At 45.6% G+C, this 118175-nt stretch overlaps 6 protein-coding genes across 12 annotated transcripts in view; 2 read left to right on the forward strand and 4 right to left on the reverse strand.

Annotated features, from left to right (window-relative positions):
• The window catches only part of PURG (purine rich element binding protein G), a 15933-nt gene extending 12266 nt beyond the window's left edge, over positions 1 to 3667 (reverse strand). Inside the window, exons 1-3 of one of the 5 annotated variants that reach the window (XM_061353644.1) lie at positions 3556 to 3667; positions 1559 to 2374; positions 639 to 1198 (exon numbers count right to left, since the gene is read on the reverse strand). In XM_061353644.1, the coding sequence (XP_061209628.1) occupies positions 1138 to 1198; positions 1559 to 2361 (864 nt within the window). In that variant the 5' untranslated portion in view covers positions 2362 to 2374; positions 3556 to 3667 and the 3' untranslated portion in view covers positions 639 to 1137. Of the gene's footprint in view, positions 1 to 638; positions 2375 to 3555 lie in introns of those variants that run through there. The other 4 variants (XM_061353642.1, XR_009725459.1, XM_061353643.1 and 1 more) reach the window with 4 other exon arrangements.
• A 2369-nt stretch (positions 3668 to 6036) lies between these two features.
• On the forward strand, positions 6037 to 54693 carry WRN (WRN RecQ like helicase). Its single transcript, XM_061353618.1, has 36 exons — positions 6037 to 6048; positions 7158 to 7272; positions 9262 to 9377; positions 11117 to 11262; positions 13952 to 14100; positions 16421 to 16570; positions 18578 to 18650; positions 19576 to 19678; positions 20217 to 20628; positions 21292 to 21372; positions 22537 to 22681; positions 23883 to 23958; positions 24826 to 24893; positions 25335 to 25443; positions 27111 to 27179; positions 27686 to 27768; positions 29123 to 29229; positions 29992 to 30179; positions 31333 to 31510; positions 32079 to 32260; positions 33466 to 33567; positions 33908 to 34000; positions 35319 to 35460; positions 41689 to 41859; positions 41940 to 42034; positions 44032 to 44107; positions 44284 to 44357; positions 45925 to 46003; positions 46269 to 46381; positions 47261 to 47375; positions 48656 to 48781; positions 49976 to 50138; positions 51136 to 51350; positions 52781 to 52994; positions 53359 to 53531; positions 54530 to 54693. Exons 2-36 carry the CDS (start codon positions 7177 to 7179, stop codon positions 54650 to 54652), a joined length of 4605 nt encoding a protein of 1534 aa, XP_061209602.1. The 5' UTR covers positions 6037 to 6048; positions 7158 to 7176; the 3' UTR covers positions 54653 to 54693.
• Positions 53411 to 79133, forward strand: GTF2E2 (general transcription factor IIE subunit 2). 2 transcript variants are annotated; one of them, XM_061353734.1, is made up of 8 exons: positions 53411 to 53531; positions 55537 to 55703; positions 67938 to 68029; positions 68568 to 68675; positions 70147 to 70329; positions 70809 to 70902; positions 77855 to 77970; positions 78941 to 79133. In XM_061353734.1, exons 2-8 carry the CDS (start codon positions 55541 to 55543, stop codon positions 79058 to 79060), a joined length of 876 nt encoding a protein of 291 aa, XP_061209718.1. In that variant the 5' UTR covers positions 53411 to 53531; positions 55537 to 55540; the 3' UTR covers positions 79061 to 79133. The 2 variants fall into 2 exon arrangements, with proteins under 2 accessions (XP_061209718.1, XP_061209719.1); XM_061353735.1 differs by lacking the exons at positions 53411 to 53531; positions 55537 to 55703 and adding an exon at positions 66706 to 66807.
• SMIM18 (small integral membrane protein 18) lies at positions 57857 to 66680 on the reverse strand. Its single transcript, XM_061353750.1, has 2 exons — positions 65618 to 66680; positions 57857 to 60634 (listed from the first exon to the last, which is right to left on the reverse strand). Exon 2 carries the CDS (start codon positions 60587 to 60589, stop codon positions 60296 to 60298), a length of 294 nt encoding a protein of 97 aa, XP_061209734.1. The 5' UTR covers positions 60590 to 60634; positions 65618 to 66680; the 3' UTR covers positions 57857 to 60295.
• Positions 79134 to 87299: 8166 nt separating the features above from the next.
• RBPMS (RNA binding protein, mRNA processing factor) lies at positions 87300 to 100808 on the reverse strand. Of its 2 annotated transcripts, XM_061353741.1 has the most exons (9): positions 100644 to 100806; positions 94704 to 94781; positions 93783 to 93821; positions 93601 to 93663; positions 92761 to 92911; positions 91809 to 91939; positions 90525 to 90594; positions 89468 to 89573; positions 87300 to 88796 (listed from the first exon to the last, which is right to left on the reverse strand). In XM_061353741.1, the coding sequence occupies exons 1-7, from the start codon at positions 100704 to 100706 to the stop codon at positions 90532 to 90534; spliced, it is 588 nt and encodes a 195-aa protein (XP_061209725.1). In that variant the 5' UTR covers positions 100707 to 100806; the 3' UTR covers positions 87300 to 88796; positions 89468 to 89573; positions 90525 to 90531. The 2 variants fall into 2 exon arrangements, with proteins under 2 accessions (XP_061209725.1, XP_061209724.1); XM_061353740.1 differs by having other exon boundaries at positions 90525 to 91939; positions 100644 to 100808.
• Positions 100809 to 102966: 2158 nt separating this feature from the next.
• Positions 102967 to 105044, reverse strand: DCTN6 (dynactin subunit 6). The gene is made up of 7 exons (XM_061353742.1): positions 104970 to 105044; positions 104814 to 104878; positions 104630 to 104735; positions 104034 to 104122; positions 103786 to 103833; positions 103386 to 103528; positions 102967 to 103309 (listed from the first exon to the last, which is right to left on the reverse strand). Exons 1-7 carry the CDS (start codon positions 104990 to 104992, stop codon positions 103211 to 103213), a joined length of 573 nt encoding a protein of 190 aa, XP_061209726.1. The 5' UTR covers positions 104993 to 105044; the 3' UTR covers positions 102967 to 103210.
• Positions 105045 to 118175: the final 13131 nt, after the last annotated feature.

Below are 118175 nucleotides of genomic sequence, written 5' to 3' on the forward strand. Positions count from 1 at the left end.
CAGAGGGGAAGGAGCTGGTCACCCAAAGGCTGGAAAAGCCCCTTATGTTGAGTATTCATGTTTTAAGCAATGATAAGGATTTTTCAAAACCTTTCATCAATCTTCTAAACAAGGAATTGTACACATCTTCCCTCCAGAGACTTCAGCGGGATGACACTGAAACCACTGATGGTGGGCCACTGGGAATTGAATTGCTCCTTAAGCTCTGAGCAGGTGGGAAGGGGGTGATGGCAGGGCACAGATACCATCTCCTAACACCACCACCACCTGTAAAATCAACATGACAAAAAAACAACTGGGCGTAAACCACCAATTCCAAAGCGCCACCAGTAAATGTGAGAGAGATGCCTTTTTATAGGAGCCTAGTGGTGCACCAAACCCGCCCCAAGGTCTTTCTTGCTGCAGGAGGAGAAAGCCAGGTAACATCATGACTGCATTAATCTCGTATCTGGGAGAAAGCCTCAGTCGTGGTGGCCCCTCCTCCCCCAAACCCCAGCTCCATCCCCACCTGCCTGATGGAACCTGTAACACAGCTACTATGAAAATACCTTTTCACATTTTGGACAAATGCATTGAAAATGAAAACCAAGAAATCACCAGCATGGGCATGAACATGGGCAGAACACATACACTCATTGCCATTAATTCAGAAGGCTTAGTGCTTGAGTGCAGCTTCACTATCCCAGGATATTCAGCTTATTTGTTCAGCACAAAACTACAGAATGAATAACAAATCTTTACCAGCACGTGATAAAGGTCTGACCAGTTATCAGGGTTTTACCCATGCAGGCTATCAGTTCAAACTCAATAACCAGCAGCTGCCAATTTAAAAACCTCTCTTTCCCCTCATACCCATTCCAGGAATTCACACAAAGTTGATTTTTACCATAAACCCTACGGATGCGCTGCTCAGCCTATGGACCAAATACAAGCAGAATTCAGTTCCGGAAAAAAACATCATAGAAACTGATACATTTCAGCATAAGGTTTGGGGTTTGGTTTGCTTTTGTATCACTTTGGGAGTGCAACATAAGCCTTATCTATACTACTTAAAAGGTCAGAGTGCCAGATTTTGTTTTATGCTGATAGGTGTAATTCCATAGTCTTCAACACTCAAAGCAGCTGACTCAGACGGACTCAGGAGGTCGGTACTTTCGTAAGACACATGGAGATGATTTGGGTGTAATTTAACAGACTCCTGTAATATTACAGACTGGAGTTAGCAAGAACTACCAGAAAAGGACTTTATAAAAAAACCCAACAAACCAAAAGGGGCAACTTGGAATTACTCTAGGTCAGTCCCTCTTACCAATTTCTGCTTGTTTTGTTTATTTTGCCAGACAGCCAGTCCAATGCACTCTATTCGAGACCCTCCTGCTCTTCACCACTGTCCCCTCTGGCGTCCATTCTTTTTTCTTTATGGCTGTTGTAAATTCTCCTCATCTCTTCTTCGTACTTGATAAAATTTTCCCCAAACCGTGTCCATGCTTTGTAGGGAACCGTGATGGTGTTACGGTAGGGCGGCCTCACCTCACTTACCTTCAGGAAAATGCCGTACCTGTTGGATCCCACGTCGAAGTAGAAGCGCTTGTTGTCCACTCGGAAGGAGGTGCCCTCGGGGAGCTCTGGAGGCTCATCACCTGCCCCCCGGCGATCCTCTATGTCCCCCTCGCCATATTCTTCTATCAGCTGGACCAAAGCATCCCTGAACTCAATCATCCCTTGCGCTGGCAGGACGATCGTCTGCTCCTGTCCCAAGCTGTGGCCAAAATAACCCATCATGCCAGGTCCTCTACTCATGGTTTGTCTAATCCGCAAGAAGCGCCCTCGCTGGTTCTCCTTCAGGTCCAGGTAATACTTCCTGTTGTCCCTCTCGATGTACTCCGTTTTGAGGACGCTGTGAGGGTGCTCTTCAGAGCAAACGGACACCGGAGGCGAAGGCGGTGGGTGCTGCTGCCGCCTCCGGGGATGCTGCTCTTTACCATTGCTCTGCTCGTGCCGGTGACCACTTTTCAGGCCCAGGTGGGCATAGTGCTCGATGAAGTCCCCCAGGCAGTCCTTCAGCTCAGCAGCCACAGACAAGGAGAGGGTCAGCTTGCTTTTCCTGATATTGTCCTGCCTGCCTCTTCCTATCCAGACCTCAGCGATCTTCAGGAAGCGGCCTCGGGAGCTCTGTTTCACATCCAGATAAAAGCGCTTCTTCTGGATGTCCACCCTCTTGGAGGCCAGCTCCTGGATCTCCATGCAGCCCCCCTGGGAGGAGGCTGGGTAATGGTACTGTTGCTGGGACTGGGAATAAATGCTCCTGTGCAGGCCAGAGCCTCCCAGGTTCCTTCCTCCTCCTCCTCTCCCTCTTTCCATCTTTACCAATCAGCTGGAAATAATACAGAACAGAGACACAGATGACAACATCAGCACCAGGGGCCTGCTCGGCTTCTCAGCAGTGTCTCTGTTCAGCGCTGCTCTCCCTACAAAGCCGCCTGCATCCCTCTCCGCTGCCACAGCACGCAGCATCGCAGCAAAAGGATCCCGGGTGCTGTTCCCCTCCCCACCTCCGGCTCCCTGCCAAGGGAGTCTTCCTTCCAGCAGCCCTAGTGCCCTCACCCTCTGTCCCCACAATCCAGCAGCCCTCCCTGCCCTGCAGTGGAGAGTGGGAGCCCCAGTGGGGAGGGTTGGAGTGTCCCCACTGGGAGGGTTGTGACACTCATCCCCTGGGGGCTCCTACTCCCCACTGCAGGGTACCTCCACCATCCTGCTGTGTTTCCCTTCCATCACACTCCTCTGCTGTTCCTCTCCAGGGCACCGAGGGAGGGCACTGGGGTCCTCCCCAGCACTGTCCCAGTACTACCCCCCGGTACTCCTAGAGCCCTAATATTGCCCTCCTAGTGCCCCTAGACCTTCATGTCCTGCCCCCAGTACTGGACTCCTTCCCCCTCCACGGCCCCAGCACTGCGCCCCAGTGCCCCCGTCACCGCATAACCTGCCCTGGTGCCCCCAGTGTTTTACCTCCTGGCCCCCCCAAGTAGTACCTCCTGGCTCCAGTACTGCCCTCCTCACCCCATCACTGCTCCCCAGTGCCATCCATCACTGCATCTCCTGCCCCAGTGCCCCCAGATCTTCACCTCCTGCCCCCCCCGTATTACTTCTCTACCCCCCAGTACTGCCCTCCTGCCCCATCACTGCTCTCCAGATGCTCCACATCACTGCATCTCCTGCCCCAGTGTCCCCAGAGCTTCACCTTCTGCCCCCTAGTGATGCCCAGTGCTGGCCCCCCACTGCCCCCAGCACTGCTCCCCAGTGCTCCACATCACTGCATAACCTGCCCCACTGCTCCCAGAGCTTTATCTCCTGCCCCTCCCAAGTGCCTCCCAGCACTGTCTCCCTGCCCCCAGTGCCCCAATACCGCTCCAAGTGCTCCCAGTACAGGCCCCCGCATGCCCCCAGTGCCCCAGTACTGCCCCCCCAGTGGCCCTCAGCACAGCATCTCCTGCCCCATCGCTGCCCGGCCTCCTGCACCACACATGCCCCGGCACTGCCCCACACCCGGTCACTCACCCTACAGCGCCCATCGCCGCCGTTGCCCTTCACCAGCCGCCGCCGTCTCCCTCAGCCAGCAGCCCCGCCGCGCAGAGCCACGGGCTGGCGCACCCCCGCCGTCCGCTCCGCCCCGCCCCGCCCCGCCCCAGCCCCGCCCGGCCGAGGACGACGACGACGACGACGACGGGGGCGGTGGTGCCGGTGCCAGTGCCAGCGCCAGCGGCTGTGCCAGTGCCAGTGCCAGCGCGGGGGGAGCCGTGGGCTCGCCGGAGGTTGTGCGGCCCGCTCGGCACCGGGACTACGCTACCCACAATGCCCCACGGCCTCCGCCTCATTCCGCATGCGCGACACCTCGGGTAACCTCCCGCTGCCCTGGGAGATGGGGGGAGGGAAGCACGTTGTCTTCGTGACGTATTAAGAGCGCGACGCGCGGTGACGCATTATGCGTGCTTCGTCGGTGGCGCCGTGTTCGGGGCCGGGCTCGCACCCGCACCGCAGTGGGGTCCGTGAGCGGGGCGCAGGTACCCGGCACACGGCGGGCGGGGGATCCCGCTTCGGTAGCGATGAGGGGAACGGGCCGCCATGGAGCCCGGCGGTGCTCGGAGGGCGGTGTCCTGACGCCTTTCCGGCCTGCTGCGAGCACTGCCGGGGCCTTGGGCACCGGGAAAGAGTCGCGCCGCTGCTTTCCTGTCCCGCGGTACCGGGTGGAAGAAGGCAGGGAGCCCTCCAGGAGTACAAGCCGCCCCCTGGGAGGGTTCGCGGGGTGTGCGCCCAAAGACGTTGAGGTGCTGGAGCGGGTCCAAAGAAGGACAGTGGAGCTCGTGAAGGGTCTGGAGAATAAGTGTGATGGGAAACAGCTAAGGGACCTGGGGGCGGGGGGGGGTTGTAGTCTGGAGAAGAGAAGGCTCATGGGGGACCTTATTGCACTCTACCTGAAAAGAGGATGGAGCTAGGAGGTGGCTGGGCCCTTCTCCCACACAGCAAGTGGCAAGACACAGCCCCAAGTTGTTGGATTGGAGATTAGGAACAATTTCTTCCCTGAAAGTGTGATCAGGTATTGGAACAGGCTGCCAGGGAATGGTGGAGTCACCATCCCTGAAGTGTTCATAGATTGTGTAGATGAGGCCCTTAGTGACATGGTTTAGTGGTGGCCTTGGCAGTGCTGGGTTAATGATTGGACTTGATGATCTTAAAGGTCTTTTCCAACCTGGTTGATTCTGTGATTCTAGGTGAGGGACGTTCGGGTGCGGAAGAAATTCCCGTGAGGAAATGAGGTGTTTTGACCCTGTGTGAAGGCTTTCCCACAGCTCCATCTGTGCTGCCATTTGTCCTGGGGGATCCTGATGCCAGCTCAGGGCAGGTCTCATGCTTGTAAGTGCAATTTCTTGGAGTAACACTAGTGAGGTGGATGATGGCGTGGTGAGAGGTGCTTGCTTGTGTGGTGTTGCTGCTGAAGGCGCTCTGGGGCTTTTACCTGGTTTTGTGGCAAACATGTTGGGGTGTGTTGTGGTTTAAACCCAGCCAGACAGTTTGTGCACTCACTCTCAGTGAGTGGTGCCAGGCTGGAAGCAGTCGAGGCCTGTGTCCTGCCCCCAGGGGGCTCCCTCTTTCCCCACTCCCGGAGGGACGGAGAGGAGAATCAAAAGAGTGCAACTCTCATGGGTTGAGATAAGAACAGTCCAGCAACCAATGTACAACACAAATCACCACTGCTACCACCAACAACAATAAGAGAAAATAACAAGGCAAGAGAATACGATACCACCTGCCGAAAAACGAGTCCGACCCAGGAGACCCAGTGTCCTTCTGAGTATCTCCCAGTTACACCCTGGGCATGACGTGCTGTGGTATGGAATACCTCTTTGGTCAGTTTGGGTCAGGTGTCCTGTCTCTGCTTCCTCCCGGCTTCCCCTCCTCCCTGGCAGAGCATGAGGTTCACAAAGTCCTTGGCCAAACCAAAACATCATTGTTATCAGCTCTGTTGCCAGGCCGAAAGTCAAAACACAGCACTGCACCAGCTACCAAGAAAGAGAAAAACGACTGCTACTGCTGAAACCAGGACAGGGTGGCAGATGTTGGGATGGGTGCTGCAGAGTGTCCTGTCTGTAGAATTCTGGAGTGGTCTGGGATGCAGAGGACCTTAAGATCATCCACTTCAACACTGCTGTGGGCAGGGACACCTTCCACTAGACCAGGTTGCTTCAAACCCTGTCCAGCATTTTGTAGTTTCTCTGCTGGTTTCTGTCATTTACAGTAGTTGCAGCTCCCAGGAACAGAGTGTTTCTACTTCAGGCATCTTCCTAGTGGCTCTTTTTTACTGTTTTAGTATTAAAATGTTCTTCTAAAGTGGTTTTTTAGGTAGTAGCTCATTATGCTACTGCACAAGTGGATAGCTAACCAAGGAAAGCATTCTGCCTACCCTAGATAATCAATGAGAAACATCAAAAGGTGGCTTTGAGTACTGAAGAACTGAAACAGCATGTTTTGCATATGATTTGGACCTGCTTCTTGGTGAGAAAGTGCAACTGAAAAGCACATTCCTGCATACAGTAAAAACGTACTGCTAAGAATATACATGCTATGTATATGGACCCTGAATTATTTGTTGAGGTGTTGAGCACCTGGGGAGTAGTGGGAGGAAGCAGGATGAGAAATTTGTTTGTGACCTGTTTGAATTTCCAGTGGGATTTCTAAGTCACGCTAGAAGCAGTCTGTGGAGAAGCTGGAACAGCTCTAAAACAGTCATCATTTGCTTACAACTTGGAAATTCTGCTCTGCTTCCCTGAAAGCAAGCCTAAGTCATTAGGGCTGAAAATCTCCTGGTGTTATAAACAGCATCTCTTCCTAACTTAAGTCTCTTTATTTTAAACTTACACCATCTCTATGGAGTGCTCTCCATCATCTCTGTTGCCTTCCAGGGAATGTACCCTGCTTCCTGAGGCCCTGGGAATAAGCTGTCTCTGCTCAGTGAATTCATTTGGTTTGAATGAATGGCTGGTAAATTGCTAAGCAACCTCAGCCATCATCCAGTCTGTGCCAAAGAGCTTAGCATCATGTGCCTTGTTTGGCTGTAGTTTTCCCTAGAAAGTCTGTGGTTTTCCTTACCTTGGTTGAGGGCTTGCAGCTCTGAGGTCCTGTGTAGGCAGTGAATATCTTGGGTGATATTTGTGAGAGTCTGATAGTCCCTGGGTTGGGTTGGGGGTTTTAGATGGCCGGTTCCTATGCTGTTACGTAAACCACCACATCAATATTTGGCTAGGTAATGAGGGCTGTGTTGACCAGAGATGGCAGTAGGTGTACTCTTCTGTTCCAAGTCACTGCTTTCCATAGAAACAGACGCAGTTCTTTTTCCCATAGGATTTTAAGAGGTTTTCCCTGTGTTTTGTGGTGTTTGGGTTTTTTTTTTTAACCTTATTTTCTTACTGATGTGAATAAGAATACAATGCCTAAAGGTCTTTTGATATTCAGTGTGGGCAGCTCTGTAAATGTCTGTTCTTGTGCACAAACCCTTTTAAGTTCAAGGTAGTGAACTTCCATCACCTTGTTCTGGCCTGATGATAATAACAGCTTGTCTCTGTACAAACTGACCATTCTTTTTTGTTCTTATTTTTATGTTGAAGTAACAGAAATGTGGAAAAAATGAATAAAATGGATTTGCCAACTACTAGTCTGCAGAACAAATATCCGCAGTGGATGCTTACCCAAAGCCAAGAGGAAGTTTTGAGTGATAAAAAGGTATGTCATCAGATGGAGGAAACTGAAGTTTGCCTCTGTTATGTTAATAAAGTAAGAAACTAATTGATGTACACTGTGTAATAAACAGTGGAGCAGTTGCATGTGGTTATACCTGTGCCTCTGACATTTCTGAATGGTTACAGCTGTTTTACCCTATGAACTACAATTAAACTTAGCTCCTCAATTACTGGTTGAATGACCTTGCTAAAGGGTTTTGGTTTTTTTTTGAGAGTTTTTTTGGTTGTTTTTTTTTTTTTAATTAAAAAATCATGTTGGCATTGCTATTATCTCTGTAGAAATTTATTCCTGACAGACTTGAATTTCAGTGTCAAAACCACTCAAATATAGGGAGATTTTTGATGTGTTGCTCACCCAGTGTTGTAGGCTGTACACCAGGAAGAACTGGGGCAGGGGGGGAGATTACGTAGATAATCAGAGAGCTCAAAATGCAGCGACCTCAAGCTGCAGGCTGGCAGGCTGGTTTGTTATGGGAAGGCCCTCTGGCTTTCTGCACTTGCACATGTGCAGTGTTTCAGAAGGCTCTGCAGCTCGGAGGTATCAGAAGAATTAATTGATCATAAAGATTATGTCAAATTCTGGTGTTCCAAGAATATTAACGTGTCCTTGGATGGGTTGTTTCCTGTGTATAAGAGCAGGTTTGGTATAAAACTTCCCACCAGAAGGGACACCCTTCGCTTGTAACATCTGGAACTGCTTTAACAAGTAGAAAACTGAGTAGCAAGCAGGAGACTCAGTTCTTACAGAGCAGCAGTTAAAAATTAGTAGTGTGGATATTGCTATGTCATTTAACCAAGATGACTTCTGTGTGCTGTGGTACAGCAGTGTGCCATGGAACCCTGCTTCTCTCAGTAATTGTAGGAAGGGTTTTGATTAAGCTTTGGCTGTTCATTAACTGGAGGGAATGTTTTACTGTGCAAGCATAAGATCAGCACTGTTTTTGTTCCATAATCTCCTCCTTCCAAGAAATTTCTTTCAGAAACTATATTAAAACCTCTTTTGTCTGTTGTGGCCCCTTTAGATTGACAAGATGTTGGCTTTTAAGTGTTAATATGGCATACTTACCCATATTTGGTATTACTGGCATTGTAATTTACTACGTATTTTGAACCAAAATGAAGTTTTTTCAGGTAGGTAAACTATCAGAAGTTCTGCAATTCAATTAAATTTTACCTGTTGAGCTTTTAGTAAATACCCTTCTGAAAGGGGGGAAAATCATTAACTGGAGTGTTACATTTCACCTTACTTGTGTGCTTAAAGCTTTAGTTTGTAAGCCAATAATCATCAGTTGATGGAGGACAGTGGTCCTTTTAAATCCTTCAGATAGTTTAAATCCATGGAGTTTAGAGCTTTGTGAAGTTCCTCACACACTATATCTGGCAGGGTTAAGTGAAGTGGGCTTGCTGAAATGTGGGACCAAGGAAATGGGGGAACTGAGCTATTTTATACAGGTGTACTGAAATGGAGATGTGTTTGAGGATTCTAGCCTGACCAGATTTGAATGACCTGAAGAATTACTCAAGTTATTGCCCATTTTTAATATTTTGGCTCAAATAAGAGATGTGCAAGCACTACAGCATTTAAAATAGTCTTAAGGGTTTTTTTTGACACTGTCTAAGATGCTTTTTTTCCCTAACATTGTTCTTGAAAGCTAAAAAATCTCTTTGGTGGGAAGAATACAACAAAAGTAATTGAGGTAAAAACTCAACCTGCAGGATTTCAGTGTCAGTGCTTGGAGCTAAGCAGAGGAATGGGGGCATGGACCCAAATGTTCCTAAAGGAGATGTCACCCTTTTGTCAGTTGACAGCGCTGCTGCCCCTGTGCGTGGAGCACAGTTCTGTTTCCCAAGGTTTTGGGAAACATTGATGCCAGCCTTGCTGGGACACAGCGTTTACATCGCATGCAGCATTCGTAGTGCTGATGCTTTCGTGTGGCCAGTAACTCAGCCTCTTCCAAATGTTGTTTGACAGAAGTCTGCTTTTCAGAGGAGTCTTTTGGAAGATGGGCTGCCATTCCTAGAGTTCCGTGGATGTGTTGTGTACAGCTATGAAGTCAGTGACTGTTCCCTCCTTTCAGAAGATATCAGGTAATAGCTCATACTCAGTTTTTCTTTTTGTTTTCTTTTGTGCTGTTTCCTTTCCAAGAAAGGATTTGGCTTTTCTCCCAGTTGGGCTATGCGTGTTTAGTTTCTCATTTGGTCTTTATGTTTGGTTTTGTTGTGGTTTTTTTTTCTCATGGGAAATGCCAGTACTGAGCCTTGCAGTCCCTTTAATCAGAAGCAGTAAAGGCTCTAACACAGGTTTTCTGTCTTCCACAGTATGAATAGCATGGAGAAGTAGGAGCTGTAAGAAATCAGGTGTATATGCTAATTCATAACTGGGGACTGTATGTGTCAAGAAAAGATAATGTATTAATGATGCAAGTTATTATTCTCTGCCTTGTAGTGCAGTGGGTTAGATAAAGAACAAGCTTTCAAGGGAGTATAAATTACCTTTTGTATCTGGCTGTTTACTAAGGCTTGTGTATGGGGTTTGCATGGTAAGGTTTTGGTAATGGGTGGCTCCTGTGAGAAGCTTTTAGAAGCTTTCCTTGTGTCTGATGGAGCAAATGCTAGCCAGTTCCAGGATGGACCTGCTGCTGGCAAAGGCTGAGCACATCAGTGATGGTAATAGCACCTCTGTGATAAATAATTTAGGAAGCGGAAAATAAACCTGCAGAAGTGCAGCCAGAGTGAGGAGTGAGAATATGTGAGAGAAACAGCTCTGCAGACACCAAGGTCGGTGAAGAAGGAGTGGAGAAGGTGCTCCAGGCACTGGAGAGGATCTCCACCTGCGGCCCCTGGAGGACCCCATGCTGGAGCAGGGGGATGCCCAAAGGAAGCTGTGACGCTGTGGGAAGCCCATGCTGAGCAGGCTCCTGGCAAGGCCGAGGCTGGAGCAGCCTGTTCCTGAAGGACTGTACCCCATGAAAGGGATCCAGCCTGGAGCATTCTGTTCCCGAAGGACTGTGTCCCTTGAAAGGGATTCACACTGAAGCAGCCTGTTCCTGAAGGACTGCATCCATGGAACAGACCCAGGCTGGGGCATTCATGAAGAGCTGCAGTCTTTGGGAAAGACTCACGCTGGAGAAGTTCCTGGAAAAACTGTCTCCTGTGGGAGGTACCCCATGCTGGAGCAAAGGAGGAGTGTGAGGAGTCCTCCCCTGTGGAGGAAGGAGCACAGAGGCACTGTGATGAACTGACTGCAATCCCCATTCCCCCTCTCCCTATGCCACTGATGGGGAGGAGATAGAGAATTTGGGGGTGAAGTTGAGCCTGGGCAGAAGGAAGGGGTGAGGGGAAGATGTGCTAAGATTTGGTTTTATTTCTCATTATCCTACTCTGATGTACTTAGTGATTAAGTAAATTAATTTCCCCAAGTCAAGTCTGTTTGCCCATGATGGTAATTGGAGAGTAATCCCTTCCTGTCCTTAACCCATGAGCCTTTCATTATATTTCCTGTCCCTTGTCCAGCTCAGGAGGGAAGAAATAGAGTGTCTTAAGGGGGTGTCTGCTGTCCAGCCCTGGTCAGTCTTCCACAGCTTGCTATGCTACTGTTTGCATGAGATAAGATCTGCTAAAGTTTGATGTTTCTTGAAGCTTTTGGGAGCAGCAGGAATTTCACAAGCCTTATGGTCTTGATTTTAAAATGGTTTCTGTGTCCTGTACATGTGAAAGGGGATGTTTTAGCTCTTAAGTGTTTTTTTTAATATAAGATGATTTAAGCCTGATAGTTTAAATACTGGTAGAAGAAAAATTAAATGTGAAGAATATCTGTTTCTTTTTAGGCAGAGTTTATCAGATGGGTCTGCTGTTGGATTTGATATTGAATGGCCACCATCATATACTAAAGGAAAAACAGCCAAAACAGCAGTAATCCAGATATGTATCTCTGAGGAGAAGTGTTATTTATTCCACATCTCTTCCATGTCAGGTACTGTATTTTCTTTCTTTCTTATTTGTTAGGGCGTGAGTTGCCTTCTGTTTGCTGTGATTAAGTTTGAACTTAACCTTTGAGCAATAGTCGATATTTCATGCTATGCTGGATAGTAAAAATCCATCCTTCTCTTTCCTGCCTATAATAAATGGATTTATTCTTTGAGTATTGCTGATGTATATTAAGTGGTTCTTAGCCCAAGTCTTGCCCTGTGTGCTGGCATACAGTGTCGTAGGGTCTGAACAGGGCAAAATGATGTTACTTGAATATTAATTGTCTGTTTGGGAAGGAAAATTTGAGTTTAGCTTTCAAAATTTAATTCCCTGCTCATAGAAAGAGCTTCCTATTTAGTGTCAAAATAAACATGGAACCTAAATGTAGCAGCCTGTGTTTCTTAATTTGGCTTTAATAGTAAAACCCTTCAAACGTGATGACCATTGTGCTGTTTTGTTCCTAATACCTGTGTTTTGTGACACTGGTTATCAGAAAGAACACTGGATACCTGGTGAGATGCAGCTGTGGGAAGAGAAGGGGTTTATGCTCAGTGGAGTCTGAATTCATTATAGATGTGAATAAAAGCTTTCCAAATAGGGAATGAGGGAAGGAGGCTGCAATTTTATAACCTTTGGTTTGAATGTTAGATTGAAACTATGCCTGCAAGATGTCTCTGATTTCCCTGGGGTGTGCATGCTAAGCTATAATGGTGATAGTTTTAATGTTGGTGTTCAATCCTTTGTCATTTATAGCAAATGAGGTGGAAAATTTAATTGCTGGAGGTTATTTAATCCGGGAGGCAGAAAGGTACAAAAGGCACAAAAGAAAAAGACTTGAGGAAAGGAAGCTAAGGGAGGAAGAATCATCAAGGGCTGAAATGCTTTTGATTCTGTAAGTGAAGATGTCTGTGTGTAAATGCTGAATACGTCTGCACGCGGGCTACTGTGTGTTACAGCAAAAGATGGTGTTTCCTCCTGAATCACTTCCTAAAATTTCTGCTCTTGCCAGTGGGAGGTGTATTTTGAATGGAGATGTCAACCATTTTGCAGGAACCACAGCCAATTTCTTATTACACAGAATATGTTTGATCTACAGAAACATAGATGTTAGCAGGATTAGCCAGTTGGGTAAGACCCACCATTTTGGGGGGAAGTGTAATGGGGGAGAAATGCTTCTTTCTGCAGGAAGAAGACAGTGGAGAGTTTATGAACTGAGTATAAAGGAAAAAACTAGATCTATTCATCAGGAGGATTCTGGATAATTTTCCATGTCATCTTCTTTTTTCTTACAGACTTTCAAGAAAATATGTCTTGTTTCTCAGGGTTTAGTCTCTGTACAGTTCTGGAACTTAGACTTTTTTTGTTCATGCAGGCACTTTTCTAGAAATTAGGTGGCAGAAATGGGGGACATGCCCTCGGCTGAGAAGTTGCCATCCTTGAAGGTTTTCATGATGATATACTTTAGTGAAAAGCCTTTACTCCCTAAGTCAGCTGCATGTGTTGCAAGCTTTTGGTCAGCTCAGCTGTCAGTCTCCTCCATAGAGGAGTAATTCTCTAATTTTTAAATGGACATGGAACTTCACAGCACAGGTGATTGTGGCTATAGTTGCAAAGATGTCTGTGTTGTGTGTTGGTGGTGGCCATGAAAGTGTGGAGATAGTCATGTATAAAATAAAACCAGCCATGCAAAGTGATTGTTGAAGTGTATAAACACATATTACAGTAGTTAAAAGGTGGAATTTGAAATGAGAACCAAGCCAGATATTAAGTAGTATGTGTTTTTGGGTACTAGAATTACTTGAGACTCATGCAGGGTATTCAGCTGTGGGTTTCTCAAGGTATGTATTTAAGATACTCGTAAGTTTAAATGGAGTCAAACATGGTGGGGAGAAAGAACCAAAAAGTTTTGGTTCATGTATGAAGGGTCTATGGTTGTTGCCTTCTGTAGAAAACCAGATATGAAAGGTATGTGCTTTTATTCAGTCCTGTAAACTTGAAAATAGCCTCTGATCCAGGACTGTGGTGCCATAAGTTAGGAATAAATCAAAATATAATACTTAGCATCTGTGTACATCCATTAATATCTTTCTTTCTTACAAGAAAGAAAAGACTTGTCTGGGCTTGGCAGAGGATCTGCATGGCCAGTTCTGTTTTCCAAATGCTACTGTTGGACCAGCCCAGTGTTAGCACCAACTATCTTTATGCAGAATCTGTTTTCCTGGTCATTTCCCATGCTTATGGTTCAAATGGTTTCCCAGGAATAAGAAATAGCAAAAACTGGAAGGAATTCTGTGTAAAGCTAAAGTTATGTTGTGTCTTGTTTCAGGAGCATCCAAATCTGTGAATTGAAGTCTTTCTCAGATAGAGGTTGCCTTTTTGTTATGTGATATAGTGATCACTAAGACAAAACAGGGTTGTTAAATTTCTTACTGACTTGTTTTTAGATGCAGAATGAATTTGCATGTTTCCAGTGTTTCATTTCTGCTTGTCTGTGATGATACATTATATCCATTTGGTGTTTGTAGTCATTCCAGAGTGCAAGCAGCCACATAAACAGAGCAACTTTGGGGCTTTTCCTCTAAAAGCACTTTTTTTTGCAGATGTCTCTTTGGCTAGGATTTTGTCATTTCCTTTAGACTTTCTGGCATCTTCCAGTATTTAGTTTCTTATGTTTGGGCTTCATCTATTTTTAGGTTTTCCCAAGGGACTCAAAAGACTGCTCGAAGATGAAACAATTAAAAAGGCTGGTGTAGGAGTTGAGGGAGATCAATGGAAGCTGATGAGTGACTTTGAAATCAAACTGAAGAGCTTTGTGGAGCTGGCTGATGTTGCTAATGAGAAGGTAAAACTTAAAACCCTTTTGTTATGGGAAGGGATCTTTTTATTCTGCTGCACAAAAGAAGGCTTCATAATGGAGCTCAATGCTAATAGCAAACATGTTCTATAGAATAAAGCAGGCATGTGTTGTAACTTAAGTTTATGAAGAACTCCCAGGGAATTCCACAAAACTGAGTACTGCTTTTCAGTGAGCTAGCTCTTAGTGAATATTTGTCCTGCCTGTTCAGCTCTCGTGTTTACAAAGGTAATTCAGCTGCAGATGCATTTTCTGTACTCCTTGGTACTAGATTATGTCTAGTCAGGGTTCTGCTGGCAATGGCGTGGTTGTCCCAGCAATGGCTGAACCTTTAAGATATGAGAAATGCTGTGGAGGCAGTGAAGATTGATGCCTGTTCAAAGGGAGGCAGTTCTTGTGCCATGGCTTGCTTGGTGGTCTTTCAAGTCCTTCAGGCAGCAAGGTCTTCCTTCAAGTCCTTCATGTAGCATTGTTGACCACATAAGCTAGAGCCCTAGAAATATGTTGGACGGGGCTTTGAGCAACCTGGTCTAGTGGAAGGTTTCCTTGCCTATGACAGGGGGCTGGCACTGGATGATCTTTAATATCCTTTCCAAACCAAACCCTCCTGCGATTCCGTGATATATCTTTCACAGACTTGTCATGACTCTGAAGTTGGTGTTGCCCCTGCTCTCATGTGGGTGCAGGTTCCAGAGCCTCATGGCCTGTTGTTTAGAACTAGTGTTGAGTTTGGTGCACCATGAAATTCATATTAGTTGGATTTTGGTTAGGTAGCATTCAATGTAGGGTGTTCCAACCACCATCTTAATAAGGAAGTGAGGAAAAGGCTCATTACCTTCCAAATCACACTGCCATGCTTATTTCTAACATGTACCTTAAAGCTTCTCTTTTGGTATATGCAGGGCTTTTCCTCACCTGTACTCGGCCTTTCCATGTACTTTTCTTTCCTTCTGTGCATATTTTGTTTGGTAGGATGGTAGCAGCAGTTGTAGTTTCTTGGTGGAGGACAGATTTATGCCCAGAAATAACACTACTTACACCTTTCTCTGTTCTGTGCTTTATGTGCCCTGTGTAATTAAATCATAGCTATGTAATGTATCGTCAGCATTTGAGGCAGTGCTGTCCTTATGAGCACTGGAGTTGAAATTGAAACCTGGAGCTTCAATTCCTAGCGGCTTGGGAGTTGTACAAATTAAACTGTTTTGCTCGAGCAATAGGAGCTGTTTATTTTCAGACTAGGTGTTTCCTCAGTTCACCTTCCTCACCCTTTTTAATCCCAGTTTGGACTCCAGGATAATTTGTTATGAAGATGAGCAATGTGATCTTCTGGTGAAGAGAAAACAAAAATAAACTTGAAAGAGAAGCCTGGGAGAACAAAATAGGGTTATATGTAATGGCACAATGCAGGGGGAAGGGCTGCGGGAACCTAAAATGAGCAGGCTTTTTTAGACTAGGATTTTTGGGATTTTTTTTAGACTAGGTTTAAAGGGTCTGAGCTGATAATGCTGCAGTTCTGCGTGTTTTGCAGCTAGTTGCAACCTGGAAGAGTGGAAAGCTGTGCCTGTGAGTCCTGAATCCTCAGGGTCTGAAGGGAAGTTTCCCAAATTGGCTGTTAAGACGATAGCATGTGGCAACTGTGGATGACAAGTAGGATTACAAAAGCAATTGAAAACTGCAGGGTGGGGGGGTCTTCTAGAGACTTCTGATGCACTGCTGCTTCGCAGCATGCTGAGTAGTGGCTAGCATGGTCTAAATGGCACGCTCTGGCTTGTGCTCAGTTTCAGACTTGCAGAAGGTGACAGAACATTGATTACTCCTGTGTTCATATTAAATAATTTCCTAGTGTTGGATATGGAATTTCTCTAACTTGAAAGGGAAATAATAGAAAAATCCTGGTGGAAAGAGGGGTTACTGTTTAAGTCTATGGCTTTATCAACTGGAGACTACATTGTACAGATATTTTTGATAGCATTACAGTACCACCTCACATTGTGTGGGCTCACCTGGCCCTAATGCAATTTTTCCAGCTTGATAATGTAGCTATGTCCTCTAGCAATACAGTTTCAGGGCAGGGAAGTACAGCTTGCAGATGGCTAAACTACCTTTTAATGTGATGAGAAAGATATAAGCCTGGAGAAACAGCTACTGCTTTCAGAAACTAGTTTGTGCTGACTAACCCAGAGCTCTTTGCTTCTAATGAGGGATTAAGTACACTTTACTGTTTTGAGGAATACACTCTGTTGGGTCAATTGTTTCCTCCTTTAAACAAGTCCTTTTGTTTGTTTGTTTGTTTGTTTTCTTTCTCCAGCTGAGGTGTAAGGAGATCTGGAGTCTAAATGATCTGGTAAAACACCTTTTTGGCAAGCAACTTTTGAAGGATAAATCTGTCCGCTGTAGTAACTGGAAAGAGTTTCCACTCAACGAGGAGCAAAAATTGTATGCAGCCACAGATGCCTATGTACGTACAAGGAGAGATCACTGTTCTACTAATGTTAAGTCTTCTCTAGCGTGCTGTTAGCTTCAGTTTTTAATAGCTTTCTGCTGTAGAACACAGTGAACGTACGAAGACCATGATGTCTGCTGTGGATATGGGATGCTTAAAGGTGGAAATGCCACCAGATATGTTGCTGTCCAGTTTCTTATCTCAGGTTTTTAAACCTCAGTGTTCATCCTGAGTGTCGTAATATCTTCTCTGTTGAAGATGGTGCTGCTTGTACCTGCGCTAACCTGTTTTATTACCTGCATCACTGAAAGAAGATATTGTGATGAACACTTCACATAGAAAATTGAATGTAGATGGAAGAAAGAAACACCATTCCACAGCAGCCTTGGGACTCCCATGGAGTCCCTACCTCTAAATGTTTCATGGTGTTCCAAGATTTGCCTTTTTTATTGAAGGCTTTCCAGGAAGCAGAACTCATGGAAGTTTTGCTGTGCTTTGAATGTGCCAAGTTACCCAGGCACTGACAATCTGCCTGAGGAGTGTCTGTCCATTTGGACTCGCTTCAAGTTATCACTTCAGGGAAGTGAGTTTTGATGGAGCCATTGGATGAATTTTATGTATATCTTTACGGAGAAAGCCTAAATGCTTGTAGTATGATTATCCCACATGGGTGTAACATATCTGGTGTGTATTTACATACAGTAATCACTTATAGAAGTGAAGAGTAGGTAATTATTTTTTGTTCCCTTTTCTGCAGGTATTAACTGTAGGTGGTTAGCAATTTTGGCTGTATTTTCTGCTGGGGGTTTTGCTCATCTTTCTTGAGCAGGTTGTGAATCAAAATCCTTCTAAATATAATAGGTGAGGTAAAATTAATAAACAACTAGGAAGAAATACAACCTCCTCTAGTGGCTAATGTAGCAGAACCGCAGTATGGATTACCAGGAAGGGTAATGTAGTTGGATGTGGATTTATCTAGCTCTGTAGAAGTGCCTGCTGCCTCAGTTTCAGAAAGAGCATCCTTTTCCTGCAGTTCTGTGAAGGGGGTTTACCACTGTGCTGCTGGGTGCTGTCTGCTTCCTGGGACAATGTGATTTTTTATGGCAGCAAAATAAAGTACCTTCAGGCTTTTATTTCTGTGTTGAGGTTACATAGCGGAAGGAAAGTGGGACAGAGGTCTCTGGTTTTTGTTCTGAGTCAGGAAAGATTGCACGTTTTCTAGTTTAGCACCTGTTAAGACCCAATCCAGTAAGGAAAGGAACTCTTTTTTTCTCTTTTTTTTTTTTGGGGGGGGGGGGGGGGGGTGGGTTGGTTTTTTTTTTTTTGTTTGTTTGTTTTTGGGGGGGTGGTTTTTCTTTGTTTTTTTGTTTGGGTTTTTTTTTTTTTGTGTGTGTGCCTAGTGCTGCTTCTGTAACCAGCATTTTTCCAGGCAGTGCCTCTTTTTTCCTATGCTCTGTTCACCTCACCTGCCTCTTGGAGCCTCACAGGAAAACGCAAAGCAGTCACTTGTTTCTTCCCTCTTTAAGATGCTCTCGTTAACATGTGTAGCCTAATTAGCACATTCCTGGCTTTAGGCTGCATTTTCCTGTTAGAACTTACTCTTCATATCAAGGGAAATATTAAGCACACAGAATCTATCTTAGTAGGTTCATAGCTATTCTCTTGGAGGACTACATTAAATCTGCATGAAGTGGAGCAATTGGTGAAACCGGGAGCTGAGTACTTGGAGCTCTCTGCACCTAACATGGTAAGATAACTGTGTTGGAGTCTAGATGAGAGTTTCTGCTACAGTGTGGATCCCAAATCAGGCCTTTTGTGAAGCATTCTGTAAAGTATTACCTGGTTGTGATGAACAGTGCAGCAAGACAGACCATCAGTGGTTGTATGGCATGTATCAACAAATCAGGAATGGATGTTCAGAATGTATTCAAGCCACAGTTTGCTCTTATTACTGTTTTGCTTAGTTTGAGAGGATGTTTCTTTGCAGCGTACTGAGTGATATTTTTTCTCTTTATTTTGCAGGCTGGTTTTATCATTTATGAAAAGCTGAAAAATATGAATAACAGTGACCAGAAAGTACTTTGTGGAAGAAGAGGTAAATTATACTTCCAAGCATAAGGAGTTCATTCAATGTACAGTGAAATATTTTATTTGCCAACAGATTTTTTTTTCATAGTATCTTTGTTAGGATTGTCTGGCTTCTTGGTGAGTGCTTTCAGAGAGAGAACATACTATAAAGGTTCTCAGATGTCCTGGTTTACCATACTATGTATGTTCCATCGTCATGTAGGAATGCAGTGTTGCTATGTTGTTTGTTTCTACTGTATACAGAGGTGGTAAGAATTCCTGTTGTTATTCCAGTTTGTGTATGGAAACACTTCAGTGAGTTAATACCAATTTTGCTGATGCAGGGACAAATATCTAGTTCAAAAAGAGATAAGACCTGAGAAAGAAAGCATGTTACGAAGAACTGCTTCTCTTGAGGTGTATTAATAGGACCCAAATTTATAAAGCAGCTTAGCATTATTTACTTGATTAGAAAAGTGACTTGGAAGTCTCAGTACTTGTTCAGTTCATGCATCATAAGCAAAGTTATGGATTTCATGTAGTTTATGGTTGGAAAAAGAGGTGAGAAGTGTATTTTCATTTTGTACTGGCTGAATTTTACTTTCCTATCAGCCAGAAGTGGCAGTAGTATCTTAATATTAGGTGTAATTTTTTGAGTTTGGTTTAGTCAGCATATCTCTGTTAGCAGCTCTTTTTCCTGGAAGCTGGAACAGATACCGAGGAAGGATCACTTAGCAGTGGTCCAGTTGTATATCGTTTTTCCCTGAGCATGTGTAACCAGCCCCTGGAAGAAATGCTTGGCCTCACTCTGTGTACTTGTCATTTAAGCACTGGAAAAGGCTGTCTTTTCAGCTCTAGGTCTTGTAGAACTGGAATTACTTGAATAGAACTTGTTTCCATATAGCTGTTAGACCTCAACTGTTGTGAAATAGCTCTGATGGTACTTCTTACAGATGACATGGGTGTGAAGGAGCGTTTGACTTCACTAGCTGCAGAAATAACAGACCTGGCTTCTTGCATCCCTGACTCTTCTGGGCAACTTGAAAATGCGCAGAGGTTAGATTTTTGCCAGCTTGTCTCTACTTCACCTATAACAAAAGTGTTTTTGGTCTTGATCCCTGAGGTTTCATGCAACAAAATGTATGGGTGTTAGCAGCAGTATCTCTTTTTTTCCAAGTAAAAGCATTCTACACTTGATGGGAAAACATTGTCTTTATATGTAGGAATAGAGGTTTTCACTAGTCTAATTGCAATGGGTTTGACACTGAACTTGGCTGAATCTGTTGCTTCTTGCTGAAATGCACAGCAAGACCTTTCATGAATATGTCAGGACTCACATGACTGACTACTAGAAGTCTCGAGACTTGATGTAAGTGTGGAGGCAGTACCACAGTGTTTTCAGAGGGTCTTTACAGGTAGTCTTCAGCGTAAACGAATTTAATTGTCACAGATGTGGAATGCCAGTGATATGAGTGAAGCTTTGGACAGACTGTTTGGAGAAACAGGGTAGAACACTCAGGCTCTGCTTGTGGCTGAGATACGTGTAGTAACTGCTTTTATCGTTTTGGTTTAGCTCTCTTATTTTACGTTCTAGGGCTGCAAAAATAATAGCTGACATATCGGAGAATGTAACTGCCTTAAGAAGCATGCTGTTTGGTTCAGGTTGTACTTCTGTACTGGAGAAGAGCTCTGGCAGAAGCCCAGCAAATCTTGAAGCAGAGTCAGCAAATGTTGAAGCACAGGAAGTTGAAATGCCTGAATTAGCTAAACAACTTGAAGGTGACTTCAGCATCTGCTCTGATGCTACCCTAGCTGGCTTCTGGGAGGAACATCTTAAAGAAGAAGAGGCAGAGAGAGGCAGCGCTATAGAAGATGGGGCTGCAGCAGCCAGCTCTAAGGACAAAGTGTACAGAGAGGACTTCATGTCACTAGACATTACTGAGCAGGAACTTCAGGTCTTGGAATGTCAGGCTGCAGAAGAATTTGCCAAGGAAGCTGCAGCTGAGGTAATGGGAAAAGCCTTCATTAATCATGGATGCCCGTGCAGGGGAAGTGATCTTGTCCTTAATTCCCCCAAGATTTTTAAAAGTTCTGTTCCTGAGAGACTATTTACAGGGCTGGGAGAAGGGCTCAGTCTGGAAAATATCTGGGGGGGTAGTCAAGCACTGAGCTGCTCTTCAGTCATGGGGCTTGGCAGGATTCTGAGTACAGAAGCTCTAGATAATCTAATTAGTTTTCCTCTTTCAGTTGCTAATATGCTATCAAATAATTTCTGTCAGGATGGAGAGAAATTCCATACTTGTGCATCTCTGACTTGGTCATGAATAAAAAGAAGATCTTTTTCTAAAGGATCTGTAAACAGCAGACCTTCTTGTGGTTGCTGAATGTAGACTGGTGCCTCTTCAATTGCATCCGGATTTTCTTACATTCCAAGTGTTTCAAACCTGGTGATACTACTGGTTTTGTCTTTTCCTCCATGGCATTGTTACATTGTAATATTTTTCTTTTTTTTTTTATGGGCGTACTTCAGATCCTAATATTGTGCTTAGTTTGGTGAGAAGTAAAAGCATACAGAGAAATTGTGTATGGTATCTACAGAAGGTTGAGAGGTTGTGGGTAAAATAGAAATAACGTTGCTGATACGAATAAAATAATTTATTTTTTCTTAGGAGTTGTGCTCCACAGACAATGACCAAAATATTTCCTGTGTCATTGAAAGTGATGAAGAACTGGAAATGGAGATGCTTAAAGTGAGTGCCTCAGTGGTTTGGTTTTAATTTTCCTGGTAATGATAGTGTTCTTGGGTCACAGTGGAATATAGTGTAGTTCAGGGAAGGGGATATGAAGCAAAATTGGTTTGCTTATAGGAGGTGGACAGAAGACAGATGAACATGTGGATAAATGAAGAATTCAGTTTACTAGTGTTCGACTGCAATATCATTTGTGTTCTGCTGTATCTTGACTATACTGGCTGGGACCTGATCCATTCACTCGCTCTGCTTGTGTAGATTATCTTTCATAAACTGGTCTTGCTGCACTTGTCATACATTCAAGCCTTTGTCCAAGTGGTTGAGCTGACAGGGCAGTTTGTGTGCTACAGGTGCTGCTAACCTGGGCTGTAGGTCAAATTGTTTTGTAGCCATGTTTTGCAAGCTTCTTCATGTGATGTTAATGGTATAACTTCGATTTCCTGAAAAGAAGATACAGATATCGAGTCTTATTTTTCTTTACCTTGGCTTCTCTCCTGATTCTCCCGAATAATCTGTGTTTGGAGTCAAATGACTGAATGTTTGCACCAGAGCAGTTGCATGTGTTTGTGTGCTTGTACAGGTGTGAAGTCAAGTGTTTCTCTTAGAGCTTGCTAGGACGCAAGACTCAAAGGTCGGGGGGAAAGATGATTTTGCTCCTGGGGAAGCACCAGGTCTCATCTAGATGGTTCTTAATGCTTCATGTCAATCTCCTGTAAATGCTGTTTTTGTCAAAAACATTAACTTGAGTAGAAGATGTTTTGTTAGTGTTTGTTAGAGTACCATGAGTGTAACATGACATTGGGATGCCATCCTTTCTGCTTTTTTACTAGACTCAATCAAATGTGTGCCTTCATCTGCTTAAGTAAAAAATCCAACTGTTGATTTTCTCAAACAACAGATTTTAGGGTCTTCAAAACTTCAAAGACCTTTTTGCAGTGAAGAAACAAAAGCTGTATTATTGGTATCCAGGAAATGGCTCTTGGAATTTGAATGCTATTGATAGAGTAGTTTGACCACTGTGCTTTTCTGTATGCTGTGTGTTGATAGATCTAAGTTATGTCATAAGCAATTTGAAACTCATATGTCCCTATATCATATTACCTCAGACATGCATTGTTATCTGCCCTTTCATGCTCCGAAACAACTTTTTCTCCTGATTCTTAGTCTTTAGAAGATGTAGATGATGCTGAAGGAGCTTTAAGTGGAAGGGAGTCCAATAAAGCCAGAAGTCCTGACACAGAACTGAACATTTCACCAGATGGTGATGGTGATGAAGATGGTGTTGAGGAAGAAGAGGAGGAAAGTTTGGGTATGTTTTAAATAATAATGCATGATTAAATAAAAAAAAATAATCCACTGTCAAGCAGATGTGGAAGCACGTGGACATTTTGTGCTTGGTTTCTTAAAGAAAAAATTGGAGCTCATCTGGATTTTGAAAGGTGTGCTTGTCTGTCTGTCAGGATGAAAATGTGAAGGTGTCCTTGGCAAAACATAGTTGAACCCTGCCATGATAGGTAGATGTTATGTATGCTTGATGGGTGTAAAACTGTTATGGGACATGGAGGCCATACAGAACTGAAATGAATGATTCAGAACACAGCAGAGGGGAAGATGGTACCTTTCTACGTGCTTTATTTTTGTTGTTCCTCTATTGCTTTGTGGTAGAATTGTTAGGAAAATCTGGCTTGGAGTTGATCTTGACCAAGTGCTTTGGAGCTGGCCCTTTGCGGACAAAGGAAATGGGGAACGGAGGCTGAAATGTGAGGTGAAATAAAGCTTGGTTTTGTTGGTTTGGACTGTTCCTGTGTGCAAGCTTCCTTCCTGGTTATGTAAGTTAGACCAGGCCAGGAGAAGACCTGCTCTCTGCTTCTAAGCAGACCATGAGCTGCTAGTTGCGGACAGAGGTATTATTCTTTCTTGTTCAGTTCATCTCTAAACAGCAGCCAGATAAGCTATTACACGGGGAATGTGAGCTTGCCCAACAGACAAAAACTAGGTGGAAATTTCATGCTTTCTACTGCTGAATGTTAACTATAAATTTCAACAGATCTTGAATATATTTCTTCAGTGCTCACAGCAGAATCAGGATCCCCTTGCACTTTTGGATCATGAATTTGTTAGCAACTTGCAGTGTTGAGTGTTCCTCGGTGTAACTTCAGTAGGGTCTTTGTTGAAGGCATGCCTAGTAAAACATCTCAAGTATCTTGTCCAAATATGTCCAAATAATGCAGTTACACATTACAATACTTACTGCTTTTATTATGTTAATAATGAAGCAATATGTTCTCCTCTTCATGCAGGGTCGCTGGGGAGCCCCTTTGCTTTCTTAATCCTTTATTCTAGCCAGTTAATATCTTCAGAATTTGACGTCTCTTTTCACTGGATTTACTCAAATCCTGGCACCCAGGCAGGCATCACTAATCATGAGCAGACTGCTGTTTGTCAAGATAGTGCTTCATCTTCTTAAAATGTCATCCCAAATGGACTTTCTGTCTTCTCTCCCACTAAAGATCCATTGCTGCCACTACCTAGTGAAAGACACGTCACCTGTCTGAAGACATATTTTGGACATTCTTCTTTTAAGCCGTAAGTACATTTTCTGTCAAAACATTAACTCCAGGGTTCATTTTTCCCCCTCCTTATTTCAACTGATTTTCTTATTACTTGAAAAACTACTAACAAGCTGAGGCCTGTACAAAATCTCTAGGACAAGAAAAGCTGCCTTTGCCACAACAATATGTCAAGATAAATCTTATGGAGTGTTAAGTACAATACTGTCATCTCATATTAGACTATGAGCTTCTTGACTTCTGCTGATGGCACATCTTCTGTGATTGAGGCTTTATTGAACCAGGTCTAGTTCAGTCTTTAAAGAGCCAGCCACAAACTGCACAGATGTTGTTGTCTGTGTGATAAGCTTTCATAGTCTAGTTATCCTTTATGTGGTTCTAATTCAGGACAGACAAACTTCTATCTGTCTTGTGTAGCATAATATGAGTGTACCATGTGACTTGGTGCTTGAGCATTGCTGTTACAATGAAGTGCAATGGGAATGGGATGAAATCTTCCTGGATGACTGGTGGCAGAATGCGTTCTGTGCAAGACACAGCCTAAGAGCAACACTTGGGCAGGGGGAAACTGTTCAAACAGTATTTGGTAAACTTTTGGAACTGGGGGGAGGGAGAGTTTTTAAATTGACTGCAAGTTATGTACAATTGTGAGACCATGGAAGGGTTGGGAAAACTGAGGTAGTGTTGAATATAACTGGGGGGGGGACACGACTGCCTGCAGCAGTTGGAATGTTTGGGTGTTTGCAGCCTGCAAAGACAACGTGCTGTAAGGCAGCTGGAAGGGTTTCTTCAACCTGAAATTCAACTGAATATGCAGTTTAACAAAACTGCCGTGTCAAGTTTGGTAGCAAAAATAAAATATACCCTTTTGTTTAATTAAAAGGGTCCAATGGAAAGTGATCAATTCTCTTCTAGAAGACAGAAGAGATAATCTTGTTGTCATGGCAACTGGTAAGTTAACTTTACATCCTAAGAAGCAGTAAAAAATCTTTTCCTGTTTGGGGAGAGTAGGACTGTAACTTGGAGACTGTCCACATGGCTCACATGAGCAGGGTGCCCTGATTGAGACACTAAGTCTGAGCTAGCTATGCTAGCTACTTGTTTTTCTACCCTAGCTGCTGTCATTGATGGTATAGAAAAGGGTATGAGATGGATGCTGACCTTATTTATGTTGCAACTTTATTCCTGTACTATTAGAACAAACATCACTTCTTGGAAGGTGTCGCTGCCTCTGTCAATGGTGTTGGAACTAGACGATCTTTAAGCTTTCTTCCTACTCTAACCATTTTATGATTATTGTTTTAGAGCTCAACAGGGTGTTAAAATTGTCTCGTACAGCTGTATGTTGTAGCTGCATAGAAAGAATGTCTCATGTCTGCTTTTTTCTTTAAGGCTATGGAAAAAGCTTGTGCTACCAGTTTCCTCCTGTTTACACCGGACTTATCGGAATTGTCATCTGTCCTCTTATCTCCTTGATGGAGGACCAGGTGCTGCAGTTGATGTAAGTAGTACTAAGAAGCTGCTCCTGAATTGCCAGTGGAAACCAGTGGACTCTGCTTTGTGGTATTTCTTGGTGTTTAAGGTTGCAGGTTCCTACAGAAAAGCTGTGTGTCAGCTGGAAAGCGTGTGTTTCTCACAGGACATGCACAAACTGTGGAAGCAGTCTAGGATCACTGGATTTGCCAGTTACGTGAATGGTAGGGTGGATTTGCAAAGGATCTGTGCTGGTGGGTTGTTCCTGAATGTGGATCCTTCTCACATACTTCTGGATTCATAGGCCCCTTTTTGTGAAGACTGAACTGATGAGGGAGCTTCACAGGCTATTTCAGCCTCTGAGAGTTACGTTAAAATTTGGTAGGGCTTCCTTGTGTTGGAGAAGTAACATTTAAGCAACCTGCAGCTGGAAGCTGTAGGCCATTCAGTTCAATGTTACGGCACAGGCTTTGAAGATGAATGGTGTAGTAGGTCTCCTTACACCTGGCCTCTTTGCTTCTTTTAAGGTCTGACGGGGGGGACCTAGTGGGTGACCCAGAATTGCTCCTACATGAGCACTTATAGGTGGTATATTAAAATCAAATAGTTTTCTCTTGACCTGATAATGCTTTCTTTAAGTGTACTTGTTTTCTGTTATAACAGCTATTCACTTCTGACACTTTCCATTTAAGCTGTGGTAATCACACTGAATTGTCTAGTTCATTCCTTGGAAAGAGCAGGTCTTTTGTGAAAGAGAGGATATGAAGATTACTTTCAAGTAAGGAACATCAATGATGTGTGGTATTTTCTGCTGCACATCATGACTATGTGTGGATGAATGGCTGGGCAGCCTAAGCTGGCTGTGTAGCCAGCTTCTAGACCGAGTATTAATCAACAGGGCGTCTATATGTATGCAGCTGCTTCTTTGGCTTTTATACTTTTTTCCTCAGTGGAAAGGGTTTATCCACTACCTTCTCAGCAGGTCATTCACTCTGAAGGCCAAGGAGATTGAATTTCCACAACCTAATGCAGTTCAGTAATTTGTCTAGCAGTCTGGGTGCAGTTCTGCCAGGGACTGAAACAAAGGAATGAGAGGGGAGAAGCTATCAAAACAAAAGGCTGGAAGAAAAATGCTGTAAATCATTAAGTTAAGAAGACAGGCGTTGCAGGGTCCTGAAAGTGGTCAAATATGAAGTGGCTAAGCTGGTAAATGTAGTTACTGAATCTGTCATTAAAAAGCAGCCTCCAGATTAAAAATGAGCAAATGCAGCACCAGTAGCTCACAAAAGAGTGGAAGACAAGGCAAAAAAATTGCCAACTAGTAAGGCAATGTGGTGAGCTGGGTAAAGTAATAAATGAGGAAAATGTGTTTACTGTATTTTCTTCTTTCAGACGTTTATTAGTAACTTGTGCAAGGGGAGTGGTCTTTATTTCTCCGATTCCATATTGCACTAATGAATTGTGTATGGTGCTGGTGATAGCTGGAGGGGAAGCAGAAGAGTATTTGGGTGGCAGGAATAGCAGTGATGAATCCAGCTTTTTCAACAGGTTTTTCCCGCAAAGACCTGTTTGAAGAAAGTAGTTTCTCGCCTCACAGCTTGGACTTCTTTTATGATGTGCTGGCATAGGCTGAATGCTAAGGCAGAAAGTGTTGGGAGTAAATCTATTGGTGACTGTGCATCTTTGTTTCTGCAGCATGTCAGGTATTCCAGCTTGCTTACTTGGTTCAGCTCAGTCGAAAGACATCAAAGAATGCATCAAAGGGTAAGTGAGCTAAGCTTTCTAGAACTGCAGGTTCTGATGTAGGTATGTTTGAGAGGTAGGATGTCTCCCTAATCCATCATCACTGAAACTCTTGCTTCTGGCTCAGACCTACAATGTGGCAGTCAAGTGATATTGCTTGCATCCACCCAACCTGAGTGTGTGTTAGTCTATAGCCCACGGCTGGGGAGATAGGGCTTGTTGACTCAGCTTTGTATTAGGATTTCTACACAATTTCACACATACAAGATTTAGACCTGTATTTGTCACCAAATCATCACAACAGTCCCTCCTTGTAAATCTCTGCTGTTTTTCCTGTAATACTGTCACTGCCTTGCCTTCCTATTATTCTGGAGTTCTTTCTGTGGTCTTCACTTCCTTGATCTTGTTCCTGTCCTGAAGTCTGTACTTGTGTTAATTTACATCTTCTAGACAATCACGATTTTGGGGTTTTTTTGAGTTGTCTGGGGGTTTTCCTTCTGTGACAGTGTATTTTCTTGATGTTTCAGGGGGGAGTACAGAGTCATATATATGACTCCAGAGTTTTGCTCAGGGAGCTTAGATTTTCTTCAGGAGCTTGATCAAACTGTTGGTAAGTTGGGGGGATGAGGATTGGTCAGACTACTGGTAAGTTATGGTTGAGTTGGCAGGCAGCTTAAATGCCTAAGTGTTTTTAATCTTTTTTTAATACTTAAATGCTTTTCACCACTTTCTTACTGCTAGTGGGTTCAGAGGTTACTGTAGTAGCTACCAATAGATGGTGTCAGAAGATCCTGTTACTGATGGAAAAACTAACAAATCACGTAAGTGGTGTCTTTAGTAAGGTCTTGGCATGGGAATGTTAAGCTGCTGGGGGCAGAGGTGCTAAAAAACTGATCTTGCAGTCACAGGAAGTGAAATGTGTATAAGTAAACATTTAGCCTTTTAAGTGTTCTGATGTCTAGTCTTTCTCCGACTGTAACAATGACACTTTGTTGTGAAATACTACAGAGGTGGTGAGGCCCTGGCACAGGTTGCCCAGAGAAGCTGTGGCTGCCTCATTGCTGTCAGTGTTCAAGGCCAGGCTGGACAGAGCTTGGAGCAACCTGGTCTAGTGGAAGGTGTCCCTGCCTGTGGCAGGGGCTTGGAACTGAATGAGCTTTAAGGTCCCTTTCAATTCAAACTATTCTATGACTTATCAATCCTAAGAAGTCTCTTCTTCAAAGATTATGAAGCTGATGGATCTCTCAGTTGGGTAAACTCAAGGAATATAGACATCAATAATTTTTTAGTAAGGAACTAAGTTTCTAGTGCTGTAGGCAGGAAGGACTGTCTAGGGAGAAGATGAGACATCTGAATTTCCAGTGTCCCAACAAGCTATATGCTTGCCCCCTCTGGCACTAGGTCACTTTGAACATGCCGATTAGCATGGGATATCTGTACTCTAATAGAGGGTTTTCTCTGATTCAGACTACGTATGGTTATTTTCCAGCAACATCTTTAACCCCTCCTCAATTTTTTCTGGATTTCTGCTTTTCTTCATTGCAGACCCGAGACTCTGAGGCTTTGTTTTACAATTGAGAAAATAAAGTTAATGGCGTGTAATTGGTATTTGTGACTATTACTGAAGTCTGGCAGTCGGGGTAGGAAAAGGTGTTATTTGAGGCAGCTCAATTTTTTGACCCATTGTGAGGGATGTTGGAAGTCTGAAGCTTGGAGAAGGAAACAGAGATGGTTTGGGGTGATTCTGCAAAAGCTCTTTAGCTCTTTTTGCTTAAGAGATCATTATAAAAATATACCTAGGGGGTTGGTACAGCAGAAGGCATTATAGAAACAAATACTAAGCAGACAGCTGGTGCCTTTTCAGGAAAGCTTGGGATTGAGCAGAATAGAGTGTTTGTATTTGGTCAATTCCCATGTTAGTTTGTCTTGTTAATGTGTCCATGCTCTGGTTTTGTTCCCATCAGGTATTACCCTTATAGCTGTTGACGAAGCTCATTGCATTTCTGAGTGGGGCCATGATTTCAGAAATTCCTTTAGAACCTTAGGCTCATTAAAGAAGGCTCTGCCATCGGTGAGGTTTTTATATATTTGATTTCTAATGTAAGAGAAGGATACCATCTCATTTTGTATGGTAATTTGGAATAACAGTCTTAATGTTGCTCTTGGGGTTTACTTATCATGCTGGTTTGGAGTGTATATGGTCCCTGTCAGTGACTGAGCTGTGTGGTTTTGGGGGGTTTTTTTGTCTTTTTTTTGTTTCCCCAAATGCTTAGATGTAGGATATTCTGAACCTGGACTTCCAGAAACTTCTGGAAATTAGATTACTTTGGATCCCTGTGCTGTCTGGGATGATGTCCCTAAGCTTCTGGTTTAATATTGAGGGATGTTTTCTAAACTGGCTGGCTCAGTGGCTTGTAAGAACATGCAACTGTGATTTCTAGACATTCTCCAAGAATTTATAGTAAAACATCAAAAACTTAGACCTGAATGTTGCACACTCTTCTTGTAAGTGTTGTCCTCTGTTCCCTAAACTTAGCTAGCCATCTCAGAAAATGACTGTAGACTACTTGAAGATGTAACTAAAGAAAACGCACGTTCACAGTAAAACTCTGTATTTCAAGTGTTCTTTCTGTCCCTGTCTGCTCTCCTGAACAGTGTCTACCAAAGGTCTAGGAAGCTAAATAATAACTGTATTTTTCAAGTAGCTGAGCTGATCCAGTGATCGTCAGCAGCTAAAGGTGCCTGTTTACATCTTATTTCAGTTTTGACTCATGATTTTCCTTGTTTAAAAAAAATAATCCGAGAGGTCTTAGACTTTCACTTTTCATTGTAGGTTCCCATTGTTGCTTTAACTGCAACCGCAAGTCCATCGATTAGGGAGGACATAGTGAATTGTCTGAAACTGAAGAATCCCCAGGTCACATGTACCAGTTTTGACAGACCTAACCTGTACTTGGAAGTTGGACAGCAAAGTGGAAATATTCTTAGGGATTTGAAGCAGTTCCTTATTAGGAAAGGAAGGTAAGGGTTTAAGCCTGTGTTCAGATATAATTGAGTATTTTGGAGTTAAAGTAGTGTGTACTAAGAATTGGTAGCAGTCTTAACCTGATTTGGTGAGAAAGAGTCTGGGCTTCCTCCATCACTTGGCTCTGATATCATGCTAGTCACTTGTGCCCACCCTCCACTACCAAGTTAAGAAAGGCTTTTAAGGCAAGGAGTGATGGACCCCCACTGTCCGCATATTGCTTACTTGAGGATCTTTGGCATTATTTGATCCTCAGGGGACCTGCTGTAGCAATTAGAATGAATATGATGGATTGGCTGGTTGGGTAACTGTCCATAGAGTGTTGCACAAAAGGTGCATGATTCTGCTACAAATCTGTGGTAAGATTTTTATTGATTTTTATTTTTTTTTCCTTAAAACTAATTGCATTTCTTCTCTGTTAGCAGACCCATTCTGGTCCTGTTCTGCTTCTTGCAAGCTACAGTGTGTGCCTTTACAGCAATATATATGAGTTTTTATTGCTCATTTGTACCTAGTTACATAAATGTAGTCCTTTCAAATTGGCAGCTGTAAAAGCTGTAAAAGGAAATGGGGAGGTCTTATTCTGCTCCTTCTGGAGACCAAAATCTTATGCACTTTGCAAGGTAAACTTAAGAATACCAACGGGGCCCACAAGAAATGTGGAGAGGGACTTTTTCCAAGAGCCTGTAATGACAGCAAGGGGGGAAGGGCTCTAAACTGACAGAGAGGAGATTGAGATGAGATTTTAGGAAGAAGTTGCTGCCTGTGAGGGTGGTGAGGCCCTGGCACAGGTTGTCCAGAGAAGCTGTGGCTGCCCCATCCCTGGCAGTGTTCAAGGCCAGGCTGGACGGGGCTTGGAGCATCTTGGTCTAGTTGAAGGTGTCCCTGCCTGCAGGGGCTTGGAACTGGATGAGCTTTAAGGTCCCTTCTAATCCAAACTATTCTGTGATGCTAAGTAACTTCCATGTCCTTTTTTTCCCAAAGAACAGACAATTTGTGTATGAGTGGACCATTTAAAAATATGTTTAAATTTCTGTATCTCCGAGAAAGTGAACTGCTATATTGCCTTTTCAACTAGGTCCAGTCAGACATTTAGTGGAAGGGTGGCTTCTTCTGTTCCGTGCCTTTACATGTTGCTATTACTTACAGCAGTTCTGCATACGAGTTTGAAGGGCCTACTATCATCTACTGCCCTTCCAGAAAGGCCACCGAACAGGTTGTGTCTGAATTGATGAAACTCGGTGTGGCCTGTCGTGCATACCATGCTGGTATGGGAATCAAGCAAAGGAGAGAGGCCCATCACCAGTTCATGAGGGATGAAATTCAGGTGTGTAGGAAACTAAATCCACTTGTTCCTATTTATAACTACAGTTTCTGGTAGAGGAAAGAATTTCAGAATGTCAGCATGTTTCCATTTGTCTCTGATTCTGGGCAAAGAAATTCCTGGTCTAAGGTGACAGTAACAGGATTCCTGGCTGATGCTTCAAATTCCTTCAGTAAGTCTCTTAAAAATGTATGGCATCTGAGGAAAATAGTGGTAGCTGGAACAATATCATCAGTTCTGTGAACTGCTTTCCTCCAAAGCAGGCACAGTTATGCTTGTGTTGCCCTTCAGGGTAAGTTTTTATGCTTGTTTGAGAATAACTGCTTGAAACCACTCTAGCATTTGCCTCTACGCATGATCACTGTCATGTTTATATTCCTATGCTCATACTCTGACCAGAATCGGACTTAATGGTAGTACTGTGGAAGTTAAGTGTGAGTTGGAAGCCATTGTAATTTAGGCTTAACTTTGAGTCCATGGCAAAAAGTTGTTACCAAGCGTATGAGCATTAAGCCAGGCATATTCCTGATGCTAATTTCAAAATTTTCAGTGTGTGACTCCCATTTTGTAGTGTGTTGTAGCTACAGTGGCATTTGGAATGGGCATCAATAAAGCAGATATCCGGATGGTTATTCATTATGGTGCTCCTAAGGAAATGGAATCCTATTACCAAGAAATTGGGAGAGCTGGTCGTGATGGGCTTCCTGCTGCTTGTCATGTCTTGTGGACTGCATCAGACTTGGCTTTCAACAGGTAAATGACTGAAAACAGCTGCTTTGACACAGATAGCCAAAGCATAGAGGAGCAGGGTGAGTTTTGTTGAAAATGTGATGTATTTTTCAGAATGGTTCCAAGTCCTTTCTTCCATACACATGGTACTAAGTATGACATGCTTCCAGAAGGTAGTCCACAAATGCACCAATGTTAGTTTGTCATTGTTCCAGTTCTGCTTTCTTGAAGATGCTTTGCAAGGCAGACAGTGACAAAACCTGGTCACTTGTCCTGTAAATTATCTGGCCTGGTTTTAGACCCGTCATCATCCCTAAGAGTGCCAATGCTGTAGAATTAAGCATTTCTAAATGGGGAAATATGTATACTCTTTTCTATTCTGGGTGGAGGAGTCCTGGTTGTAGGAGTCTCCTGTTAATTTTGTCCATGGTTGTTACCAGACCACAGAGCTGTCTGTACTCAGTCATTTGAGCTTGTCAGCATGCTGCCAGCATCTGTGAAATCTATACTTTTTTTTTTTCTGGGCAGGCAGAAACTTGCTTTGCTCAACTTTTGAGCTGAAATGGTGAAGCTATGTTAATGTGCTGCCTGACACCTATGGTTTTGGTTTGGTTTTGATGCTGTGTGGCACAGTGAGTGTGATGCAGATAATAGCTCAGGTTTGGCTCACGCAGCAGCTCGGAGCATGGGCAGAGCAAGTGTTCCATATACCTTTCCAGTACTCCCAGTGTGTTTTCTCAGTTGATTGCGTCTAGTGATTACTGTAAATGATATAAAATCGGGCAGCCTTTGAGTTTCTTAAAAGAGGACTATGCTGATGTACTTTGCAATGTGGCAGTAGCATTGGTGAGAACATGCCAGAGTCTGGAAAACTTGAGACAGAGAAACTGCCCTCTCACAATGCTCTCTGTCCTTTCCTTCCTCCTCTGCTTTTTTGGCATGGATTTCTGAAGCTTAGTAGCCTGTGGAGTTGGAAGAAGCCTCTCCTGTTTTGAATAATGGTCATACTTAGAGGAATATGAATAAGGTGCTCTTCTGAGCATTCTCTGAGCTATAAGAATCAAGGTTGTGGAGAAACAGGCAGGCAGTTTGGGTCTGATTTTGACAGGATTTTCTAGCTGTTTCTGGTGAATTTGACTGAGGCAGAGGTCTGGCATGTTTCATTTTTAGTGTGGGACAGGGGAATAGTGGTCATGTTTAAGGCTGCTCTATTTTCCTTTGACTGACAGACATCTTCTGAGCGAGATACGCAATGAAGATTTCCGTTTGTACAAACTGAAGATGTTGGGGAAAATAGGGAAGTATCTTGTGTCAAATAGCTGCAGGAGGAAGTAAGTACTAGAATCTATTTAATGCTTTGTCACTTGAGTCAGTTTTGACTGGAGGTTGTAACCACAAGGCATCTTATATTGACCATGTGCTCTGCAAGCATGTTTTATATGAAGTAGCAGTATCAAAAAATACAGCCTTCAGCATATTTATACATATGCATCAAGTATTTCTTTATTTACTGTTCAAAAAAATCCCACTCTTTCTTTAGAGGAATCAAGGCCAAATAATTGGCTCCCCAGTGAATTAATTAATGATACTGGTTTCAACTCTGTTTTCTGCAGTAAATTTAATGTGTAAATTCTTGGTCTTTTATTTAATTCCTTACATTCCCTTGGGTAGAATTATTCTGTCTCATTTTGAAGACAAACAACTCCGAAAGGTTTCTTCTGGCATCATGGGCACAGAAGATTGCTGTGATAACTGCAGGTCCAGGTAAGCTTTCTTCCCTGAAGACTGATATAAAACTTTACATTCTCTCAGGCTGACTTATGAAGCAAATAATCTAGAAGAATTGACTTTTTGTGCACCTGATCTTGCAGATGTTTAGCCTGAAGTTTATCTCTGAAAAACTGTCTTTAACCTTCTCCTAAATGGTTGAGCAAGCCATGAGGCAGCTTGAAATTAGACTGTGGGAAAACTTATTAGAAAAGGATGGTGACAGTTCCTAAAAGAGTTTAGAGTAACACTCTTAAGCTGCGAGATACACTTCTGTTCATCAGTTTAAGACCTGCTAGGTAATTAATCCCTAAAAAAACCTCACCCATAAATGGAGTGTGATATCACATGTCTAAGGTTAAATTAAAGGGAGTTGTTCTCCTCTTCCACCGTGTGCTGACCTGTGTTCTTCCTAGCACTGCTAATAGTCTCACAGGTGTGCTGAAGGGAAGCCCAGGGGTCAGCAGTCACACAAGTATGAGCAGAATCACTTTTGGTTTCTCCTGTGCGAATGTACATGCTTTCCCTGAAGTTTATAATAAAAGGTTCCTTGTTCCTGATGGTAGCCTGATGCTTTTTGATCTGAGACAAGATATTAGGCTGTTCTGCCTTCTGGAAAAAATTTGTCAATTCAGTTACATGTCCTGTATGCTCAAGGATGAAAAATCTTTGTCTGGCCTCTACTAAAATTAAAGAAGAAGAGAACTTGAGATACCATAATTTCAGTCCTTGCAGTCATGCTGTTGTGCTAGTGAAAGAGCTGCATAGTGAATTTGTGTTGTGGAACTGAAATCAGATGCCATAGAACACTGTCCTTTTTCTCCTCCTGAGAAATTATTTGTGCTAATAACTCTTCAATGATTTCTTTGAGTCAATAAAGGTATTAATAAACCCTTGAAATGCATTAATGGCATTGCTCCTGCCTTCTGTTTTTATCCCCTTTGTTACCTAAAAAAGCAGCCAAAAATAGTCTTTGCTATTGGGTATAATTAAAGAAATGTCCTGTGTGTCTAAAACGGTCCATATATTAAAATACTAAATTTAGGAGATTGCTGAGGCAAGGTTTTTCTGTCACAGCAAGTACCATGAAGAACTGCTTACTGTATTTTTGGGCAGCTGTGTTAGCCACAAGTGATTTTGACTTTTTCCTGGTCTCATGTTTTCAGTCCTAGTTCTCACACTTAAATGTGTTCAATTGTTTATATTCATGTAACTTGAAGTGTGTATTTTATTTAGTTACCACTTGATATTTCAAACCAAGAGAGTGGACTTGATTTGTATATGTGTTCAACTTGGTTTTCTTTGTGAATTTCAGGGCGTCTTGTTTTGCAGTTCCCAGTGATTTTGAAGGTGCTTTACAGGACTTTGGGAAGCAAGCATATCAGCTGCTGTCTGCAGTGAGCACCCTGGAGGAGAAGTTTGGAACTAAAGTTCCCATTCTGTTTCTTCGAGGGTCTGTAAGTGATAGTAAAATCTTTTTGTATGTGTTCTGAGAGTGGAAGAACTGTAAGTGTCCCTTTTTATTGATATACCAAACAGTACTTTGATGTACATGCATCTAAAAGTGTGTATACACGCATTTATTTAGTAACTGTTTCTCAGAGAGCTGGATATCTGTAGAGAGAAGTTCAGCAGTGCTCTCCATGCAGTAAACTAGCTTTTTGTCTTTAGGGCAACAGCCGTAAAAGTAGTGAACCTCTTAAACATGATGTATTTAATTATGTGCACGTACAGCAAAGTAACAGTTACCCTTCAAACTCTTGCCCTCTTAGATTTGTTTTTTTAGGAACGAAATTGAAATGTTCAGAACTTTATGGCCTAAGAGTTCAGGTTAGAAATAGCACCTGCTATTTTCTTGTGTGGAGCTGTCCTGTATTTGGTGGGTTGCTTTGTGTTGATAATTGACAGCTGTCTGTTCAACACATGAATGCCAGCCCAAGTATTGGCAGCGGTTCTAAACCTCCTCCTTCAAGGCTTGAGGTTTTGTTTGCTTTGTAGCAAGTTTGATGTTATCCTGGAAGTACCTAAGTGTTGTTTTCTTTTTTGTGTTGTTTTTTTTTCTAATGAAGGTGCATGATTTCCATTATCCTGAAAGGAATAGCTTTTTCTGCATGAAGAATAAATTCATCTTTCTTTGGTAATGAGTTGGTTTATGTCTGAATAAAGCAAATGATGCCTTGCCCTCTAGCTTTGTTCTACTGGCTGACTTGAAGTAGTTAGATAGGAAGCGGGATACTGGAATGATATAAATGATTTCTACATGTGTTTTTTTAGAGTGCTTCATAAATAGTAGGCAAGAAACTCACCAGAAATAAAATACAAGAGTAAGAACAGAATCACTTTTTAAGTTTATAAGCCGGGGAGGGGAAATCACCTGTAGTACTTGATAAAACTGAGTGAATCATGTCCCTCTTCATTCCTTTGAATAAGAAAGGAGAGTTGCTAATTGTCACACAAGTGTGTCTAGGGGAAAAAAATGTTGTTCTAGATCTTAATGTAGTCATGATTGCTAATTTATTTGACAGTACAGGAAGAAGTGAGGCTGATGCCAAATTTGCACTATAAATAGAGAATAACTTTTTGCTGTCTACAAGAATACCCTTTTCTATGTTAATGCAATTTAAAAACCTAGTTTCCTTACTTTGTTGCATCAATATATTCCTTAGAACAAGAGCATGAAATATCACCATAAGTTTGTGATACATCTGTCTGAGGCTGGCTGGTATGTTGTTTTAAGAGTTTGTGTATAGTATATGGATAATTCATGTTGCTCCTCAGTTAGGAGTATGTTTTTGAAAACTTCAGGTGGCCTCCAACAGTCTTTGGGTGGACCACAGGGGAGACCATGATTCATTTAAGATACGGATGCTGAGTCTTCAGTGAAAGAGAAGAAGGTCCTCTGGGAAACTGAGTTAAAGCTTCATTGACAGGAATACTACACTAACCCTGCTAAACAAAGAAGAATATGCAACTCTTAAGGCCTTCTTTTATCAGCAAACATGGGAATTTGTACTTATTTCAATGATTACTTTGTTACTAGTAGTCTCAGTGACTGGTTGCGAGCGGCTTACAGTAGTGTCTCTAGCATTTAGTCATTTGTACAAAGCTGCATTTGCCATTTGGCTTCTGTTGGTCAGTCCTAAGCAAGTTTTAAACGATGATCTAGCTGATGTCGTCTACCGGGACTTTTACAAAGCATTTGGCACTGTCCTGCATGACATCCCTGTCTCTAAACTAGAGAGACATCAATTTGATGGATGGATGGACACCCGCTGGAATTAGGAAGGAATTAGCTGGGTGGCTGCATGCAGGTTGTTGTGGTCAACAGCTCAGTGTCCACATGAGTATGGGTAACAAGTATTGTCTCTCAGGGGTTGGTGTTGGGACCGATCCTGTTAAACATCTTTGGCGGCATAGACAGTGGGATCGAGCACCCTCAGCATGTTTGCTGATGAAACTGAGCTGTGTGGTTTGAGTGATAGGCTGGAGGGAAGGGGTGGGATCTAGAAGGACTTTGACATGCTTGAGACATGGCCAGTGTCAGTCTCATGAAGTTCAACCAAGCCAAGTGAAAGGTCCTACAGCTGGGTCATGGAAATCCCAGGCAGAGCTGCAGGTTGAGGACAGACGTGATTTGGAGCAGCCCCCCCCTGCAGAGAAGGACTTAGGGGTGTTGGTTGATAAGAAACTCAACGTGAGCTGGCTTCAGTGCGTGCTCACAGCCGAGAAGCCACCCGCATACTGGCTGTGTCAAAAGGAGCGTGACCAGCAGGTCGAAAGAGGTGATCCTGCCCCTCTACTCTGCTCTCGTGAGACCTCACCTGGAGTATTGTGTGCAGTTCTGGTGTCCTCAGCATAAAAAGGACATGGAACTGTTGGAAGAAGTCCAGAGGAGGGCCACGAGGATGATCAGGGGACTGGGGCACCTCCCGTATGAAGACAGGCTGAGAAAGTTGGGGCTGTTCAGCCTGGAGAAGATAAGGCTGCGTGGAGACCTCAGAGCAGCCTTCCAGCATCTGAAGGGGGCCTGCAAGGATGCTGGAGAGGGGCTCTTCCAACAGGGACTGTAGTGATAAGGGGTGATCGGTTTAAATTGAAACAGGGAAGATATATATCTTATATATGTCTTACATATCTGACCTTATATCAGGTTAGGTATAAGGAAGAACTTTACTGTGAGGGTGGTGAGGCACTGGCACAGGTTGCCCAAAGAACTGGTGAATGCTCCATCCCTGGCGGTGTTCAAGGCCAGGTTGGACAGAGCCTTGGGTGACATGGTTTAGTGTGAGGTGTCCCTGCCCATGGCAGGGGGGTTGGAACTAGATGATCTTAAGGTCTTTTCCAACCCAAGGCATTCTGTGATTCTATGATCCTGAACCCAAACATGGACACATTGTTGTACTGTTCTGCAGCTTATTTGGCTAGGGATATTAAGGATAACAGGAAGGGATTCTACAGGTACACAGCAAATAAAAAACAGACTAGGGAGAACGTAGGCCCCCTCTGGAAGCTCTCGGGTGAACTAGCTACACAGGATTTGGAGAAGGCTGTGGTTCTGAATGACTTCTTTGCCTCAGTCTTCACTGGCAAAGGCTCTGACCGCACCACCCAAGTCTTGGAAGGCAGATTCAGGGACTGTGAGAATGAAGATCTTGGGCCCACTGTAGGAGAGGAACTGGTTCGAGACCATCTTAAAAATCTGAACATGCACAAGTCCATGGGTCCTGATGAAATCCATCTGCGGGCCCTGAAGGAGCTGGCAAATGAAGTTGCTAAGCCGTTGGCCATCATATTTGAAAAAACATGGCAGTCAGGTGAAGTTCCCAACAACTGGAAAAAGGGAAATATAACCCCCATTTTCAAGAAGGGGAAAACGGATGACCTGGGGAATTACAGCCCAGTCAGTCTCACCTCTATGCCTGGCAAAATCTTGGAGCAGATTCTCCTGGAAGCCATGCTAAGGCACATGAAAATCAACAAGGTGCTTGGTGACAACCAGCATGGCTTCACTAAGGGGAAGTCCTGCCTGACCAATTTTGTGGCCTTCTATGATGGGGCTACGGAACTGATGGACAGTGGTAAAGCAGTTGATGTCATCTACCTGGATTTGTGTAAAGCGTTCAGCACTGTCCCACATGACATCCTTGTCTCTAAATTGGAGAGACATCAATTTGATGGATGGACCACTCGGTGGATAAAGAACTGGCTGGATGGCCGCACACAAAGAGTTGTGGTCAATGGCTCAGTGTCCAGCTGGAGACCAGTAACGAGTGGTGTCCCTCAGGGATCAGTGTTGGGACCAGTCTTGTTTAACATCTTTGTTGGTGACATGGACAGTGGGACTGAGTGCGCTCTCAGCAAGTTTGCCGATGACACCAAGCTGTGTGGTTCAGTTGATACGCTGGAGGGAAGGAATGCCATCCAGAGGGACCTTGACACGCTTGTGAGGTGGGCTGATGCCAACCTCATGAAGATTAACCATGCCAAGTGCAAGGTCCTACACCTGGGTCAGAGCAATCCCAGGCACAGCTACAGGTTGGGCAGAGAAGAGATTCAAAGCAGCCCTGTGGAGAAGGACTTGGGGGTGCTGGTCGATGAGAAAATGAACATGAGCCAGCTTCAGTGTGTGCTTGCAGCCCAGAAAGCCAACCGTATCCTGGCCTGCATCAAAAGGAGCATGACCAGCAGGTCAAAGGAGGTGATCCTGCCCCTCTACTCTGCTCTCATGAGACCTCACTTGGAGTATATTGTGCATTTCTGGTGTCCTCAACATAAAAAGGACATGGAACTGTTGGAACAAGTCCAGAGGAGGGCCACGAGGACGATCAGGGGACTGGAGCACCTCCTGTATGAATATAGGCTGAGAAAGTTGGGGCTGTTCAGCCTGGAGAAGAGAAGGCTGCGTGGAGACCTCATAGCAGCCTTCCAGTATCTGAAGGGGGCCTATAGGGATGCTGGGGAGGGACTCTTCATTAGGGACTGTAGTGACAGGACAAGGGGTAATGGGTTAAAACTTAAACAGGGGAAGTTTAGATTGGATATAAGGAGGAAATTCTTTCCTGTTAGGGTGGTGAGGCACTGGCATAGGTTGCCCAGGGAGGTTGTGAATGCTCCATCCCTGGCAGTATTCAGGGCCAGGTTGGACGAGGCCTTGGGTGATATGGTTTAGAGCGAGGTGTCCCTGCACATGACAGGGGGGTTGGAACTTGATGATCTTAAGGTCCTTTCCAACCCTAACTATTCTATGATTCAATTATTCTATTATTCTTTTTACAATTATTTCTGTTGTTTAATTTCAAGTCAACCATGCTCTGAAAATGTGGCGAATTGGAGTAATTAATGTAATTTGCATAACTGGAACTCAGGAGTGTAAGTCTTGCTTTAATGTGTATTAAAAGTTGAATGAGGGCTCTCTAGAAGAGAGGACATATGACTTGGTGCTTTCTCTTTGCCAGCAGATTAGATTACTCCGTTGTGCTCACCATCAGTACTCTGTGCTCTGGTCCCATCCACCAGCAAGCTGAGTCACTCTTGCCTGTGCCTGGCTGCTCCAGCTTCTATCCCGTGTTGCTAGAGGTCTTAAACAATCCTCTCATGCTATGTATGCAAGGCAGCAGCTCTTTGACTGTCTGAAGGTCTTCGAATTGCTCCTTACTGTATCCCTGGAGATGGGAGTTTCCTCAGTGGAGAGGAATTCAGCAAGTCTACAAATAACAGGGTCTGAAGCCTGCCTTGCTGTTAATTTCATATGCTAGCAATAAATAGAAACTTATTTATGTGCAAGAGTCTTCTACCTCCTAGTGTGCGATCCCCTGTTATTTCACTGTTTCAGAGAAGTTATCAACTTTTCAGGCTCATGCCAAGAGTTTCTCCTGTGAAAGAGACTTAAGCCTCTTCTCATCCCTTTGGGCCATGAGTTCAGGGGGTGGTGAGAATCAGACAGGAGCTAATCAGCTTTTTTAGAGTCTGAATCAGTGGTATGAGACAAGTAAATAGCAATTGTTTAAAACAAAATCCCAACCAAACAGAAAACACTTTGCAATGAAGGGGAGAGGAAGAGTGGAGCAGATGCATAGTGAGCCTGCTTCTGGCTTTTTTGCCCCTGTCCTGGGATTTAAACAGGGTTTATCAACTTATTTTTACCTCTGTACACCTTTTTAAATAACACTAGAATGGGTAAGTTAATGTAACACTTACCTGAACTGGCTGAATGCAAACTGCACTAGATAAATTTCTTTACTGGCATGGTTGGCTGTGTTGTTTCTGTAACTTTCTCCATACATGAAGGGAATTGTTTTAATAGTTTTATGATCTACTTGTAGGTTTGTCTGGGGTCTTGCTGCAAAAGAAAGTTGTGATCTTGTCACAGCCTTGGCAGAAAGCACAGGAGTGGGTTAGGGTACTAGGAGTAAAACTGCTCTTCAGTTTCATGAACTGTGACATAACCGAGGCAATAGCCATGTGTTATGCTCCTATCATTGAGGTGTCATATGTGTGGTTATTGTAATGGGTTATTATGGAAGCTTGAATAACTATTTTGGCTTGGGACTTTTCTGTAAAGTTCTTCTATGGAGAAGTGTTCTTGAGGACATGATCCTTGAATCTTGGGTTTCTGGTTTACTTGGATATATTGGAAACTTCCATAAGGACTGGGGAAGTCTAAGCAGTTCTTTCTCTAATTCCAGAGTTCTCAGCGCTTGCCAAACAGATACCGAAAACACCCTCTCTTTGGTAGTGGAAAAGAGTGGCCAGAGAACTGGTGGAAATCACTCTGCCAACAGTTGATAATGGAAGGGTTCCTCAAAGAAGTCTCTAAGCGTAACATCTTTGCAACCACATGCGTGCTTACTCAGAAGGTACTTTTTGTTGTGAAACTTACCCATCAAAAGTTTCTCGCAGTAACCTATATTTAAGCCATGAGGTTTATTTCCTCCAGGGTAGAAATTGGCTGTTAAAAGCTGGATCTGACTTAAATCCAAGTCTTCTACTACATTCCAGTGAAGACCTTAACCTTCAGAGACCACCTAGAAGGTAATTGTACATGTGTTCTATTTAGCCCTTTTTTCAATCAATACACCACCAGATCAGTTTCTGGAGCCTGCTTCTGGAGGTGGCTAGGTTGGAGAGAAGAGTTCTGCACTTGAAGTTTCCAGCCGTAACTATCCCTGATTTGTATCATAAAAAAATACAGCTGCTCCTCTACTCTGCCCTCATGAGACCCCACTTGGAGCTCTGTGTGCAGTTCTGGTGTCCTCAACATAAGAAGGACATGGAGCTTTTGGAGCAACTCCAGAGGAGGGCCACGAGGATGTTAAGGGGCTGGAGCACCTCCCATACGAAGACAGGCTGAGAAGATTGGGGCTGTTCAGCCTGTGGAGAAGAGAAGCTGCATGGAGACCTCAGAGCAGCCTTCCGGTATCTGAAGGGGGCCTGCAAGGATGCTGGAGAGGGGCTCTTCAACAGGGACTGTAGTGATAAGGGGTGATCGGTTTAAATTGAAACAGGGAAGATGTATATCTTATATATGTCTTATTATATATCTAACCTTATATCAGGTTAGGTATGAGGAAGAAGTTCTTTACTGTGAGGGTGGTGAGGCACTGGCACAGGTTGCCCAAAGAACTGGTGAATGCTCCATCCCTGGCGGTGTTCAAGGCCAGGTTGGACAGAGCCTTGGGTGACATGGTCTAGTGTGAGGTGTCCCTGCCCATGGCAGGGGGGTTGGAACTAGATGATCTTAAGGTCCTTTCCAACCCAAACCATTCTGTGACTCTGAGCTAAAGAAGTTACTGTGAGTGCTTGGATAAACACCTCTGACTGCTGGTATGAAAAGTGATGTGCCTTTGCAGCTTAAATTAGACAGTCTCTCATCGCTGAGGTTTTCAGTGGAGCTAATGGAGTGGTTGTGTAACTGGGAAAGTTAGTGGAGACTGTTGCTCAAAACCAAAACTGGGTAAAGACAAAGTAGCAATTTTCTTTTGTCTTTTAACGTTCTACTGTTGTGGTGTTCTCAACTGCTGTCTGCCTGTCAAAAAATGCTGGTTATTAAACATAAGCAACAGGGAAAGCTGTATGCTTAGTGTAAGCCAGAAAGTTGGTGCTGTTTTTTTTTCTCTAGTAACAGTCTTTAAAAGTGGATCTTTCAAGTGTTGTCACAAAAATCTTTGTTTCTTCCATAATCATAGAATCACAGAATGGTTTGGGTTGGAAAGGACCTTAAGGTCATCTAGTTCCAACCCCCCTGCCATGGGCAGGGACACCTCACACTAGACCATGTCACCCAAGGCTCTGTCCAACCTGGCCTTGAACACTGCCAGAGATGAAGCATTTACCACTTCTTTGGGCAACCTGTGCCAGTGCCTCACCACCCTCACAGTAAAGAACTTCTTCCTGATATCTAACCTGAACTTCCCCTGTTTCAGTATAAACCCATCACCCCTTGTCCTGTCACTACAGTCCCTCATGAAGTGCTCTTCACCGGCATCTTTGTAGGGCCCCCTTCAGGTACTGGAAGGCTGCTATGAGTTCTCCGTGCAGCTTCTCTTCTCTGGGCTAAACAGCCCTAATCTTCTCAGCCTGTCTTCGTATGGGAGGTGCTCCAGTCCCCTGATCATCTCGAGGCCCTCCTCTGGACTTGTTCCAACAGTTCCATGTCCTTTTTATGTTGAGGACACCAGAACTGCATGCAATACTCCAAGTGAGGCTTCACGAGAGCAGAGTAGAGGACAAGGATCACCTCCTTTGACCTGCTGGTCATGCTCCTTTTGATGCAGCCATGCTCCTTTTGATGCAGCCGACAAGATTCTTGTTCCTTGTTAGTTTTAGCTTTGAGAAGCTTTGAGGTCCTCAGTGTTTCTTCTCCAAGAATGGTGATTAAAGTAATTTATCAGTAAGAACTTCTGATTTGCCCAACATATCCGTTTACAAAGTTCAGATCAGTTAGCTTAGTACGCTTTTATTTTTTTTAATGGCAGTGTCACTGTACAAATAACTTTGACCTGACTAAGATACAATTCACTTCCTTACAGCAGCAGACCTTTACCTGTGCCCTCGATGCAGCGCTCACCAGTTAAGAAAAGAGCAGGGCAGTCTCCAGTGAAGCAGGTCTGTGTGTATCACCCCTCTTGCACTCTGTGGTCTGTCCGTGCTTGTATTCAAGAAACCTTGCAAGTGTCTCATGGTGTTACAAAAGAATATTTGGCTGGTAACAGCAACTTCACTGAAAAGAATTGTATATCAGCATTTGTTTGTTTTTGTTCTTCTATTTATATTTTTTACAGATGTCTCTGTATGAGATGTTTTCATATGAGAGAAAAGGTGAAACTCTTCCAGGAAGCAACAACATGCCTAACAGGTACAGTATTCTAAAATATCACTGAATTACCTGATTTTGACTGTATTGGTAGGGATACTGTTTTCAGGATGCTTAAACCCAGTGTTCTCTTGTGGAAAGTGATGATGAAAAGGCTTGATGTATTAAAAAAAAAAGGAAAAAAAAAGACAAGCACATAAAACTTATTGTACAGTGCATTATATTTCAGAACATTGAACTATTACAACATGTAATGGGCTGGGACTTTGACAAGTTGTATGTACTTGCAGTGTCACAGGCAAAGTGAGCTTTATTAATTGCTGAAGTGCAGCTTTGTCACAGGTATTACTTCAAATCCAGGCAAGAAAACCAGCAGATGCTCACTAAAAATGGAGCAACAGCAGATTTAGATTAAATGATTTTCCAGAGCCCATGTTTTTTCACTCTCTTCTATGTGAAGTTTGAAACTAATGAATTTTAACTTGTGATGACTTAAAGTAACAAATGGAGAGTCATTTATTTCCCAAGCAGTTTGCAAATAATAATTCAAGCAAAATAGTTATTAGGTTGTGACTTGCTCTTAAAGCTGGCAGAACTGCCTATGTGCCTTGTGCAGGGGCTGTAAATGAGTACGTAGTTTTCTGCTTTTTTGTGTTAGTTTGGAGAAGACTGAATGAGGTTGAGGGTCCCTCAGGTCAAAAGAAATGAAACAAGCTTTTGCAAAAAGCAGACCAAGTAATTTGTTTTCCTGGCTTGTGTGGTGCTTAAGATTATACCTACCTTGCATTTCTGAGCAGTTTGATTCCTCCTTGTGCCTTATGCTGGGAGACGACAGGAAAACGGGATATGTCACTTGGAGTGAATAACTGCCACTGCAGCCATGTGAAGAAAAATCATTTTGCAGACAGCTATGATGCAAACAAGTATTATTTCACCCTTTGCTTAGGGAAGGATGTTCCTACTCTTAGCTTGTCTGCTAACAGATAATTGCAGTACAATCACAGGGGTGAATGTCCTGAAGTATGTGAGCCTATGAACTGGATGCTGTGGTGCTGCTTTCTAGGCAGATGTGCCTTGCAGTAATATCAGCTAATTCTGCTTACAGCTCAACAGCTGTGTTCTTCTTACTAATGCTTTTCAAGTTATTAGCTCTTTTTGGCCAAGATTATCAGCTGTGGGGGGGTAACGTAAGGTGGTTCTTGTGGGATAGTGTCAGAATAATGTTATGAGTGGACAATTGCTTGTCAAAACATGGTTTTTTTTAGCAATAGGAGAATCTAGCTGTTGGTAGGAATATTGATGGGGGGGTTTTGGTTGGGTTTTTTTCCCCACAAATGTGTTATTTCAGCTGTTTGAGTTTTATCGAGTAGGACTATTTTCAAGTTATGGGACCAGATATAGGATTTCTGTTAGGTTAGGGATAGTGCTCATTCTGCCCCAACCAGCTCAACTCCTGTGCAGCACTAGCACAAGGTGTGAGACTGCAGTCTGATGGTGCTGTCAGAAGTCAAAATAGGTTGGGCTGCTGCTTTCCTACAGCCTTGTACAAAGTTCCTGAATAAAATGATCTAACACAAGCTTGTTTCATGCTTCTTTATTTTTTCGATAGTGTTTCAGAGTGCTCGTTGGTCAGATCTCCTTTGAAGACTTCAGAACCTGCTGTTTCATCCCGAGAAAAAGAACTAGAGGCAAGTTTTGGGAAGAGGGAGGATATAGGTGAATTGCAGAAAACAGTCATCCTACACTGGAGCAGCTGACTTGGGCTGCTCTTAATATTACAAAGATATTTTGAATAAAGTCCTAGAAGTGGATTTGAATATGTTAAGATGGATTAATAGATCGTAGATTTTTTTTTTGTATATTAGTGGGAAGATGAGGGAAGCTGTAACTCTTCCTCTCATATTAATTACATCAATCTAGAGCCGTTTTATGAGAATGTGGCTCTCTTCACAGACTGCCCTCTATGGCAAATTGCTGACTGCTAGACAGAAGGTAGCTAACGAGAAGGTAATTCCTCCAGCTGTCTTGGCAACCAATAAGATCCTGGTGGAGATGGCCCGAATAAGGTAAAGCGGATATGTGCACGTGTCGTACAAACTGAGAGGGTTGCAAGCCAAGTCACAAATTCCCTTTTTGCTCTTGTTGGGAGCATGTGTTTCATGGGTAGGGGAACAGTTCTCTTGAGAATTTCTGTTTAATACCCTTGTAGACCACTGTCTGGTATAAGTTAAGCAGTTGACATCAGGCTTGGTTTTTGTCTGCGTCCAAACCTCCTGTCAGGTTGATGAGTCAGAGGAGGAAGGTGTGTGTTCTACTAATCCTTTACATTCCATCTGTTTCTCTGCATTGTGTCTTAATAATTTTTACAATGCCCTTATCTGCTAAGGGTCAGCTACAGGTCAGAAGCTGCCCCTTACCTTGTATGGGTAACTGGTGTAAAAGAATAAGCACAATTTAGTGTGGCTCTCAAGTACTGCAAGGTGGGGGGGGGAAGGGGGGGCGGGGGAACTACGTGTTTTGGGTTGTTTTTTTCTCATTGTGGTATTGTGGAGCAGCTCAGTTGATAATGCATCTAAAGTGCCTTCTCTAGCTACTAAACAGCACTAGAGAACATTACTTGGGGAATGTGTATGTTGTTGTTCCATGTAGGAGCTCTGGGGTATGTGCTCTTGGGAGGCAATAAAGCAAATGAAGATGGATGTGGAAAACTGTTACTCAAAAATAGTAAGCAAGAAACTTCAAGTTTTTGCTCTAGTCAAGCTTTATGATTCAGATGCAGAAGCGGTGAACTTAAGTAGTTGCAGAGATGATGAAGGTACAGGAATAACACTTCAAGTCTTCAATAATAGATCTGTGTGCCAAGCATAGGTCATTGACAGACATCTGATGTTTTAAAGCACTGGCATAGAACATTACCACAGCTTATATTATTCATCCTAAACCAGGCCTACGACTGTTGAGAATGTGAAGAGAATTGATGGTGTATCTGCAGCAAAATCCACCATGTTGATTCCTCTCCTGGCTGAAATTAAGGACTTCTGCCAAGTAAATGGCTTGCAGGTATGAATTATCACAGTGGCTGCTACTTCGTAGGAGCCTTAACAGTGTACTTTGGTCTGTAGCTGTCAGATTTGTCCTTCAGAGTTAGTCCATGTCCCAGCTATTACGTCCATCGGTGGGAGTGAAGCTTGCTAACCTTGTGTACAGAGTTCTCACCAAATCTGAATGTGTTCCTTGGCAATGACATTGGGATGTCATTGGGATCTGGCTGATGTTCCAGATTGGTGTGGCCATCCTGGAAGTCCAGGACACCTTATAAAGGTCACCCATGTGGCCAGGCTGAGTGTCCAATAGGTGTTATCAAGAGCTTGTAGCTTGTTACTGTGATTTGGGGCTGGAGGTCAAATTTACATAGATGTTCCTTCATCATGTCTTAATGACTCAGTAGACCAGGAGGGCAGGGCTTTGCTTTCTCTTAAGTTTATCCTCAGAAGACTGGCTGAAGAGCTTAGATTTCTAGCTGTTGGAAATGTTGGTTCTTTTCTCACAGTTGATTTTCTTCTGTGCAAGACTTTCTGTAGAGTGGTTTCTGTGTCACTATGATGAGACACACCGCTAGGGAGGAGGGGCCACAGGGTGGAGGATTAGAGAAACTACGAAATGGTTTTGCTTGGGGGATCTTAATATCTATGTAAATCTACAGTTAAGGGGATTTATCTAGTCCAAAAAGTAGGTAGAGCAGCAATACTACTTCTCTGTAATGCTTGAGAAGACTCTGCTTCACAGGAAGCTATTGTGATTTAGGAATGGAGACCAAAAGCATTCCTGATTTGGTACTTTTTTTTCAAGGAATCTGTCTTGAGCAGAAAATGAAAACAAACAGAGGAGTTCCCATGTTAAGCAGCAGACTGAATACCACAGTTTGTGCTGATAAAATAGTTTTTTCCATCAGAATAAAACTATTAGGTTTTATGGGTGTAATGTAACACCTAAGAAGTTGTGTTGACCCAGATGCTGTTTTTCTGGGTTGCTTCGTTTTTTTTCATGGCCCTTGAACAATCCCATGCCTATTCATTTAAGATGGGACGTCTGTCTGGATTCTCCTTGGGTTTGTTTTTGTGAGGGGTTTTTTGTTGGGTTTTGTTGGTGGTGGTCTTTTTTTTGTTTGTTTGTTTTTGGCTTTTTGTTGTTTTTTTTTTTTTTGTTGAACGTGGACTTGGGTTTCTCCATTGAGATGGACCTGATTGATGTTTCTCTTTTGGGTAACTTCAGGTATGGGAGGGTGATCCATTGGTTGTCACTGGGTTATAGTTCTTATTAATTCACCCTGTCTCACTTAGATTGACACATTCCCTCCATCTGGATCTAAAGATGAGAAAACAGCATCTCCCTGGAAGCACACTAGAGCCCTCTCTCCCTCGGAGCATGTTACATATGTCCTGTTCCAAGAAAAAAATCTCTCTGTGGTAGGCTACTCCCCGTGGAGGTCGCGTCCTTTATAAAAACTAATGGAGGGGTTGCTTTGTCTACAGGAGGGGGATTTGTAAGTTCTCTTACATCCTCTGGGGTGGGGTTACTTTAAAATACTTTCCTGGCTAGTGGTACCTCATCTAATTTAATGCTATGGATGGGTAAAATTATGAGAAACTTGGCTTGCTGTGAAGTGGGAAGCAGGGAGATAAGATACAGCTCCCTGCTTGTTAAGATGCCAATGCAGATTGATTGGCAGGCATCAAAGCAGAATGTTTCTGTCACTTCACTGCCCTATTTCAGTGGAGTTAGCAGCATGCTTTTCTATTGCATGTGTTAGTTCTGCCTGATACTGTCTCTGCCTTTTCATACTAGTAAGGACATACAGAAAAACTTCCTGATCCTGCTGGAAAAGACACCAAGCATGGGGCCCAATAAAGGGATATCTTTATGGTTAATAACCACTGGGATAAGTTTCATTAACTCTGGTTTGGGTACTAAGTCCCTATCCTTTCCGTATGCCATACCCATGCGTAAAGCTTCCATGCCAAGAAACAAAGCTCCTGGGAAGGTTCAACACAAAATGGAAGCCTTAACTGCTATGTATTATTGTGGCTTTCTAGTTCAGGTTTGAGCTGTGTCTACCTGTTACAAAAAAAGTGGAGTACAAGTTATCTGTCACAACCAAGTTTGTTGACATGCTCCAGGGCATGTGGCTAAGTGGCATCATGCCATGTACCCTGGGGATGTGAGCCTTATAAGCTGCTTTGATGTAGTTTTATTTTTAATTCTACAATAGGAAAATAAAGTTGTACTGAGTTTTGTTTTGCCTCTCCCAAGGGCATAGGTAAACCTTGTTAGCTAATCCCTAATTTAAAAGTGTACCTAAATACTAATTGAAAAGTAACAGTTGTATAATTCTTAATGGGTATAATTAAATGTTTAATTATTAAATGTATAATTATAAAGATGCTCTGTATCCACTAATCCTGATGTTTATATGCATAGTATGTGTATTGTCTGAGGAGAAATTGGGAGAAGCTTGAAACCTGTTCTTCCAAGGAGGATGTTAAATCTGTCCTTGAAAAGTACAAGTTTATGCAGATTATTTGAGATATTTTTCTTCAAGGCAAATGTTTTAAGAGGTGACAATTCTGCCATCTCAATCCCTTCTGCCTTTGTTTTCCTAGAGGGCTATCAGTGAGAGCAGATCTCTACCTCTTTCTGAGGTTGGCACTCACCTGTTCCACGCGCTGGAAGCTGGCTACCCTGTCAACCTGGAGCGAGCAGGTTTGACTCTTGAAGTTCACCAGATGATTTCTGATGTTATTCGTAACCCTCCCATTGAGTCAGGTGAGCATCGCAGCCCTTCTCTGAAGCTTCTCATGGGGAGTGAAAAACTGACAGCTCAGCTGCTGCTTCAGGTAGAAACCATCATTTCTGGAAGGGCTGTGGCAAGGCAGAGCCCAGCAAGGCCAGTGTCATTGCTTTCTTTCCAAGGTTATGTTGTAAAATAAAGCTATTGTGGTTCATTAGAGCTGAAGAGGGGTAGGGTAGCCCTTTACAGACCCTTTCTCTCAATTGTATGGCTGCTGAAAAGATTTGGGGATATTTCTTAAATCTGTATTTACTCACGTCTTTGGGGAAAACATCAGCCTGACAAACTTCCTGTAAGTACTGGTATCTACAAAAAATATGATGAATAAGAGCTGTAGAATTTCCCTGGTGCAACTTCAAGATACTTGTTTGTGATGAAGAACCTGGTAAGTGCAGGAAAAGTAGTTCTTGCTCCTAATGCTGGAGCCATGGGCTAGTTCAGAGGTTGAAGACAGCCATGTGCTGACTTAGAATTCTGGGACTGGGTGACTTAAAACTTCAGTCTTGCCCTAGTAGTTTAATTTCTTAGGTTGACAAGATTGGACTTGCTGGCTTCATTGTTCTTGTCCTATTGTGGATTAATGGGTCTTTTTCAGCTGCAGTTACAGGCTTGGCTAGACTCTCAGATTGCTATTTTAAATTCAGTGCCACACTGGAATGGAAGACTGGCATGGTACTTTACTTAAAAAAACAGAGGTTTTTCAGCATAGGCTAATAGAGCCTTCCTTTCAAGAGAAAATGGTTGATAGGAAATGCATGTTTAAGGCAGGCAGTTCTAATACTTGACTAAATTGAAGGATAGTAATGAATGTGGTGGGGATTTATCCCATGAGCTCATGATCCACTGTTTTATTTATTGTCTTTCTCCGTGCCTTTATCTTTTGCTTTAATGATGTGTTTTATGAAAGAAAACTGAATACAGGACAAGAGGATTAAAAAAAACTAATATTGTATTTTATGCTTTTTTTCCAAGACACCACTAAAATTCAAGCAATCAGAAAACTTGTTCCTGCAAATATTGAACTGTATCTCATCAGGATGACTATTGCATTATTGGAGAAAGGGGACAGAAGTAAGTCTTGGGATGGCTCAGGCTTCAAAAGGATGGTGGTGTGGTCAGAAGAGCAGGAGGAAAAAGCAGGAGCAAATCAAGAAAACAGGGAAGATGCCATGTGGAGTAAAACAAAGGTTAGTAAGAAAAGGTATAAAATTGGTTTTGTGAAAATAGTTTCCTCTTTTGGAGCAGCTTAAAAGCCCTTTGCTATTCCCAGTAGTGCTTAGTGTCTCATCTTCACAATTTGTCTTTCTGTCAGCTTTGAGTGAGTCTGCCTCCCCCTCCTGGAAGAGCAATGCTCACAGCAGAACCAGAGAGTTCCCCTTGCAAAGTCTTGACCTAGGAAGAAGGCTGCCCCTGTGCAGCATAGCTGTAATCTGATACACACAGGAAGAGATCAAATCAGGTGCCATGTGGGTCTGTCAGCTCATTTCTACCATAATAAGTCCTGGACATCCAGCCCGAGGAGATAAGGCACATGATTGTCCACCACTGTAGACCACCACAATGGCAGCTTAACAGTGGCCTCAGGGGTAAACACTTCTTGCTATAGTTCAGTCCTTCAGGATGTGGATGCAAAAGGTCCCCTTTAAAATCCTGGACTTAGTGTAGCTGGGGCAGTGGAGGAAAAAGCTCAGATTCCATGTGCTCCCCCATATGAAAACACTTGGAAATCTGGATCCGTCATAGCCACAGATTCTGTGTTCCACCCTTGGCTAGCTTGTGTGCATTGGTATCTGATAGTGAACCTGATGTGGAGAAAAGTAACTCTCTTCCTGCACAGAATTCTAAGGCAACAGAAGAGTTAAAGAGTGTGAAAAAAAGGCAGTGCCTCTTAGAAATGTCTGAGTCTTTCATGGGTTTCTCTGTTGCTTGAAACTGATGGGCATAGAAGTGATAACAAGTGTCATGCCATAAGGCTGACTCATTGGGAAGAAATCTCAGGAAATAAGGAGCTCTTTGTTGCTGTTGGAGAAAGGCTGGGCTAACATCTCCCAAGTTCCAGCTCAGCACCTTGTACAAAAGGTCACCCTGCATTGGTGGTAAAAAGAAATTAAAAAGGAATTACAAAGAAATTAAAAAGGAATTAAAAAGAAATTATTAAAAGGAATTACAGATCTTTCTGCTGCCTGCTCTAGGACTTCATGTTTGGGGTTGATTTCTTCAACTCTGTCTCAAACAAATCGTCAAGCCTTGCCATTTTGCCAAATTGATTATTTCTTGTATCCAAGTGCTGTTTTATTTAGACAGTATCTGGGTCTAAACCACCCTTTTCCTGAAGTTAACTCCTGGCAGTCCAATTTCATGAGCTCAAATAATACTTTTTTTCCCCTGCTACTATTAGCCATGGAGCTATTCAACAGGAATGACATGCTATTAGAAATCAAATTAATATTACATAAATGCATAGACTGCAAATCCAAAACCTATTCCAAATAGTCTTTATTTACTTCTCCTTCAGAAAATATGCTGATTCTAATAATTCCCTGTAGCAAGCACCTTTTGAATCTGCTAATGAATGATCTTGGGTTTTAACAACCTTATGTTACTGCTGTTTTTATAGGGCAATTCAATCAATCTGACACTGGGGGAAAGAGCAGAGAAAACCCATCTGCAAGTGGTACCTTTGGCTTTGGTAACCAGATGTTCTTACTGTAATAAAGCGTGTAGAAGTGCTAGTAGAGATGATCTCAGTAACACCAAGATGTGCACTCAGTCCAAAAATCTCAGGTTGCTGTTTCAACCTGTGACTAGCAGGCATTATTTAGAATGTAGAAGTTAATATCTCTGTTCCCACTATGCCATTTTTAACTGGTGCCTTTGCTGTAAAGACACATTTAAAAACACAGTACTTGAGACATAATCAAGTTACTTCAAGTTTTTAGAGCCATGGGGATGGAGGAAATTTTCTTATTCACTACAAGAAAGAGCCAAGTACAAGTTCCACTTCCTTTGTGTTTGAAATGAATGTGCATACTCAAATTTCATTGTGATGAAATGGATAAGAAATAGCAATCTCATTAAGCAGAGGTTTACAGACTCAATTTACTTAAAAAAACAAAACAACCTCCAAAATGCAGCATTTGCATAGAACCTGGTATGTGCAGACTTAGACTTAAGCTTTAATGCTGAGATGGGTATAACAGCCTGCTTTCTTCACGTCTTATGGAAAATCTGTACAGAGTGTGGATGGTGGCCAGCCAGGTAATGGAGGAGCAGCAGGAGGCTGCCCGAAGCCCATCATGCCAGTTTCCCCTAACGAGCCTGCCCTTGATCCCAGTGAGGAGGAGCTGTTTGTAGACTCTGAGTCCAAGGTGAGACTGCCTGGAGGTCTGTGCCAGGAGCAGAGCCCAGACCTTAGGCTGTTGACATTAGGGTGTCGAACATTTTAACAAACCTAAATCACAGCTTGCATCTGGATTCTCCACTGTGCCTAAAACCTTGGCATAGCTTGCCAACCAATTTCTGTTGTGATTATCTTTGATACAGTGACAGCATGCTGTTTTTATTACTCTGCTGTGCCCAAATACACCATTTTAACAGCATCAACCTGCTATAGGAATTTTTTTTCCCTTGTTACATCTTGTCAGCCATCTAGCGGCAGATGCTCCCAGTAGTTTAAGATGATGTTTGCCTCCTTTTCTTCTTTCAGGTATAAAGCTGTACAAGTTTGTATGCTCATCTCATTAAGGATTTTTGCACTGGTGATTATATCAAGTTACAAACATAATGGTTTTCTGATTTGTTTTTCTAAAGGAGCTTGTGAAGCTCTGAGCAGCACTACTTGCTGTACAAATCAGTTCAGTTTGAAGCTGGGTATTTTTGAGTGGAAATTATAATGCAGACAAACCATTATTCATGGTCTGGTCAATGTTAGGTAGGTGTAATTCCTACACAGGAATTATAGCACAGCAGGTATCTACTTGAAACACTAAACACATACCACTGTCTTTTGATTGCTGATGAGCGCTTCTAGAACTTGTGGTTGTAGGGGCACAAAAGCATGTGTTTGTTTCAGGTCAGATATTTCCCAGTCTAGACTCTTCATCCTGCTGTAGCTTAATTTTAGTCCCTCAATTGCTTCAAGATACTGCATTTCCTTGGGTGACATGGTCTAGTGTAAAGTCCTTTCTATGTGATTCTATGATTTAAGGGGCATGTGACCAATCTACCATAGTAGTGAAAAGTTTACATTTCCTGAGAAGCATCCTTTCGGGGAGGAGAGCTGTATAAATTAGCTTATATATAAGATAATATGATAAGCTACATCCTATGTAGCTTATCTTTTTCTACGTTTATTTTCTTCTTCTAGAGCTTGCATCCCCCTTTCAAGAGGAAGGTGCCCGAATGGTTTGAGACTTCAGCAGCGCCAGTTCTACCTGGCATCGAGACCAAGAAAAACAAAAAAGACACCAGAAAAGGGATTTTTAGTTGAATAGAGAAATTAAGATGGATGTTTTGCTGTTATTAAGAGTACTTTATGAGTATTTTTTCTATGAATGCTCCTTCGTGTTTTGCTTTACATTGCTACTGTTGCTCGGCGGGTGCGGAGCGAGGAATTACCCCGGAAATACGTTTCACTGTGTGAAATTTGCTGTTATTAAAGGAATAAACAATTCTCCACGTCTCTGTGTTGGGGAGGGATCGATGTGGGCAGGGCCGTGCGTTGCTGCGGTAACGGCGCACCCACTTCCGGGGCGGGAGCTGGGGCAGAGGCTGCCGGGAAGACGGCATGGCCCAATAGCGGTGTGCGGCCTGGGCCTGGTGGGGTGGTGGCGGTGGCCGAGGTGAGGGGCAGGGGGGAAAAGGGGACTGGACTGCACCGTGCTGGGGAAAAGGGGTTGGTTGGTTGGTGGGTGGGTGGGTGGGTGGGTGGGGGAGGGAAGGAGGAAGAAAGAGAGATGAACGGAATCCCAGTCGGTGGGTCTGGGAAGCTGCTGCTTTACTGACAAAAGTTTCTCCTCCCGTCGCTGGCTCTGAGGTTCGCTGTTTGCGCCCGGGGCCCTAGAGGCTGACGGTTGGTCCCGGCGTCTGGTGCCGCTCGGTGCTGGGCCAGTAGTGAGCGTCGCCGGCCGTTCTGCACACCGGTGCGGGCTTAAGGCTGGTTTAAACTAAATCACTTTCTCCACCTTCGGTCGTTCTTGGGGTTAAGGCGCTGTTCTGACCCCTGAAATCCCCAGTCGCATCAGTTTGTTAAAAGTCCACGCACAGGCAGAGAAAGTTGCAAACCATAAACAAACACCTTCACCAGCAGCTCTCAAGCGTCCAATTGACTCTAATACCGACTTCTTACCTTTTCTCTCCTGCTCCTCCTGACAGAATTATGGACCCGACCTTATTGAGAGAGCGAGAGCTGTTCAAAAAGCGTGCCCTCTCCACACCGGTCGTAGAGAAACGTCCAGCGCCATCTTCAGATTCCTCTTCCTCAAAAAAGAAGAAAGCTAAGGTAGAACAAAGTGGCTCCTCAAGCTCGAAACAAAACACAGGTGGGTGAGACTCTCAAGGTGCTGCTTGGTATTTTCCACTGTCAGCCTCTAAGCTGTGGCCTGTTTGGTTTAATTAGTCTGTCTGTGAATTGAGAGTGGCTGTTGTCATTCTTTCCCTTAAAGTATCACTTTTTGTTAAGAAATTCACTTGTGCAATGGTGAAAAAAACACTTTGGCTGCCACATATATCAAGCCAGGCCTTGTCCTGTGACATTTGCTCCTCTCTATTGGAAGAGTCTCTATTACCAGAATACTATTTCATGTGAAGCTGAGTATGTGAGTTTCTGTGCTTGCTGAGCCCACAGGACAAGCACTGACAGTGCTCTTGCTTTTTTCCTCTCCTCTTTAGAATGCACTTAATTTTGTTAACTGTAACTCATCTGTCCATCCCCAAGATGGGTTTTGCAGTTTAAATCGTGTCTGGTGAGCATGTCTTGATAGCAGTCATTCGTGTTTGACCTGGTTGTCAACACCAGGTCAACTTCTGCAGTTTTCTGGCTTCTTTGACGGGGAGTTACGTCGTTTCACTGGGATGGTGGGGCTGATCTCTTGGTCTCAAATAAGCAGTTAATAAAGCAGTAGCAAAATAGTGGAAAAAAATTAAGGTTGCATCACCTGGAGCAGCAGGGAGAGGATTGGTGTACATGCAGCAGCATGCTCTGTGTTTGCTTTAATTGTGCAAGACATGTAATTTTGGGGGCCCTTTTCAGTTTTCTGAAAATACTGACAATTCTTGGATGCACTGTAAAGCTCAAATCCAATGTCAGGAGGTACTCAAACGTGATATACTCTACTATGCAAACTCACTGTGTGCTCATGTTTTGAATACCATGTGTGGCTTTCTTCTAAAAAAGAAGAGATAGAGCTAAAAACAACAGAAAAATGTCAAGAACAGTGGGAGGAGTGGAGCATCTTCTTTCACAGGGGAAGAGTGGGGAGTTTGAGTGTGTATCTCCAGCTTCTCAGAGCACTAAATAAAGTTATCAGATGGTTTAAAAGAAACCAAGGGATTCCAGGTTTCCATTGGTCCGTTTGCCACACTCTCCAAAGAAAATAAAATTATATGTGGAATATCCTAAACTGCATGTCTTGAGTGAGAGCAGTTGGCTGGGAAGGAGGGATGGGGAGGCAGGAAGAGGGCCAGTGGTGCAAATGTGAGTTTGATCCAGAGGATTTAAGTGAGTATGTGGCCCAGTGGCAGAGGAGATAATAAGCGTGTTGTTTCTTTTCTGTGGTTTTGTGGGCTGGGTGTTTCTTGAAGGGCTTTTGCAGCTGTCAGGTGATTAGCTTGCACAAATAGGAATGTGTGGCTGGGAGGAAGTATGCCTTATCTTTTACACTGCTGGCTCCATTCCAGACAGCATCGGAAGGCTTTCAGGGTTTCTAGAATACTTTTATGCAGAATGAGTTCAGCTTCCTTTCATTTCCCCCTGGGGAATATTTACTAATGACTGCAGAAACAGCAAAGGTAGACTGAAATCATGGAGAGCAAAACAGACACAAACTTTCTTCCTCCTGCTCTAGGAATTGGCTAAGAGCAAGCGTTCGCTCTGGCAAGTGACTGAACTTGTTGAGCAGCACAAGTTACTGAGGCTGCACCCTACCTGGGCCATGATTTTTTATTTTTTTTCCCTAAAATGCTGCAGAGACAAATTTCTTTCTCTCAAAAAACAGTCTTTATTTGTTGAGTGTGTCAGGATATGCATTTGTCAGAGATGGGTCCTGAGGAGGTGTAGTAAAATCCTGATGTTGCAGAACCCCTGTCCCACTTCTCCTCACCCCCAGAGAAATTAAAATTGAGATGATCAGTCCTAATTTTGTTGCAGAATGACCATAAAGATGATAAACAATGTCACAGTGATTACATATTGGCATTGCTAGTCCCTGGGTGCTAGTGCCTGCAGGTTCTCTCTTCTGTGAATTTATGACTTGGAGAGCCTGCCCCTGTCACTTTTTGGGACAGGAGAGGAATTGAGATCACACTATTCTTCAAATGACTGCATGGCTAAATCTGGACTGTGTGTGAAGATTTCGTGTAAGCTGTCTAGTGAGAATAGTTGAATATAGTTATTATTCAAGCAAGTTATTTGAAAAAATATAAAACTGCCTTGCTTTCTCAGTTCAGAACAGAAACTGGAAAATATATGAAATAGATCATATCTGTTATTTTATTAATGAATAGTAATTTGTGGCTAAGGTCTTAGTCTTTTTCTGAAGATCTTTCCTTTGATGGTCTTAGCCACGGTAACAAAGAGGCAAAATCTCCAGGAGTTGTTTCATGACTTACTCTACATGTGGGCAGGAATCATCTTGAGGCTCTAGGGTTCTGTGTCCTTTTTAACTTGTGCATACATCCAGCCCCCTTTATAGATCCATGAAATAACTAGCTGGAATGAGTCCCAAGATTTTTCATTGCATGTGCTTCTCAGGAAGGTGGAGGACCACAAAGCCAGCATAGAGGGGCTTTCTGGGTTGTTTCCTGCACACTACGTTCTTGTGTGCAGTGATGATGAGTGTTTTGCAGAAACGCTGCAGGTGGCCAGCAGTCCTCTTGCCATTTGGAGCTTTTGCTTGGAGGAAGAAGAGGCATGGTAATTTACCTAGTGCATCCCAATGGCTACGTTTGCCTCTTGGGCAGGACACAGGTTTTTCAGGGCTGATGCTGTCAAATACAGCAGAAGGCAGTGAGTGTACCTGACAATTAAAGATGTTCTCACTACTAATGTTATCTTCATCAGTTGTCTTGGTGTGAATCCCAACTTGTCTTGAACCTGAGCCATCAGCTTCTTCTGTTAATTGTGCTTATATAGTTTGATTTTTAGCTGAAAGCATTCTCTGCACATGGTACTGACAGAGGTTTGCTATAGCAAGCGTATCTGAGATGAACAGTTGCAGTGGTAGTTGTATCATTTTGTGACTGCAGAAGGGAGATTGCTTCTCCAGATGAATCACTGGACTGGCCCTGCTGCTTATTAGTGGCCTGAGTATCTTGTGACTCCATCTCACCAACCAGGAAGAGCACAACTCGGATTAGCAAGTCTTTTTGTTCTGTGCAGGTCTTCTGGCGTTTCATGCTGAGCCTGGTGGAGGGAGTTTATATATATTTCAATTTTTTAAAAAAGCTAATAGGTACTGACCATAGCACAAAGGTATTTCTGACATGGACAGACTGTGAAATCACTGTTGTAGCTTACTTATCTGTTTGGCCGTTAGGTGGGTTTTGTTTCCCTGATGACAGGAATATTATTTGAGTTTAAATATCTTGTCCCATGCATAGCTTTGGTCTGGGACATTTCTCACTGGTTTCTGCTTCTCTATGGGTTCAGTAGTGTGAAAGACTTACCAGGCCTTACGGGTGGCCATGCTCTTGGATGCTGTTGTTGTGGTCATAATTTGTAACTGCAGAACTTTCATGGTTTAAAAACTATAGATGCATCTACAGAAGAAAAATAATCTAGTGAGCTGGAGTTGTGAGTGTTAAGTGCTCAGTTTGTGAGAAAGGTGTGAGTGCGAATGTTCTGGGCAGGCTGGTGAAGCAAGCTAAGATTCTCTTGAGCAAAATGAAGTCTGTTCTTGCTATGCATCCATCCTGCCATCTCTAAAGCAAGGCTTATCCTGGTGTGGCCTCCTTTGCAAAGCATGTTGATACCTAAAAGCTGTGTGGAGGTGAAATTACTGTTATTGGTATGGCAGGTCTGTGACATGTCTGCTTGTGTTCCTTGGTCAGTTCCAGTTCAGCTTTGAAAAGTTAAGCTAGGGATGGTAAGTCCAGCATGTCTGACTCACTTCAGTGTTGTACCATAGAGTACCATAGAGGCAGCAGCCTCGGGGCAGAAAAATGTCCCTGTTTCTTCTAGACCAACAGTGGTATGCTTTTGTGGAAATAGCTAGAAGTTCTTAAGGTAGTGTGTTAATTATGTATTGATACCCAGAAGTTGTTAAACAGGTTGAACAGGAAGTAAGGGGAGAGCAGTTCTGTGAAACTGGAGGAAGAGAGGGAGAAGGCATCAAGTTGTACCACAGGGCTTTAGAAGAGACCATTTTAGGGGATATGTATCAAGTTGGCTTACTTTTCCTCCCACCACCCTCTCTTCTAGAAGCAAGAAACCCATAATAAGAGCTGTCAAAGGCAAGGATTCACACAAGCCTCTCCTTTTCCATCTTTGTGTGGTTGACCTCAGTGGAAGGACACTGTTGTGTCTGCACTACCTGTGGTCAGATTGCTGAGCGTGTTTGTAAATATTTTCTCCAGTTAAGCAACATATTTTTATACATGTTAGGCAACATTTGTTCATTTGGGTAGACAAAGATCTAGACTAGTAACTCCATATAAACAACAAAAGTTCATTTGGAAACAAAAATCTTTCCTTCCCCCATAACATTGCAAAAGATCATCCTCCTGCTAAGGACTTGAAAAGCCTTTGCCTATTCAAGTTCGTCTCCAGACATAAAATTGTAGCTGTTGCTGTTCAGTCCAAAAGGGAGAAAAAAAAAAAGAAAAAAAGCATGTGACTTGCTCAGTCATGTCAGTCATGAGGCTTCATTCAAGTGAATTCATGAGGCGTTCTTCAAGTGCTGATGCTCAGTCCTTCCTACACCACCTCTGTTTCATGCTTTCTGAACCTGTTCAACATTGCTCTAACAGGATTGGGTTCGTTCTCCAAGTCTTTCACAGTTTTATTTTTCACGCAGCAGCAACAGTCTAGCAGTTCATAGAGGAAAGCCAACACCACCAGAGATACTACAGTAAAGATGAATATGATCAGAATAATAAAGCAGGCAGTGTTCCAGTTATCATGGAAAGGGTAGATCTTTTGCACTTGGAAGTCCAGATACTGGGAAATGGATGTAGTCTCGTTCCAGTGAGTGGTGTTGAGGGTTGCCATTCTTGAAGAGTTGCCTGAGCGTGCTCACTATCACCAATTTAGGGGCTGCAACAGAAAAAACAAAGCTGTTGAGGACTCTACTGGTCAACAACGTGCTGTGATTTTTATCTTAAACTGTAGAAACTTATGCTCAGACTAAGTACTCGCACTTCCTACCGATGTGGTTCGTTGCATGCTCATCTTTGTTAACAAAAACATCACACTTCAAGTGTACAACTTTGTGATTAGTCTGGAACATATATTTCAGTGGCGTCTGATCCATGCATGCGTCAAGTAATCTAAATTACTCTGGAATGAGAGAGCTTTGCTTTTTTATTTCAGGTACATGCAAAGACTAAAAAGGTTACATGATTATTTTCAAGGTACCCTGTGGTTTTAATGGCCTGTCCATTGTTAGGCTTGAAGTTGGTACTTGCATGTCATCCTTAGAGGATTAGGAGATCTCTGTGCCACTCTCCCACACCTGAGCAATGTGAAGAACTTAATAGATGCTAATGTCATTGGAGCTTGCTTATTTGGGGAGGGGTTTCTTCTGTTTGGGAGAAAGAAATAAATTGCTCTTTAAAAAAAAAAAAAGCAACACATTAACTATTTTGGAAGATGTTTCCAAAGAATAGAACTAACTTTTGGTAGGTCTAGTACCAGATTAACAATCCTGGTTCCTTAAAACTCATTCTCTTAAATTGCCTCTTAGCACAGATTTGTTAACCCTGTGAAACTCTTGATTTCAGAAGGCCAGATTTCCTGACACATTCATTCCCTTTCTCTGTTGAGTAGTTTGTGCTTGAGAAATCCAGCTGCCCAAATGGCACTGAGCACGTGTAGAAATCTTGGCCTGTTCGTGGTGCTGTGGTCAGCATATACATACACATACACAACAAGGAAGACCCAGCCCTTTCTAGGGAGTTCTGATTTATTTTCAATGGCATTCTCTGCTTGACTGGTAGGAAAAGAATGTCGTATTTGCGTCAGTACTGTCCATTTGTACCCAGCAGAAGAAAAGACTGCTTTTGTGGAATGGGGGAGACATGAAACAAGTTGGCTCTAGCAAATCTGCCTTTGGCACAAATGGATGGCTGTGGAGATGTGCTGTTTGGGGAAGGCCTTTGCTGAAAAGTGTGAAAGTAGGCTGTGCCTCAGTAACGTCTCTAGTACAAAACTAGAGCAAAAAAGCAGTTTTGTCTGTCTCTGAATTTCTCTGTGAATTATGGATAATTCACAGGCAGATGAGGTGTTTGGCAGTAACATCTTTACAGTTACGCATCTCGTTTTCCCTTGCTTTCCTTCTTTCCCTGTCTTTGCCTCCCAAAACTGAGCAAAATTATGGTATTTCTCATATATAGTCTAATAACAGCTGTCCAAGGAACCATAGAATTGTCATAGAACGGTTTGGGTTGGAAGGGACCTTAAAGCTCATCCAGTTCCTACCCCTGCTGTGGGCAGGGACACCTTCCACTAGAGCAGGTTGCTCCAAGCCCTGACCACCCTGGCCTCAAACACTGCCAGGAATGGGGCAGCCACAGCTTCTCTGGGCAACGTGTGCCAGGGCCTCACCACCCTCACAGGGCCTCACCACCCTTCCTAAGATCTCATCTCAGTCTCCCCTTTGTCAGGTTAAACCCACCCCCCTTGTCCAAAGCCACTCTCCACGTTTCTTGCAGGCACCCTTCAGATACTTGGAAGCTGCTTTAAGGTTTCCCTGGAGACTTCTCCAGGCTGAACAAGCCCAGCTTTCTCAGCCTGTCTTCAGAGCAGAGGTACTTCAGGCCTCGCATCATCTCCATGGCCTCCTCTGGACTTGCTCCAAGAGTACCATGTCCCTCTTGTGTTGCTGCCCCAGAGCTGGACACAAGGCTGCCGGGGTGGGGGGGGGGGGGGTGTAGCTCAGCAGAGCACAGTAGAGGGGCAGAATCCCCTCCCTTGACCTGCTGCTCACGCTCTGGGGATGCAGCCCAGCACACAGGGGTTTTCTGTGCTGAAGTCCACACTGAAGCTGGGTCATGATGAGCTTCTCATTGACCAGTACCCCTAAGTCCTTCTCCTCAGTGCTGCTCTCAATTGATTCTCTGCCAAGCTTGTATTTGTGCTTGGGATTGCCCTGACTCACATGCAGGACCTTGCACTTGACCTTATTGAACCACAACAAGGAAAGAGCCACAGTAATGTCTAGTTACCTGTCATAGTATACTGTAGGACATCGTAATAACACTTTGAAACCTTCAGGCAATTTAAAACTGAGTGTGGGAGAAGATTGAGCCAGATTTCAGTATTCCCTTGAGGAAATAGCAAGGAGTTTTTAGTGGTGAGCAGCACTGATGGGCCAGCCTGTGCCCTTCATGTAAGCCTGTCAGTGAGCACATGCCAGCTAAGGGGGAGCTTGCACAATGGACTTTTGTTTGCTGGGGTACCCCCGAAAATGTGGGATTATAGAAGGGGAAGACAGAGAAAAGGTGGTAACTGCAGAAACCTGGAGTCTTATTTCCATGCCTCAATGGAAGATTGTTTTGAACATCAAGCAAAAAGTGAAAACCTACCTGAGTTCATTACGAAATGGTCTTGGCTATACCCATATTTAGTTTGATTTCATTCAGTAATCAAAACTACAGAACAAAGGGGTACTGCTGATGTTTTGTTAATTTAACTGTGCTCACAGGTAATACTTTAACCTTGTATATCCCAGAAATAATTCTGCTATCAACCTGTTTAGAGAGTGAAAACTACAAAATGCCTGAATAACTGGGAAGGGACAAAGGCAAAGTGTGATGGTGTCCGTGAAAACAGATTATTTAAAGCAGTCTCGTTATTTTTGTCTCATTAGGAAAAAAAAAAAAGGTATTGTGAAAACCAGCATGATGCCACCAAACCAGCTTGTGATTTATGTCTTTTATTTTTTTTCTGTTTAAATGTTATACATGCCAAGGAAGTTGTGAATGCTTCATCCCTGGCAGTGTTCAAGGCCAGGCTGTACGGAGTCTTGGGTGATATGGTCTACTGTGAGGTGGCCCTGCCCATGGAGGGGGGCTGGAACTAGATGATCTTAAGGTCCTTTCCAACCCTAATCATTCTATGATTCTACATTTTGATCCTGCCTGTAATGGATTTAAATTGAAATTCCACTTTGTTGGGAAGATACATGGCACTAGCATTTGATATAGCCATTTATCAGAGCAGTTGCAATAACTTTTTCTTCTGTTAAATCTGTAGCCGAATACACAAATCTGTTACTGAGTACACGAAGTATGACTGAGATGGATGGGATTGATTAAACTGCTGTTTGTTTTTTTTTGTTCTTAAACAAAAGTTTACAGAGCAAATCCAAGCTAAAAATACTCATGAGCTGAGTCAGGCTCTGGCTTTGAGAACGTGGTTTGGTTTGGTCACGGTCTAGGAAAGCAGCTCAGCTGGCCTCTTCTATGGTGCTAAAAGTCAGAAGGGTTTTTGAAGGGATAGTCTGGAGGCTTGTTTGAAAATTGGGGGGTGAGGGGAGGAGCTGAGTAAAAGGATTTAGTCTCTTTTGAGGGGTAGTTAAAGCAAGGAGGACTGAAATGCATCTTTAAATTGCAAGAAAATATCCTCAGGAAAGAAAGGAGTTTTGTTTTGAGCTTCACCAGACTTTTTAAGACCCTCTGTGTAAACACTAGGCACAAAAATGAACTGTTTTTGCTGCTGAGAAACTGAGTACTGCAAAAAGAGGATTACGATCTGGGGCTGCTGGAGAGACTGGGCATGTTCCCTTTGCCCACCACAGCTCCTCCACCAAGGAGGTAGCTCTGTTCCTGAGAGGAGAGGAGAATCTTCAGTATGGCATGGCTCCCTGTTGCTCAGCTGCCAGCCCCCTCCCCAGCCACCATTAGGGCAGTGGTTTGCACAGCATAGAGCATATCATCTTTACACAAGGAGGTGGAATTTAATACCCATGCTGGAGGCGGTTTGTGCTTCTCGAGGCTGATGTTCTCCTTGATTTGAGCAAGGCAAGGCAGATAAATATCAGCTGCTCATTTCTGTAAATTATTAAAATACAAGACTGAAGTAGCTGTTGCTGAGCCTTCAAAATTAGCATGACACTAGCAAGATTAGCATCTTTGAAAGCTGTCAAAAATGGTCTGCTTTCATGCAGTTTTACTTACTTTACCGTTGCACAATTTAATTCATATTGTAAGCCAGTCTGATTTGAATACAGTTCAGCTATTGTGTGTATTCAGAATGCAGCGAGTTAAATATTTAATGGATTGGTTTCTGTAATAGCTACATCAGGCTTTAATTTTAAAGGTATCGTCGTCTCTAGGCACTGCAGAGCAGCAGCTTTATTTGAAATCATATTTGTGGAGCAGAGGGAAATGACTGGCAAAAAATCATTTCAATGCAGTACTGAGGAAGTCTTGTTTAACAAATCACTGAAGAGACATCTTGGGGTAATACCATTTAACAAATCTCAGATGGAGTCTCACCTGCCTGTTTGTCTTGTATCGATCACTGCTTCAGTATTTACAAGGATAATAATATTCAATGGGAATTTTTTACCCGAATGCACCACATTTCTATAATAGGTTTCTAGCGTATCCATGAACATAGAGGGGGGTTAGGAGCTTAATTTGTATGGTTTATGGAATACCCACTTAGGAGATACACTTCTTAAATGTCGGGTTGAGCTGTCTTTGTTTTAAGGAAAATCCTCACGCTGTCATTTCAGTACAAACATACAGAATCAATTACAGGGAATGTGAGACTGCAGGCAGCAAGCTACCTCCCCAGTAAGCACGAAACCCATTTTGTCTGCTGAATCGTGGTTTGGTGTATGAGCTTTTCTGTGAGTGGTCATCAGTTTTCCATTAGTGCACAGATGGTGAAAGTGCTTGTCTGATAGTGCAAGGCAAGCTCCTCTGCCTTCAGTGGAATAAAATCCTGCTAAACCTAGAGAAAAACATTCTGCTTCTAAAAAGCTTTTTACAGGCTTGTAGTTTACAGGCATATTTTCTTTCAGTAATCAAGGTAAACCTAAGACAATGTTATAAAATGATCCACACCTACCTCTTGTCTGAGAGGATGCTGGAAGAGCGCTGTTCTGGTCCCTTTTTTTAGTGCAGCCTATGGCACAGCTAAGATGGAGCTCTCCTACCATTGGCCAGAGCAAGATGCTGCTGACAACTTCCTTTCTGCTGGTTTACATCCAGCCCTCAACCCCAGGAGTAAATCATTCATAAATTTGACTCTTACTGGCTCGAATAGAAACAAACCCCTTCCTGCTCTCATTCTGGGGGATGCTCTTTGTGTGGGATGAGCTTTGTAAGGGCGCTGGGAGGTGATGGTGGCCATGCCCGGCTGTGCTTTTTGAGCAGCCATTAAACCCTGACGTTTTAAGTGTTAATATCCGCAGATTCCCAGCTTGGCCCTGGGGTTAGATTTACTTGTCAGGAGCCTTAGCCGGCTGTAGCCAGGCAGATTAAACAAGGTAATCTTCTGGATTCAATTGACAGAACAAATGCATGATAAGTCATCTTAACTCTTTGTTGTGCCTCTGAATGTGTTTCAGCACTTTAGACCTCTCATTATATATACGTTTTCTTACTTACAAAATGTCCTGTGTGGATGTTAATTTTTAACGATAAAAGGGAAGAATCCTGCAGGGGAAGATCCTTATAGGCTGTATTTTCAGCGGGAGCCAGCTTTGGTTTTCTCCCTTTTTCCATCTTAATTTAGTAATCACAATAAAACGTTCTGTTGTGGAGTTACACTGATTCTCCTATATTAATTTTAGAATTGTGCTATGTAAAGCCTCCAATATGATGTCATATAAAAGCTTCACAATTACTACTTGTTGAGTTTTTAATCTGAAGTTTATTCCTTCCACATTTTTACTTCAGTGTTTCTGAAGTGTTTTTTATTAAAATAGCACCAGTTTCCATGAAGTCTTCCCAATAATTATCCAAAATGGATTTGTTTGCAATGTGATTACATCCAACATTCCCACTCTGTAGTTGCCTTTTGCAGTGACTTTCAGATCAGCTTGAAAGGAGGCTGAGATGCAGTGGGACAGACATGAAAAAAATTCACCCAAAGCATACTGACTTTGGGAAATTAATTGGGAGTTTCTTGGAAATTGGGAGTTTCGTGTAAAGAACTTGTCAAGAAAATCCAAGTTTAAGCACAGAGAAGGTAGCAGATTTTCTCCAAACCTGCCTCTTACTCGGTGGAGGCGATGGGTCTGTCAAACATTTTAGGTGCATTTTCTAAAATATAATGATTTTTTATTTTCTTGTTTCTTTTCTTGACCAATGCAAACCTCTGAGACCTTATACTGCTTCTTGTCACCATTCTCATCCACATTCGGCAGAGACAAGACTCAGCTCTGCTCAGCACCTGCTGCAACCTCTCCCTCCATTACTGCCCTAACTTTAATTGTTCTTTTCTCTCCCTCAACTGATTCTTCCACAGAAATAACCAGAGCTTGCTATCTCTGATAACACCTACTGTCCTGTCAAGTGTGATTAGAAGTCACCAGTGGATTAAAAAATTTGTGTGGTGACATAGAGAAAATGTTCTTTTTCTCGAGTAGCTGAAATTCTGAGAAGCTGATACCGTTATGCTGGTAATGGGCCTGTGGCTTTTGATAGCAGTTTATGGATATTTCTGTTTAATGTGCTGTGCTAATAGCTAATGCTAATACAACAGTCATTAACAACCCTGCAGGAATTTTTGAAACAAACTTTACATGGTAGCAGACCTCACAGTACATTAAGCCAGAGTCAGAGGGGATTCTGAATTGTTATCCCAGTGGTGCAGCGCACCAACTTGTATAATTTTATATTTATTTTTTCATATAAATTTGCTACTAGAGCTGCATAAATAAATTAATGCGTAAGCCCAGCACAAGCACATCCAGCTGCTGAATACTTTTATGGAACAAGTGCAACCCTCTGCTCCTGTCCCAACAGCACAAAGCTATCAGTAGAGATAATGGCTGGGCAAAAATGCAGCACATTATTTCAGTGTGACTTAATGTAGCATAAATGATTATGGTTTGTTAAGCCACAGAATTAAACATGTACACTTACAGGAGTAATGCTGCAATGTCTTGCTGTTTTCTTGAAGGTCGTGTCCCAGTAACTTTATATTTATTCAGCTCTGCTGAGAAGTGTTCCAGAGTCATGTGTGTCGACAGGTACCTCTGTGGGTCTGGATCAGGACATGTGCTAGCACAGTCTTCTGAGGGTGGCTGCTCCTGCAACACACATTTGTTTTCCTAATTGTAATTCTGAAAGCTTGTGGAAGACTGAGAAAGAGATGGAAGGCAGAGCCAACAGGGTGTTGCAGGAAATACAATTTAATGATTTGTTTTCTCCTTTTGTAGATCACAGCAATGGATCATTCAACTTCAAGTCCTTTTCAGGAGGCTCTGGCTACAAGTTTGGAGTTCTTGCTAAAATAGTGAATTACATGAAGGTACAGACTTTTGCTGTAAAATTATAATGGTTTTAAATACTTCTTTATTTTTCTGTGGTAGCTGAAAGATGCTGTATATTTCAGCTCTAAAATCCTTTTATATCAAGAGTGAGAATATCAAGAAGCTGCTTGTTAAATTCAAAGTGCTGTCAGTAAACAGAATGGTCAGCATATTGTTCCATTACTGAAATCCTCATTATTCTGGGTCACTTAAAAACCAAGACAGGGAATGTTATTTGCAGCAGAAATAGGAACTGCAGCATGCTGTCAGCTTCTAGGATTAATGAGCTATTTATCAAAACAACGTGTAACTTGGTGCTTGACAGGTGACTTTGTCATCACTCTCAGCTGGTACTAATTTTTTTTATCTCATATTCTCAAAACCCCTAAACTGAGACTCAAATGCTGTGTGTACTGTATCTAGTCTGGTTTTGCAACGGTTGTTTTGTCATCACAGCATACCAGTTTTAGTTACTTTATACTGAGTCACTGAATAAAATAATTACAGAGCTCTAATAGATCCTGTTTACTTTTCCAGACGCGGCACCAGCGTGGTGACACACATCCATTAACCTTAGAAGAGATTTTGGATGAAACACAGCATTTAGATATTGGACTCAAACAGAAGCAATGGTTAATGAGTGAGGTAATGAAAACATGCATTTAGATTTTAATTAGAGATGAAGCACTATGAAAATAATGGATTATACACATTTATTTAGTGACAAGCTCTATACATAGTCTCCCCTTTAGGAAGCTACATTGATTCACATGTCTGTTATGTACCCTCTACTGTTGAAGTAACAGTGAAATGACTATTCTGACATTTTTAAGGACATGTTACAATTGTTACACAGCATATTTTACCTTACGTGAATTTTTTATTACTGATTTTACATAAAGAAGCTGGTTTTCTTAAGGACTTCCTTTATTAATGCAGAGAGCTCTTCTGATATCGAGGATTTTAAATTAACTAGAACAAAGGAGTATGGCAGCAAATTCATAGGCTTACAGTACATTCTTTGCCATCTACTGAAATGAAGAACTCTGATGTGAAATATGTCTGAAGTTGTGGGATAATAGATGTGCAAATTTCACTGCTGGAGTTCATTAGTCTCACTCCAGATGCTAGGTTTTGTTCCTACAGATTGACTATAATTTGCCACCATGTCGATCTTCGTGTTTCATTGATCTGAATATCTTAATGAAATTTCAAGATTAATAAATCACCAGAATAGCATATTTAGTATTTATACTTGATTCACATACCTAGTTTTGCTCATATCCTCATATATTTAATATCCTTGCAATAGAGCAGTAAAGTTTGTTGAGACACGAGGAAGAAGTCTCTGCATAATAAAACTAAGGTGGTTTTAACTAATACAGCCTGTAGCATTCCTTTGCTACCAGGACTAAAATTCTGGGTTACAGAAACCCCAGTGTTGGTTATGATGGAAGCTTGACTTTGCTGAAGTGTTTCAAAAGGTAGTTCCAGGTTCCTTCCATAATGAATATCAAGATGGAATGAAAAAGCTCCTCCTAACAAGTGTATATGAAATCATCCCTGAACTGTTACTGGATAAGAAAAGGTGAAAAAATACCCTGCAGTGCCAAAGTTAGTTATCTTCTCTGTTACAGGTGTTTTCTCCCTCCTTTCTTCTTTCTGTGTCTCTTCTCTTTCTCCTTTCAGGGTCAGGCTGGCATCTGCAGAAGAAACTGAGTTGCCCTCTATGAACTTGCATTGTGGTACTGGCCGCACAGCAAAACTGATTCAGCACATACCTGAAATGGTTTCAGTTGTCCATAAACAGCTAGTCAGTTTCACTCTGAACCTGGCATCAGAAAATCCTACTGTGCAGGAGGTCTGCTCTTCTCAGTTTCTTCTACAGCTGCTGGTGCCAGTTGACAGCAGTTGGGGAAGACTGAGTCCTGGTTTGTTTGTCCCAGGTTAATGACTTTCACATTGGTAACACCTGTATGACTTGAGCTTGATGAATAACCTCCAAGCTGGCAGCTGTAACATGTGGCTCGTGTGCTTTAGCTCCTCAAAAACAGGCAATTAATAAGTAGTACCATGCATTCTTTTTCGGGGTTTTAAATTTATGTCCCTATTACAGGCTCTAGTCAACAATCCAAAAATAGAAGTTGTAGATGGCAAGTATGCTTTCAAACCCAAGTACAACTTGAAGGATAAAAAGGCTCTGCTCAGGCTCTTGGACAAGCATGACCAGCGAGGGCTGGGAGGAATCCTTTTGGAAGATATCGAGGAAGGGCTACCCAATGCACAGAAAGCCATAAAGGTGAGTAGCTTGTGTCTGTGATGTAACGAACCGATTTCAGTTACCTCCTCAAAGGGGAGGTAGAGGCTAAGAGGAAATTTCCTCATGAGTTGTTTCTGTTCATTTCACAACTCAAAAGCTATTTCAGAAGATATAATATTGTAGCTTTTTCTGTATTTCATCCTTTACATTCAGATGTGGCCTGACCCCAGCACAGCTGTCAAAGGTCTTTCTCACAAAAGACTTCTTCATCTCCCACGTTCCAACTGCAGACATTTAGTTTTGCTTTTATACCTTAATCTCAGTCCTCTGTATCTCATCTTTGACTTATTAATATACATACCACCCATATCTGCTTTGGATGCTTTTTAATGCCAGTTACTTTGCTGCTTCTCTAGTTTGTTGTGCTTTTTGTAGCGCAACATCTGGGTCCATTGTTCAAGTTGGAATCCTTGGAAACAAAGTGATTTTTGTGCTGTTCTTTTGCATTTGTTTTCAAGGCTTTAGGGGACCAGATAATTTTTGTTAATCGCCCTGATAAGAAGAAAATTCTTTTCTACAATGACAAGAGCTGTCAGTTCAGTGTGGATGAAGGTGGGTGTTTGTTTACATTAATTTCCATGATAGTTGATTTGAATTAATCTCAAATACCTATGCATATAAGCAGTCTTCAGGTATTGCAGTTGTTTAGAGGTGGTAATGAGTAAGTATCCATCTGTCAGGAGGATAGTTTATGTTAACACAAGGCTAGCCAGACTAGCGAGTGACTTCAGGGGTAATATCCTCTGGTTTGTAGTGAATATATTGGAACATGGCACCAGGACTCCAACGACTATCTTCAAGTGCAGAAGAGACAGAAAAATCACTTTATATACACATCTTTCACTGTGTAAAAGGCAGCCAAAAACCCAAAAGAATGTCTTTGGGGTGCAAGTTTGTTTTGTTTTCCTTCCAATTTATTAATTGCGGGCCTTTTATTGGTGAATGCAACAAGAAGCTACACTTAAAGCAGAAGGAATGTGAGCAGAAGCCTGAGAAGTGGTAATTAACAGCTTGTAGGAGAGCACAGATGTGGGGTAGTGCTGCTGCCTAGAGCTGGAGTGGATTTGGGACTTCAGAAGTCCAGTACGTGTTTTCTGTCTCATAGTGGCAACATCCTCTGGTGCAATGTGCGCATTTGTGCACAGAAATTAATTACCCAAATTGGGGTATGTTTCAATAATGACATTTATGCCAACATCAGATGCCTGTAAAAACAGAAAGGAGAAGGCAGTCTGTGTTGGAAGATCTTATTTTGAATGACTAAATGGCACTGAACGCTTTCTGTTGTTAACAGTGTTCTTGTACCATGCCACATAAAGACATCTTATCATATAATGTCACATTATGGCTAGAAAGGGGAAGAATTTTGATAGAAACTTGAACTGCTCTAATTATGGGACCATAGGACAAAGCATAAAGATCTTTTTTTCTTTGAGTAACTCAGAATCCTTATTCTGAATAGAATTAAGCTACTGGAAATTGTATCATTAACTGTATAAATCCAGGGCTGTTCAGTACATTGTATATTTAGCACACCCAGCACTGATCTGTGTTTAGGAACAAGCAGTTCAGACTGTTTCTATGGAAGGGGGGAAAGGTTAAAAACGACTCTAAAACCCCTTGAAACAAAACGTTTAAGCCATTTGGCTAGATCTCCAGATGAGGGAAGGCATTTAAGGCTCTAGTGTTTGTAGTGAAGGCGTCACGAGTGTGCAGTTTGTAGTTCAAGGTAGCTTTGCTGTCTTTCATCCGCAGGTGGCAGCATGTTCCATCTAAGAAGAAAGTGATTTTTTTTTTATTATTATTCTGTTCCTGCTGGGTTTGGTTTTTCTTTTCATGCAGACGGTGATGCTTTGTTCTGAGAGAGGGCAAGAACGCTTTCTCTTTTTTGAATTTTGTGGTCAGCCTGCCTATGCCACAACCCTTAAATCATCCCTATGTGGGTTTACTCATTTACTGCAGCTGCAAAGGGTCCTTTTTCCAACTGAGTTATCCTGTGAGGAAGAAAACACATCCTTCCCAAGCAGTTTTGCTTCTGATACTTTCCAGAGCACCAGAAGCATGTCTCTTAGGGAGTCACTGGCAGAATTGTCTGCATACAGGATGAGTTGTGACACATTTCTGTGTTAGCGGTGCTATTTCAGCTCATTATCTCCAGTAACATTAAAACGAAGGTTTTATAAAACTGCAAAATAATCTTTGAAGTGTTGTCAGACTCTTTGATCTTAGGAGCTGATGACAGTTCAAAATACGTTTCTAGTTTAATGTTTATCCTTAGAAATAAGGGCTCTCTACTGCTTGGTGCATGATTTTCCCAGATGACACCCTCCAGTTTTGAACATATGTTGGCAGGGATTAGTATCCTCTAAGTCAGGGGTCCTTTCCCACTGCTGTCTGAGCTCCATCAGAAGAGAAAGAGGAGCTGCCAGGTTTATGTGGAGCTTGCTGTCTGAAATAGTGGGAGGAACTGCTTGCTGGCAGTGCCCACCTCTCCCCCAGCTACAGTTGTTTTGATGGCAGAACAAGCTTTTCTTTCTCCCCTTTTAAAAGTAAATCCCAATGTACTGCAGCAGCAGTGGTGCAGTACCTGTATATCATGATCTTAAGGGCAGCAGAGAAGGTTTTTGCAGTAAGGAATGGCTTTTGTTCTTCCTTTTATGTGATTAGGCAAGGAGGGTTCAGATTGCATGTGTTCCTTCTTGACTTCCTGACTAATTAATCTTCTGTCAGTAGTGGGTAGCTGAAAGTGTTTATAAAAGCCAGGGTAGATTTCAGGTGCTTCAGCCAAGTAAAGCGCTGCCTTTTTGTGCTGAGGCTCAGCACTTAGCATGTGAACCAGGCTTTCACCCCGTGCAGGCTGAATGCTGGAAGGCCAATCTGATTGCTTAACTGTTAGAGTTTGTATCTTTCACATCTGAATGTAATATATGAAGTGTTTTAATGCCTAGAAATTCAGGTACTTAATTATGCATGTTTTTAATTTTCTTCCTAAGCACCTTTGAGGAGGTTTAAAGGCTGGCTAAAGCATTTTAAATTTAACAATGTAAAAATGCTTGGGATCAGTGATGGCTTTGAATTCCAAGGTGAAGCAGGAGCAGCACAAACCTAACATGGAGCGCCTTTTCCTTCTGGCATAAATCTAGTACTGTGTTCCCTGGGACTGTTAGGAAGCAGGACTCCATCTTCCCCACTACTCAGTTATTTCTTCCCTTCTGCCCTGTTACTGTCAGTTCTTGTCCTGTGCTCAGATTCTAGCTCAGCTCAGGTGTGCTACAGCAGTTTATCTCCAGAAGCAATCCTAACCTTTTTGCCAGGAGTGGGTGAGGCAGTCAGAAGTGCAGGATAAGCCACACTGAATTCACCATGCAGTCATTTACCCATGACTTTGTTCCCCAAATGTAAGCATTTATAGAAAGGGAACATGTTAGAGTGTAATCACGTAGGGAGTGTCAGCACAAATTTGTTTTGTACATGAGGCACCTCTTGATGGAGTAAAGTTGAGGTAACTGTGCATTCTTACCCCTTGGGTATTGGAGAGAGAAGATGTTTGCAAAACCTTTGCTATGCAGCCCTCAGCTTTGTTATGCAGCCCTCAGCTTTGCTGTGTGTTACTGATAGTCAAAGCTCATTGTTTTAAGGCTGTGCATGCAGACATCCCCATGCTGGAGATGATAGCAAACATCTAAACTGGCTGTTCAGTCAGCTCATGGTCTCATTTCCTCCACTCGTTACTTGAAAGACCAGAAGTTAGCTATCCGGAGGAGCCAAAGGAGCAGCTTTTGAGTAGAGTTGATTCTGTCAAGCCTCTGAGTTAAAAACATTTCAGTGGTCAAATTGCAAGATACTGCATACAGGATTTGGTCATAGTCCAGGTAAGACATGGAGCACCTGCCTTAGGTACCTGGATCACAACTTTCTGCCTCCTCTGGGAGAGATCTGCATTGGCATCAGGACTTAAAGTTCTGCTGAAAATGCGTGTGTTTCCTTCAGGGTTTACAGCACCTGCATTGCTTTGGCCAGAAATTCTTCGGGAATTTTTCCCAGGGGGGACTTTTTTCTGGGCTCTGTCTTGTCATAGCAGCCCAGGTGGTTGGAGAAATTGACAGCTTGTCCAAATGCAGGCTACTGCAGTCAGGTGTAGCCGTACTGTCTTGAATGATGGGCAGGTTTTTTTCTTCTATAGCTATTATGCAATTGTTCTGGCTAATCTCCCAAATAATTTAGTGTTTCTGATAGAAGAGTATTTTGCTGTGCTTTTGGTGGTGTGAAGATCACCTAGCTGTTGACAGGACAGGGAGAAGGAAAATTGAATGTGCTCTCTAATCTAAATGGTTACATGCATTGCAGGAATGTGGGCATCTGAACCTGTTCTCTGTGCCTGGCTAAAGCAGGACAGCATGTGGTGAGCTTTCTGCTCCAGCAACCCCCTTCCCACTCCTCACAGCAATACTGAACTCCTTGTGCCTGTCCACAGAGACAAGAAGAACATTGTAAAAAAAGGATCTGGAATATTGAAACCATCTCTGAGAACTGCCTTCTGTCACTGTTGTCCACTCTTCAGACACATCAGCTCCCCACAGCATTTTTCTTTCCCTCTTCTCCCCTCTCCAGAGATAGGCCAGCCTGACACATCCTCCTATCTGGCCAACTGTAAGCACTGATCCTGCTCCAGAGGCAGTGTAGCACAGCGATCATGTCATTGAGCACCATTTCCTCCCCTCGGACCCTCTCATGAAGTGCTTTTTTAACAAGTGGTGACCCCATTTGCTTGGAGCCACACAGCCAGGGTGACAGCACTTCAGATTCTCCTCAAAGAAGTTGGAGAAATATCTCTTCTATCTTGGGTCAAGGGTTTGAATTTTGAGGTGTAGAAATAGCACAGCTACAAGCGTGGAAAGTGGTTTCTAGAGAGCTTTAGTTATTGCCAGCTTTTCTCATAGATTCTCCTGTTTCAGAGAGGGTATTGCAATAATTCAGATAGCATATTCCCAAGGTCTAAACCTTCGCTAGCTGATAGGGGCATGGTCATTGGAGACTTCTGAGTAACTCTGACAGGTAGTGCAGCAGTGCAGCCAGACAGCTGGTGTCTTTCTTCAGTTCTTGCATTTAGCTCAGTGTCTGGTGTTACACAGTCAGTTTTGTGATGAGATGATAGATGTATCTCCTTTTCTCTTTCAATGGCACCCTGAATGCAAACAGCTGATATGCACAGCTGTCAGAAGGGTGGCAGCTCTGTTACTTTGCCACCTTTATCCTGTGCTTTTAATCCTGGACCAGTCCTTTAACACAGAGTATTTTGGGGGGATGACTGTTTTGTTGTGACTTCCCCCCCCAACTTTCCTAGGCAGTAACACATTTTAATGCCCTACATGGAGCTTCAGCATGGGGAGAAGGTTTTTTTGCAGTTACCACAGTCAAAGCAACAGCGATGAAAGCAGCCTGATTTATGAAGGAATTTTTACATGGGAGTTGCAGAATACTGTAGAGTGACCCTGGTGGGGCCAATTAGTGGATTAAATTATCTGTGTGTAAAGTCCACTTTAGCGTTGTGGTTTTGATTCTTGGTGACTTAGATTCATATTTCTTGGCCAAGTTTAAAAGGTGAATGAGAAGATCTAATGATGGTTTAACCGCTGCATTACAAGAAATGCAAACTGCTGTGGTTAGATATTAACCATGATCTGCACTCCTGTGCATGTTGATCCTTGAAGAGCTGACCATTTATTTTCTGATGTTTAATTTTTCACTTCTGTTCCCCAGAAGAATGTAGACCAGTTTAACCTTAAGCACCTATCCTCAGCTTGCTTTTTTTTTTTTCTTCACTGAGACATATTTGTCCATGTATCATAAACTCTAATAAGGAGAAGTATCATCGGTCTTTGTAGCAGATCATCATGAGTAAAAGGACATTGTCATGTGAAAGTTCAGTTATCACTTTTCTCCTCTCCCATCACTTTGTGTTCAGATGCCTGTCATACATCTTGGGGGACTGACCTGCAGTTCTTCAGCTCCTACTGGAGTCATCAATGCAGAGCCAAAGGCAGAGCAGCACAGCTTTAAAGTATCTCTAACTGGGATCTGTTTAATAGTCATGCATTTATGTACTGATTTGTCTTTCCAAGCACCTCTGGGGGCTCAGCTTTTGTGTTGAGGACAGGGAGGGGGGATGACCAGAAAGAAAATAGCTTGAAAGAGCATATTCTGCTGAGTCAGGAGGATGTAATGGGAACCTTACACAGGCTGTTAAGTCTTGATCTGAGGGCTCATCCCTAAGGAATGTGAAGCTTTGATCACAGCACAGCCTTCTCCACCTGCTGCAACAGGATTAGGTGAGAGATGATGTGTGACGGCAAGCATTGCATTAAGTTATCTGAAAGCTGGTGGTCTCAATGATACTGCTGTGCTGTGCTGTATGAGAGTGTATGTGCCTGTATGAAAAATGGGCTGCACGCTACTTCCATGTAAGCAGAAGTGGTGTTTTGACAGGATTTGGTTCTCTTCAAAAACTCTGCATTACAAAAAATGAACATTGCTGTTCTTCACGGGCCAAATACCTTTCTTTTGTTTCCTGGAAAGCTTAAACAGCCCCTTACTGTTGGTAGTGGGAAGAAAAGAAAGACCCAAGACTTAAAGCACATTTTTCATAGAAAAACAAGAGGTATTAGGGAGGGAATTGGTCCAAGTACAGGAACCAAGTCTGTTACATATACCTTTTGTACAGTGTCATCTTGTTGCAGCGTGTCTAGAGCTGGTGTATCTGTGGCAGACCATCATTTCATTGCCTGCTGTGTAGGACAGCTTCTTAAGCTTGCAGAAGTTGTGGTTGTTTTGACAACTGTATACTAAATTTATCTGGAAATAAAGGGAAAAAATGTAGTCTTGCGTTTCTGTGTGTGCCTCGTGTTTTATTTATAGTTTGTTAGCCAAGCCTGCTGACAGGATATATCGAACTTACTGCCAGGGGAATGAAGGGAGGTAGGATTGTACCAGCCGCTGCCTGGAGAAAGCGTTCCAGAGGCTCTGTGGAACTTTACATGAGGCAGAAAGTGTGCAGGCAGGTGGCAGCTGCTCTAATTAAGACTTACTGTCTTCCTCCTTTTTTCCTGCTGCTGTGTCTTTTAAGATCTCTCTCTTTTTAACACCAGAGGAATGTTAGTAATTTATTATCCGTACAGCATGGTATGTATTACATTACAGTGATAAACAAGCATAAACCCACTGAAGCAAATGCCTTGAATCTTCAGTAAACTGGACTATGAGATGACAAGTCTCCCAAGACAATGGCAGCTGAAGATGTGTAAACGGAGTTTCCATTTATGGTTAGTTATTACTCTTCACCAAGATCTTTTGAACCAAGGCTTATAAAACACATTGACAGTCTACACAGCTACAGAGGTGCTAGGCAAAAAAAAAGAGACTCCATAGCAAATTCATGTTAAAAGCACATGTTGCCTATGAGTGCTCTCAATGAGGATATAAAACAAGGGTTTCTTTGGTGTTTCAGAGTTTCAGAAGCTGTGGAGGAGCATTCCTGTGGATTCTATGGATGAGGAGAAGATTGAAGAGTATCTGAAACGACAGGGTATTTCTTCCATGCAGGAAACTGGACCAAAGAAAATAGTAAGAGATACAAATTGCAAATCTTTCTAGGGGATTCCCGCTTCCTGAGCCACCAGTGTTAATTCTAAAAGATGATGATAAGCCTTTGCATAGATGCTTTGTGTAGCTCAGGGAAGTGTGACCAGTTTTAAGAAGTTGCAAATAACAATGCTGTAGCCAGCAGTCAGTGTTTTTACAGCTTGCTTGACCCAAGCAGCATCAAGGAGAGGGCAAATGCCAGAAATTTCTGAGCTCCAAAGTGGAAGCTTCTGTTTGAAACCGTGCAATACATTAGAACAGTTACTTTTCTGGGGGGAGAAGGGTTGGGGTTTTGTAACTTTTTCTTCTCTGCTAAATAGCTTTGATGTCCTGATGAGAACCCTCATGTAATACGCCTCCCACCACACACATGCTGTTCTCCAAGTTGGGTGCAATATGCTCCCAGTGTTTTACCGGGAGGCCAAAATGTCTGCAAGCTCTCAAAAAATGCTTTCTTCCTGACTTTAAGCAATTCATTTTCTAACATTTATTTCATGTGATTCATCATATTTTTTCTGCAGTTAGCTTTAAACTGTCCTTTCCCTTCTAAACAGGACATGTTCCTGGTTTCTGCTAGTCACTACACTAGAAGCTTTAATGCCTCTCACCATGTAGGCACTCCTGACTTCCTTATATGCTGAAGGTGTCTTTGAGCACATAATTGTGGATAGAATGATGGGTCATGTACCTGCTTCTGTAACTGCATGGGAGCATTTGGAAGCTTCACTTACAAAGGCCAGCTTTATTGCCGTGCGTGGGATACAGAGACTGCTCTGTCCGCATCTCCCTGCCTGGATTTGAGTTGAATGCTGTTGCTTCTTGCCAGAAAAAGAAAGCACCTTCCTTCAGGCAGGGCTCTTCACTGAAGTGATGACTAGCACAGCATCACACATCGGTCAGATGTTGCAGCTGGAGGACAGATCTTTTGACTGCTGTTTATTTCTTCTTGTAGGCTCCTATTCAGAGGAGGAAGAAACCCGCTTCTCAGAAGAAACGCCGGTTTAAGAGTCACAATGATCACTTGGCTGGAGTATTAAAAGATTACTCTGATGTCGTTCCTGGCAAACAGTGACCAGTTGAAATCTGGAGCAAACGTGCATTTTTAATATATCAGGATTTTGCCACTTGGGTTCAGTGTCTGCTTGCAGAAAGACTGACTGTATATAGTAATGTGATGTGTTTCCCCCACCCCATCAAGTGCCCAGTTGAAACGGGTCAGTTTAAGAGCAAGTATGAGCTACTAAGTTTAGAGTTTAATTTAATTACCTAATGGGAAATGTGTCTTTAAGTAAGAAGTTCTCACTAGTTGCCTCTTGGCATAGTGGTAAATGGTGCTCAGCATGTAATGCAGGAGTTCCTGTTCAGTGCTCAACTCTGCTTTTACATTGCTTAATGGGTATTTACCTGGAATTACTTACAAGGGGCTTTCTGGTAGGATTGAATACAACATTTGTTTTACCTATTTCAGGAAAACCTTTTCCTAAAGTCGCTTCAGGCAAGTTTATTTCATAGCCAAATACACCCCTGGTTTGTAGGCTTCTTTCTTGCCATGAAACTGAGCTTTACTGAGAATAGGTGATATCTGAGGCTCAAACTCAGGAAAAAAAAAAAGACAAAAACCCTCTCCCAAAGTCCCAGCAGGCTGCAGGATGGCAATGCAACTGCAGCTCCCTGATGCTAATCAGAAATTGCCCTTGGTGATTTTTCAGCACTGTAGGGGATGCACATGTGTTGTACAGTTCTACTCTATGGGCAGGAGGGAAATAAAATGACAGTGTGTCGTGGTTTAACCCCAGCCAGACAGCTTGTTACCCACTCCCCCCCTTCTTGCCCTCCCTCTACTCCTGGGGGAACGGAAAGGAGAATCGAAAAGAAATACAACTCCCACAGGTTAAGAACAGTTTAGTAACTAAGGTATAACACAAAGCACTACTGCTACCACCAGTAATAGTAATGATAAAGGAAATAACAAGGGGAGAGAATACAACACCTCATCACCAGCCGACCGACAACTTGCCCCCCCCAGCCCAACCGAGCACCGACAGATACCTCCTCCGACCCTGCAGTCCCCCTAGCCCTTCCAGGTAACTCCCCAGTTCCCCCGTGGACATGACGTGCTGTGGTATGGAATACCTCTTTGGTCAGTTTGGGTCAGGTGTCCTGTCTCTGCTTCCTCCCAGCTTCCCTCCTCCCTGGCAGAGCATGAGACTCACAAAGTCCTTGGCCAAACCAAAACATCTTTTTTATCAGCTTTGTTCCCAGCCCGAAAGTGAAAACACAGCACTGCACCAGCTACCAAGAAAGAGAAAAAATGACTGCTACTGCTAAACCCAGGACACAGTGTGATGCTGAAGCCATTTTTTTTTTTGTTTTGTTTTTCAGTAATAATGCTGGTTTCCAATTTTCCATCCTTAAAGAATGAGAGAATCAACATCTTTTGTGCTTGTTGCATTTTCTTTTTCAAGGAAGTGAAGGAACCTTTGCTGTATTTTTATCTTTTTGATAACTTATTGTTCTGGGCTGACACTGTCATCTTTTTATCATCTGTGGTTGGGGAGAGGGAAGGAACCACCTTAAATGAATGCTTCAGTTGCCTGATGTTCTGTGCAGTACAGACTAATGTGGAACGTGGCCAAATTGTGTCTTGATAATTTATTTGTATGTTCTGAACCAGAGTCAGTCAATGCTGATACTGTTTTTGTGGCACTGCAGGAGAGGAGTTGCTTCTCTGCACTTCTAGGGTTAGGATCAAAGATAAAATAGGTGACTGATACGCCACCAGCAGCAGATTGCTGCTGCTTGCACATGAGCTGGTGTCTTGATGTGTCGAGGGCTGAAGCAGAGGCCGTCAGATCTGGACACGTGAACAGGTGAAGAGTAAGGCTTTGTTGCTGTGGCACTGAACTCGTTATGTCTGCCTGGGGAAGCACACAAGGAGTAATGCACTTCTGTAAGTGTAGCATTTATCCTTCTGGTACTGAAGACTGCTCTTTTGAGGAACAGACAGTACTTCTGGCATTGCACATGTCAGCACTGTATCAACCTTAAAGGTTTGATAAATGCTGGTAGGAGTTTTATTCTGTTTTTTTTTTCTCCCATGCTTTTTAAATATAAATGTATGTTAAAAAGCATGCTGCTCCGGCTGGTGTTGAAATTGTTTTTATTCCCTATATTTTCCAGGTCAGCACAAGCAATTCCTTTGGAGCTTTTTAGTTTTCCATTACAGCTCAGCTTTAAAGCACCTGTGGCACACTTGAAAACTGTTCTCCTCTCTCATGTCATCATTACTCCAAAACCACAAAAAAGTTCCCTTCCATCTGCTGCATTTTTGAGCACTGATTTTTTTTTTTCTTTTTTTGGTGGTGGTACTCAGGCAAAAGTAGACCTCTTTAGTGAGCTCTGAGTTGCCTTTCATACCTTCTGGGTTTCTAGGGGGGTAACTTCACAGTCATCCCAGTCATCTGACACACAGTGTTACCCGTTCTCTGTGACCCAAAGCTTGCAAAGCAGGATGTAAGGTAGGCTACCTGCTTTGTTTCTCTGCTCAAGTGATTAAGATAATAGGAAAGTCTGAAGAAAATACCTGCAGCTGTTTTCAAAGATTAAAAATATGTTAGGTCAAAAAATAGCAAAGGAAGACTGACTAGCAGTGCCACGTGCTATTGCTGGCATTGTCAGGCTCCAGTGCTAAAAGGAACAAAACAGTTCAGTTGAAAGGCTGGATTAGATGCTCTGTATCACGAGAGGAAGTCTTCTCCAGAGGAAGGCATAGTAAGTTTTACAGGTACAGTCTTAGATGTAGCTGAAGGGAAGCTCGCATTGGCCTGTTGAAAGTGTCATGGAATATAGACAAACAGTTGTGAAGAAATCAAGCTCAGAAAATAAGCATGAGCTCCTCTCTTCGTGTGGGTTTCAGGAGTTCAGGTTTGTTTTTTCTGTTGAAGATGTTCCCAGGTATCCTTACAGGTTTGTTTTGTTTTTTTTTCCCAAGACCTCTTAAATGGTGCAACTTGAAAACACCTCAGACTGTATCAGCGGGAGTCTGTTTGTCGAAAGCATTTTAGTACCACTCTAGTGCACTTTCAGTCTCTTCACAGCATAATGTCCAAATCAGGGTTTTCATTGAAGTTCAGCATAAGAGTTCACAGCTGTGAAAAACTCAAACCTACTTCATCTTCCTCCAGGGTGTTCTCATGTATTCTGTATTTGGGAAGATGGTTCTCCTGGTGGCCAAACCCACTGTGCCCTCAGCTCACTTTCATTGGCAAAATCCTTCTTCTGTTAGTCTGGCATTGTAAAGGGCTGCTGAGAGGCATCATGCTCTCTCCTGGGGGCATGGGCCTGTTACTCCATTTTTCTCTTCATTCCCTCAAAGCACCTGCTGCTAACCAGGAAGATAAGGAGACTCAGGCTGTCCTTGGCTAAGACAGAACATAGAAATAGAATGCTTCAGTTGGAGGGGACCTGCAGTGATCATCTAGTCCATGGCAGGCACTTCTGTCTTATGCATTTCAGGAAGGTTCTTTGGTAAACCCATCTTGGTGCAGTCTTTACCTGTCCCTACAAGGTGAGTTTTTCCCTCTTCTACTCTCCTGAGGCTCCTCAGGTGATGTATGTCTTGCCCAGCCAAGGACATTGTACCTAAGCTGTCTACACCATACTTTTGCTTGCACAACCACACCTTGAGCCTGTGGCTGTGAAGACAGTATCTGCAGCAGTCAGTGGAGCAGAGAACGCAGCTCTGCAGCCAGGGACATGCACTTGGTCCCGTTTCCCCCTCAATATTACACTAGTTTATCTTTTTGGGAGGGAGGTGTGGCCCAAAATAAAAGCACTATTGTGTTTTTTTAAGGTGCAAGCTGAATAGCCCAGGTGTGTCACAGCTCTACTGACTTCTCTCCTAAAAGTCGTAACTAAGGAGTTATTCCACCTCTTTCTCCTGTTCTGATGATCATTCTGGAAGGGGATGGAAAACAGCAGGGTTTTGTATGCTTGAATGAGAAAACTGACATCAGGTGGTGTGTACCAGAACTAATCTATAATTCATCATAATCATTGAAGGCTTTTAGAGAGCAGAGTAGAGAGAGGCAAGGGAGTCCTGACAAATGGCATAAAGACTCTGGCACATGCATGTAGCCAGTGAGGGCTGTCACTTCTGATTAGCACGGGCAGGCGTTGGCAGGGCCACGGGGGAAAGCTGGGCTCCTGGTACCTTCTGACGAGGCGAGGCTGCATTTGCACATGACTAGAAGCAACTCTGGTACTGACATCTGATTATTTCCAGCTTTATTGTTTGCTTTCCGATTGCTGCTAATATACTAGGCCCAAATTCCTTTGTGTGTTACAGCCTTGGGGACCGCTGTCATCTCTTGCATCTGGAGGAGGATGTCCAGGAGGACTGACTGCTTACTGTTGCCTGGTTAAGACCAGCAAGGCTAACCTCTAACAGGCATCAGGGAGAGGAGAGCTTGGACCCGAGTCTGCTGGTACTGGCTTTCTACTGCTGGGTATGGCTGGATCATCACAGCCTGCTGCAAAGTTGTCAGCAAGATAGGGGGCAGCCTGAAAGAAGCATTCCCAGTTACCTCATGTAGCTGGCATTGCTGCAGCACTGCCCAGCCTGACTCTAGGGGTGTTTACAAAAGGGAATCCTGGGCCAGCATTTTGTGGTAATGCAGAAGGTGGCTTGGGGGCCAGATACCCTCCCAGAGGAGAGAGGGTCCGCTTCTGTGCTGCTCCTTGGGTCTGTTCAGCTCTATAGGCACATTCCTAACCATGTCTGTCTTGTCCTTCACAGGGTCTCTGGAGCAGGTGCATCACTTATCTGCATCCCTGTAAAGCAGATAAGGAAGAATGGCAGTTCCCAGATGAGAGGGCTTGTCTGGACACAGCAGGGCTCTCAGCAGGAAGGCAGCTTCTTCCTTGTGCTGGGTATTGCACAGCTGTAGCCACTCTCTTCCCAAATGAGGAATATGGAGCCAGTGCCACTCAAGCAAGGGCCAGCAAAGCAAGGGAAGCTCTTGGCTCTCTGCCCAGCACTGGGGAGGTTACACCTCAAAACTGTGTCTAGTTTGGGCCTCCCCTCAACTCAAGAGGGATGCTTGGGGAGGGTCTCTTTGGGGCTTATGGGTTGCTCAGGGCTGGAGACAGAGGGTCTGGGAGGAGAGTGGGGAGCTGGGGACAGCTTTGTGTGGTGAAGACACAGGTACAACGATGTGAAAGCCAGTTAGAAAGATGGTGATCTTAAGGTCTTTTCTAACCCTAACTATTCTGTGATTCTACGATGTGTTCAAGCTCTTTTTGGCAGCCATTTCATATGACATAATAGGGGAACATCGGAAGTTTGGCTTGGATATTAGGAAAAAAGAAGCTGGTGGGGAGGTGTCTCCATCCGTGGAGATTTCATGCATCACCCAGACTAGACAAGGCTGCCAAGACCTCGTTGGCAGCAGTTCTGTTGCAAGAGAGAGGTTGGATCAGAGGCTTCTTGCAGCCCCTATTACCAATGTGCTGATGTGGGTCTGAGCCCCAGTTGTTTGCTTGTAAGAGCAGTTCTCTTGTTTCTTGCTTTCCGCTGCTTTGGTTTGCAAGTGTGTGCAGCAGCCTTTGTGTTACCCAGCAGCCCAGGAAAAAACAGCCATAACTCTGAAAACCCATCAGCACAACATGTGCTTGGGACCCCCACATGTTGGTGTCTACCAGCCTGGTGTGTTGGACGCAGTCTAGAGTGCAAGCACAGCAGGGGTTAAGCAGCAGTGTGGTTAAGGCAGGAGGCTGTTCTTCCATGAAGTTAATCTTTTTACTATACCTGCACTTCTGGGCTTACATCCAAGGCCTGAAGTACTTGTGTGATTTCTTCCTGCCTTCATCAGTTGTGTTCTCTATTCCCTTCTGAGCTAGTTATTAATTATGGAGACTGCAGAGATGAAGTCCAGGCTCTACTAATGGTTGACTTCCCCGTGTTTTAGAAGAAGTATTTCAGAGATCTGCTAATGATATTTCTTCACTTTGCTTTTCAAGCTTCACTGTCATCTTGGTTTCTAGCCTGAGTGTGGCAGAGAGGCAGACCATGGTGTTTAAATGTTGGCTGAAGTCCGGCTCTCCAGGCAGCCTGCAGTTGCAGGGCACACATCTGTGGCACCCTCCTCATCTCCCTGGGTTGAAATGTCTCCATGATACAGTTATCCCCATCCTTCCCAGGGCAGTGGGTTTGGCCAGTGCTTTAGCTGCATGCTTTTCTTTGCACATGGAGTCTTTTTGTGCTAGCAAGGACAGGGTAGCTTTGCCTAGCAGGATTTGGGCAGCACAGTGACCCTAGCTGGCTGATGCCTCTCAATTTCCCCAAGCTTTGAGAACTGGGGAGAAAATCCAAGGTGAGTGCTGCACCCTCACCTCAGCTGTCATCACAAAGCTACCTCTTTGCTCTTAGCCACCAGCTTCACTCTCAGCCTGTGTCTCAGCCTCTAAAGCTGCCTGGCCAAACCCCAGTGCTCTCATCTTTCTTTTCCTAGCTTTGTTATTCCTTTCCCCCTTCTCCCAAGGAGGCCCTCAGGAGCCAGTGCTGGGCTGGCTCCTCCTCCCTGCCCCATCTGGGCTGTGGGCACTGCTGGCCATCCTCAGCGCCGGCTCTGTCTGCCCTTTGCTTTCCCTGCCCTGGCTGGCCCATCTCCATTCCCTCACCCATGCCTTTGCTGTAGCCTGCCCCCCTGTACAGTCCTCTGGGAGACACAGCTCTTCTCCTCCTGTCTTGTTCCCATTCTTCCACTGATGGGTTGTGTCTACCCATTGTGGGGAGTAGCACTTGTTCTTTTCTCCACAGGCCCTGGCAGACTCTTCCCTGCTGTCACCATTGCTACCAGCCTGCTGCCTGTCAGTGGGCTGCCTCAGGGTAGAGATGCAGGGATGTAGAGATGCATAGGAAGGAGCTGCCTGCATTCCCCCTGCCCAAGCTTAGCATTGGTGTTAGGGGAATAGAGAGAGACAGACTTGGAAACAGTGGAGTGCAAAATGTTCTCATTTTAGTTTTTCCAGTGCCGCCCGTTCGTGCCCCCCAGCCCAGGACATATCCGTGGTATTGGGTGCCAGCACCGGGCCGGGAGTCCCAGATCTTGTTTTGCAATCTCCTGGTGTTGGCCAGCAGCTTGGGCCTTCTTGTAAGCTCCCCGACGGTCATGGGGAAGGAATGTTCCCCCAGCCGCATGGGGAAAGGTCACCATGGGCAAAGGGGACGTTGGGACCAGGCGAGCATGCTCCCTTGCTTCCCATCGCCGATGAGGGCAACTCCGATCAGCATGGAGCTGAAAACGTTCTGGCTTTAAAGAAAAGGTTCAGGAGGTTAAATATTTTGGGGAAGGCCCCACTTCCTTTTACAGGGCAGATCTCCCAGCAGATGCTGTGCCCAGGCAAAGTCCAGGAGGACATTTCCCTGTGAGTTTCATTGCTTTTTTAGCGATGGGGAATGTTTGCTGTTGAATCTGCATCTGCTTGTCTCGCTGAAGCAGTGCCCAGAACAGCGTTGTTCTGAATAGTAGTTGGGCTGAGCACTCTCTTCCCTTCCCATCCCAGGCCTGCCAACAAACCTCTCCCCTGAACTCAAATCGGAAAGAAAGCTGTGACTTGTGGTGGCCGCGGAGGGATTAGCATCCAACATTAAGGGCTTAACTCTTCATCCCTGCCAGCAGGGGTTTCAAGTAACACCACTGTGCCTTTTTCACTCTCAACGAGTTTGGATATTGCTTTAATAACATCCTTTACACACTGTTCTCTGGGCTGGGTTTTCTAAGCTGGAGCTTGCTCCTGGTGCTTTGCTTTCAGAGTCTGGCATGTTGGCTGAGTCTGGTGGCATTCATCGGGGAGAGAGCAGAGCGGAGGAAGGAGGAGTAATTTCTAGGTTGGGCTCAGGAACCAAGTTTGTCAGAATTCTCAGTGTGTTAAATAAAAAAAGATAATCTGGCCCTTGGTCTCTAGGTTACGTTTGTCTCTGCTGTAGCTGAGCTCATGGAAAAATGCATCTTAGCTCCTGCGCTCAGTGCCAAGATTAGTAGGTTTCAAAACTAACCGATAACATCTCTGTGAATTTGGAGTAATTTCTTTTAAGCCTGATGACCCTTCCAGCCTGGATTTTGGAGCTTTCCTGGAGATCCACGTGAGCCAAGCCCGGTGACAGTATCAGCCCTGAGAAAAGTCACTGTGTCACCTTCCAATACCCAGAGGAAGGAGGCTGCTGTTCCCCAAAGCCCTGAAGGGTGTGTGCTGGGATCCTTCTGCCAGTTCCCAACCAGATACACAGCACACGACAGACGCTCTGCACCTAACTTATAATAATCACTGCTTTTATTTATTAAAAAATTACAATAGAAAAGTACCTTTAAACACATTCCAAAAGCGGAGTAGACAATGTGGATGCTTCTCTCCTCTCCACAAGACAAAGTACAGGAAATAGTTTGCTAAAAGAGTTAGTCCGTTGCTTGGAAATGCTGATATCATTCCGTTTAGAGCCACTCAGGGGGTTGTCTTGGAATTGATTTCTTCTGGAGTTGCCTGTATCAGTGCCATTTTTTACAGAAGACCCCAACAGGACAGTTTCCCATTGCACCGCTTCACCCAACACCTGCCCCTGCTCCAGCAGCCAAAATCTCAGCCTACCCACAGAATAAAAGGAGGGAGGAAGAAAAAGGTTATGATGTATTTACCAAGGCCATGGGCACCCCATGTCTTCAGTGCAGCTGGGAAACCGACTACAGCAAAGCCTAGGCAGCGGCTGAGCTCAGTGTGCCCTGCAGTGAGGATAGGGTTGGGAGGACAGGCAATGGAAGAAGTTTTGCACCTCCTTTTGCAAGAAACCGAAATCTCTTCGAGGTTTTGGTTTGCTTTGCTCTTTCCAAATTTCTCCTGGAGCATGGAGAGGGAGAGACTGGTATGTCAAGCAGTCTCTTGCCTGTCAGCTTGCTCAGGACTCGTGCCCAAGCTCGAGTAAGCTGGCAAACCAGCGGTTTGTTGTTTGTTTTTTTCCCATACAGCAGTTTATGGTGCTTATAACAACTTCAAGCAGTCATGGCAGGAAGAGGAGGAGAAAGAGGCAAATTGTCACCTTGCTACATATGTGGGCTATCTCTGCCCATCCCTGATCTGAGCCCGTTGTACCGTGCTGAAGCTTTGCACAGCAAGCTATTAACATAGCCCTAAGGTAAAAAGCAGAATCACCATAAGAAAGTTTCTGATTGTCCTGCCTGGTTGTCATTTGGTACAACTGGGAAGAAAACAGTAATACTGTCAGTGTCTGCAGATGTCTTGCCGATGCAGCCGGAGCGCAATTCCTGTGCCAGAGAGAGCACGATTCCTACACACCCAAATCGTGCATCTTGACATCTGCATGCACGTGAGCATCATGCCTTTGACATGCAGTTGACGGGGCAGGGGGATACAGACTCCTACTGACACGCATTCAAAAGTCAAGCACAAAACCTGTGGTCTGAGCCAGTGTAAGATTGTTCTGTTTAGGAGGTTTGGTACAAAAATACTTGCTCCTGTTTTGCCTTTTTTTTTTCTTTTTTTGATTTTTTTTTCAGTCTGCTTTCCTATGGTTCTGTTTGAAGACTTGTCAAACACTACAGCAATGCCTGTCAAACCATGCTTTCAGAAGTAACACACTCTTTCTCACAAATATACAGTGTAAAAGAGGAAAATATTATTACTAGGTATGCTTTTCCATTTTTCTTCTAGGAGAGCAGATGTGTGATAGAGGCTGTGGGAAAGTCTTGGAGGAATCCAAACTTGCGTGAGGTTTTTTGTTTGTGTTTTTTTCAAGCCTGTAACAACAGAGAGGTGTTAAGAAAAGGTGGTGGGCTGAGGCCAAGGGAAGGGATGTGGTTAATCTTTTTTCCCTTGTGGGGAAGCTCCCGTGCTGCAGCATAGAGGGAGGACTGTTTTGGAAAGGGGGTGAAGAAGGGAGAGCAGCTACAAGGACAGTTGTTTAACCCAGAAAGGGCAAGATGGGAAATGCCCGCAGGGAGAGCCCAGGCTGTCGGCACCCTGGGGTCAGACAGAGGGAAAGGACCGCCCTGATTGTTCTTCTGTAGCCCCTGGGGTTTTAACCAGGGAGGCACCAGCTGGGAAGCTGAGAGTTAAGTTGGAACTGAATTTGCGCTTAAGAGGAATTCAGTCTGTGTTGATCCAAGGCAGGAAGTGAGCAGAGCAGCGAGATGAGATTACTGGGGGTAATTCAAAGCCGAGCAGCATTCCTTGGCTGTTGAAACTCTCACCCCAGATAACAGCGATAAGCGCAGGAATGACAGAGCATGGATCGCTGGATTGGTGCTGGAGGTGTCGTGCCACAGGGGGAGCAGGGGTCAATCCCAGGGATTGTCACCTCGCTGCCTCTTCCCTCGGGGACACCACAACGGCTTCCTTGCCCCTCTACCCCCTCCCCTTGGGCCACGTCCCCCCCCCCCGGCACAGCCAGGCTGTGCTGCAGCCTTACCAGCACACTGTGGTTCTGCAGAGAGCACACCAACCCAGTAGCCACCTTGGAAGACTCCATTAATACCCACAAGACTGACTGTAGGCCACCATCACACACCTGAGACCTGCGAGAGGACACGGCGTAGGGTCAGGGACCGAGGTCAGTGTGCTGTGGGGAGAGGTTGTTTGGCGGTGGCCAGTGTCTGCACTTCCTAAGAGGGTAGTTTGGATCTCAAACCTGCCCTGATAGGCTCCACATGGTGTATCTGGATGCTGAAGAGGGACTCTTCATGAGGGACTGCAGCAATAGGACAGGGGGTGATGGGTTCAAACTCACAGTTTGGTTTAGTTTAGCTATACGGAAGAAGTTCTTTACTGTGAGGGTGGTGAGGCACTGGCACAGGTTGCTCAAAGAAGTGGTGAATGCTCCATCCCTGCAGTGTTCAAGGCCAGGTTGGACAGAGCCTTGGGTGACATGGTCTGGGGTGAGGTGTTCCTGCCCACAGCAAGGGGGTTGGAACTGGATGATCTTGAGGTCCTTTCCAATCCAAACCATTCTGTGATTCTATATGGGACGCAGGCAGGAAAGTCTGAGCAGCAAAACTGGCTGGTGGAGCAGGCAGAGAACCAGGTGGTCCCTGACCCTCCATCCTTGCAGCCCATTTTGGCTACCAGGGTTGCTGCAAACAGATGGATCTTTTTGAGGGATTCACTCAGCTCCTCTTCCTAAATATAGCTCTGCTTAGATTTTAGCTGGAAACACTGGCACAGGAGGCTTCCTGCAGGCTCACGGAGCAAGTGATACTCAGCATCAGCAGAGCCTCTTCCCCCTCTTCCATTTGAATCGCTTTTGTTTATTTAGCCACAAAAGGCTGAGTTATTTGCAGAGCATGTTTCACAAGGCTTCTGCCATCCACAGCGGTTCCAGGTGTAATTGAACCATCCTCCTACCTCCCTGGTAACCACACTGGGGCTTCCAGGAGAGTTCTCATTAAGGCTTTATGAGATGTTCACCAGCTCTAAGCTGCTGAAGACCGCGAGAGTCACAGCAGGGGGGAGGACAGGAGAGCACTCACCCGGCATTCAGCAGAACTGACGGGACTTCCAGCCCTGAGAACCAGCCTCGGAGGGAGGGAGCCAGCGCATCTGCAAAGACAAGAGGTGCAACAAGGTGAGAAGAGTGGTGGCCACACACCCTGGCACGAAGCTCCTATGGGTTCCCTTTTCCCAGCCTTCCCCAAGGAGATCAAAACACACGCAGTACTTCCCAGCTCTGGTTGGGATGATGACACTGGCTGGGGCTGAATGCAGCCTGTGGCATCACTGCTTGCAGCAGGACCAAGTGGGGATAGTCTCAGCATCTAACATCAATTCTCAGCATGGATTTTCCCAGGAGCCCTCGGAGCCTCCTTACATCTCCACTTCCTTTGCTGGCCATTTCACCAGCCTCCTGAGCAGCGCAGGTGCTGCCTGTTAGTGGTTATTTGACAAGGCAAGTACGTCACTGCAATAATATTTACCGCTGCTCTTCCTACAGACAGCAAGGCCTGAAAACCTGGAGTTTCATCCAAAGGCTGAGGATGGTTTGTACATGGAGCGCTTTTCCTCGCCCTCCCGTTCAAACCAGCCCCCGGCTGTCTCTGGCTCCGGCGATGGTGGCTCCGGATAACCCGGTTCAAGACTTTCGGATGTGGCTTATCCGGCAAATCAGTTTCCATGTGCTCATTTCCTCCTGCTCACCGCCAAGCTGCAGCTGAGGAGCACAAGCTGGGATAATGTCCAGCATGGCTGCTGGGGAGGCAGCTTCTGTTCCCCACTCCGTGGCAGGCATCTCTTCCCATCATCCCTGTGATGCCACTACGGGAAACATTCCAAAGGCTGGCACTGCAAAGAAATCCTCCACCGCCTCCATTTCTAGTTCTCCTTTTCTCCGCTAGGTAGGTGCTTCATTTTAACATCCACATGCTGCCACTGGGGCAGCCAACGGAAAAGCACTTGTCAATAAAAGATGGGTCCTCCATTTGCAACTCGCTTTCCCTCTCCTCAGGGTTGCTTTGCTTCACACCCCGCATCCATCAAGCTGCATCCCAGCGATGCTCAAGGGAGTGGATGGGTTGTTTGGTACTGGGAGCGGTGGGGATGGATCAAGTCCTGTGCCAGCAAGCTTCCCCAATCCCTCCCGCCCCACCTGGTGGGAATGAAGGGAGGAAGACAGACAGGGTGTTTGGTGCCATCCCTAAGTCTCAGTGAGGAGGGGTGAGTGCCTGTTAGCTGGGCAGAGGTTAGTGGTGCAGCGAGCACCCAGGAGAAGGGGAGGTCTGTGAGGGTGAGCGCAGTGGTGGCGGATGGGTCTGAATTACCTGGGCGTGCAGTGAAGCGGGATAGGTGAAAGCAGGAGGAGGTAGAGCAGGTGCTAACTCCGCTGGGTACAGAGGGTATGGCCCCCACACTTCAGGGCTACTGGGGTAAAGTGCAGGCACTGTGAGCTCATCTGCAAGGAAAGAAGAAGAAGAGTTAATGGCAGGCACCAGGATGCGACCTCCACCACGCCACATGATAACCAACAGCTCTGCTGGTTTTTCCTTCGCCCCCCAAAGCAGGCAAAAGCAGGAGCAGAGCCTCCTCTGAAGAAGCATGACGTGATGGTGCTGCTGGCAAGAGCTGACCACAAAGCCAATGCCGAATTCGCCCACTGGGAAAGCACAGACTTTGGCCAGTGGCAAGTGATGCTACAGTGCTCGGTGCATCATCTCCAGGTTTATTTACCCCAGGAATCGAGTGTCAGTGCGTGCGGAGGAGAGTGTGCAACTCACGGCCATGCACAGCGGTGAGGCGAGGAACTGGTATCCACACACTGGTATCTACTTTTTCAGTAGCAGAAATGGGTATGGCGTGTTCACAGCAAGACATCATCGAGGCTTCCACCCAGATACTCCCTGGCACCGTGAAGCGGCACCGGGAGCTCATCCCATTTCTGTGCACTGTTCAGAGCCGGCTGTCGCATGTCCCAGTGTTTGGGGACTCATGGCCACCAGCCAGAACATGCCACCATGCTTGCAGCAAACAGGCACTGCAGCTTCCGACAGGACCTAGTGTTCCCATCGCCACCCCCCTCCAGCATCCCTGCTCCCTCCGGTATCCTGCTACATCCACCTGGGATGTCTGGATGACATTGAATTCCCTGAATAAGGCATTTTCCCTGAGGAAAATGAGGATGGGAACAACCCCTGGAAACCTGCTGGCACTGCCATGGTGGCAGGTTGGGAGGACATGGCACAGGGCTCCCTCAGGGGAGCTGGGGCTGGTACTTACAGGGCTCGCGGGTGATGAATTGAGGTATGGCAGTGGGGAGTGGCGTGCTGGGGTTTGGGGTGCCCACCAGCTTGCTCTTGGCCATCTTCGTGTTGGCCTTGGCAAACTCCAGCCGCAGTGTCTGGGGGATCTCGGGGTCGAAGCGGATGCCCTGCGGGAGCGGAGAGGCACGGTGGGTCGGGTGAGCACCAGCCCCACAACAAAAACAACTCCCCAGTACTGGATTTCTTTTTTTCTTTTCCACTTCCAGCCTTGAAATGAGCTCATGTTCCAGGCCCCGAGGCGGCTCGCATTCCTCCGGCATCTCTAGCATCGGAACCATATTTGGCAGTCAGCGTCCTGCGCTCTTATCCAGAGGGATTAGCAGAGCCAAAAAATATCTTGCATTGAAAATGAAGCCAAGGAAGAAAAAAAAAACCCCAACCCCAACCAAAACCCCGGGGGGACTGGAGACCCAGCTCCGCACACTTCTGCCCATGACTCTTTTCAGGAGGTTTAACTCCGCGGAGGTAGGAGGGAGCCTCTAAAGCAAAATTTGCTTTTCCTTTTCCAGCTTTAGCTGGGATTTTTCCCACTGAAATAACAGGAGAGGCTGGGAAAGGCGTCTCTCTCAGACTCATATCTAAGGCTCTAATCCTTAGGCTTGGCCTTGGGATGCAGCCCCCTGGGAGGATGCAGATGAAAACCAACCCATGGGGATTAGCTGGAGGGATGGGGATGCGGTACCACCAGCCAGTACAAGAGATGCACATTCCGGGGATGGAGGAACCTGGAGAGTATCCGGGGATGGGGAGACGAAGGGGAAAATCCCAGATACATGGAGCATCCGGGGGCACTCACATTCAGCGCATTCTTCGCTGCCTCCGCTTCGGAGCGGCTGTCAAAGCTGACAAAGCCCACGGGCTGTGGAGGAAGAACAGGGACCATCAGTGATGCTGATAGGGAGCAGAGAAGGAACCCCTCGCCCCAGAGACCGATGGTGCATGGCATGGGATGCTCACCCCACTTTGAGTGGCTCCTACCTGCTTGGAGGTGAGTTTGATGAGGGACCCTTCGTATCCCTGCAAGAAAAAGAATAAAAAAGGGTGGTTGGTGGAGATCCCCACTTTTCAGCTGCCCTTTGGAGAGGGAAACCTCCTGTATCCATCACCCAGCAGCCCTACAGCTTTGGGGCATCAGGTAGGCACAGAGGGGAGCTTGCCACCAGCACAGGGACTCACCGCTGCTGGATTTTTGTAAGGATGTGGTTGCCTGATACTACTGTCCTTTGTGTTTGAAAAGAGCCAGTGTCTGAGATGTAGGTCTCGCAGGGTGAAGAGACTGGAGGTCTGCAGCCAACAGTCTTCTGCTAAATGGGGTGTGAGTCAGTGTGCAATTAAACCCCAAAGAGCCTGATGCCATTTTCCTGTGGTTTACAGAGTCACAGAATCACAGAATGGTTTGGGTTGGAAGGCACCTTAAAGCTCATCCAGTTCTAGCTCCCTGCCACAGGCAGGGGCACCTTCCACTAGAGCAGGTTGCTCCAAGCCCTGTCCAACCCCGCCTTGAACACTGCCAGGGATGGGGCAGCCACAGCTTCTCTGGGCACCCTGTGCCAGGCCTCACCACCCTCACAGTTTAAAGCCATTCCCCCTTGTCCTGTCTCTACATGGCCTTATAAAAAGTTCCTCTCCAGATTGCTTGCCGGCTCCTTTAGGTATTGGAAGGCTGCTCAGAAAGGTCCACTGTAGTAACAGATCTGAGCCACTGCCTGAGTTTTCATGCCTTCTATTGGGGAAAAAAGGTGCAGAAACTTGTTTCTGTGAATAAAATCACAAAATTAGATATATTCTCGGAGGAAATCAGCAAGTTCCCAGATCCCACCAAGGCTGGTGTGGTAATGGGACGGTGCAGGGGGCCTGCCCTGTGCTTCCATCCCCCTTCTCCCCTCGCCGGTCTGGTACCTTAAAGGGCCTGAAGAGCAGGTAAAGTTCCCGGGGCTTAATGTCCAGAGGCAACCCACTAACGAAGAGCGTCCTCACCTAGAAGAACAGAAAAGGAGGTTCCTGGTGATCGTCCCTCATCCCCAACTTGGGAATACCCCATGCATCCCACAGCCTCCAGTGGTGACACTCCAGAATGATGCCAGTCCAAGGGGAATCTTGTAGGCAGCCAGAATCCTTAATCCACACTTGGGGGATGTGGCATTTTTGGGAAAGGTATCCCCATCCTTCATGGGACCATGAAGTAAGCTGGTAAGACACCATGGAAAGGTAACCAAGACCTGTCCTCACCACACTGAGTTCCCTCTGGGTCAAAAAGGGTCAAAAACCATCCTGGACCCTTCCTACCCGGGTCTGGCAAACAGGACCCCTCCTGGCCTCCCCAGCAGAGCCCTCACTCTGCAGACAATGCCTATTGCCTCTGTTTAATTGCAGCAGTTCATGAAGGACTTGGGAGAAGCAAAACCCAACTCTTCCTCCTGGACGACTGGCCCTGTTTTAGAGGGAGGTGTCATTAAGCAGCTTGTCCCTGGTTTATAAAAGTAACTTTTTAAGGGGGTTTAACTCTTTTGGGGTGAACGTGGGGCTCCTCAGGAACAGGCAAACCCCACCTGGGGCAAGACCTGTGCCAGGATGGTTTTGCTTTAGAACCAGCTCCTAACCTGGGGAGCGGTGTGAAGCAGGAGACCAACAGTTGGATCAACTGCCAACTCCTCACTCCCAGAAATCTCACCCGAACACTTGGATGGCCGGCAGGAGCCTAGGGCTGAGAACAGCCCCAACCATCCTCACCTGAGACCCTCACCCCAGGGTTGTATTTAGCCTCAGACCATGCTGGGGATGAGTAGCGGCTTGGTTTCAGTCCTGCTGTGTCCCCATCCACCATCTCTGCTCCTGTTGAGGCACCTGGGGATGGATCCTACATCCCTGCCTTGCCTTCCCCATCATTTCCAGTACTCCTGTAGCACCTTATTAGGAGGTCATCTGGGGGATTTAATGGCTGTAGCTTAGTTTTTTTGGACAGCCAAATACCTTGAGAGAGCTCGTCCCGAGGGGCTAGATCAAGGTCACCCCCCCCCACCAGGGGCCAAGCTGCCAGATTCAGGCTAGAGGAGGGGGTAAACCTCAATTTCTTTTTTATCTATTTTAGTTTTAGTTCCCACAGCCAGAAACAGCCACCCCAGGCCTATTCTTCTGCTGACATTTCTTCTTTCTCTTGCAGATAAGCTATCTACCCCATCTCCCAGGGCCTGGGAGCAGCAAACATGCCTGCTTTTGTAGCAAAACCTCTGGCTGACCTGTATCTACTAAATAACAAAAGGTTAAATTACAAAAGGGGCTTTTTGCATGTAGCCCTTGTGTCAACAGCCGTGGTGCGATACCCATCGGGCTGCTGGTACCCATCTTCCATCACTGGGTGCCAGAAAACAGGCCAGCCATGAAAAGTACAGCCATCCCAGGCTTGGCTCCTCCTGGAAACCAAGCCCTGCTCCAGCCAGGAAAGCATGTTCAGGGCTTTGCCTAGAGGGATGCTGAGAGCTCCAGGCTGGATGGGATCAGTGCAGGCATGTCCTCACCCCTTCCAGAGCCACAGCTGCAGCTGGGCACAGCCCCGTAGCCTGTCCCTGTTACTGCGACCATTCATGGTGAGCTGGAAACCCCCCACAGGATGCTTTGGGGACCCCCACCAGCTTTCTGCCTTTCTCTTGAGATCAAAGGGCGATGGAGCATCCCTAAGCACGCAATGCTGCACTGTCTCCTAATGGAGACACTTCCCAGATTTCTCCTGGCAGGGTCTGAGGAGGGATTCATCCGCAGGACCTCCCCTTGCATCCATGAATTTCAATTAAGGAAGGCAAATTTATCCTTTCCTAAGGGAAAATAAAAGTACTCCCCTTCAGACAGATCCACTGAGAATGCCTGCTATGTGGGGGATCAGATCGCCAGACACATCCACCCTCCCAGCTGGGTTTTACTTTGGGGGAGGCTGAGTATCCCTGCGTGGTTCCCCCCACCCCCCGTCTCCATCATCCCTCAAGCCTCTGGTCCTCCCTGGCATGTTAGCTTGCTGTCTTCCAGCCTCTCCTCTCCCCAGGGACCAGAGGCCTCAGAGGTGGCTCCACAGGAGAAACCACCACATCCCTGAAATCCAAACCCCTATGAGCCCGGTTTGCCAGATCATTTAGCCCCATAGCTGCCTGGCAGAGAGATGGGAGATAAAAGACTCTGGAATTGGGCCTCCTCGCAAAGGAAGGGCTTCTCTTCAGTAATGACTTGTTTTCTTTGAAAGTTCAAACGTGGGTCGGCCAAGTTTTAAACCGTCAAATTAAGAGCGAGAGAGGGAGGAAGGCTCCAAAAGATCTCCCAGCTGGTTTCCAGCCCCAAAAGGATGTTTTGGAAGCTGGGAAGTGGAGGGAAGAGATAGGAGGTCATAGGCACACCCCACTCGAATCCTGAAAGTGGCGTACCCGGCCAAAGGGATGTTTGAGTAGGTCCTACCTAAACAACATCCTCTTGCCGGGCTGGGTAGCAAGCAGGTGGGAGGATTTGGGTGCTAATGCGAGAGAAAGGCAGACAAAGGGAGCGTCCTCGGGGATAATTCCCAGCAGGCTGGACAGATATCCTCTTGCCAAGGGGAAAGATTATTTTAGGCGGAAATATTACTCCTGCCCTTAAATGGAAAAGGAGCTTCAAACCCGCAAAGAGCTGCTCCAGGCGCTGCTGTGCCGACACATCCCAGGGGCTCTGCCTCCATCCTCAACCCTGAACACTCCCAGGGCAAAATACTGCCTTTGAGAGGGGAAAAAAAAGCCTTACTAGGTGTGTGCTCTTCCATAGGGAAAAATGACCACTCCAAGATGGGGTCCAAATGCTCTTGGTGGAGCGTTTCTCCATCTCTCTTTGTTACAGTCTGGGGTGAACCAAAGGTTTCTTCCAGGTAAGAAGTGCCAGTGCTTGCTCCAGGAAGCTGCTGGCCAAGGGTGCCAGACACGACAGACATGCCGGATGTCTTTCAGGGGGGATGATGACTGTGGGACTACACCACGTCCACTTTCCATGGTCCTCCTCCTGCTGCTGTGTCCCACAGCTCCCAGGTTTGCCAGGGCCACCGAATCCCAATTCCACTGCCTCACTCCCGGTTTGTCCCTTCCTGGTTCGTACTGTCAGTAAGACAGCAAAGTCTTTTCCCAGCTTCTGCTGCTCTCCTCTCTTCCTAGGAAGCCATCTCCATCCTGCTTTTGGTGTGTCCCTCTCACCTCTGCACCATCACCTTCTGATGTCCTCAAACACCATGTCTCATCTGGGATCAATCTAAGGGATACTGGAGAGGCCACAAGCCAGGTTTGTCTCCCACAGCTAAGGAGGCACCAGGGAGTAATTTGCCTGCCTTGGATCTCCATCAGATGACAGAATGATTTGGGTTGGAAGGGACCTTAAAACTCATCCAGTTCCATCCCCATGTCATGGGCAGTGACACCTTCCACTAGACCGGGTTGCTCCAAGCCTCATCCAACCTGACCATCCCATAGGATGCTGGGAACCCCACCAGCATGGTCACGCACCCCTGCCCCTGCACAAACCACCCCTGGTAAACGTTAACAGGCTGGGGGCCGGCAGGGAGAGGCGGAAGGCCTCTGGGTGATTCATTCACAAGGCATTTAATGGCCTCCTTCATGCCCAGCTCCCTGCCCACCACCCTTCAGTGGGGGCTCGCTTTAATTCTCTACCAGCCGATTAACTGCTTGACTGCCCCGGTGGGAGCAGGAACGCTGCGATCAAGCCATAAAACAGGGCAAGCGGAGCTTCCTCCCCTTCTCCCTGGCAAAGTGGGGTACTGCCTCCCCTGTGGTGGGGTGAATTCCAGCTCCACAGGGATTAATCCCTGCGTAAATACTCCCTCTGCTAATGGAGCGTCCTCCTCTTTGGCTGGGTTTAGATTCTTGGGCTGTGTGTACACATGCCATCAACCCGCAAAATTCCCTGACATAAACAAGGGGATGCTGGCTCCTGTGCTGCTGGGATGCAGGAGGAAGGGGCTCAGCCTTCAGTCCTGCCACCCGTAGCCACTTCTCCAGACCAGTAGCCAAATGTCCAGTGGGAGGACGGGACAAATGGAGCAGCCCTCTGGGAAGAGCCAGTCCAGAGCTGTTGGGGCTGGAACGAGGAAGCGGCAGAGGAAGAAAAGCCAGCGAGAAGCCAAGGGAGCAAATGGGGGATTGCAACAGAGCAGAGGAGTGAGCAGCAGGCAACGGCGGGGGTCATGCACGGTTGTGTCTGGCTACAAACCCTCCGGACCCTGTGCTTAGAGGAGGAAAGGAATTGGCAGCATGGGGGAGATGCAACACTGGGACAATCCTTACCCACTTGCTGGGTACCTTCCCCCCCAGCCCCAGAAACCACCCCTGGGGTCCCCTCTCCATGCCCTGGTCCCCTGGGATGAAGGATCTGACATAGGACGGGGACAAGGACCACAAGCCGGGCTCTCTTGAGCTGCTCTGCTACCAAATAAGGCCTCTGCTGAGCCTTTTACATGCCGTCCTTGCCTGGCTGGAGTGACAGGACCTCCTTCCCAAATTTTCCTCCCTCCCCTCCAGGATCCTCTGTGGGCATTTCCACCCCCGGTCCCACAGCTCCGCCACACCTGGGGGTCCCTTTTCTGGGGGAAGGGGACAGGGATGGGGTGACCACACTGGGCAGCAGGACTCTGGCCAGCCCAGGGAGGAGTGAGGGCAAAGCAGGGGCTCGTCTCACCCAGCAGCACCCTGACTGACTTCCCCATGATGCTTCTCCCTCTTTTGTTTTTAGGGGGACAAGGCAGGAAGCCCCAGGGAAGGGGGAGGTAGGGTGCAGTACTTGGGCAGCCCCCTTCACCTGTGCTTAAGCAAATACTCGACAGCACTGGCTCTTCCAGCCAGGGCTGGGAAAAACTCGTGCAGGTAAAAAGACCTGCCTGGCTCCGGAGGAGTCTGGTTTGCAAACAGGAGCAGCCATCACCCTCCTAACATGTTCCCAATACAATAGGAGACTCTGGCACCTCGCAGGGACTCCTCATGTTCAGCATTCCCCTGGTCAGGGGGACTCCAAGGGCCAGCAGTGCCATGGCCAGCCCCTCGCCCCCCTGGGTCCAGCTGGGAACAGGGTGCTGCGAAAGGCAACAGGCCTTAATGGACTTCTCCCATCGGCATTCCCTTTGTGAGCCACATCATCACCATCACCTGCAAGGATCTGGTGAGGCCATCAGTGGAGAAATTCCCCTTATTGGAGCACTTTGGGAAACTTCGGTAAGCTTCAGCCTGGAAAACCAAAAACCCTGAGGCAGGCGAGAGCAGGCGAGCAGAGCATCCCGGTGTGCCCATCAGTCAGAGACCCCATAGAAAAGTGACGTGCTGGAACAGTGCAGTGGGGTGAAAGGTGAGGAGGAGATCCTATCATCTACCTGCTCTCACCCTCCCAAAGTCCAAATTCCCATCTCAAGGTCACGGGTAAAACCAGGAACTCCGCGCTTGCAGAGTCTGTGTCGGGGCTGTGGCGTTTGCCTCCCGTGGGGATGAGGGCGGGGGTACATCTTTGGGGTGAGACCCTCGGGCTGAGAGACGCGGACATGCATGGTACCCACCACGGTCACCTCAAACACCGGCCCTGGGGAGGGGGTGAAGGCTGCTTGGGCACCCCCCCCCACCCCGGGGTGCTGCGAGGCTCCCCGGGGAGGCAGAAGGGTGTTTGCGGGGGGATGCGGGGCTGTCCCGGGGAGCAGGGGATGCGCTGCCCGCAGTTCGCTGTGCCCCCTCTCCAGCAGCAGTCCCGGTACCGACAGGACACCCCCCCCGGCGTGGGGCAGCTGCGGGTGGGGAGGGGGATGCTGGACCTCCCGAACCCCACATCCCCTCCTTCCCCCGGTACCTCCTCCTCGGGCAGGCCGGGGTCGGCGGGGCCGCCCTCCCGGTCGGCGGGGAGGCTGCTCATGCTGCGCTCGGGGCCAGGCTCGTCGTCCCGCCGGCGGCAGCCGCGTCCGGGGCGGGCGGTGCTGAAGGCTGGAGGCGGCGGTGGAGGGCGCGGGGGGAACCGGGGCGGGGCCGGGGCGGGGGAGGGACTGGGAGGAGAGGGGAGGGAGGTTCCGGGGGGAACTGGAGGCGGGGGGAGGGATGAGGACACGGGGCCACGGGGGTAGGAGAGACGGGAGGATGAATGAGACAGGTCTGGGACACGGGGAAGAAGGTTGGAAGATGGGACACGGGTTTGGGGATACAGGACAGAAGGCTGGGAAGTTGGGACACAGGGCTAGAACACTGGGCACAGGATTAGGGATACAGGACAAGAGGCTGGAGACACAGGATGCAGCTGGAAAGATGGCACATAGGGTTGGGGATACAGGACAGGAATCTGGGGGCATGGGCTGGGAACGCGGGACACAGGGCTGGGGACATACGGCAGTCCGGTCGTAGGACTGGGGATATAGGACACAAGGATGGGGACATGGGACACAGTCCTGGGGACACAGGGCCCACTCCCAGGGTCACGGCTGCAGCAGGGCTGTGGGGCAGAGGAGGGGACAGTGATGGGGACACAGGGCATGGATGGGGGAACACACAGGGGCAGGGCTGGCTGTGGGGCTGGCCCTGGGGCTGCGTTTAGGCTCCCACCCCACTCCCCACTTAGGCAGAGCTTCAGGTGAGTTTGCACCCTGCTCGCCTTGTTCTTCTGTCTGATCTTTGGGTCAGTCCCAGCCCTGTCACATCTCCGTGGATGGTGTTGAGTGATGGAGACCCTTAGGGTGAAAAGCATTGGACCAGCAGCCGTCTCTGAAGAAGATGGGACACAACACATGGGGACCAGAGGTGACACTGAGGACATCCTGCTGATGGCAAAGGGCTTGTACCAGATAGGTGTTTTAAGATCATGGCAACTCTGGAAAAAACAGACCTGCAGGCCTGTGGGCAGCCTGGATGGATTCAGCCCCACCACTGACCTAGAGCACTGTTTCCAGCCCCCTACAGTGGTGATTTACAGAGCAGAACCTCTCATGCTGTGAGGGAAATGGAAATAAGCCATGCCAGCTGGATTTGGGGAGGTGGAAGTGTCTGGCTACCAGGGCAGGTGGCCCAGAGAGGGAATCTGAAGTGTGGGGGCTGATCTAGTTGCTTGAATCTGCTGGAGCCTGGTGCTTTTGGGATGAATTCCCAGCAAAAGTTTGCCTTATGTTTCAAGCTGAAGGGACAAGGGTTCAGCCCTTGTTTGGATTTGGCTTTGGGGAAGAGCTGCACTGTCACAAGTGCTGGACCAAGGACTGGAGCTGCAAAGCCAAAAAACAGTGGGTTTTTATTTTGGCTATTCCTGTAACTGAACTCAGGGAGCAAATCCAGTGGGTGCTGTGCTGTTTGTGCCTTGGCCTGTCCCACCTAAACCCCTGGTCCCAAATTAGCACCCCATGTCTTGTAGCCCACCTGGCACTTGAGATTCCTCTGCAGGTGGTTGCTGATGCTCTCTCCACTCTCTCCTTCCTACAGAGTTCTGCTGCAACATTAATTTCCTTGTGCACCAAGAGAGAACATCGGGCAATGTTGTACAAGGACAGAGGGGGAAGGTGTGAGTAATATTCCTGGTAGGTCTGAGGGGCTGGATGGGAAGCATGGATGTGTCCAAAGCTCAGCTGATGAGTGGAGGAGCTTTAGCTCCATTGTGGACCCTCTAGGAGGGAAGCTGAATAGGTGCCTTTGAAGACCAGGGAGAGTCCTGGAGCCTTTCCCCATCCACAGTCCGCATGGACTAGTGAAGCAAGACAAGAAAAACCCTTCCTCCAAGCAGCCCTGCTCTCACCTGGTGTGGGTCCATCTCCCTCTGCCGGCAGCCAGGGAAGGGAAGAGCAGGGAGACAGCACCTGGGCTGTCCTCAAGGGATCATAGGATCACATACTGGTTTGGCTTGGAAAGGACCTTAAGATCATCCAGTTCCAACACCTCACACTAGACCATGTCACCCAAGGCCCTGTCCAGCCTGGCCTTGAGCACTGCCAGGAATGGAGCATTCACCACTTCTTTGAGCAACCTGTGCCAGTGCCTCACCACCCTCACAGTAAAGAACTTCCTCCTTAGATCTAACCTGAACTTCCCGTTTCAGTTTGAACCCCTTATCTTATCGCTACAGTCCCTCTCCAGCATCCTTGTAGGAAATGGGATGGCGGCAGTGGCAGTTCAGCACCTGACCCAGGCAGCACAGCAGTCTCTCCTTGACAGAAGAGCAGGTAACATTTTATTCCCCAAACCAAAAATGTACAATGGAGTTAGTGCATAAGAAACAACTGATCCACAGCGGACTCGAGGTGCTGGGCAGAATATAAATGACAGACACAATCGAGATGGTATTAGTCTTTTTTCCCAAAGATGGCATGGTCAGCCACTTCCTAGGGCTGGGGAGGACTTCCCAGGACCAGACAAAACCCCTTCTAATCAGCCACCAGCAGCAGAAGATGCTCAGCTCTTGACAGGAGTGGATGTGGCCTTCACGGTCTTCTTTAGGTGATGGTAGTTTGGCAAGATCTTCATCAGGAAATCCAGCTGCAGTGTCTGGGGCTGGGAGCAGAGGCAGGGTGAGGGCAGCCCGCAGAGGGATGCAACAGGAATGGTGTCACCCGTCTGTCACACTCACCTGTGGCCGCTCGGTCTGGACACGGCGGAGGCAGTCGGCCCCATAGATGACAGTGTTTTCGGGGATCACCTCGTAGGTGTTGATGTTACAGCAGGCCCCGATGATGCACCCGCTTGTCAGGATCACATTCCTGCCAACAAACGCTGCCAGGAAGAGAGAGGAATCATTGTGAGAGTCATGCCCACGGTGTGGATATACCCTGCACTACCCAACATCAACATCATGAGCTGTTCAGCACCAGGAGGCAGAGCCAGCCCGGCCTGGTCCCCCGAAGGTGAGTCACACACTGGGCTTCTGGGTGAAAATCACAGCATTGTCAACAGCCTCATCTACAGCAAGAAACCACCTCTACTGTTCCTAGCTTCTGCAAAACCTCACAAGATGATGAGCCACGACTTACCTTTGGATTCAATGACATTGTTATCTCCTACCTTCATTGCTTGGGAATCTACGGGTCAATGTTAAAGAAAACTGCAGAATGTTCTGCTTTTATTTCGGAAGGTAAACTCTGGTGCCATTTTCCAACCAACAACCTGCAATAAACAGCCCTGGGCTGCCTGAACCACAAGAGAGCCCATACCTTCCCCCTCATACCGATCCACAAGTGCAGTATATCACACGTTCAATCTCACAGTACAGCAAGGATACAACACCCAACTTCAAAAACATTGTTAGTGCCGATGACCATGGGTTTGGGCTCCAGCTCTTCAGTTTCTGGAGTAATATTTTCTGGATACCTGCAAGATGGGAGAATATATTTCAAGTTTTGAGATCACAAAGGTATTGTAATGTTTGGCAGCTTGATTTTGAGAAACGTCATGTATATTATGTCCCATTCCTGGCAGTGTTCAAAGCCAGACCAGACAGGACTTGGAGCAACCTGAGCTAGTGGAAGGTGTCCCTGCCCATGGCAGGGGGGTTGAACTGGATGATCTTTAAAGTCCCTTCCATCCTAAACCAGTCTGGGATTCTGTGATTCTATCCCATCCAGCTAGAGTGCTGGGGTTTGGAGATGGCTTGCTCTTGCACAGGGTCTCTCATTGTCAGGATAGGATTGCTGTCCTCAGAGAATATCTCAGGGAACAACAACTATCTGCAAAGCCCAAGCTGGGAACATGACCAAGGCATCCCAAACACATCCTCTCCTCATCCAGTCTGGAGCTGGGGGTCAGTGTTCCCAATAAAGGAGCGTTTGCTCCACGAAATGAGGTGACCCCGTGGGTATTGTCCAGCTCCGTACTGACCCATTGATGATGAGGGCCTGCTCCTCGATCAGGTTGCCTTCCCCGATGATAATAGGTCCTGCTTCGGCGATGATCCTGGCCTTGGGGTGGATCACCGTCCTGGGCCCTGCCGGGAACAAGCCGAGGTCACCCCTCACCCAGCCCCGCCGCAGCACTCGGGCAGCGGGAAGGCCTGATGCCTTACCGACAGTCACGTCCCCGCGGATCTCGCTTTCCACGCACACCACGGCCCCCGGCGCGATCTTGACGCTGAGGGAACGGACACGGCTCCGTGAGGTGAACCGGAGGGGCGGGCAGCCCCGCCGCGTCCCGGGGAGGGGGTGTGTCTGCGGACACTCACCTCTTCTGCACCTTCTCCGCCATGACAGCCGCCTGCGCCTGCGCGGGGCCGGGCTGGCTACGCCTGTGCTGGGCTTTGGGGTTCGGGGTTCGGGGCCGCGCACCTCGGCCTTACGCTCACCCAGAGATCCCGCGCGGGCCGCTCTTCGCACCCCGCTGCGACTCCCAGGCCAGCGGGCTTTACCCACAGGTATCCCGATGGCACCGGAGGTGGAGGGGCGCTAGGACCCAGCGGCCGATGCTCCGCCCCCTCTGCTCACCGCGCCCCGCCGAGATTCCTCCCCTCCCAGGCGCGTGCGCGGGTAAGGGCCGGCGGTGGCCATTTTCCGTTCGGGGCTAGGAGGAGTGCGGGGAGCGGCGCCGGGGAGGAGCGGTGGGGATCGGGGCACTGGTGGCTGAAGTTGGGAGGACGGGAGCTCGCCGCCCCTCGCCCAAGCCACACGAGGCCACCCGGGGCGGGGTGCGGCCCGCGGGCCCCCCGCCCTGTTTCCGAGCACCGCCCGGCCCCGTCGGGGCTCTCGGTGCCGTCCTACAGCACACGGGGGTCCGGGGCTCAGCCGGGGCCGGTTCGCGGTTCAGTCAGGATCGGTTCGGGATTCAGGAGGGTGTTCGGGTCTGGAAATAGTGCTTGAGGACTCAGGAGGGTGTTTGGCACTGGGGATGGTGCTGTAAGGTCTCTGGAGGGTGTTTGAAGCTCAGGAGGGTGCTTTGGTGCTCAGGACCCGGGGCCAGGGCTCTGCGCATGGACCCAGCCGGGCATTTCCCAGCTGCAGAATGGAGCCCGGGTTCGGGGGCTGGGCCAGAGCCCAAGTCCTGCACGTTTGGGCTCAGAAACCAAGCCTCTCTCGGGTGGTTCTGGGGTCAAAGCCGGGGCTGGGCTGGATAGGGTTGGGCTGTGGGAGCAGGATAAGCTGGTGCATGATCATGATGGTTCACTCATCAGTCTTCTGCCTCTCCTCGAACTCTGGGAGCTTGAAGGTATTCCTTGCTCCATGGAATTCCAAATGCCAGTTTTGCAAAACCACCACCATTGCCTCAGCACTGTACGTGGTCATTCCCTTCCCAGCCACGGTCAGCCAAGTAAAGCATCTTGAGAAGCAGAGTGAGAAATTGAGGCAGGAATGAACACAAACCCCAAACCCGCTCCAGACGGATTTCCAGCAGCTGTTGCTGGAAACTAACCCTCACCCCAACCAGACCTCACCCTTCAGAGCCACAGGAGCTGTTGCTGCTGGAAATCCATCTGGAGTGGGATCCGGGCACCTGCCCTGCCTGGATCCTGGCTGGTTTTGTAAGGCAGGAGGATCTTTAGAGTTGAGCTTAGAGGTGTCCAGGACTCCCCTTGCACCTCTGCTGCAGCCTCCCTGCAACCCTATGACTGCAGCATGGTGTAACGCCATGTTCAGGTGTGCTGAAGTGAAATGCCAGAGGTCCTGTGTGTCTCAGATCAAACTCCTCTGCCATTCTGCGTTCACACTGCATCTTACATCACAAACTGTGCTGTTGAGCCCGCCTGAGCTTCTGGACTCTGTTTCTAGAAGGAGTGCTGCCCTCATTTCTCTCCCCCAAAAGGGGTCCCTGCCCCACAGACACCAGCAAAGTCACCCCAGGCCCATTTTCCTCCCAACCCCGAGCGCCCTGCCTGACTCCAGCTCAGGCTCCAGTTACAGTTCTTGTCACTGGCTACAGAAAATTACTGTGTCCCAAACCCGGTTCCTTTTAAATTCTCATCTAATCAAAGGTAGAGAATGGGCAGTTAAGCCCCGCAGGAGAAAGGAGAGCACAAACTGCCACCTTATGCCCACTGGCTGCCCTTCCAGTACTTTCCTGGAGCTAAACGTGTTGATTCTGTGTCCTGGTACTTACTTGAGATCCAAGAACAGTGCCAAATGAGATCCCAGAACGAGATCCTGCCTCAGCCCCTGCCACGTGGGCTACCCAGTGGGGAGCTCTTTGCAGTTTCTCTCCTCCAAAGGGCACGTTCTTCCAATCCCTCAGCAGCATCTCTGTGAGTTCATTTTAAATTGACCTTCCCTGAACGAGTGGGCTGTGACTGGCACAGACTATTCCAGGTGAAGGCTTTCTAGTGCTCTGGACCACTTGTAAGCCTACCACCTCCATCAGAAACACTTCACATTCGGCTGGCCTAAGTTCCCACCGAGTTACTCACTCGCTCTTACTTTTCTTGGGGAAATAAACCCCAAGCTTCCGTTTTCCCTGGTATTTCTGGTGGATGAGCTCCCAGAATTTAGAGCCAGAAATCCTTGCTTCCACATAAATCGTGGCCTTATGCTCAGGATGAAGTTTGATACCGCTTTTGTTCTCTGGCCTGCCCAGGCTGTCACTGCCCTCTCAGCCGGTCCTCACGCATGTGTCAGGATGGCACACGTGCCCATGACACTGTGCCGGAGAAGTGCACCGAGCAGGCAAGCTGCGACTCACACACACACAGACAGACAGACACACACACACACATGTACACACACGTTATTTAAGGGAAACCCAAAAGCACTCAGGCTGAGGTGGATGTATTTTGGGAAGGATTGCTCCAGGGTACAAAGCAAAGGGGATCATAGTCCTCTGAGGGATCACAAGTGTCTACAGTAAGGTCCCACACGACAGTAATGTCACAGGCCCTGCAAGAACAAAACCAAGGCTATAACTGCAAGCATTTCACCTCCTGTACAGCAACTTCCCCTCTAACCGCTGAAACACTTCCACATTAGGAGAAGAAATCAGACCACAAGATAGCCCTGCCATGCAGCCACACTTCGTGAGCCATTCTGAGGGGAAAAAAGCGAATATTCACCCCATTGCACCCACAGAGCAACTCACCTGGAACACAGATCTGCATCCTGCTCTGCTGGCTGCAGGCTCTGTACCCACAGAAGCAGCACATCACACACAAACAGCACTTCCAGCTCAACAGGGACATTTCCATTCTTTCCCAGCAGAAGAGGCAGCTTTTGAAGGAGATCTTTTGCTTCCCAGATGATTCCTTTTCTTCCTCAAGCCAGATGGAACTGTCAGGCGTCCCCGAGGCACGTAACAAAATGTAAATGCCTGATCCAAGCGTGAGATCGATGCTCCAGCACCCACAGAGACCTCCTGGCTTCTTACAGCCACCCCTTACGCTGGCCACAAATCATGACAGCCTGGTACTGATATGCGGATTGACTCCACAACTCGTTAAGAGTTGTAAAGTAGGGATGCTTTACTCAGTGCTGAGGCGCATGGGGTTTTCTCCTCCAAAAGCATGCGCATCTCCCTGGTTCGTTTATATTATATATAATAATTATCTAAACATGAGATTGCTTCACGCCTAATACATATGCAAAACCTATTCCCGTCTAGTATTATAATTAGTTTGGGGCATTTGTCCCATTGATGCGTCTGTGCAGTGCCTCCTGGTGGTGGTCGTTAGGGGGTCGTGAGGATGAAGGCCTGTAGTTCCTCTTCATCACGGCGAGTAACCTCTTGCTTTCATGCAGACTCAGTAGGGTTTCAGCTCCTGTCCAAACCTCAGGTTCGGTACAAGCTGGTTTCATGGATCTTAAAGTAGAAACTTGTCAAGTTTGTAAATTTTGTTACTCAGGCTATCTTTTGTTCTTTTTCTTTCTAAAGGTCCTGTTTGAACAGAATTTCTTAAATATAAAGCTATGAATCCTATCTACTACAATTCTGCCTAGCAGCTGTAACTCCTACCATTCTGCTTCACCATTCTAGCAAGTTTAACCCCTACAGTTCTGCTTCCCCAAGCACAGCGACTGCTTAAGCAAGCAGGCACAATGTTAACCCTTTATTTCCCGGTATCAGTACTGCCCTTGATGTGCTTTGGGATGGGTCTGGGCTCTGGGAAACTTGGAGATGTTTCTCCCTTGTTCCCACGGGTATTATATTAAATTGGTCTTTCTGATTTCAGCTGTTGTGAATTGATGTGAAGGGCAGGAGGCAAATCAAGTTGTAAAGTTCAGTTCAGAGTCTGTGCCCAGCATCTGCCTGTTCTAATAAGAAACCAAAGGTGAGAACTCCCCGCAAAGCCAGATTTGGTGCCACATATCCCAATGACCGCGCTGTGCAAGGTGACTCTTGGCACCTCACAAACGCTTCTCACTGCTTGCCCTGTGTGCCCGTGTGTTGCTGCCCAGAGGACGCTTTGATGCTGTTTCTGCTCCCGCTTCACTCCGAAGGGTGCTGAGGGCCTGGCTGGGAAGGCAGCCCTGGAGATGGCAGTGGAGATGTCGGAGCTGCTCGGTTTCAGCCCCAGCTGACTGAAGCTTTCAGGGTGCCCAGCAGGTGCCCATCACCCCTATGGCCTCACCTAGAGCCTCCCCAGCCACACTCCCTTCCCCATGGGCCCCAGCTCTGTATTTAAGCTCAGGTCAGGGGCTGGTTTTTGCTTCTTTGAGAGCTGTGTTGTAAATCTTTTATTTCTCTCCAAGTTTTTATATTTTATGGCTGTATTTATTTTCTCTCTTTCTTGCAGTAGTGCTACTGGGCTGCCTTTGACTCCTGTTTAGGTACTGTGGGCTGCACATAAGGGGGCAAGTCCCTGGTTTCCTGCTGTCCTTAGGTTTGTCTGTCTTCCAGTTTCATTGTCACTCGCCTGCATTGCCTGAGCTGGTACCAGTGTGTGACTTCATGGGATTTTTGCTTCTACAGACTGATAAAAGAAGGCTGGAGCATGTTCTTTTAAAGGCCTCCTTGCTAACTTTTGCCCTATTGATTACAGCTAAAAATGCTCAGTCTGCCCACAGCATAATGGTAGAGCTCCTTGTTGTCCTGATCTCTGGCAAGCGACTTCTTATCTCTTTAAACCTAGATTAAAGGGGCTCTCCTGGTGACCTGTACCTACGGAGGGGCACCACAGGGGACCACCTGAGAGTAAGGGCACTTTTTCCAGTTCAAGTTGGAGCCCTGGAGCTTCTGTTCTTGCTCTGGATGTGGAGATGTAAGTAAGGTCTGGAGCACTCACTGTCATTCCTGAGACTCCTTTCCTCTGTCCTTGATCTACATGAGGAAGGAGAAAGCTTGCAGTGATGACGGTGGGATGATTATTACCAGCTCTGCTGTGGGGTCTGGATTTTGGGGAGGCAGGAACAGGAAAGGCAAAACCTGTCATCCCAGATACAAAGGCCACCTAGTTTAACCTGGACCATACAGTCTGTTCTTCTGCCCCCTGGCTTCTGCTGCGGACTCAAAAGCTCCCCTTGCCTTCTCTTCAGAGAGGCTTGATCTGAATGCTGCAGCTCAGCATGCGGGATGAGAGCCTTAGAGCTGCATGCTGTGCTGGGGAGAGCTTGGTATCTTGGGGATGGCTCTGGAGGGTTGTAGCCCAGCTCTAGTGGCTGGGGATGTGGCAGGGGGCTGGTAACTTAGTCCCTGATCCTGTGAAGAGGCTTCCTAAGGCCAAGGGATGCCTTAAAAAGCAGAAGGGGAAAGGTTTGCAATGGAACACGTGAGACCCAAATGTGCAACCAGTTATCCCCACCCACTGCATGTTGCTGGTGGCTGCAGGTGACAGCCTGATGTAGCCCCAGGGCTTGAGCTGGGCTTTGGGCTGGCCTGCCCAGTGCCACCTTCCTCCTCTGCCTCTTCCCTGTATCAGTCAGGAGCTGCAGGGTCTCTCTCTTCCCTGTCTGCTTCGGGCTGTGTCCTTCCTCCTTGCTGCACCAAAGAAGGGGCTGCTGTGGAGCTCGGGCACCTGTACATGAGGGTCTGCTGTCTGAGTGCAGTGGGGGCTGCTCTTAGCCTGGGCTGGGCTGTTTCTCTCTCCCTGCTGTATCTGAGAGCTGAGGTATAACTGCAGGTGTTTTGTCAGCAACAGTTGGGGGTGGGGGGGTGAGGTTGGGGGTGAGTTGATCCTGCTGCCTTGAGGTGAGGCTGGGGGTGCCCCAGTTGACTTGGGGACATAACACTGCCTGCATGGGGATCTGGGTGATGCCAGGTGTCTGCCTCTTGGAAGCGAGAGCCCTGCGTGCTGCTTAGGTTGGTGCTAGGGAGCGTAAGGCTGCAATCCCGACCACTTCATGCCCTGGCCGGCTGGATTTGGGGTGCCTTGGCCCCAAACGCCTTTCTAGCTCACAAGCTGGCGGTGCACAGGACCCGCCGGGCCGGGCCGTACTCCGCGGTGGCGCCCCCTGGCGGCGGCCAGTGTTGCAGCGGCTCCCACCTCTCGCGCGGCTTCTTGAAGCCTCGGGGGCCGCCGCTCGCCTGGCGGGGGCGGGACCTGACTCACGCTGTCCAGTCAGCGCCGCGGGCGTCGCACAAGCACCGCCAATGGGGAGCCAGGGCAGGAGCTCATAACGGCCGCTGTGTGAGGGTCAGCTCAGGTCGTTGGTAGCGGGTGCCCAGGGTGACCGTGCTTGCTTCGTGTAACGTTGTGAGGTATATAGGAATGATTCGTGTCAGCAACTTAGGAGTCCTTGTCATCATTGTACTTTGGGTGGAATCGAAAATCCCTGGAATCATTGTATCGTGTAGAATGTATAAGAATGATCAGATTATGATAGATGTTCCTGTCAATACAATGATGAAAGAGAAGAAGAAACAAAGGAATAATCCTTCCTAAGCAAAGGCTTTGTTACTTTAAGGGGTACTTTGTTTAGCTACTTGAATGTCTCAAATGCTTTGCTAATTACAGGGGGTGCTTTGTTTAACTGCTTGAATGCCTTAAGGGGGTTAGGTAATCAAGAGATACCTTCTGTTACAGGATGAGGTGAAACTTGTGTATTGAATAAGTAACTATATAAGAAATGGAATTCAGGGGGCTAAGATGGTGGTTAAGCTTGTGTAGACATCCCTCGTTAATGTATTGCCAAGGAATTCAGTAACTTTTTAAGAAGTTTCTTCACCCAAAGATAAGCCCACAGCAACAGGAGGAGAACAATGAAAAGGAACCACGTCGATATTTGGGTGAAGGAGACGACAGGATTGGTTGAAACCCAAGACTGAGTAGTCTCTTATAGACTGTACCCCAGAAATCTTGGTGTGCGTCCTGGGTGGAGTGGAGACTTCCCGGTGCACCCAGCGTTGCTTGCTTATTGCCTCTTGAGATTAATCAATTGTAATAAAAAATTAATTACATTAGATCACAGCCAAGACGGAATTTTTATAACACAAAATTGGTGACCCCGACGTGATCTCTGTGTGGCTGCCTGGGACTATAGCTTTTACGAGGAGGCGCCCCATAATTTGTGGCTCGGGAGTTGTAGTCCCGGGTAGTCCCACGAGATCAACGAACAGAGAGGCAATAACCAAGGAATTTGAGCTCCCGTAAAAACTGCAGTATAAGGTACCCGCAATTCTTGTGCACGAAGACCCGGACGAAAACAACGGACTGTGAGTATCGTTCAGTTGGGTGGGAGGGACGGTGTGTGAGTGTGACTCTGATGTTTTCCTCTAATCGCGGTTCCAACCTCCCCTGAGGGAATTGGCCGGTGCAGAGAAGGAGTGCTTGGTGATTTGTGTTTGTGCACCATTGAGACATGGACTGGGTATCCTGGACCTGTGGAAACACGGGCCAGGGCATCGGGATCTGTGAAGCAAGTGTGGACCTCTTCTAAGCGCGTTTCCAATCTCCCGCGAGGGACTTGGCCGCTGAAGGAGGGAAGTGATAGTGATTGATTGAGAAGTGATAGTGATTGATTGAGAGGAGACACACTCGGCGGGAAACGGGTCAGAGTAGGAGTCGTAACTCTAACCCAGGAAGGGGCCCATGGAGAGGTCCCAGGAAGGGGCCCATGGAGAGGTCCCAGGGAGGGGCCCATGGAGAGGTCCCAGGGAGGGGCCCATGGAGAGGTCCCAGGGAGGGGCCCATGGAGAGGTCCCAGGGAGGGGCCCATGGAGAGGTCCCAGGGAGGGGCCCAGGGAGAGGCCCAGGGAGAGGTCCCAGGGGCCCACGAAGAGGTCTAGGAATAAGGCAGGGAGTGAATTACCAGATATACTCCCAGACAGTCCCTTGGGGTTAATGCTTAAGTACTGGGGCTTTTGGCCGTCCCAGGAGGGAAAAAGTAAGAAAAAAAAAATATGGTCCATTACTGTATGGAAGTGTGGACCAAAGAGGAAATTCGGCCTGACCATTTATATTGGCCAATATTCGGGTCTTTTGATGATTGGATTTGTCAGGCTTTAAATCTATATGTAAATGGCAAAGAAACTTTCAATCGAGAGTGATTATGCTGCAATATGGAAAGGGTCATCTATAACGGGTTTGTTATTTCCCTTAACAGAAAAGAAAGGGAAGGTGAATAAACCAAATAAATCATCATAGGAGCCTTTAGATAATTAGCCACCCCCTTATCAAGGGTGGGACTCAAGAGGTGATCAGGAAGGCACTTACCCACCCATACCACCTGATCCTTCTCCATCGGCTCCCCCATCCTCCCCTCCCTTCAGTTGCACCAGGAGTAAAATAAAAATACAGGATAATTGCTATGTTTGGTGTTAATAAAGCCATTAAGCTGGTGTAAACATCTACTGGGGAGTATCCCAGACTAGCTGATGTCCAGGATGCAAGCAGTTAAACTAACTGATAAGTAAAAGGGCAGGATGATTACAATGTCTGTAATGTTAATTAAGCTTGTTGGGAAAGTAAACGACCCTTAAAGACCACCACATTGTTGTATGCATGCCCATGTCTCCCGGGGCCCCAATAAAGAATACCTGCTTGTCAACTTAAAACTTTGTTGACGAGTTCCTGGAGTTTTCTCCGAATCAATTTGGCACTCCAGCTGGGACCCTCTCTGCTCGGCTGCAGGACCCGCTGAGGACTGGGCTCCCCTAGGGCCCTCCGGAGGTTTTGTTGTTTTCCCGGAGTGACCCCTTCACTCATTCGGATCCCTGCAGGAGCAGACAAGGACCATCTCGTAAAAGGTATTCTTTTCATTTATATAGTCTGTAAGATGCAGGGGGCATCTCTGTTTGGTAAACTGCTTTGGTAAGCGTACGCAAAGTTCGGAAGCCTTCCATAAATCAAGATAAGAACTCTCGTGGGTAAACGCGTATACCCGGCTGCTAGCGGCCGTTTGGTATACACCCACAAGAAGCAGGGGGCTTCTTGTGGTTTGGGTCCTGCAAGACGCAGTGGGCGTCTTGTAGAAAAAGTTTTGGATTTTTACTGGTACTTGACTTATGTTGTGGGTTGTTATAGTTTTGACTTGGTCTTGTGATTTTGGTATTGGTGACAAATTGTTATAACTGTGTTATTAATTGTTGTCTCTGTTTCAAGCGTTGTAACTGTGGAGTATGTCTGTGGGATCCTGTGTGTGTATGTGTGTGAATGCAAGATTAATAATGGGAAATTGGCAGAGTGGAGAGATCTTGAAAAAGAGTCCTTTAGGGTGCACTTTGGCACATTGGAAAAAACTGAGAGGGTTTCCTGGGGGCTCAGTAAACAAGAAAACATTGATAAAATATTGTAACCAATGGTGGCCTTTATATACTTTGGAAGATCAGGAGAAATGGCCTAAAAATGGAACTCTGAATTATAATACATTGTTACAATTAATGTTGTTTTTGAGGCGGCAGGGAAAATGGGATAAAGTGATGTATGCAGATATATTTTTCACTTTAAGAAACGACCCGGAGTGGCAGACAGAATGTTAAATTAATATAGCTCTGCCAGATCCCTAATTTTGGCTTTGGAAAAGGAAAGGGAAAACCATAAAGCTAAGGTGGAGAGATGTTTTCCAGTCTGCGATATTTGGAGCAGAAGGACTTGGGAATGTTAAAGAAGTGTGGAGAGTTGGAAACATGTAGAGAAGAAAGAGCTGAGTCGTGCTGTAGGCACGGCTACAGTGGCTGCTTTGGGACAAGTAGAAACTGGTGGAGGGACTAATGTGAGAGGACAAGGCAGAGGTAGAGGAGGAATGACAGGCAGAGATGAGTGATAGCGGAATAGACTCCACAACTTCGTTAAAGTTGTAAAGTTGGTATGCTTTATTCAGCTGAAGACGCACGGGGGATTGGTCCTCCAAAAGTCATGCGTGCCTCAGTGTTGTTTCCCTCTACATTTATCCTCTAAAGTTACAAGGTTGCACAATACGCCTATACATATTCATATTCTATCCCCGCTTCGTATTATAATGACCTAGAAAGTCCTCTGCGCCTGCGTAGTGCCCCCTCTGGTCATGGGCAGGGGTCTCAAGATGAAGTAAATGAGTCTTCCTCTTGTGGGTAGGGGTCTTCAAGATGAAGTAAATGAGTCTTCCTCTTCTTGAACTTGTCACCTTTTAGTCTTTACACATATGGCCTTAGGGTTTGGTCGGTGCCCCAGCCATAAACCATCTGCTTCTTCCCGTATCCTGCTTTTCCTTATCAATAGCTACTTATCATTATAATCAGGTGTCTGCTTATCAATACGACCAGGTGCCTGCTTTTGCTTATCAATAGGACTTGGTGTCTTTGTTCTGCTTAGTAAGCACTTACAACAGACAATACCTTGTCTAGGCAAGTAAATTCCTCTAACACAAGTAAATTCCTCTAATGCAAGCAAATTCCTCTAACCCCCCTGTACAACCCCCCTGTACATTGGTCAACCCTCTGCATCATGAGAAACTGAATTCTCTTGTGGGATGGAATCAGTGTGCATACTGTAAGGAGTTTGGATGTTGGAAGTGAGACTGCCCTCAGTCACTAGACTGACAGGGACCTGGGGAATCTACCCTAGCAGATCCACTGATTAAATTAAAACGAGGAACTAGAGGAAATAAAGTGGAATTTTAAGTGGATACAGGAGCAACTTATTCGATCTTAAATCAGAGGAAAAGAATTTGTGAAACCTTTAGAGTATAAATTGGGAAAACAAATAGGAATGCATAAATTTGTTCCAGGGAAGAAAAAAAAAAAAATAATATTTGCCTGTTAAAGTAGAAATAAAAGAGGGGCCTGCCCAATTAGAACAAAAGAATATCCCTTAAAATTGGAGGATCAAAAGGGAAACAAAGAAAAAAAAAAAAAACGGATTATTAACTGAATGTGAATTGGAATATAACACTCTTATCTTGCCATTAAAGAAATCCGATGGGAAAAGTTACAGATTAGTTCAAGATCTCAGAGCAATCAATAAAATGGTGGAGGACATTCATCCAGTAGTAGCTAATCTGTATACCTTATTGATTAAATTGAATACTAATCAGGGGTGGTTTACCGTTCTGGACTTAAAGGATACATTTTTCTGTCTGCCCCTGGCCAAAGAAAGTAAAAATTTATTTGATTTCAAATGGGAAAACCCTGAAACAGGAAGGACACAGCTCACGTGGACGGTGTTACCTCAGGGATTTAAAAAACAGACTGACCACGTTTGGAAATCAATTGGCACTAGAATTAGAATTCTGGGAAACACCCACCCAGACAGGAACTTAACTACAGTATGTGGACGACCTGATAATTGCTACCAAAACCGGGAAAGAATGTGTTCAATGGACTGTAGGATTGTTAAAATTTCTGGGACTAAAATGGATACCCGGTATCTAAACTGAAGGCTCAACTAATTCAAACTTGAGTATCTTATTTAGGATTCAAAATAACAGAAGGACAACCAGAACTTGGAGCAGCTAAGAAGGAAGCAATCTGCCAAACACCTTGACCATCCACAGTTAATGATATCCTGACATTTCTGGGAATGACTGGATGGTGTCAACTCTGGATCCATGATTATGGTGTTCTGAAATGGCGATAAGAACTGCTGAAAAATGCTGGACACATGCGTCACGAGTAAAAGGACCGATAAAGTAATGGAGGGTCGTGACTGAACCTGGAGACACCAAGCTGACCCTCAAAAGGACTTAATGAGTAACTGAGGGAATTCACATTGACCCTTGTAAAACGATAAGGGAAATACAGGTATAACTGGGCCCAGAGTTTCAATTGTTGGAAGTGTATTATTGCTTGTAGGGAGGACCAAGAATAATTTCTGAGAAATCAGTTACAGTTCTTTTGCATTTGGTGTAAAATTATCACCTCATTGGAACAGTTGTTTCGAGGCAAATGATATTGCCATAGAAACTGACGGAAAATATACCTCTGACCTACCAGAGAGGGAAGACCGGAGGGAATAAGGTGTTGCAGCTGAAAAGGTCTGCCGAGGGCTGCAACCCCTGGGGCTGTGACTGCTGAGCACTGTGATCCTGACCGGACCTCTTTTGGACTTGGTCCTGATAAGACCCATATGGGAAACTGCCGTGGCTGCTAGAAACAATAACTGTAGTGTAGTAGACGAGGAGAAGTGACCTCTCAAACACTGATCTATCACACCATGTATGAATGCAAGGGAACAGTAACTGGCTACTATATATATATTCAAACTCAATATGGACTTTGTAAAGAAGGAACTAAAATGGTATATTTTAATCGGAAAAAACTCCCCTATCAATATTGGACAGAGATAAGAACAAACTCAGCAGAAGGAAGACTAATGGCAACAAGCCAAATAATAACTAATCTAAGCCAACCTGTATGGGTAACCTTTGATGCCTGTGACACTATTGATGATGACCTATATTCAAATTGTGGAAACTTGAATTGGAGGAGGTATTATACAGAATGTGAATAATATATTTGTCTCTGACCAAAAGAGAAATCATATTTACCTACAGGTTGTTATGCAGACTGGGATTATGATAGTCCGAAAGAAGTTATCATTTTTGTGGACATACTGGATGGAGTTGTGCCTGTTGGAGTACAACTCCTACCTGGGGATGGCCCCAAGAATGCAAGGAAACCCAACTGAGGGCAGAGATTAAAAAGGGAATAACTTTTCCCAATTGCACAGCCCATTCTTGTAATCCTGTCAATCTAACTATTTGGAACCCAGGACAATGGAGACAAGAGGAGATAAAAATTGGACTATCAATTTATGGAACTGGAGAAGATCCAGGGGTGATTTTACAAGTAATAATTAAAGAAAAATCTAGAGAGTCAGTACAACACCACTTATTATTCAATTCCTTCTATCATGAAATGGAAAGATGAGTCCAATATGAAATTCCCAGTTGCTAAAAATCTCTTTGTAAATCTTGCTGAAAATATAGCTAAAGCATTGAATGTAACTAACTGCTATGTTTGTGGGGGAACTAACCAAGGGCAGAGATAGCCCTGGGAGGCAATGGAGAGTAATATGAGCAACACTGCAATCTGGAAAAATTGAAAAGGGAAAAATAGAAGACAACAATGGATCTTACAAACAAATATAATTGTGAAAAGTTGT

This window comes from Neopsephotus bourkii, unplaced genomic scaffold, assembly GCF_033783945.1.
Source record: "Neopsephotus bourkii isolate Nb327-2 ecotype Australia unplaced genomic scaffold, CSIRO-AGI_Nbou_v1 NB_690, whole genome shotgun sequence".
Classification (NCBI taxonomy): domain Eukaryota; kingdom Metazoa; phylum Chordata; class Aves; order Psittaciformes; family Psittacidae; genus Neopsephotus; species Neopsephotus bourkii.

What these genes read in the sequence shown, in the direction of transcription:
- WRN (XM_061353618.1), top strand. Translation starts at nt 7,177, where the DNA reads ATGAATAAAATGGATTTGCCAACTACTAGTCTGCAGAACAAATATCCG. An exon ending in TTCCTTATTAGGAAAGGAAG is followed by an intron (nt 30,180 to 31,332) that starts GTAAGGGTTTAA and finishes TATTACTTACAG; the next exon opens with CAGTTCTGCATACGAGTTTG. An exon ending in TTGTAGACTCTGAGTCCAAG is followed by an intron (nt 53,532 to 54,529) that starts GTGAGACTGCCT and finishes TTCTTCTTCTAG; the next exon opens with AGCTTGCATCCCCCTTTCAA.
- GTF2E2 (XM_061353734.1), top strand. Translation starts at nt 55,541, where the DNA reads ATGGACCCGACCTTATTGAGAGAGCGAGAGCTGTTCAAAAAGCGTGCC. An exon ending in ATGCACAGAAAGCCATAAAG is followed by an intron (nt 70,330 to 70,808) that starts GTGAGTAGCTTG and finishes TTTGTTTTCAAG; the next exon opens with GCTTTAGGGGACCAGATAAT. An exon ending in AAACTGGACCAAAGAAAATA is followed by an intron (nt 77,971 to 78,940) that starts GTAAGAGATACA and finishes TTCTTCTTGTAG; the next exon opens with GCTCCTATTCAGAGGAGGAA.
- SMIM18 (XM_061353750.1), bottom strand. Translation starts at nt 60,589, where the DNA reads ATGGCAACCCTCAACACCACTCACTGGAACGAGACTACATCCATTTCC.
- RBPMS (XM_061353740.1), bottom strand. Translation starts at nt 100,706, where the DNA reads ATGAGCAGCCTCCCCGCCGACCGGGAGGGCGGCCCCGCCGACCCCGGC. An exon ending in TCAAACTCACCTCCAAGCAG is followed by an intron (nt 93,664 to 93,782) that starts GTAGGAGCCACT and finishes CTTCCTCCACAG; the next exon opens with CCCGTGGGCTTTGTCAGCTT. An exon ending in ATTCATCACCCGCGAGCCCT is followed by an intron (nt 91,940 to 92,760) that starts GTAAGTACCAGC and finishes CTTTCCTTGCAG; the next exon opens with ATGAGCTCACAGTGCCTGCA.
- DCTN6 (XM_061353742.1), bottom strand. Translation starts at nt 104,992, where the DNA reads ATGGCGGAGAAGGTGCAGAAGAG. An exon ending in GCGGAGAAGGTGCAGAAGAG is followed by an intron (nt 104,879 to 104,969) that starts GTGAGTGTCCGC and finishes CCGTTCCCTCAG; the next exon opens with CGTCAAGATCGCGCCGGGGG. An exon ending in CAGGCCCTCATCATCAATGG is followed by an intron (nt 104,123 to 104,629) that starts GTCAGTACGGAG and finishes CCCATCTTGCAG; the next exon opens with GTATCCAGAAAATATTACTC.